Consider the following 137,934-nt stretch of genomic DNA (forward strand, 5'->3'; position numbering starts at 1 on the left):
CTTATAAAGCGCTTCTTAGAAACAAGGCTAAGAATAAGCACGAGGTGTCCTTGCTGAGGCTGAGCCCTCTCTGCTGGCTGGGGGATGCCCATGCTGGTTGGAGCAGACCCAGAGAGGGGATTCCATCCATGGTATTTCAACCAGCAAATAAAAATTCTGGCTGTCCTGGAAAGATGGCTGCATGCCAGGAGGAGATCCTGGTCCTCCCAGTGTGGAAGGAGCCCACCAGCACTCCCCCAGCCAGTGCTTACAGGGCATCCTTGGGACCCTCCACCTGGGACCTTGTGTGCTTTCTGCAATTCTTTCTAACTAAAGAAATGTCTGAAGATAGAAGCTGCAGGTGGGCAATTGGAACGTTTTAAGAATTTTACTACTTCTGGTGCTCATTTTCTCCTTGAAGCCAAGCCCCCACAATGCCACTGAGCCTGTTACCCTGGCTGGGTGACACTGGAAGCAAGGTGTGCAAAGGCAGGCTTCCCTCTGCACAGTCAGAAAGGAGGGGAGCCATCTCTTTAAGAAATAGATTCAGTTCTCAACAAACCCATTTATTTTTAGTGCCCTCCAAAATGTGCTTGTCTTTGGAGAAGAAACGAAGCAAACACAGCGATTCTGAATAATTTAGGGGATAGAGTTTTGGGGCTGTAGTAAATGGCTGTGCTCTGCTGGGGCAGGGGCTGGAGGAATGCAGGGCTCAATAACATCCAGCTGATTAAGGCATGGGCAGAGGTAAATCAGTGAGAGCCTCTGCAGGGAAGAGGGAAATATCCCTGTGGTCATAAAGCAAATGCAGCCATGGAAAGGAGAATATTGTGATGAGCGATGGGCTCGGCTGCATCCTGGCTGCATGGCGAGAGCTGTGCCCAACAAAGGGATGAATATGCAAACGAGGTGGGACATCCACCGATGGAATTAAACAGCTTTCCTGCTAACCGGCTTTGGCTGCTCAACATCCAGCTCCCTGCAAAATCCCACTGCGAGCCCATCCTGGCACGGGCACAGCACGCTGGCCCCTCAGGCCCTTGGCTCGCTCCGTGCCACCTTTCTGTGCCCCAGGAATGCTCGGCAGGCTCGGGGCTGGTGTGTGATGCTGGACTGATGCTGCCCTGCAGCTCTGGCATCAGGGGGATGGAAACAGGATCCTCCCTGGATCACCGACACCCGCTGTGGATAATGGATATCCCAGTGCTCACACTGGCAGCAGGACTCCAGCAGAGATCTTCACCACAGCCCGGGCCCAGCCCTGCCCAGGTATCCCCATTTCCCTGGCACCGGAGGGATGCTCCCACTGCCTCCACTCACTGCTGGGTGATTTCTTCCCCACTTTTATCTACACTGAGCTGGAGCATTCTAGCCCACCCCATGCTATCACAGCTTCCCACTCACCAAGGAAAAAGGCTGAGGTCTTTTGAGTTTAACTTACTGGAGCATATTTCGTGGTAATTTAATTATTATGGACCCAACTGGGACCAGATTTATTTTTTTTTTAATTCTAAGGTACAATTGAGACGATAAAGAAAACTGCACTCAGTTAAGAGTGTGTCACAAAGAGATCCATGAATCTACCTGCTAAAATTTTACAGGAAAAACTATGTTTTCTTGTTAACACAAAAATAGATGCATAACTACCACAGCCACTCATCCTGTTTCAAAAGAAAAGCAAAATTTCTTGTTCCTGTGTTGGTGCTTCAAAGATTCTTTCTCAGCAGACTATAGAATTACACACTGCACATGCAGTGCTGGGATCTGTCCTCAGAGCAGGCTTTACACCCAGTAAGGGTCTTCTGCTTCCTGGCTGAGCCAAGGGAAACTGGGGAAGACAAGCAAAGGAAACACTAAATTCCAGCCTCCTGCTATGGTTAAAGGAAGAAGGAGCAGCACAGCACTGTGCAAGACTATTTTAGAACAGAAAAGTTTTACATCTACGCCCAATGAATATTAAACAGCCACACGCTTCAGCTCTGCTGCCTGCGCCCGGCGCCGCGTGAGCAGATTTAATTTCTCTTTATGGAGAGGAGCAGACCCACACCCAGATTTTCATGCGTGTGCCTTAGAGGTGAACGGGATGTGAAGGGTGAACCCGAGTCTTCTCTGCCAGGAGATCCCTTCAGCAATCACTCACAACTGGAAAAACAAGGAGACATTAAGCAAAAGCTGGCAGCGCAGGCAGGGTTTATGCAGACTGACATGGAATAGCTGCCAGCTTGCTGGGAACTTCATATAAACCTTCCTGGGCTCCCACATCTGTTTGCAGATCCAAGAGAGGTGTCAGGTGAAACAATAAGGGTGAGATGGAGAAGGAAATGGTACACAAGGTGGGAGCAAGGCATGGCCAGGGCGCTCAGTATCCCAGCTGAGGTGGGACCAGGGCTCTCTGGGACTCAGGCATCTCTATTCACTTATCTTCACCTTTAACCCACCAGACAAAATGTGCAGCTGAATTAACCCCCTAGGAAGCAACAGCAAAATAAACACAGAGCCTGCGTGCAAACATCCAGGGACGTTTCATGAAAACAACTCCAATCCAAAGGCATTGAGCTGGTTTAAATCCCCAGCCTTTGATTTTGACACAGACTATGCCCTGTTTGCCCCCAGCCCCCACCACTGCTCTCACCTGTGGAGCCATCCAGACCAACCCTGGTCCTGGGCACTTTTTCTGGAAGCATCCTCCTCCACAGGCAAGTCTCCTGATGGTGCCCATGGGTCTGCAGAAACGCTCGAGGCTGCGGCGCTCACGCTCCTGGCTGTGGGCAGGGATGCTCTCCACAGCCTGCATCCTGCTCCTCCTGCTGCTGCCCCAGCTCCAGCCCTGCACTGACAGTCCTGCCAGTGCCCACAGAGTGTGCATGGCTCAGCACAGCCTGGGAGGGATGCTGAGCTCTGCCTAGGGGCTGTGGGAAGCCCCCCTCAGACACCAGGAGCGAGCCGGGCTGGCCGATGCTGGCAGCAGCTCCCTGGGGTGGGATCCTTCCCCGTGCTTTTCCACACGTGGTGCCACAGGGCTGGCACACCAGCACTGAAAAATCGTTGTCTTTTCATCAGGGGTTTGTTGACTCTGTCCCAGCCTCAGGGGTCCCTGAGTGAAGTCCCCCAGCAGTTCTCCTCTTCCCTGATTATGGACCAGGAAATGCTGTTGTAAAGATGGTCCCTAACGTGTTCTAGATGGACCCCAGAAAGTCCCAGTGCTGGTGCAGAGACAGGGTGGTGGGACTCCCCAGGGATGCACCCCTCACTCCAGCCTCCCCAGCAAGCCGAGGCAGAGGATGGCTTCTGCACCCAGTGTTGCCTTCCCCACTGAATTTCTCAGCCCATCTCTTGTGGCTGTGTCCCATCCGTGGCAGATTCAGAGACAGCGCTGTCCCCTCTGCTCCCATCTGCCAGTGCATTAGGAAAATGAGAGCTGATTAAAGCCCATCCCCTCCCGAGAACAATTGGTCCCCAGCAAACTGCTGACACCACTGACCTGGGGGCAGCAGCAGACAGGTGGACTTCCCTCTGGCCACAGACATCCAGTTTTAGATGGGTTTGGGGTTGCTTGGTTCTGAGCATTTCCTATGGCCACAAGAAGTGCTTTAACTGCAGGAAATTAATGTGTTCATTTGATTTTCTTTTTTCTATTACCTGTTAAGAGGTTGGTTGAGGCAGTGCCTCTCCTTGCAGCCGTGCTCCTCCACTGCACACTATGCAAGGATGTCAAGATGGGACAGGAAGGAGCTTCTGTGTATCCACAGCACCCCATTAACCCACAGCAACTGCAAGGCCCCTGTAGCACCAAAAAATCTCCTGTTTCTCAAGGCAGGCCAGCTGGAAAGGTCCATTTCCCTCCCATTAATCTCCACCTGCCAGCACTTTCTAGAAGGCAGTTAAGAACATTGAAACTGGGGAGATTTGCAAAATAAACAGCGATCAAACGCAAAGCCCTGGGTTCCTGCTCGGAGGGCGTCTGTGTGCCAAGACACACAGATCGTATCGGGCTAATTTACAAAAGGAAAACCGCCCTAATTAGTGTTCAGGAAAGCACTTTAATGAGAAGAGCATTAGTGCAAAAAGCAAGAGTGCCAAGAGGTCAAGCTGTTCCTAATGCCAGAAAAACAGGAAATGGGGCATAGCTGATCTCTGCCCACCCAAGCCGCAGCACTGTTTTCTCATTTTTTAGTAATATCTCAGGCTATTAGCGAGGAATTTAGAAAACCCGGGGCGTAAAGCCCAGCGGCAGGGCAGAGCCTGCCACAAGCTCGGATCATCGCGATGCCAGGTATGGATAGGGCTCCCTGCAGCCACCTCCCCTCCTTTTTGGGGGCAGAATGCAGGTTTTATGGGTTTTGTGGGGTTTCCCCCGCGAAGGGAAGAGCAGCAGCCCCGTCAGTGCCACAGCCGCCTCTCTGACGGGGGCCAGTAACCATGGCAGCGGAGGGATCTGCACGTGATATTGGCATTTCTGCAGCACAAAAGAGCCTCTTATCGAGAAGGAATAACTGGTCTGGCTGGTCTTCATTCCTCTGGTTATTGCTACGGCACAGCATCGCGGGGCAGCTGATGTGATGCTCACCGTGGGGCAAATTCGGAGCGCCCGCGCGATGCTGCCGGCTCATGCACGGGGGGCTCCGGGATGCCCTGGGTGCTCCCCCAGCCCCACCGCGGGAGGGAGGCACGGCCAGCCCTCCCCACCGCTTCTGGCAAACGAAGCTGGGGAGGGAGCGCTGATGGTCCCGCTGAGCTCAGGTGTGCGCAATGAGCATCTGCAAACCGCGTGAAGCAATTTGGGCCGCGCTGGTTGTCCCCAGGATGTCACAGCCCAGAGCTGGCAGGGGTGCTCCCAGCATCCCACAGCCTGATTTAGCTCGCTTCTCCGGTTGTTTACATTTCTTCTCAAATTTCTTCCAGTTTATCGAAGAAAACGGTTTTGTGACTTTAACTGTTTGACTTCCAGCTCTTCTCATGCATCAAGTGACTTCTAAAAGCAGGGAAAACTGCATGGCAGAATGCAGGTTTCTAGGCTTCAGTTCTTCAGATGATCAAACCCAGCTCACTGATAGGGCACAGATCTCCCTTAGACATTCACCCAAGGGCATGAACCAAAGTGGGCAAGTTTCATCCCAAAACCAGAACAGGTAAATGAGGAATAAATGAGAAAGGTAAAGGTCACTGAGCCTGAGCTCAGCCTAAGCTGCTGCTAACAAGAGCTGTCATGGGCACCAAAAGGTTTGTGAACCTCTGTGTGGCCCCTTTCCAAAAGGTGGTCTGGTGTTTTTTCAGGGTGTTAACTCCAGTGGGACCATTGCTGCACTTAAAAGGAGCTTCATGCTCAGAGCAGAGAAAACCAGACTTGGATTAGCTCGATTTTAGGGAAAGATAAAAGGGATTCAGACAGATTTATATGCAAGTGTCACTCAAAGCAGAGCTACCCAAAGGAAAAAATATATATAGATAGAAAAAGTGGGTTACAGACTGTTCCCAGAACTAGGAGTGTGTCCTGCTGGTTAATGTCTGCAGGTTTCAAGGTTGAAGTACTTAATTTTATTTCAAGCTTCCTAATTAAACACCATTTAACTGGGCTTTCCATTTATCCTGCAATTTCTTTCTGGACCTGAGTCTAATCCCCAAACCTGCTTATTTGCTTTTACTTTCATTACAACCTTATCAGTGATTAACCTGCAATTGCACTTAATCTTTTTAAAAGATTTCTCTGGCTATAAATACAGAGAAGCTACCTGCCCTGTTTCTGTCCAGGGGAAAACAACTTCCTCCACTGCCAGATGTCTGTGGTGGGTTATACTATTCTTTTTGTCAGCTGATTTTTCTAATGAGAGACATTTGTCTTCTTTAACTTCCTACAGAACACTGAATCACTATCAGTTCTCTGAAAGACATGGGCCACAAGGAATATGAATACATCCCCAGTATAAAAAAATTACATATATAAAAATATAAACAGTGTATATAAAGCCTCCAGTAAAGATGCTACTGGTGACAGTGAAGCAAAACCCACCACATTCCTACAGCTTCAAAGACAAGCTCTGCTTCTTCCTCCAGCACTTCTCTATTCCACTTATTTCACTAAAAAGCAGCAGCAGCTAAAATATCACTGCAAGAGGACCTGGTTTCTATGGCAATAAGCAGCTGCCCATCAAGATTCCCCAAGTACTGCATGAATATGAGAGAGGATCTCATATCAGATTGACCCAGCACTTAAGGACATCCAGAGGAATGATCAAAGCTAGTGAGAAATGCAGTAAAGGTACATGGAGTGTTACCAAATCCATCAGGAATGTTCCAAGGGCAGTGGAAGGAACACCCAGTGATGAGTGCCCTCTGCAAGATATTTATTGGAACCAATGCAAATGGAGCCCATTGCAAATACAGCAAAACTGGTAAATGAGTGGAATTTAAAAGTTCAACAGAAGAAAGCCAAGCCATGGCAACCCCCAAAACATGAGGCACTAAAGTCTCTGTCCTCTGTTATCTCTAAATAGTCCTGCAGAGCAAACAGACCTGAGCTCAACTCCCCAGCCCAGCCTGCAAGTCTAGCCCTACCTTGACCTTAATTATTACCTGGAGAATAATCTCTCCAAAGAACTAAAGCCATAAACAGATCACAGAGAAGGATAATTTCAGATCTCCCTATGGTTCCAGAATTACCAGTTGTGTATCCATCAGCATCTCATGCTGTATGTTGAAAACTAAGGTCTTCAAGCAATCTTTGCTATTTAAGATTTTTTTCTCTCCTATTGGTGATTAAAAGCAAATTACATTTCTACCACCAGTATTATGTGACCTCTGAGCCTCTCAATTATTTATTGGGAAATAATATGAACTGCATGTGAGGATTTTCTGGCTGTCAGCGCATGAGTGAGCAAGAAGTTGAAAAACAGCTGGAATGTTGAAATAAATCCACACCAAATAAATGGTAATCTACATGGTGTTTATTGTAGATGCAGTGAATTATGAGAGCAATTACAGCCCGCTGTTTATTTAAACACTTTTTCTAAAGAATATTAAATCATAGAAGTAAATAAGAGCTCCAGTTTGATTTTTGCATCTTTCCTGGTTTCACTATATAAATATTTATTTAAAGAGTGCAAAAAATCCCAAACTTTGCACTCCCTACCAAAATCTTCTACCTGGGAGGAAACCACTTGCAAATGACTGAGGATAAGAAATTTTCAGGGAAGTCTGGGTGAGTGCAGGCTCTCCCCTGCAGTGTGATGGCTTCAGACCCTCCTGCAGTACAGTGGAGCTCATTAAATTTGTTTAAAAAGAAAGCAAGACATTATTAGCTAATGCTAACATCTATTCTGGCTTTATTTTCTGCCACAGAAACTCATACATTTTGCAAGAGAGGGGGGGAAAAGCAACAAAAGAAGATCCCAAAGGAGGTGAAGGTCAGCCCCGTGCTGCTGATGGGAAGAGGGATCATCCAGGGGGTGACACCAGCACTGCCACCCTTCACTGTGCCACAGCCAGACCTGTGGAACCTGCAGCACTGCTCACTGCATTTCTGAACACCTGAGAAGTCCCTTGGCCACGGTGACAGGGCTGCTCCCTGCAGCAAAACCTGCCCCAGCTTTTCCTCCACAGGGCGGCGAGTGGCTCCTCTCGACGGAGCCAGTGGTGCTGTGGGAACACGGACAGCCAAAAACCTGGGGAGGATCTGCAAAACCTCATCCATGCACTGCTTCTCACCTCTTCTCAGCTCACCAGCAGCTCGCTCTGCTGGGTGCTGGCTTTGAGGAGGATGAGGAAGGAGCTGGTGGTGCTGGAAGAGGATGGGACACCTTGAGCCATCAGCTGGGTGCTGGCTGCTGACCTGATGTTTGCCTTCCCCTCCAGCACCCGGTCCCAGCACAGCTGGGAGAGTGACTTCATGACTTCAGTGATGAGCAGGACCAGAGTGGCTTTTGTCTCTGTGTGAAATGTGGCCAAGAGCCAGTCTGAAGTGGCTGAAGGGCTGGAAGTTGCTTGCTGGAAATGTGGATGTCACTGAGGTCCAGCAATGAGTGCAGGGGAGCACCTGCAAGCTTGTGCACACGTGCTGGCATGTTACAGGCTCTGAAACAATGTTTGGGAAATGAGAACACCTATTGCACTTCTCTTTCCCCTCCCAGCTGGGAACCAACCCAGCTTCTCCCTTCCTGCTCTCTGTTTATCCCTCCCAGCAGTGGCAGCACAGACAAATCCCAGTGTTGGAAAAGAACTCCAGGAACCTCTCATCCAGGATTGTGCTTCTCTATCCTTGAAAGATGCTCATCAAATCTCCCCATAAGAAACCCCATTAATGGAGAGTCCACAACCTTCCCAGAGTGGGCAGCTGGCAAGAATTCTTCCCAGTGGCAAAGCCAAGGTGGTCTTGGCACCATGAGGGGATCCTCAAGCATCTTGCAGTCTGTGCACTTGGGGACACAGCTTGGCACTCTCATGACAGCTTGATTTGCTCCATGCTTGGCCTGTGAGCATAGTCCACATCCTTTTCAGATGAATCACTCCCCACTGCTGCTGTCAACCTTGAGCCCAACACAGAAACCTTGTTGTTTTTTTTTCCCTTGGTTGTTTCTAGCCAAGCAGTGACTCAGCTGTCAGAGGTGAATAACTCTTCATGCTTTGTCTGAACACTCATTAACCATCCAGAGCCATAAAAAGCAATTTTTCCGTAGCTCTCCTTCCACAAGGCTGGATTTCAAAACAAGGGGGCTGACCTGAGATTTAGTGGGAAATTCATAAAGGTGCTCAATAGATCTGCAGAGCAGAGAAACCTTATATGGTTCTGGGTCAAATAGCAGAGGGTTTTATCAGCAGTGATTGAGGGTCTGGGCAGAAGAGAGAGGCAGATCCTACCCACAGCACATAGCAAAGCCTACAGCCACTGCATGGAAATCATTAACAAGAAAAATCTGCTAGCCCAGGCATTTGCCTGACTCCTACGCCTGCCCCGGGACCTGCTGCTCTTTCATTGCTCTTCTTTTTTTTCATCTTTCTCTGAAATCTCAGCAGCAAGGATTTCCTCATCTTCTTTTGCTGTGGAAATCACACGAATGGTGACTAAATGATCAGGAGATTCTGAGGATATTTCCTCTCCCAGGCGTGTTTGTGCTCTGTGGGCTGTGACAGGCGATCTGTGGTGCACTGGTGATTTTGGTGGTGTTGGGCTGACACTGGAACCCTGCAATAAAAAGTTAAAAAAAAAGGCAAAAACAACCTTAGCAGATCCTTGCCCACTATCCCTAACATGGCAAAGCTGGACAGGAGTTCTGTGGTTCCACCACAGGATCCCTGCTTTGGGATGTCAGCTTGAGGTCAGGGATGCTCCCTGCAAGAGGGGCTGCTGGATTTTATCCTGCATGTCTTGAGAAGCACAGAGAGAGGAGCACAACAGAGCTCTCTCACATCTGCACTAACTCTTGTTTTGCTCCTGAAGCTTCTGGAGGGGCTGGTCTTGGCCAAACCTGGCACTAGAGCTGCTGTGAGCAGTGCCAGGCTGCCCTGGCATCCTTTAGAGAGGAGCCTCAGAAGCCTGCCCCAGGGATGTGCCATGGACAGGGAGGTTCTGAAGGTCCAGTGGAGCTCCCCAGATGTTCCTCTTGGAAACCTGTGGGAAGGCTACACCCTTCTACAGGATCACTGCTCCAACAGAACCACATCTGCCACTCCAGGAGGACGCAGCCACTCCAATTTGGACTGCTACCAACATGCTGGCCAAAGGGGTGTCAGGTTGTGTTCTGACTCTGTTTTTCTTTTGTATTATTGCATGGATTTTGTTTCTTTTCCCTTTTCCTAATGAATTGTCTTTCTGACTTGGGGTCTCTCACTGGTTTTGCTTTCAAAGCAGAACAGAGGTTAGCAGGGTTCTGCTCACCCACTAGTGGGGTTAGCTCCCAGTACATGCACCCTTCAGCACTGGGCTTGTTTTCACTCATTCAGAGCCCTCAGTGCCACTGCTCACTGCTGCTGTTAACTGGTTACGGATTAATGTTAAACACAACATTGTTTGAAGCTTCTCATGCCTCTGAAGGACTGCAGAAATGCAATTATGCCTGGCATCAACCTGGTGTTTACCCAGCCTCAAGGTCACTGCACTCCCTATCAGCTCCTTCCCCTCCCTCTGCACATCCAGATGTGATAAGTGTGCCTGGTTCCATGCTGAGAAGAATAACAACAGGGACTGCGTGGAGACAAAACTTTCCTTAGAAGTTTAGTTGAGACAGTTGGAATTAAAAAAAAAAAGGAGGGGGGAGAGAAAGGACAGGGCCATTTTCCTTTTCAGCTGCTCATGGCAAAAAGCAAGGGGCTCCTGCAGAGGTGGCATTGCCTGCTGTAGGAACCTCTGTCCCAACCATTTGGAGAAAGCTTTGGAACATCAACTGGGCTGTGGGTGCCCCTGTGGCACCCTGCCAGTACATTGATGAATTATGAGGGGCTCTGTCTCTGCAGGACAGAAGAGACATTCATTCATCTGTGGCTATAGCCTAGCTAGAAATTAGACTCAGGCTAAGCACAGGTAGGCAAAAATGTAATGTATTTCCCTTTTGTACAGCAAAACAAACCCCTGTGGGACACTGGCACTCCCCCAAAGGCTTGTGCAGGATGCTGAGTTACCCCAAGCTTTGACAGACCCCAGCATCCTGAGCTCAGCCCTTGAAGGCACCTTAACCATTGCAGAGCCGGTGGGGAGAGCACCCCTGGCACCCGAGGAAGCAAAGCCACGCTCCTGTGCTGACCTGCGCCTCCTGCATCGCCTGCAGCTCCTTCAGCCTCCAGCGGAGCCGCCCCAGGGGCCCCTTGCCCCCCATCCTCCCTGTGGCCGCCAGGGCAGCCCTGAACAGCTTGGGGGTGTCGGCTTTCGGGGGGATGATCAGGGGATCTCCGGGGCCTCCTTTCTCATCTTTGGGCTTGTTGCTGCTTCTCAGCATTTTCCTACAGCACGGAAAGGGAGAGGTGATGTCAGTCTGGGAGCACGACCTGTTAGCAGGATTTTACAACGCAGAGAAACCAAGCGTTAAAAGGACAAGGAGCTCTGTGTGCCTTAGGGAGGACAGAACAACAAACCTAAGCCATGCTAAAAACGAAAAAGATTCTTTACATAGATTTTTAAGCGAAGGCGCTTTGGCCTTGCTCCTTGCCCAGCTCCACGGCTTTGAGAGGCGAATTTTGACAGGCGGAGCCCGGCAGGCAGCGCCGAGGGCCGGGTGCCCTCTGCCGAGGCACAGCAGCGGGAGCATCCCCGGCAGCGGGAGCATCTATCCCCGGCAGCGGGAGCATCCATCCCCGGCAGCGGGAGCATCCCGGGCAGCGGGAGCATCCATCCCCGCAGCGGGAGCATCCATCCCCGGCAGCGGGAGCATCCATCCCCGGCAGCGGGAGCATCCATCCCCGGCAGCGGGAGCATCCCGGGCAGCGGGAGCATCCATCCCCGGCAGCGGGAGCATCCATCCCCGCAGCGGGAGCATCCATCCCCGGCAGCGGGAGCATCCATCCCCGCAGCGGGAGCATCCATCCCCGCAGCGGGAGCATCCATCCCCGGCAGCGGGAGCATCCATCCCCGGCAGCGGGAGCATCCATCCCCGCAGCGGGAGCATCCATCCCCGCAGCGGGAGCTTTCCCAGGGCTTCACAGCAGAGAAAACTCCCCGGAGACCGCCAAGCCCAGGCCCGGCTGTTTTCAAACCCCCGCAGGTTTTTAGAAAGCAGCAGCCCAGCACGTACTTGGCTTTCTTACGCAGCAGCTTCTGAGACTCCGGGTAATGCACCAAAATCTCGTTCAAGTCTTTCTTCTCCAAAATAAAAAGGTTGGCGAAGCCGTGGGCCACGACGTTCGCTGTCCGGCGATTTCCCCCTCCTGCTGCCAGCAAGCTGGGAGAGACAATGCAAACATCAACACCTCTGTTCACAGGCTTAGAACGGCAAATCTCCTTTACACGTCTGCACCTCTCTTGTTCAGGGGACTCAGTTTGTTTATATTTCACTCCTGATGGAAGTTATCGTGAACAATTTTTAAAGAATGATAAAGGGAAACCTTGCATGGAGGACTATACAAAAAATTACTTGTGGGTTTGAAGGGTTAAATATTGCATTTTACACCAGTCGAGTGTCTGCTAGGCTGTGGGGAGGCAGCAGTATTGATGTGTTATCAACAGGGCTTTTCATTCCTATGAAAGAGCTGCATTAATGACTGGGAGACTGTATTTGTGAAACACCTTTTCTGATCAATTTTCCCATTCCTCCATCCATATTTCCCAGTTTACCATCACCAGCTCCCCAGGCAGAAGACAGCAGGATGACAGCAGGAAAGCTGTAATTTGTGCCTCAGCCGCTGCCCAGTGTTCATGGCTCTCAGTCACAAAGATTAATTGGGATGCTGCTGATCCTTCCACTTCCCACCCTCCTCACCCACAAGCTGTTATTTCCCCAGCTCCCTGAAAATGCTTCTCTCACCTGATTTCCCCAAAGACAGATCCAGCTTTCAGAGTCACCAGCACGGATTTGCCATCAGGTCCCCCCAGCACCTGCACTTGTCCCGCTTGGATGATGTACATCTCACGGCCTATTTCTCCCTGCAGGGAACAGGGGAGCTGGCTGGGACACCCAGAAACAGGGAGACCTCATGGATGCCCTAAGCAGCATCTTGCTGGAGATCCCCATGACCATACTGCCCTCTCCGAGCTCCCAAAATGTCTTGATGGTGCTCTCTCCTGAGCATTCTTATCTCAGCATCCCAAAGATTCCAACAAGCTTTCCCCTGCTCCCCTGCTGTTCAGAGCTGCAGCTGCACAGGTCAGTCTTTGCACAGGACCAGCTTCCACTGAGGATGCTTTTGCCCCAAATTCCCTCCCTGTGAGGTGGCTCACCAGGGTGATGGCCAGGCCTGGCTCTCCCAAGTGTCCTGCACAGCCTAGCCATGACTCCCAAGCATCCCGTTACCTTCTTGCACACGTAGTCATTGGGCAGGTAGACCACTGATTTGAGCCGCTTCAGCATGTCAAAGATCATCTGTCTGTCACAGCCCTGAGTCCAACAGAGCCAAAACATGCCAGCATTAGTCTGTGCTGGCGTGGCAGCCTGTGCCATGGGGGCCTGTGCTGCAGAGGGTACCTGGAAAAGGGCCACTTTGCTCACGATGTTGTAGTTCACGTCGATGGCAATGTCCAGCCTCATCTTGTCTGGCAGCTGCACCAGCAGCTCTGACTCATCTGTGAGACAAAGCAGAAAAGTGGCTGCTTCCTGCACTTGATCTGAGAGCGTGTCCTTCATGTGGCAGTGGGAAGCAGCCCACGTTCTGGTGGCAGAGGGCAGGAGGCAGCTTGCACAGAAAGGTCTCCTCCAGCCTCTGCACACCCAGCAACCTGCAGGTCTAAATCTGAAGTGTGATGGAAAATCACCCTTTCTATATCATTATCCCTGTCCTGATGGCTCTCAGAAACAGACCACTGAGTCCAAATCAGCTTTTTTCCTGTCCAGGAGGGTGGGCACAGATGTTCTGGTTCTGCCTGATGAGCTGGAGGCTTTGCTGCTGGGCACACTCTGGCCAGCGATTGACAGTCACTGTCCTCTCCCCAGGGCATGTGGGACACTGGTCTCAGTGTGCTGTAAGTGATGCCAAGTCACCAAAATGCTGTGACCCAGTGGCAGTCTGTAAACTCTATAGGTGGGCAAACAAGCCCCTCTGCTGAGGAGTAAAATAAGCCACCCTCCACCCCCAAACTGTAGTGCTATTTGACAGCAACATTTCAGCTCTGCAGAGCAACCACATGAGATAAAACATGAGATTCAAGCCTTCACCCTTGGAGTGGCTGGATCTCACCTAGCATGCCTTGGGAGTGCCACGTGTACTCGTACCACGTCTTCACCCTGTTCTGAACTGTCCTGGGGATCCTGTAGAAGTTCATGTATTTAATGGTGCTGTCCATGCAGCTCCGATAGTAAGTTTGTCCTGCAGTAGCAGCACCAACCACATCTCTCATCTGAAAGGAAGAAGTGGAGGAGAACTTAAAGTTGCTGTCACTTATCCATCAGCAGGTTAAGCATGTCAGCCAAGCCCTAACAGCATCTGCCAAATCCTTTTTGTCTTGCACCAATGGGAAAACAAACCCGGAGAAGCAAACCTGTGGATCAAGCCCACCAAAATCACCCCCACCCGAGGCTGTAAATCCCCCCTGACACAACTCACCTGCCCTATCATGACAGAGAAAGCAAAGACGCCTGTGAAGTAGTTCAGCAGCTGGAAGACGATCTCAAACAGGGTCTTGGGGTCTGGCAGGCCCCCGATGGTGATGAGGGTTTTCACTGCCCAGTAGTAACAGCGGATGTAGCTGGGAGGAGAAGAGGAGAGCAGAAATGGAGAGGAGCAGAAGAGAAGGCAGCTCTGAAGGCATTTCTCTTTCACCCCTCAGTACTGAGCTCACAGCCTCTGGCCATGGCAAGCCAGAGCCTGCTGAGAGTAATTATGGATGACAAAAGGAAAAACTGAAGGGCTTCGGCCTCCCCAGCACCACTGCAGGTACTTCTGGAGATGCTACAGGAGCAGGGGAACCAATGGTCCCTCCAGGAACCTCCACCTGGGAGGCTCAGCTCTGGTTACTCCTGGTTTCTACTCCTTACAGATCTGCCATAAACCAGCAATGTATTTTCAGCAACATTTACACCTTTAGAAATCATCAGGGGAAAAAACATGTTTGTGAGCAAATTGTTGGCATGGGATTTAGGAGAAGCCAAGTGAATTCCTGATTCCCAGGTCTTGGGCATTCCCTTGGGTGTTTTGTTTCCACCTGAAGATGGACACAGATTTAATATAATACAAAATAACTCTCTAGCAGCAGCATTAACACAGATGTGGGCATTCAGCTTGTGAGCCAAGGATTCTGCCTGTAGCATCAATCACTGACTGCACAAGGGACAGTTAAAATGGGTATTGCCATGGCAAGGGGAAGGGCAGGCCACTGTCCCCATCTCACACCCTGGCTGGTCTGAAGGGCCTGGCACAGGGCACAGGGACACATGGTGTCACTTCCCATCCCAACCTGGCAACAGTCAACACAGACAGGAACAGAAGTCATACTCTGGTCCTGGTTGGCCAGGGAGCATTCCTTTTTTCCCAGCACCAAGATCCCACTTCTTCAGCCCCTTCAACCTGCAACTGCTTTCCACCTCTGCCCAGCTGCAGCCTCATCCTGCAGCACTGTGTACTACTGCCCACCCATCCTTCCTGTGCTTGTCATTATCCCTGGCTCCACATCTTCTCCCGGCACTCCCAACCCTTTGCTTCAGGGGTTTTCATGGATCCAGCTGCATCCCAACACCTCCCTCATTGCTCCAGCTCATTGAGCAGGCTGTGCTATGTGAGACCCCCCAGCCCTGGTTTGTACCTGTTTCCTTCCCCATCATAGACCCAGGTGGTGGAGCCCAGCCCTTCGTAGGCTGAGGCCCAGTAGTAGAGGCAGGAGTTCACGTGCAGGCTGTACAGTAAGTAGGCAGTGGTCCGAATCACCCTGCAGAAAAACCCAGGAGAGAGCAGGAAGGGAGATGATGGCTGCCAGGGAAAGATGTCAGGATCCCCCCTGGGATCAGCAGGAGCCTTGAAGTGGTGACAGAGCACCCCAACCCTGCTGCTGCCTCCTGCGGCCCTGCAGCTCCAGAAGTGCCAAGAAAAGCAGTTTATCTGCTGATGCTCTCCTTCACTGCCAGCACCCCGTGGGCTGGAGAGAGGTGATCCTACCCCTGCAGGCTTTGGGACCCTGATGTCCCACCACATCAGCCAAAGTCCATGTCAGCCAGCCCAGGCACAGCAGGGAAAGAAATCAGGGACACAGAACAAGTGCAGAATGAAGGGAACCTTCCTCCCCAGTGGCAAACAGCAATTCCATGTTCCCTCCTTGCCCCCTGGCCCTCACCTGTAGATGTATGCCTTGGTCAGGATGGCCTCCAGGCGGCTGTTGAACTCGAAGAAGGCCAGGTACTGGGAGGAGAAGAGAGCTGCATGTTCCAGGCTCCCTTGGGAGAGTCACCTCCCCATAAAACCCCTCTGCCCCTCATTTCCCTCCTGCAGCCCCTCTGCAGCGTGGGCTGCCACAGGCAGATTTGTCTCCATCCAAAAGTGCCCTTCTAGTCAAACGTGAGTAGCCTAGGATTGAAATGAAGTGTTTGACCAACAGCCCTGCAAAGCCTCTGGGACAAAACTTCCCTCCATTTTATAATCCTGCTGTCATCATTGACGAGTTTAACAAGCCATAGCTCACCCCAGCCAGCACAGGACTCCTCTGTGTGCCCTGCAGCTGCTGTTCTCCTGATTCTGTAAGCCCTGACTCACCTTCAGACAGCGAGGGAAGCGCAGGAGGGGGTTGACACCCACTTTGAAGTAGAAGAAATCCAGGGGCAGGAGGCACAGCACATCCATCTGAAATCCACCCAGGGAGAAACCTCAGTGGGGACCTGCAGGAGCCCTGGGGTGGGGCTGAACCCACAGGGCAGATGAAAGATTCAGATGAATAAAGAAAACGTTGACAAACCTTGAAGCGTTGTGATCGCAGGTAGTTCTCTTTCATGGCCCTTTTGTCAGTCTGGTGGGGAACAAGAAGGAGAGAGAGAGAGGAAAATTGATTATTGCTTAGAGAAAGGAAAGTTAGGGCCAATGTGGTCATCCCTGGCTTTCCTCCTCTGCACCACAACAGGGAAGATGCTCCCTTTGTGCCCAGAAAGGGGAGAAGAGCAAGCAGAGAAGTCCTGGCCATCTTCCCATCCTACTTTGGGACATCCTGTTTTGATTTTGCATCCCAGGAAAAGCACATCACAGTGCCAGCACCACAGAAATCAGCATGTGGAGGGGAAACTGCCTGTCTGAGCCTCTGCATGGCCACAGGAAGGCTGTACCCTCAAGGTGTGATTTTTCAGTTTGTTTAATTGAATATGGAAATGAAATCAAGGGCTTCCCTTATCTCAGGCATGGGATCTGTGCGTTTAGATTGCAATTGCAAATGCATCCTGCCTGGAGTGCTCCTGAAAATTAACCCCAGAGTTTGCTATGCCCATGCCCAAGGTTGGCACACACAGCTGTGCCAGGGCCAGTCAGTGAGCACCTCACCACGGGCAGAACCACCCCATGGAGCAGCACCCTGCAGGTATCCCTACCCAGCTACAGGAACCACAGGCCACACAGTACTGGATAGCATGGCAATGATTTTATAGGGAAAAATGGTGTGTTTGGCAGAAAAAAAGGCTTGGCTTATCCAGTCAGTATCAGGAGAGGTGCTCGTGGTCTCTGGGAGGGGCCAGAGCCCTGAAGGCCGTGGCCAGGGTGAGAGAGCTCAGTTCAGAGACCAGCAGCACCCATGTCCCCGAGGGTGATGGGCATGGGAGGTCCCACAGTGCTGGGATGCAGTGCCCTGCCACTCACGATGATGTCTCCCCCCTGCACGAACTGCAGGCGGGTCTGAAAGATGAGGATGTCCAGCAGATAAATGAGGTCACAGAGGTAATCCACCAGCAGCCAGTAGTGGATGTTTGCTGGAGTCTGGTAGGGGAAAGCCCAGCGGACAGGGATCAACCAGCAGTTCCAGTTCCAGGCCATGACAACGAAGAACAGCCACAGCACGTACATCAGATCTGCACACAGGGAACAGCAGCACCATCAGCTGGGCACACATCCCTCCTCTTTGGGAGCCCACTGCACAGAGGTTTCCATCCCCTGACCTGCCCTCAGCACATCAGCAAAACCTGCAGGAAGTCTCTTGGTGACAGTGATTGCAGCTGGGCTCTAGCACAGGGTTAACACCCCTGGTCACAGAACACACCACGTTTTATCAGAAAGCTTCTTCTAAATTTGCTCATTCAGCTATATTTGCTTTTGCTCTGCTCCCACAACTCCAACTTCCCTGTTTTTGTTTTTCCCCTCCAGTCATGCTGAACTGGTGGCTGGCTGCCTGAGCCCAGAGGTTTCCAAAGGACTGAGGAATATGAAAGACTAAGGAAAGAGCTGGGCTTCTGTGGCGTGGCCACAAGGCAGTAGAATCTTCTTTTGTGATTTTAATTTTTTGTGGGGGTGTCCACACCCAGGGAAAGCAGAATGCCTAGACCTGCTCCTGACACCCACAGCTGGAAGTATTTAGGAAAAGCCTATGCCTTGCAGAGGAATTTAAAACTCTGTGCTTTGGTGAAAACTAAGTTGCTTCTTGCTTAGTTTTCCTCCCCAGCTCCTCACCCTCTGTCCCCCAGTGCCACCAGCTTGGCCCAGCCCAGGCTGTGCTCCATCACTCACTGGTGAGGGGGTCGATGCTGCTGGGGAATTTGTAGCTTTTCAGGCGGTCCAGCCAGGGCTGGTGCTTGAACGTGCAGCACAGCATCTCGCAGTAGTGGTCATCCCCCAAAGGTTTGTCCCCCTGCAGCTCCCCTGGGGCAGGCACGGGTGCTGCTGCAGGTGCTGGCTTGGTGGGAGCTGGGAGAGTCCACACAATTATTTCAAAGGGCAGAAAAATCTTCTTGCTGCACTTTTTCTTAAGGTCTTTAAACTGTTAATAGAACAGTTGCCTCCCAGAAGACACAGCGTGTATGGGGACCCACCAGGGAAACACCCCCAGCCCCACCTGAACTCACATGCCACAGGGCTCTCATCATCCGAGGTGACATCGGAGTCAATCAGCTTCTCCTTCACCTTCTCAGTCCTCTCCTTGAAGAGCCTCACCAGCTCCTGGAGCCGGCTGCTGATGGCGGCGCTGCTCAGGCTGGAGGCCGAGCCGCAGCGCCCGGGCGGGCTGTGGGGACACCAGCGGGCACTTCATGCAGGGAGGAAAGGGCAGGGCAGGCTCATGGGATCAGAGAAACCTGGAATGGTTTGGGTTGGAAGGGACCTTAAAGCTCATCTCATTGCAGCCCCCTGCCATGAGCAGGGACACCTTCCACTAGACCAGGTTGCTCCAAGCCCCATCCGGCCTGGCCTTGAACCATGACCCAGTGTTGACCCATTCTTTAACCCACAGCAGCTGAATGAGGATTTACCTGTGCTTATTTGGGTACTGTGTGGTGAGGAGAACACAAAGTGGCATGGCTCCCTCTCCTAAAGGATATTTGGGATCTTCCCACCCCAGCCCCAGGATGTGAGCCCCTGGTGATCAGGAGTCCCTGGCCCTTTACTCACCTTTCCCTCTGCTCCTCCTCCCAGCCCAGCACTCTGCTGGGGGATTGGCTCACCAGCCCCTTGTCCAGAGCATCCTCTGGGAGCAGTCGCTTCCTCCTGCAGACACAAACACAGAGACCAAGGGTTGGCTTGGCTCCTCTCCCTCCTCCCCCTCCCAGGTGTGACCTGTTTTCCATTCCCCCTTCTCCTAATGGGGTCAGTTTCCCCTAATTTTTGGCACTGCCTGGAGTAGTTGGGAGTGAACCCCCCCTGCTCCTTTCCTGCTAAAGCCCTATTTCTCCCTGAGCACCAACAAGCCCTTGGCTCCATGGACATGCAGCCACCTGGCAACTCAATTTAGGTACCTGGCAAGATGCAGGGAGGACAGGCATCACCCCAGTGCCACAGCTTCACATCTCTGCACTTCCAGAGGCAGGCAAGGAAAGTGCAATGCCAGCAATGCCTAGAGCTTGTGTCCTAACACAGCTGGGGGCTCCCTTTGGCACAGATGGATTTCTCAGGGCAAGAAAGGTGTCAGAAGGGAAACTGAATATGAAGATAGCTGTCCCAGCAAAAATCTAGACTGGTTTGCAAACCTGCAGTCAAGCCCAGAACTTTAGCTGTGATGAAGAAATTGTCTCCTGCCACCACAACTGCTGATCCCACTGGCCATGGCACAAAATGTCTCAGTGCTGTGTGTGGAGCAGAAGGCAGGATGCTGAGGGAGGTCATCCTGCCATCACAAATCTCCCAAAGAAATGGGAGTCAAATGGGATTCAAATGCTGTGAACCACCACCTTCAGCCTCACTGGCTCCCAGGTGTGTCCTGCTGGGAGGTGGAACAGGTGAACAAGACTGATGAACCTTCATTTCCCGAGTTTTTACAATTTTATTATTTGCTCCTCCAGGAGCAAAAACTAAAATATCCAAACTATTAAGTGAGAATGACTACAGCACCTGGTTTTCAGCACAGAAAAAATCCCACTTTAGCTTTTATTTTGAATCCTCTGCAAGAGTGACTCTCAGAAAAAAAATCCATCAGCTTCCTCCAGCCTAAATTTTAAAGCTCAGTTTTAATCCTCTCCCTAAGCATAGAATCACTGAGGGGTCTGGATTGGAAGGAACCTTAAAAGACAATTTAGTCCAGCTCCCTGGCATGGGCAGGGCCAAGTAGCTCCAAGCCCCATCCAACCTGGCCTTGAATACTGTGCAGGATGGGGCTTCCACCACTCCCCTGCAAGCTCAAACCCAGGGGGGACACGCTACAGCAAAGATACAAGAAAAAAATTGTTTATTTTTAAGATGCAGGCTCATATCCAGCACATAGACCCTCTGTGCTCTGAATCTGGGAACAGAGACAGGTGGACAACAGACAAATGGAATTTGACCGTGGCCTGGGGATCAAGCCCATCTCCGGGAGGACACACAGACAGGGCCGTCCCTGGCCACAAAAATGTAAACAAAATGTAATTTAAAAACCAGAAACAAGGGGCAAGGCTTTGGCCATCTCCTCTGCTGTGCCCTGGGGTGACACCACTGCCCAAATGTGCTGGGAATGAGCATTTCTCGGGCTGTGTGCCCGCTGGCAGAGCCGTACCTGGGGGAAGCTGCGCCGGGCACCGCCAGCAGCTCGGGGGCTGGCAGCGCTCCGTGCCTGCCCTGGATCTCCACAGCTCGGCCTGGGCTGTCCCCATCCTCCATCTCCACGCTGGGGGAGTCTCCTGCTCCGAGGAGAAGGACAATAATGGCAGTGAGGGGTGCTCCCACACCCCGCGCTGCCCCCAGACGCTGCAGTGTGTGGGAAGCACTCTCCTCCCTCCGTTCCCTTCTGGCCTGGCTCTCCTTTTTCCTAAGCATTTGGAGCATTATTTATCTTTTTATCTTTTTTTTTTTTTTTTTTTTTTCCCAGTTTTTAACACTCTAAGAACTACCATCTGCTGCCCTTCTGCTTGCCCAGCTTGCAGTGATTTCAGCTACTCCATCTGAGTGTTGGGTTCCCGTGGTTTGCAAAACAATGGAGATTAGGATTCCCAGCTGCAGGTGCTATGCAGGAACCCAGGATTTCCAGGAGCAAGCCTGCCCCCCAGGGTGTAGAGATTCTCCTGGTTCTTCTCAATGTAAACATATGGATTGTGACAGCTCTGAACCACACAATGTTTGCTTCTCATGCAGAATAAGACACTATTTAAATAAGCATTAATGGCTTCTTTCTTCTGCAGAGATAATAACTGCTTCCTGCCACAGGCATGGTCAGAAGCAGGAAGGTTGGATGTTTATAGTGGGTAAAGTAAGATGCCAGTTGTCCAAAGGAGAAATGGCACTGGGGACTACCTTGGCCAGACCCCACAGTTGCTTGGCTGTGAAGTGTGATGTCTTTCTTAGCTATTTAACAAAATAAAATTAATTCCTGCAGGATTCCTTCTGTGGGAGGTTTTCACACATCTGAAAGACCCCATGCACCTTCTCCTGCTTCACACTGATGTGAAGCTAGTGGACCAGTGTGGCTTGACTAAATGCCTGAGAAAAGGCCTGTTTGGGTGGCAAAGTTAAAATCTTGTTGCATGTAAGGAAAAGCAGCAGAATTCAGCTTGCTGGTGAAAAACAAAGCAAAGCAAAGCTGCAGAAAAGGCAGAAAGCCATGAACAGCAAACCTCCACCTTCCTCTCCTCTTAGCATGAACAGGCTGCACAAATGCTGGAAAGAAAACTTGTGGTGATATTGCACCCTCTGCCTGCAGGTCCTTCAGGAGAGCTTTTCTGAGCAGCTCTAAACACACAGCATTTGCAAACACTCTCTAGGCTTAGCTAAAAAGTCACACAGTGATGAGGCAGAAGCAGACAAACACATGGATTTTGTCCCCCAGCCTCTGTGCTGCAACACAAAGCGTGCTTTTATTTTTTCTTTAACTCTTCCCCTCCCCAGAAAGCAACAAAAAAGCAACTACTCCAGGAATCCCCCCGCCCTCCCCACGCCCCTCTAGCTACACAAAGCCATCATCAAAGCCAACATCTCTAATACCTAGTGGGGATTGCTCCTCAGTGCAAAAATTGGGGTTGACAAGTCCAGCCTTTGGCTTGCTGGCGCCAGGGCGGGGGGCGCGGGCGGCAGCGGGGGCTCGGGAGCTGGGGACATTGGGGACATTGGGGACATTGGGGACACTGGGGACATTGGGGACATTGGGGACATTGGGGAGCAGCTCCCGAGCCCCGCGGCCGGCAGGGGAGGGGTCCCTGCCAGCCCCTGGCTTGTCCTGCACCAGCCGGTGCAGCTCGACGTCCCGGGCCCGCCTGGCCATGCTGCCAGCAGCCTGCTAGGTGCTTCAAGCAAGGGACAAGGCATCTGCAGCTGCAACAGAACACAGAGAGGTTGGAGAAGGGAGGGCTGCAGCAGGCAGGGATGTGGGGCTGACTGTGCTCCAGGGCTGCCTGCTGCTCACAGGCCTTGCTGGCACTGCTGGCCATCCTAGCACGTGTTTTTGGTGGAGTTATGGAAGGTTAAGGGTTGGAAGGGACCTTAAAGGTCACGTCCCATGGGCAGGGACATCTTCTGCTACTCCAGGTTGCTCAAAGCCTTATCCAGCCTGGCCTTGAGTACTGCCAGGGTTGGGGCATCCACAGCCTCCCTGGGCAACATGTTCTAATATCTCACCACCCTCACCTTGAAAATTTCTTCCTAATAACCTAACCTAAATTCCCCCTCCTTCAATTTTTACTTGTCCTATCACTACAGTTCCTGACAAATCAGCATTTTCTAGAATCGCTGCCCCTCTGCAAGGGCTGCAAGCAGAGAATCTCAGGGGTGAGGGCAAGCCATTCCCTGTGCAACTCCCTGATGCCAGTGGAGTTCTGCCAGGATGTGCCTTTGCTCAGTCAGGCTGCAGTGGGAACTCACCACCTGATTTTCATTACCACCCATTGCTTCCTATAACGTTACATTAAAACGTGTTTTATGCCACTGATTATTTCCCAAAGGGAGAAAAGTGGTAGAGAAAATACTTTTTATCCCTGTACATCCTCCAGCTGAAAGAGAAACTCTTATTTCACATCAGGGATTGCTTAAGCAACAGGACTAAGCATTGTACATTCCGAGCTAGCTCCAGACAATGCCAATATTGCCACTGTGCTGTGCCCACGGGATGTTTTACCCCAGTGAACAGCCCTGCCTGCCCTTGCAGGCCCAAGCTGCAGAGGAGTCAGTTCCCTGCTCCCTGACAGCAGGAAAGGAGAAGTTCAATTCTCCCTCCATCAGGCACCCTGCTTCTCTTCACCCCACTTTGGCATCGTTCTGCTACAGGCTGTACCTTCAGCATCAGCTTCAGCTGTCTCCTCTTCCGCCTTCAAAATGAAAAAAAAAGCCATTTTAAAGAGTAAAAGCCCATTCTGTCAGCAAAAGAACAGACCTTGCAGCTTGACTGGACGCCCCATATCCCTCCTACCACCAGATTCTCAGCTTCCTGTGCAGTGCCCACCCTGTAGGGTGAAAGGAGCCTTCCCTCCAGCCACAGCTACTTCTGCTGTCCCCTCCAGGGATGGGGACACGTCCTGTGCCCAGCCCAGCCTGCTGTCCCTCTTGGAGAAGCCCTGAGCCCCAGCACTTGCAGGGCAGCAAGAGCTCATTGCAGGGAGCCCAAGCAGGGAGCGGGGCCGTACCTGCACAAGGGCACCTTCCAGATTACTTATCTCAGCTTCCTCCAGCTGCTCAAGCCTGAGGGCCTCCTGGGCAAGGCAGGCTTCATCCACACCCTCCTCAGCAAGGAGACAAGGAGGCTGCAGCAGGGGTCTGGAAGGAAGAGAAGAAATACTGCCTGGGAGACCAGGTGAGAGGTGCATAAATAAATCAGGGCATTGTCAGGTATAACAAAAAACTGCAGAGGCAGAAAGATCCAGGCAGAATGTTTCTCCTCCTGTGCATCATTTCTCATATAATTAAAGTGGGCCAAATAAAAAGCCAAAATGCAATTTCCAGGCAAGGCTTTCCCACAAGAACTATTCAAATCCCATGTTTGCCTGTGCAAGACACCACCAGGACATGTAATTCTCGTTTTCCTTCCCGAGCAAGCACAGACCTCAGCTCCAGCATTCTGACAAAGGGGCTCCTAAGATTGATTTTATTGCTTTAATATAACTTCATAACTGAAATAAAAGCACCTCAAGTGTTGCTCTGTGCATTTACCTCTTGATTTGTTCTTTCCTAGCAAGAAATGCAAAGCAGGGATTTGGGATAAGGAGAAGAATTTTAAGAGAGCTAAATACTCTCTTGTTATATTTAATAATTTCCCTCCTTAATATTTAAAATTATGCTCTCTTCAAATGTGATCACAAATCTTTCCATCCTAAACTAGAAAACCTGTTGGTCTCTCTCTGTTTTCCCAATAAACAAACACATTGAAGGATGGAGTAGCATCTCATTCACCCCACAACTGAAGCTCAAGTTTCTATAGTGAAGCTCCAGGACCAGACTTTGATGAAATACAAACATATGGGTTTGACACTGAGTAATCATGTGTTTTCAGCTTCTTCCTGAAAATCTAGCTACTTTAGAGGAATTAACACAGAATAATATTGTAGTACTAGGTAATCCCTAAATGTTTATCTCATATGAAATCAGAGCAAACTACTAATCTGAGCAGGAAGATGTCTCCCAATACCATCTAGACCAAAGTCACCACCTTTCACAAGAACTCGGCTATTTTCTACAACAGGAGAAAAATGTAAAATTGCACCTACTTGTCTGAAGCAGCATTTGCAGACACAACACATAATCCTGTCTTTACATTCAGCTCTGTGACACTCAGAATAATCCCGAGTGCCCTGAATTAATGGATATGGTTGAAATAGCCGGGCCCATCTCCCGGAGCTGGGTGCTCCTGCCTCCCATGAAGGCAAAAGGGGCTGCGGTTGCTACGGGCGGCCGCGATGGAGACGGAGCCCGTGTCACCAGGAGACGCTCCTGTCACCAGGTGCCGCGTCAGCAGCGAGCCCTGGGGGGAGCCGGTTTGCCAAAGCACCCCTCTGGCATGCCATCCCTCCCCATGGCATCCCTCTGGCATGCCATCCCTCCCCATGCCATCCCTCTGGCATGCCATCCCTCCCCATGCCATCCCTCTGGCATGCCATCCCTCCCCATGGCATCCCTCTGGCATGCCATCCCTCCCCATGCCATCCCTCCCCATGGCATCCCTCTGGCATGCCATCCCTCCCCATGCCATCCCTCCCCATGGCATCCCTCTGGCATGCCATCCCTCCCCATGCCATCCCTCCCCATGCCATCCCTGCCCAGCACCTCCATCCCTGCCCAGCACCCCCACCCCTGCCCGGTACCCCCATCCCTTCCTGGCACCCCCATCCCTTCCTGGCACCCCCATCCCTGCCCAGCACCTCCATCCCTGCCCGGCAGCCCCGTCCCTGCCCGGCTGGGAGCTCGGCTCTGCCGTGGGTGTTTCAGCCTCTCCAGCTGCTGAACGCACTTGAAACAAAAGCTGCAATCACGCTCGATTCCAACAAAGCCCTAAAGGCAACGGGAGCCACTCACTCTGCACTCTCCTCCTGCTCCTCCTCTTTCGTATCTTCCTCTTTCCCCTTTTCCTCTTTCTTCTTCTCCTTGTCTTTTTTCCTCTCCTTCTCTTTCTTCCTCTTCTCCTCTTTCTTCTTCACCTCTTCCTTCCTCTCCTCTTCCTCTTTCTTCCTGTCCTCCTCCTCCTTCCTCTCCTCTTCCTCCTCTTTTTTCCTGCCCTCTTCCTCTTTTTTACTGTCCTCCTCCTCCTCTACCTTCCTCTCCTCTTCCTCCTTTTCCCTGTTCTCCTCCTCTGTCTTTCTCTCCTCTTCCTCCTTTTTCCTGCCCTCTTCCTCGTTCTTCCACTCCTCTTCCTCTTTTTTCTTGTCCTCCTCCTCTTGCTTCATCTCCTCCTCCTTTTTCCTGTCCTCTTCCTTTTTCTGCCTCTCTTCTTCCTCCTCTTTCCTGTCCTCCTCTTCTTGCTTCATCTCCTCTTCCTCTTTTCTCCTTTCCTCCTCCTCCTCCTCCTCCTCCTCCTCCTCCTCCTCCTCTTTCTTCCTTTTCTCTTCCTCTTTCTTTCTCTCTTCCTCCTCCTTTTCCTCCTCCTCCTCGGTAGTGTTTGGGGAGCACAAAGACAGTCTGGAAAGGAGAAGCTCATGAGCTGGAGCCCCGAGGTGCATGCGGGGCTCACGCGAGGGGCTCTGCGTGTCCCGCGTTTTCTGGCCGAGCTCTGCTGGGCCAGTGGCTCAGGGCACACCTTGTGCTGAGCAAAGCTGAGCACTGCCTGTGTGGGAGGGGGGAACTGCTGTGCTCACCTGGCTGTGCTGGGCTCAGGGAGCATTTTGGGGTGCTCAGAAACCCTCTGTGAGCCTGCAAGGACCCCTCTCATCCCCCTGCTGCGACACCGCTCACTCCTGGCTCTGAGCACACTGCCCAGCCCTTGGGAATTCCCCAGCAGGGGTTTCTTTTGCAGAACCAAGGGTGAATTACACAGAGACAACTTCCATTTCTGAATGTCATTCCAGTTGCATGCACAACTGCTGGGAACAAGGTCTGAGGCCTCTTGCCTTGGGGCCAAATTCAGCTCCCAGGAGCCCAAGCAGGGCCTCCCTCACCTGTCCTTTGCAGGGCACTGTGAGCATTGCTCCCATGGCTCTGCCACTGCCTGCCCTAACCAGTACTGAGACACCAGAAGAAAAAGACATTTGATCAAGCACCTTTTGGATCCTACTAGGGGATTCCCCCGTTTTTGGAAACAGGCACCTCGGCCACCAGCTCCAGCACCAGCAGTTGCAAGGATGGATGCCCAGGGACAGGCTTGTCCCCTCCCATGGCCACCACACTGGTGACTGGAGAACTGTGGGAATCCAGGACATCCCTCTGGCTGCCCTGGCTGTCTCAGAACCCTGGCAGGGGGCTCAGAGACCCTGGCATGATGTCAAAAACACCTGTGGCTTCAATGTTAGCCCATGGAAAAAACTGCCAACTTTGTATGAGGAATTACAAGCCACAAGGGTTGGAGTAGTGTGATAGTTGAATTAATACAGGGTGAAAAAGTAGAATTTGGGGCTTTTTTGAATGGGGTTCAAGGGGACAAGATGGAGGGATTTGGGTGTGTCCTGACCTTCTTCTCCTTCTTCTTGCCCCCCCTGTCTTGGTGTGATGGTGACAATTTTCTATTGGTTTAAGGTAGAGACACACTGTCCAACATAAAGGATAAGTATTGGCACGTTATTGTAAACATGGCACATGTAGTTTTTGGTATAAAATGTAAATGCTGCCCTAGAGTGCAGACAGAATGCCGTGGCCAAGCTGCTAGACAGAGCTCAGCATGTCAGAGAAAGAATGATATAGATAAGAGAAAATAAACACCCTTGAGAAGCCGACCCTGCACATTCAGACTCCTTCTTTGGCTCTTCAGGCTGGGAAATGAGGACTTTTACACTCTTGGGGTCACCTCGACACCCAGACCCTGAGAGAGAACACACAGACCTTCCCCTCAACAGCATCTGCCTTCCCCTACCTGGTTTCTTCTTCCTGAGGTTCCTCCTGTATGGTGGGAAGGGAACGAGCCTCTGTCTGCAGCTCAGCCCTGTGAGCCCAGGCCATCATCGCTTCATTAAGCTGGCTCTCATCGATCTCTTTCAGCATGAGATGGGTTTCCTCCTGTTCCCCAGGGGCTGCATGAACTGAAACAGGAATGGGGAAATATCGAAGTAGTGTGACCCCCCTGTGCAAGGAATAACGTGCTCTGATTTCATGTTGCAGAAAGCGGAATAAATTGCTTTTATTAAGTTAAATTATATTACATTAATACTCTACTAGAACTATATCATACTAAAAAGATACCCAAGAAAAACCTGTGACTGTCTCCAGACTGTCACGACACAGCTTTGACCCAATTGGCCAATCAATCCCAACAACCATCATTGGTGCCAATTAACAAATTACTCCTTAGTAAACAATCTCCATAAAACATTCCACAGGTTCCAAACAACAGGAACAACCAATAGAGGTAAGAATTGTTTTCTTCTTTCTCTGAGCTTTCTCGCTGCATCTCACAACTTTCCAGGAAACATCCTGGGAGAGAATCATCTCCCTCTGCTCAGAGAATGTGAATACCACAGGGAAAGGGAGGTGAAGTGACAGTAGCACGTTCTCCAGAGGCCAGGGGTCGGGCCAGGGCAGGTCCCAGGTTTGCTGTGCTCCATGGGGCAGTGCTGAAGCAGCTCTCAGCCTGCACAGAGCTGGGCAGCCCTGCTGCCCCTCAGCTGTGCTGCCCAGCTGCCAGAAGGAAGAAGAAAATTCACCATTTTCTGCCAAGCACAGCCAAAACCCCATGAAGGCTTTGGGCAACCTGGTCTAGTGCAAAATGTTCCTGCCCATAACTGGGAGGTTGGAACTGGTTTAGTTTTAAGGGCCCTGCCAACCCAAACCATGCTGTGATTCTATCAAAGCTATAATCCTCTGCACACAGATGAGTGCTGGCTTCCCAGCACGTGTAGCCTCCTCCACCAGCAGTGACCTGGCCCATCTCCAGGCCATGTTTTGTCCCTCCTTGGAATCTGGAAGAGCCCAACACCTTTCCCCTTGTGACCCCCCAGTGAATTTCTGACCTAGCACAGCCCAAGAGCCCTGGGTCTGCAAGACCCAGCCCAGAGCCCAGATCGAGCACCACGTCCTGTCCAGCCTGAGCACTCTCCCAGGCAAGGAACATCCCACAGCTCTTCCCAGCATCACTGGGGCAAAACCCATGGCAGGTTCCTGGGGGCTGTAGGCCAGCTGCAGAGTGAGCAGTCTGACCCATGAGGAGCCCTCTCCAAGTCCCAGGGGTATCCATCCTACCACATCAGGCTCACACCAGAGAAACAGGAGGAGGAAGCACATCCGCTTGCTGTAAAACCAGTTTATTTTGAGGTCTGCCTGACAGCAAAACCTAATGCCCACAGCAAAGCTAATAGGAAACGTGCAAACTGAACTACAGAAAGGCAGGAAACCCATGCAGTGTCCTATCTGTGGCTTATTTACCCACCCCATGGTGTCCACAATGCCTTTAACCCATTCCCTCTGGATCTCCATTAATTAATACATGGGACAGCAATCAGGGAAATGGCTTTTAAAGCACACCATGGCTTTTGGATACATTATATGAAAATGTGGTAAATACTGAAACTGCGTCCTGGTACAAGCAAGATTGATTATGAACATGGGATGGATCTCAGGGCGGTCTCTTGGCTCACAACTCATTGTTACAGTTGCCTGGATGGTCCCAGAGAGATGCAACAGTGAGAGAGATCTTAACCTGGCCTGTCAATCCATCTGGGGGCTTATTCAAAATATGGAAAAAAGCTTTTTACCAAGGTCTGTAAGGACAAGGAGCAACAGTTTTAAACTGACAGAGGGGACATTCATATTGGACATAAGGAAGGAATAGTGTACTGTGGCTGCCCCATCCCTGGAAGTGTTCAAGGCCAGGTTGGACAGGGCCTGGAGCAACCTTGTCTAATGGACAATGTCTCTGCCCAGGACAGGGAAGTTGGGCTAGATCATCTTCAAAGGTCGCTCACAACCCAAACCAGTCTGCTGCTCCAAGGTCTGTGTCTAAAACCTGGGGTGTAGGGGCTCCCAGTCCCTGAGCCCAGTGTGCCTGCACTGGCCATGCCTGCCTGCAACCCCTGGGCTGGAGACAGCCCCTGGAATCCCCTCCCTGCTGGGACATCCTGCTGCTGTGTCGCCCTGTTCTATTGAGAGTTTTAAAGTTCTTCTAAAAGTTCCTATGCCTTCTGATATTTACATATTTCAACTGAGTTTTCTCATGCATGTTCATATAAATAATGATTCTTTTGCATTCTTATTTGTGAGTGGAGAGAATTGATGGACTGTTGGTTTGACCAGTGCGGTTGGAAAGGTGGCAATTTCATCCTCCAATCCACTATCACATTTACTACTGTATATATACTGGAGTCAGAAAATAAAGTTTGCTTTTTTAGGTTCTTTTTCTTTCCTTTTACATCTAACCTGCTTCTGTGAGTTATTTTGTGTCACAGTGTGACACTGCTGCAGTCAGTGCTGCATCCATGGAGCTGTGATTGTCCATGGAGGGAGCAGCTATAGTTGGAGGTAAGGAGAGTTTGGGGTAAATTCTCTTAGAGCCTGGGCAAATCTGTTTAACCATTAACTCCAACCTATTCACCTAGAGATTAACCTCACCCACCTGATTTGCTGCTGCAAATCAGAGCCCTTTCCACTTGCTGGGAGGAAACACTCAGTTTTGGAAGAAAAGCAACAAGGAGCTGACAAGAGCTTCAGGAGGTTTGTAACATTACACCTCAGCGGCAGAAGCTGACTCAAAGAAGCCTGAAGATTTCAGCTGGGGGTCTCAGGGTGAATATTCAGATGTTGTGGGGGCAATGAGAGGGCCAGGAGTGCTGGGAGACTGCAGCAAAAATCTTTCTGCCAATGAGGTGTCCCAAGTGATGCCTTTCTACCATCCTGTAAATTATGGCTCCCATCTCATAGAGACCATCCTGCAAAACCAGTAGCTCCAAATCCCAGAGCAAAGAGGGAGCCAAGTGGGACAGCCCTGAGTCCCTGTGCCAGCCTTGGGTCCCCACTGCCCCAGCTGGGATGGAGCTAGACACCATTTGCAGATTCCCCTTTGCTTTGCCTCCCCAGCTGTGCTTTCTCCTCAGGTTGGTCTCATTTGGGTGTGGGAAGGGCTGGTTGGCCACGGTCTTCATTTTCCATTTGTTTCAGAGGCGCTAAGCCCCTTTGCCCCCTGAAACAAAAGGAGAAGGAAAACATTAATGAGCGTGCTGCAGTTTGGTGCAAGGGCAGATCTCTTGCTTGACCCAATCATTCCCTTCCTTGGGCAGCTTAAGTGACCTGGAGAGGCCGCAAGGCACCAAAGCCAGCTGGGCACCGAGGCTGTGCTCACCCAGAACATGCAGCAGCATCCCTGGCTTGGCCTCTTCCCGAGGTCCATGGCAGCACACAGGCCTCCAGGTTGTACAAACACATGGAGAAATGCCTTCCCCCAGGATTTCCCTCTCTGAGGTTCTGCCAAGGGGCTGTTGGCCTGTGGGAGCAACTTCCCAGCATATCCCTGAGGGGCTTGCATTTTCCATGTGCCTCAACTGTCCCTGCTCCCATCAGTAGCCCCCATAGCCCAACCAGCCACTCCTTTCAAGGGACAGCACTTGCACAAGGCTGTGTAACCTGCCCAGACCATCCACAGAGGCAGCTGTGGCTCTGCATTCTGTCCAGCATCCCCCAAAGTGGCTGCAGTGGGGAGCCAAGCCCCCCTGCCTGCAGAGCTGGTGCTTGGCCCCCTCCATGGGCACACAGCAGTGTGAACCCTGCAGGTTTTCCCACAGCCATGCAGATTCCATTCTAAGACATCCAATCCCAGCATTTTGTTTTCCTGGGGTACCTTCCTAGACACCTCACAGCAGGCAAACACCAAAGGAGAGAAAGTAAGCAGCGGGTTTGAATTCCCTTGTAATTCTTTGATCAAATCCCTCCAGCTCCAGCACAGCTCAGGACAGACCTTGATATCAGCACTAACCTCAAAACCCAGGACCTGAGGATGTGGGATCTGCACTTGGACACTCCCTCAGCCTGAGTTTTACCAAGCCCATGCCACAGCTCAGCAACAGCTCCCTCATCTCAAGTGTCAACAACCTCCCACGGCTTCCCTGGGGGATTCCAGGGGTTCCTGAGCTGGCCCAGGACAGACCAGGAGATAAAAGATGCCCGTGACCCCTCTTCCCAGTAACCCAAGCCAATAACAAGCTTGGCAGTCAAACCACCATGAAGAAATGGAGCCATCACTTACTTTGTTCCACAGGACTTGGGGTTGCTGTGGCCACTCCCTGCCAAGAGGAGAAGGGAACCATGAGACACTGCTCATTTTCAGTAACCCTTAAATTTTACCCTCAATGCCCTCTTTTACCCTAAATACCCCATTTTTGTGGCAAGTTGTATGGCTTGGCTATGGGCACAAGCATCCCCACACTCAATGGTACAGAGCAGGAGCACAACAGTGAGTTTGCCTGGGGGCCAGGGAAGAAAAGGAGAGCTATGTAAAGCTCCTGCTGCTTCTTCTTAGAGCTGGGGCCACGCCTGCATGAGATGCCAGAGCCTGGACACCAGCCAGTGCTGCACAGAAAGGCAAGGAAACAGTAAAGAAAGCACATGCTATGGGCTCTCCTGCTGCTTAGGAGCCAAAACCTGGCTTTCATCAGCTAAGCAGATCATGGGGACTTGTTCTCTTGACAGAACTTGGTAAGAGCCCAAAGCACAGCAGGTCCCAGCACTGATCTAGCGGCATTTGCAGGGCAGGGGACGCCCTGCTCGTCAGGGATGTGGCATTCCCGTGCTCTTTCCCTATCCATCACACAGCCTACCTGAGTGTCCTGCTTCTCCCTGGTCACCGGCTGTGGCATCACCTTCTCCAGCCCCTGGACAAACCAGCTGAACATCCTGGAGACGAGAACCCCCTGTTAGAAGCGGCAGCCAGACCTTACCCCCAGCACCAGCCGTGTCTCTGGCAGCAGAGCTGGCTGAAGGTGGCACCGCGGTTACCTGAGCCCGTCCGCAGCCGCGGCCCGGGCGCTCAGCGCGGCCCCCGGGCCCGCCGCCGCCTCCTCTGCCGCCGGCGCGCTGGGCTGAGACCTGGCCTGGGTTTTAGTGCCCTCCGTGCCTGCTCAGGGTCATTCGAAAGAAGGAGGATTGGCAATGGAGCTGTCATAAATGGTTGGGAAGTGGAGCAAGCCAGGAAGGGTCACCTCCCGCAGAGGGACAGGCTTTGGGGGCTTCCCTGGCAGCCTGCCCGGGGAGGAGATGGGGGGCAGAAGATGTGTAGGGCTCTTTCCTGCCCGGGGAGGAGATGGGGGGCAGAAGATGTGTAGGGCTCTTTCCTGCCCGGGGAGGAGATGGGGGGCAGAAGATGTGTAGGGCTCTTTCCTGCCCGAGGAGGACACGGGCAGTCCGGGACAGGAGCTGTGTAGGGGCTGTGCCGTGATGCCGGGACCCGTGTCTCCACCCCTGGGAGCCGTGTCCCCACCCTTCCCGGCACAGAGGGGATCCTGGCCATGGGGACGAGGGCAGCCCAGCCCAGCCCAGCCGCAGCGGGGCCATCAGCAGCACGGGGGACGCGGATCGCTCACCTTCCACCGCGCCCTCGCTCCTCTCCTTCGGCTCTGTCTGCAGAGGGACAGAGGGACAGAGGCAGAGCACTGCCTGCGGCCTCAGCCACCCCAGGTGGACATGTCCCCACCGCAAGAGGACCCACATGCTCAGCCCCACACACCACCCGCTCTGGTTTCAGCCCCACTGCCGTGTCCACAACCACTTAACCCAGACACCAGGGCCGCTGACACCAACCCGTCAGTCCCAAATGAAGCACCCTCCCTGCATCAGGGTTAAGGAACCCAGAGGTCTCCTTTTGCTCTGCCGGATTTCCTCGGCTTTTCCTCCCCAAGGTCCCAGCTGGGGTGTGCAGGAGGATGAAGGCAGGGAGTTCGCCCCACTCTCATCTCTGCCCGGTAGCCCCGCTCTTGCCAAGCCTGGCAGCGCTCACCTCCGGCTTTTTCATCCCCTCCGGCTGCGGCAGAATCCTCTCGAAGCCCTGTGACAGCCAGCTGAGCACCCGTGTTCCTGCCCTGCGGGGACAGCGCCGCGCTCGGGGAGCTCATCCTGCGCCCTCCTGCCCTCCCGCATCCCCCCAAGCCTCGCTGGGCACCCACCACTCCTCCGGGGCGGTCTCCGGCTCGCCCTCGGAGACATCCTCCTCGGCATCGAAGGGAGTGATCTCTGCAGGGAGAGCGCTGCTGTGGGCATGGGGGATCAGCACTGCTGGGAGCCTCAGGTGCCCCATCAGCCAGCGCAAGGGGACAATAGTGCCCGCATCACTGGGGAGGTGGCATGTGGGAGTCCCGGGATGCTGCAAACTACAAACTCCCAGCTCTCCTTACCCAGACCATCGTCATCCTCATTCCCAAGGTCCTGGACCTCTGTCTGAAAAGGCAAACATATTGTCTGAAAACCTGACAGCCCGAGAGAGGGATCACCCCACTGAGTGGGGAGGGAAACCTGCCCTTTCCCCAGGGGTGGATGAAGGTTAAAACCCATGCAGGGCTGGTTTAGTGCTCCCAGTTAGCACTGGGAGAGTGGTAAGAAGGAAAAAAGAAGAAAAGGTAAAAAGAGGTAGAAGCTCAAATACACCAAAGCTGTTACAGTGAGCTGATGGGCACTCTATTTCCCCTTCCCCGGGACCCTGTGACTCCGATCAAGATAACCTTGGACCCCTCCTTCCTGCCCCAACGGGGTTGGTGGAGAGCCAGGGAAGCCCACCCTGTCCAAAATCTATATAGACCCCTGACATTTCCTGTTCGTCCTCTTTTGCCCCGCTCTCCACATGGACATCACAGAATAAAGAGAGCTGAACCAACATATCTGGGATAAGAACCTCTTTTGGAAATCTTTGCCGTCTCCTGATATTCCTCCCCTCACAGCCTCGGACCTCTGGGCTAGCCTGATATTCAGGGGGCTGTGCGAAGGGGGGAATGTCACAAAGCATTTCCCAGATGTGTCTCCTACCTCATCAGCAATGTCGATGCTTGTCTCGAAGCTCTTCCCAAGTGCCTGCAGCCCTGGGGCTGGGGCTGGCTGGGGCATCACCTTTTCCAGCCCATGGGAGAGCCAGGAGAGCACACTGCTCCCCACACTGCCAGGGAAAGGTGTGAGTCAAGCTGGGGACACCATCCAAGGCATCCAGCCCCCAACATAAAGCAAAATCCCGAGCAAACCGTGCACAGAGGGTGCAGGAGCCATACCTGTCAAACACAGAACCTGAGTCCTCAGAAACCACAAAAGTCACTTTCTTTTCTGTTTCTTCAATAGCAGCAGGGGAAAATAAGGCAAGCTCCTATCACCACTCTGGCAGCCCCAGGAGGCCAGGCAGGAGTGGGACAGGCGGGTAAAGGAGCACTGATGTGCAGCCAGCGTGGGGCTTACCCTCAGTGCGTGCCCGCTCTGCAGCATCTGTGGGGCCACCGGCCTTTCCTGTTGGTGCCTTCAGGGCAAAAGGCAGGAGGTGTCAGAGAATGAGGCACAGGGGACACTGTCCCTGTTCAGAGGTGGCTGCAAACCCCAGGGACTCCCCATCCTCCTGCTGCTTCCCAGCAGCTCAGAGTAGGAATGCATCCTGGCCCCCATCCCTCCTGGGGATGCTGCAGTGCTGGGGATGGATGCAGAGGCACCAGGCACCTCTCATCGTGCTCGTGGTGTCCCCATCACCACCCAGGTTGGCTCCCTGCTCACCTGAGCTGGCTGCAGCTCCTGCACAGGGGTCTCCTCTGTCACATGGGGCACCGGGGGCTGGGGGACCACCCGGTCAATCCAGCCCATCATCCCGCTGGCTGTGGGCAGCGCCGAGGGGTGTCCAGCTGGCAGGAGCCCAGCAGCAGGGCTGCACACTGCCCAGGGAACACCAGCTGCTCACTGAGCTGTCTCCTGAGCAGCTCCTTGGTGTCCTTCCGTCTCCACGTCCTGCTTGGGAAACATGGCACTGCAGCACAGGCAGGGCACACCCAGCTCAACCCCTCATCCCTCACTGCACTGTGAGCAAACTAAATGCTCTATTTTATTCTCACCATCTCAGTTAAACTTGCTTTTCCTGAAGGTAGCTTCCTCCTTTTCCTGAAGGTAGCTAGATGTTTCATTTTCACACCTGTCCTGCCTAGGAAGCCATTGCAGATAGATCACAGAAGCTGTGATGCTCTGCTCAGGTTCCTCTACTCTGCCCATCATTTTTCATTTGAGGGAAGCTGAACAGTAATTTGAACAGAATTTTTTTATGAGGAAGTTCATGTCCAAACACACACATCCCCTCTTTCTGCTCCTACAAAACAACTCTGCTCCACCACCTTTCAGCCACACCCCAGGGACACGGTGGCTGCTGGGGCAGGTACCTGCTGGGGGCTCTGGCAAGGGCAGCAAAGGCATCCAGCAGTGGCTGCTGTGGTGTTGATAGGGTAGGTAAAAGTAAGATGTTGCAGAGCAGGGATTCAACTGTCCAAGCCCTGGCTGCTTGGTCTTTTTGGGTCCCTTCCTTTCCTTTGTGAAGCAGCTCCAGGCTGGGATACGGCACCAGTGAGCCAAGTGATGCTGCACATTCCCCTTCTTAGGTGCTGAACAAGAGCTGGGGGCTCTCATCCAGCTCAAACTGGGGGCTGCACTTGCTGCTGCTCCTCTGAAGGGCTGCGCTCTGCCCAAAATAATCCTCTAAATATACTCCACTCTGCCCAAAAGGAAGGCTCAGGAGCACCTCAGACAGCCCTGAGGTGACAGCTGTGAAGGGCAAAAGAAAGCAGATCCCTGAGCTCCTTCCAGCCCAGCACAGGAGTTTCAATCCCAGTTACACACATGATCCCAGTCCCACATGCAGCAGGTAGAGACTGGAAGCTGCTCAGCACTGGCCCTTTGAATTAACCCCTCATGCAGCTTTCAGGCATGCAGGACATCTTCAGTTCCCTTGAGATGGCTCGCTGGGGGCTCTCCAAAGCCTGGCTCCTTAAATCTAGGCTGGGGTTTGCAGGAAGGGTGATGTGTGTCCTCAGCCCTGTGCTTGCCTGCACCATGCACTCTCCCAGAGACTCCCATACCCCACAGCTGGACACAGCGGCTGCAAAACACTCCTGAGGCCTGACAGCCAGAAACCAATTAAATTACCTTGTATCTCACTGGGTACAAGGGATTAAGGAGCTGAGAATGCCCTGGGAACAGCAAAGAAAAGCTGCCAGTGCTGTGCAGCAGAGGCATTTCCACCCATGCTTTGGCACTCTCACAGGTCCCACAGAAACCCAGGGTCCACGTACACAACTGAGCCCAAACAATCCTGGAGAAAACCCCCTGAGGCTGCAGCAAGCCATCTTTGTCAGCCAAGGGCTTCTCCCTCGACATGAGCTTGTGCAGCTGTAAAAGCCTGGACCAACCATATCCCTGTCCTTGGTCTGGGAAAGAAAGCAGAGGGCAGAGGCTGTTCCTCTGCCAGGTCTGAACAAAAAATAAGCAGAAACATTTGTGGGTCCCCACAAAACTAGCTGCTGAAAGAAATAGGAATAAGTATCCAGGATTTGCATACAATGACACAAAAGAGTTGGTGGCCTTGTGCATCCTGCTGCATTGCAGGCATCCAGTGGTGCCACCACCGATTGTGGCAGCTCCTTTTGCCAGCCAGCAAAGGGCCTTAGTCTCATTTCTAAGAGCAAGAAGGGCACAGACCCCAGCCTCATTTGGAGCAGGGAACACCGTGGCCTTTCCTTCCCCCCAGCAGCTGATCAATGCTCCCCATTACCCAGCCCTCGCAGCATCTCTCCTGATGGACCGGCACAGCTCATCCTCCGCTCTTTCGGATCACCAACCCCCCTGTGATGTGAGAGGTGGCCCTGCAAAGATCCCAGCCACGTCCCTTGCCTCCCTCGCTGCCACTTACCCCCGCAGCTCAGCACTGCCTCCCTGGGAAGCCACCCCTGGGGTGTGTGGGCTCCCTTGGCCACTGCAGCTCGCCACTGACCCCCCCATCCCACCTCAATCGGCTCAGGGCTCTGTGAGGATTAGCCCTGTGCTGCCTGCAAATGGGATTACTGGCACCCAGCTGTCCTGAGTGCCCTGGCTTCCAGCAGCCAGCCTGGTTTAGGTGCAGAGTGCTGCAAAATAAACCCCAAAATCAAACAGGTTTGAGCATGCTCCAAATCCCTGGAGCCACCAAAGCTACCCCAGGCACTCACCGGCAGCGCTGTGGGGAAGGCAGTCGTCTCACCCAAGTGCAGGTGGGTGCAGGATGTGCAGAGCAGCAGCAGTGGAGCTGCTGAACCCCGTGGGGTGACACAAGGTGATGTGCCAAGGGTGCTCCACCCACAGCTCTGCTCCAGCTCCAGAGCGACGACAGCAAATCTGTGCTGGGTTGGGCTAAGCCTCCCCTTGCTGAGCCTGCCAATTGCTGCTTGATCCGTTTACCTCCAGCCCTGCACGACTGCCAGCCTTTCCCACTGCCCCTAATCCTGGCCACAGTGACACCCTGGAATCCAGGTACCAGCATGGCTTCTCTGCCCCATGTCCAGCCTGTTTCTGCACCCCAGAGCTCCCTGGAGCAGCGCTGGAGCTCCCTGACCTGCTTCCTCCTTCCCTGGCTCCATGGGTGTCTCCATCCTGGTGGGCAACAAGTACCCATCGTGCCTGGCCCTGGCATCTCTGCAGTGGGCTCCTCTCTTGCTATCACAGCATGGGGGATGCAAAACAAACCCTCAGGAGAAGCTTGAACAGTTGAATGTGGGGCTGGGATCCCAGAGCACAACATGCAGCAGCTTCTGCCCCCTGAACAGCTGCTCCTTTCTGGCAGGAAGAGAATCCTGTCTGCTCCTGCCCTGAAGCTCCCAGGGAGGAATTTTGCCCTGGGGAGGGATCATTCTAATTCTAGCAGGGGCAAACACACTCAGCATACTCTGCTTGTGTTTGCTTTTGGCCCCTGGAAGCCTGCTCGTACCCTGCATCTTCTGGTTACCAGGAAGATGAACCATCAATTGTACTTCAAAAAAGTTCAGGGGAAAGAAAACATGAAAAAAAAAACCAAAAAAACCCAAGCAGAGCCAGACACAGCACAAAGACAGATGAGGAGGCAGTGCTTGGCACATGGCCTCCACTCCAGAAACCTTACACACCCACAGGAAGGTATAAATAACTATAAATTTATTAGTAAAGCAAAACCATTTGACACTCACACAGAAGAGCGGGATGTGTTATTACAATATATATACACACATACATGGAGTATCATCTTAGAAACACATGGAGAGCAGTGTTAAAGGCACTGCAAGCCACACAAACCTCAGCAACCTTGGCTGTGACTTCCAACAGCCCCAGGAACTCTACTGGAGTCGTGACCACAGGTTGGGAGGCACCCAAGAATCTCACTGACCATGAAGTCCCTCAGATCCACGGCTTGGAGGCACTCAGAAACAAGCCCACAGTCCAGCTCCCACCTGTGGTCCTGCTCTCCCCACTGAGCATCCCAGGCACGCTGTGACAGCAGCATCTTCACATCCAGAAAGTGCCAGAGGCAGCTGCCAGGAGATGCTGCGGAGGAAGCCGGGCAGCTGGGGAGAAGCTGGGTGCTCACCTGGGCCTGGGGGAGCTGCCAGCCCCAAGCATCACTGGCCTGCCCTTAGTGAATCTCAGCATTTCACCTGCATGCACAGGAACCTTCCCACAGGTGAACTCACCACCCAGCGGAGAAAGAGTCAAACTCTGAAGTATAAGAGGGTTTTGCCTATTTTTTAATGATCAGGCTTCAGCTGCAGCCTGGACTTGATGATAAATACCCAAGGGAAATGCAGAAAGTGTTCTCCTCCCTCCTCTTCTCCCTGCACAGGCAGGCTTGGGTACCCAGAGATGGTCCCAAAACTCTGTCAGAGGATGCTTTCCCCTTTGTCCCTCAGTCCAGTACATGGGCCCCAAGCGTGAACATCTTCCCACCCAGACTGCAGAGATGGCATCTGCTCACCAGAGAGCTGGCATGGCCACCTGAGCATCCCCTGGTCCCAGGGGCATCCATGCCACAGTTACCTCAGCTCAGCTGCCTGCTTGATGCACACAGCAATCCCAGGAGAACCAAGTGCACTGTCTGAGCCCAGCCCAGGGCCATGACATGTCCCCAGGAATGTCTGACAGTCCTTCACTGACTTAATCCCCAGCCTTTAGAGGTGGACATGGCAGTTCCCACCCCAGTCCTCATTTCCTGCAGCTCTGTTCTGGCTCTTGGTTCTGGCTTGGATCCCATGCCAAGCAGCCAGGTCACAGGCATTGCCCATGCCCAGTGAAATGGATGGCCTGCTGTGGGGAAGGACCAGATGCACCCACTGGATTCCAGCAAGACTCAGATCCTAAACACCTCATCTCACCATCAGTGGTTTGGTATCACCTGGATCCAGCCTCAGCCTGGAAAGGAATTTGGGGCTGGGGAGAGCACAGGGAGGTAGGAACAAAGGAAGAAACTACACAATCAGTATGGAAGAAGGAATGAAAAACAAACCACTGCTTACAAATAAAGAACTGAACAAAGAGAAAAGAAGCTGAGAATGTCTTTTAAAAGTATAACCTGTGGAAGGGGCTGAGACAGCTAAAGGCATCCTGTAGGTAGGGTCAAGGGAAGTGAAAATCAGTAAAAGCCCAGGTTACAGACTACCTTTTCCTGGACCCAGGAAGCCAGAGGAACAGCAGCCCTAGAAAGCAGGACTTAAGTCCTGGAGAACACCCACACAAGCTCTGCCCAACCTAACCCTCCTCTCCACCTACTCCGTAGCACCCTATGCTCAGACTGCCAGCCAAAGAGAACCACCCTTTGGGAGGGACCCCCCACCACCCAGCCCCTCAGCACCCTTGGGTGGGCTGCCAGCCACTCCTGAACTGGCTCGAGCACTTGCCACAGGGCTGATGCCACACCAGCTCCAGCACAGCAACTCTCTGAGGTGCTGCAGGGCAGTGAGGAATGCAAGAGGCCAAGCAGAGTCAGGAGCTTGAAAGTTGCTTGAAATAAACACCAGAAGTGAAGTGCAACAGGTACAGAGTAGAGACACGGTTTACTCCCCAAAGGGCTTTGGCCCCAGCTGCTCTTTGGTTTGAAAAGGAAACACCAGCAGTCAGCAGAGCCCTGCAGTGTGATGCCCCAGGGACATCAGCTCCCAGGCCAGCCTGTGCCTCCCCACACAGCAGCACAGCCCCTGACACTCATGTGCCTCCTGCTACTTCCTCCACCTCCCACCTCACTGGAAAAACCATGACCTGAAGGCACAGCAATGGAGGTGGACCTGCTTCCCCTAGCCCTGTAGGCAACACTGCTGCTTCCAACTAGAAAATGCTCCTATAAAAATATACCCAAAGCTCTCTGTGGCCACTCAGTGCCCACCCCACACAGGTCCTCCGCCTGCAAGCTCCAGCTGCGTGTTCTCCATGGGCTTCAGCTGGATTTGGGCTGTTGCAGGGCAGCAAATGACACAAGAGACTGAGTCACCATGGACTCACAGCCAGTCCTAATAATCATATTCTAATCCTGCACCATGATGTTTTTGAGCCTGGAGGCACCTATTCACCAGCTGATGACCTGGACATGGGCTCATCCCTGCCAAGCTCCCCATAGCATCCCCTCCCTCCCTGGCATGGGGTCCCACAGCCCTGATGAGTCTCTCTGCCCAGGGCACTGCTCAGCCACTGCAACATCCTAGGCAGAGCCAGAGCTCCTCACTGGGACATCCAGGACTTTCCCAGCTGCTCAGCAGAAGAGAAACACCCCCCAACAGTCCCTATGTCCAGCTGTACCAAGGGGACAGGGTCTAGCAGCTCCTGCACAGTGTGGGGCTGTATCTGGGGCTCACCACCATTCTCCTCTGCTCCAAGTGCCAGGCAGTCACCCAGGCAGCTCCCCTGGGCTCTGGGGGAGAGAAGAGAGCAGGGCACAGCCAGCTGATGATTTTTCCAAACTCTCCTCTAGCCAACGGCTGCCCCAGAAAGAAACAACAGAGCCACAACAGCCCGTGGAGGCTGCAGCTGACTCGATCTCACCACCTCCTCCTAGCAAAGATGAGTTTTTCTGCAAGCTCTGAGCCATGGGCACTGATGCTGGCTGCCAGTGCTGTGCCCAAGTGACCACTAAGCTCCTGGCAGCTGTGCTGGGCAAGAGCAGAGGAACCATGGCCCCAGGCAGGAACAGAGCATGGGTTCAGGTGGGTGCCACAGTCCCCACCTGGTCCCACATTCGCAGCCTCCATCACCACCAAGCCCTTCTGTAAAGACAGGATTCACCTTCCTTTGTTTGGACTCTCTTTTACTCCTACAGTAAAGCATACACTGAACTTACTACATATTAAACAGCAAAAACCAGCTACCTAGAACTAAAGAGCTCTTTAAAAATCCAAGTTACCACACCTCTTTTTTTTTTTAAGATTCAGTATGACATCAAGTTAAACTATACAGTATTTTTAATGAATTTTAACAAACTGCTTTTTTTAAAAAAAAGGTAAAACAAAAAAAAAAGAGGAAAAAGAAACACAGATGGAAAACTTGGTAGGAAGTTCCACATCTTTGAGGCAGCACAAAGTAAGATAACCATCATGGGTCCCTCTTCCTTGGGCAGCAGAGAGCAGAGTCTGTTTTAATCACCTTAAAGTTGCACATGAAAAAGGCTCAGCCCCAGAGTCTACCCTGTCACTTCCCTGTCCCAACCCCTGACAATGCACTCTGTTCCCCCTCACGTTGCTGGAAATGGAAAACTAAAGCCTTTCCCCACCTTTCAGACAAGTGTCCCCAACAGAGATGCAGGCCCAGTCCAACCCTCTGCACGGTTAATCTGTCTACACTTGCCATGGACAAGAGTTATTAACCTTGTCCTAATCATGTGTGCAGCACATACGGGCTGCTGCTCACTACAACCTCACAAGAGCACCAGCCAACACCACAGACGAGCTGAGGCTGGCAGGGACCTCTGAAGACCCCCAGGTCCAAGTCCTTGCTTGCACAGGGTCAGCTACAGCAGGTTGTCCAGGACCACCTCCAGCCAGGGACTTAAACATCTCCACAGATGGATACTTAATATCTCCAAAGATGGAAAGCTGGGGGACAACCTAGTAGGCACATCTTCAACCTTCAAGGCATCTAACTGATATGCAATGGATATCTTGGACATGAGAAGCCAGCAAATTCCTGCAGAGGAAAACACCTGAGGCTGCATCAACCTTGCTAGGGGAGATTTATTTTTAAGTGATGTTTACAAGAAGTGTGCAAAACCTGAAAAATACAGACGAGGTAAAGAAAGGGCAAAGGGGTAAAACAGGACTCCTGCAAGGGGGGAAAAAATAGACTTCTCCTTTACCCACTGCTAACTTTGCCCTCCCCATGGAGCTGAGCCTGCAGTCCAGAAAGGATTCTCCTGGCTCGCTCTGGTTCCTCCAGCAAATCAGACACCAAGCCCCTAGCACGTGCCATGGGTTACTGCTGGCAACACCTCTGCAGTTGTAGGTTATTGTAGTGTTCATCTCACCCCTTAGTGTTGGAGCTGTGACAGCCCACTGCCTGGCCCTGCTGGAGGTACCACTGTCAGCCCAAGGGGTGCTCAAGGGGCTGGAGGCAAGGCTCAGCAGGAGGGATAAATCCCTTGGGAAGCAGCTCCTGAATGCCAGGCTTTTGGTCGGGAGCAGGGTATGAATGCTGTAACAGAATCATGGAACTGTTAGGGCTGGAAGGACCTTTGGGGATTATCTAGTCCAACCCCCTGCTGAGTTAGGGTCACCTAAAGCAGGTTACACAGAAACATGTCCAGGTGGGTTATGAATGTCTCCAGAGAGGGAGAATCTGTGACCTCCTGCCAGGCAGACTGTCCCAGTGCTCCTTGCCATGCTTTCTGGTGGCAGCGCAGTGCTTCCTACAGCTCCCTGTGCAGCTAGCAGGGACAGGGGGCAGGCAGGCTCACTCAGAACCCTTGCAGAGTGTGACAGCCAGCAACTGCAAAAGCAGCAATGCCAAAGTGCTTTTTGGAGCTGTGAAGCCCCATGGCTTTTCCCTTTCAACACTCTAGAAGGAGGGAGAGCAGAGGAGGTTGGGGCAGTCAATCAACAGTAATGATCTGAAATGATGCCCTCAACTGAGCCTGGACCAAGTTGGGAGACCCCAGCAGCAGAAACCTTCCATCTCTAGGCCGAGCAGCACACCCTAGGAGAAGGGAGGGCTGGCTCTGCCTTGCTCCTAAACCCTCTCCAGAAGGAGAGTCACACAATCCTTGCCACCAACCCTGCCAGGCAGGGCAGGGGAAAAAGGCTGCACGCAAAGAGCTGGTCAGACAGCTGAGCTCCCAGGACTGGAACTGCAGGTACAGCACAAACTACAGTCCAGGGAACACCAGGCATCTACAGGCATAGTTTCCTCTCTCCACCTCCCTCCTCTCCTTTCCACGCCTTTTGAGATGTCCACATCATCAGTTGCTACTTCGATACAGGAGGCATAACTGAGGCCAGAGGAAAGTTTACCTGCCCACACACCGTACCCTCCCTTTCCCCCACCCTCCCTGGAGGTTGCCAACAACCGAGGAGAGGGAAGGGAAGGCCAAGGCTCAGGAATGTCCCATGCAAGCTGAAAGCCACCGTGGGGCGGGAGGCTCATGGCAAGCAGGCAGCCACCTGGTAGGCACCCTCGGCCGTGTGCTGGACGCTGTGCTCCTGCAGCAGGCCCAAGTCCAGGAACCGTTCCCCGCACCACATGCACTTGTACTGCTGCTCCCGGGCATGCACGCTGTGGTGCTTGTTGAGGTGCTCGCGCTGCTTGAAGGCCTTCTCGCAGGAGGAGCACTTGTAGGGCTTCTCGCCCGTGTGCACGCGCCGGTGGCGCTGCAGGTCCGACGCGTACTTGAACCGCTTTTCACAGTCGGGGCACTTGAGGGGCTTCTCACGGGCGGGGTCGCAGCGGTGCTGCACGAACTCCGAGGAGGAGAAGAAACGTCTCTCGCAGAGCGTGCACTTGAGCGGCTTCTCGGCGCAGTGGGCCAGCTGGTGCTTCTGCAGAGCCGAGGCCCGCTTGTAGGACTTGTTGCACACCGCGCACTTGAAGGGCCGCTCCGCGTTCTGCACGCACTTGTGCCGCAGCAGCTCCGAGGACTGGTTGAAGCCTTTCTGGCACACGTTGCACTTGAAGAGGTTTTCTATGCCGTGCACGTGCTGGTGGTACACCAAGTGCGAGGGCTGCACGAAGCCCTTCTCGCACAGGTTGCACTTGAAGCGCTCCTCGGCCTTGTGCGTGCGGCGGTGGCGCATGAGCGCGTACTGCTGCTTGAAGCTCATCTGGCACAGGTCGCACTTGAAGGGCCGCTCCTCGCTGTGCGTGCGCTCGTGCTGCCGCAGGTCCGAGGGACGCTTGAAGGCCTTCTGGCACTCCCCGCAGCGGAAGGGCCGCTCCCCGCTGGGCGTGCAGGGGTGCTGCAGCAGCTCCGAGGACTCCTTGAAGTGCAGCTCGCAGACGTTGCACTTGAAGAGGTGCTCCCCCGAGTGCGCGTACATGTGGCGCACCAGGTGGGAGCGGTGCTTGAAGGTCTTCTCGCACACCGTGCACTTGTAGGGCCGCTCCGAGCTGTGCGTTCGTTTGTGGTGCACCAGGTGAGAGGACTGGCTAAAGCTCTTGTCGCACAGGGTGCACTTGTACGGCTTCTCGCCCGTGTGGATGCGCTCGTGCCGGGACAGCTCCGAGAGGTGCTTGAAGGTTTTCTGACAGATGGAGCAGCTGTAGGGCTTCTCCGAGGGGTCGAGAGGCTGCGAATGCTCTACCTCGGGGGGCTTGTAGGTCTTCTCACAGATAGAGCACTTCATGGCGTTGCCGTTGTGGACATTGTGGTGCTGCGCCAGCGAGGTGAGGAGGGAGAAGCCCATCTTGCAAACCCCGCACACAAAGGGCTTCTGCTCCACCTGGATACACTGGTGTTCAAGGAGGTCGGTGGCCTGGTGGAAGATCTTCAGGCACTGGGTACACTGGAAAGAGCGGTCATGGCTCGGCAAGCACTGGTGCTCATGGGGGTTGGAGAGGTGAGCGAGGTCATGGCCACACACCCCGCACTTGTGGGAGGGCTCTCCAGCCTGGATGGGGGCGTGCTGGTGGTGCTGCAGTCCGGGGTCCGGCTGGAGCAGGATGCCGTACACGGCACAGCCCAGGGGGTTGTCAGCAGTGCTGGGAGGGATGGAGTGCTCTGGGAGGGCGGCTGCCCCAGCGTGGTGCTGCTGCGGTGGCGGCGGCTGCTGTGGTTGCTGCTGTTGCTGCTGCCAGCTTTCTGACATGCTTGGGGAAAAAAATGGGATTTTAGCAGTGATAGCTTCAGCTTCCCGGATGAAAGGGTTCAAGTAAAAGCAAGACCAAAAGATTCTGAGATCCTGATTCCCTGTAAATGATCCCCTCAAGTTGAGACCAGAAAATCCAGCCCACAGCCAGGATCCTGGGAAGAAAAGAGGTGAAGACACTCCAGAGCCTCCTCCTTAGACCAGCACAGGTTCCTTATGGACTGATATGGTCTGACTTTTCCTTCTTTTGGACAAAGGAACAGGAGGCAGAGGCAAGTGCCTTGAAGACGGGAGGAGGCTCTTCTCTGCTGGCTGTGACGTGCTCACACTTGTGAAGGGTACAGGAGGCAACCCAGGGAGCAGCTCTCTCTGTAAGAAAGAAGACAGCTCTTGTCAGGTCTTAGAAGAAACATGGGCAATTCTCTATCAACCTTCTCCCATGGCTCTCTCTGAAAACTCTCCTGCATCCCTGCAAAGCTACCAGGAAGCCAGTGTGGAACTGGAGCCCACTTGCTGCTGTGCACAGGGCCTGGGACAAGGAGTTCTCAGCCTGGAAAGGGCTGGGCTCTGCCCAGACACAGCCAGGCACATGTTTGGGTGTTGTGCTCTCACAAGAGGCAGCACAACTGCCCAGGGCCCGCTCAGCTCAGCCTTGAGTGGGTCACTGCATCTCCAGCAGTGCTGTGGCACTGTCTGAGAACATCTGTCTCTCTGCACAGGCTATGCACCAAACACCATGCAATCAAAGGCTAGATTCTACACACACCAATGCAGATCCTAACGTGATCCCACCCCAGCTGAAACAGCTCTGTGAAACGGTTCTGCTCCTGAATAGCAAACCCATTACCCAAGGGATGTGTGCAAAGTATTTCCCCCTCCATGGGCAGCACTTGCAGACTGGAAGAGCCAGAGAGCTCAGGAGAATGTTTGCCCTCAGTGTTATCCTATCCTCAGACAGAGCACAGAACCCACAGGCATCACTCTGTGAAGATAAAAGAAGAGTTAAAGCAGTGGCTTAGCTGAACCTCCTACCAAACCATGTAATAAAAGTACACTGAAGCCAACCAACCTATGGCAGAGCTGCAGCCTGGCCTTGCTACAGAACATCATCAGGCTTGTGCTCACTGAAAAGTTCCAGCCTTTTAGATATGTCCATTAAAAGCTGACACCAACTTAGAGAAGCATAAGACCCACCAGGCAAGCAGCAGACAGCTGCAGTGTCAACACTCCTCAGGAGAGAAGGTGCAAGCCCTGGTGAGCAGCAGCCACCAACACTCCTGAGCCTTGAGCCCCATAAGAGCACCCCTATATCTGTGTCAAACCACTTGCCCCCAGGGTAAGGAAATCCTTGGTCCACAAGAATATTTTTTATGTTTAAAACTATGCAATAAAGCATACCAGGGAATCCTACTTTCCAGCATCCACAGTCCACCGGCACTCAGTAGACTGGGTCCAGCCCCACAGCTCAGGTAGTGCAGGACCCACCTCTGACTGTGGAGACACTTCATTATTTTGTGCTCCAGCACAATTTCGGGCAGTAAAGCCCCCAAAGGCGCCATCGCAGTCCTGCTGACACGCAGGATGCCTCCTTCTCCTACAGAGCTCACCTTGACAAAGCGAGGGCTCGCATTGACGGTACCGCACCCGAGCTCGGCGGGACACCAAACTTCAGCCCAGGCCGGGTGCCGCCTTCCCCCGCACACACCGCAAACCGCGGCAGGATGAACCCGCCGGCGAAGCATCCCGGCCTAACGGGGAGAGAAGATTGTGCCCCTCGCAGGGAAGAGCGATACCAACCTTGGCTTACCGAGGGCTCAGCGCGGGGACCCGCGTCGGCGCCAGCTCCAGCCTAACTCATCCCTCCGTGGGAGGTGGGAAGCGACAACCATTTAGGGAGCGCGGTCGGGAGCGCAGAGGTACTTTCAAACTGGCGAGGCGGCCTGCTCGGCATGGCCCGGCCGCTGGCGCCGGGCCCGGGCCGCCTCAGGGCCGCGGGGCGCGGGGGCGGCCGCGGAGCTCGCAGGCCACCGGCAGCCGCCGCCGCCGCAGCCCGCGGCCAGGCCCGGCCCGCCGCTCGCCGCTCCCCATCGGGCGGCCCCGCTGGCAGCGCGGGGACGACGCCCCGCGGCCTTCGCCGCCGCCGCCGCGCGGGGAGGCCCCGCGGCGGGGTCGGGTGTCGGGGGCCGCCGCCCGCCCGGGGCCGCCCCCACCCCGGCGAGGCGCACACAAAGGGCGGCGGCGGCGGTCGGGCCGCTCACCTGCGGCGGGAGGAGGCCTCGCCGGCGGCAGGGCCGCGGCCTGCGCGCTGCGCCCGAGCCCCGCGCTGGCGTGGAGGCGGGAGCCGGGAGGGAGGAGGGGAGGGAGGGAAGGGAGCGAGCGGCGGGCGGGAGCGCAGCGGAGGGAGCGGAGCGGGCCGGGCCGGGGCGGCCGCGGCGGCGGCGGAGGAGGCGGGGCGGCCGCGGCGGGTGCTGCCCCCTGCCGGGCCGCGCCGGCAACTGCGCGGCCGCCGCCAGCGGGGAGCGCGGTGTCCCGGCGGGGGCCGCGGCCATGAGCGCCGCGCTGGTGGGCTACAGCAGCTCCGAGGAGGAGCAGGAGCAGGAAGGGGGGAGCCGGGGCGCCGGCACGCAGGGGCCCCCCGGGGCCAGGTGGGTGCGGCGGGGTGGTGGCGGCGGGAGCGCGCGGGAGGTGGCGGGAGCGCGCGGCCTTCCTCTTCCTCCTCTTCCTCCTCCTCACCCCGCTCCGGTCCCGCAGCGCCGGCCGCCCCCGCCTGCCCGCGCCCGCCGGCCTGCCGGGAGACCCGGACCCGGAGGAGGCCGTGAGCGAAGACAGCTCCCGGCACGGCGGCCGCGTGCGCGGCTTCCCCCACGAGCGGGGCAACTGGGCCACGCACGTCTACCTGCCCTGTAGGTACCGGCACCGGGACCGGGGTGGGCCCGGGAGGATGGCGGGACGGACCCCGGCCGCTGCGCCCCAGGGTCCGGCGGGGATCCGCGGGCAGCGCTCCTCTGACGGCGCTGCCCCGCAGACATTGCCCAGGAGGAATTCCTGGAGCTGCTGGAGCTGCTGGTGTCCCGCGCCCGCACCTACGTCCCGTCGCTGGCTGCCATGGAGGAGTTCCACCTGAGCCTCTCGCAGTGCGTGGTGCTGCGCTACCACTGGATAGAGCCCTTCGTTCGCTCCCTCAGGGAGCGCCTGGCCGCCTTCCACAGGTGGGTTTGGCAGAGCCCGGGAGAGCGCTCCTCGCACCCCTCCTCTGCTCTCGGGATCCGTGTTTTGCCAGCATCCACGCCCTAAGGTGTCCCTGGCAGATGGTGCTGGCAGAACATTAAAGCCCTGGGGATTTTTTCTCACTGCCTTATGATCTGGCACCAGACTCGTCAGGTTTTGGCTTTCCAGGATCAGGCCAGAGCTGTGCCATCCCCTAAAGCATGCATGGTTTTGTTGCTTATGTGTGGCTCAGGTGCTGGTTGAGCATCAGCTGCTTCAGGGTTTCTGTCACTGTCCAGGCTTTTGAGGGCTGGAAACAGGGAATTAATTAATTCGAGCCCCAAGAGGTTCTGGTTACACCAATTTGATCTGATTGCAGCATATATTTGCCTGTATCTTTCCATGGCTTGGTAACAATCCTGGCCTCTCCTCATAATTTTTTTTTCCTTTTTTTCCTCCTGCAGCTGAAATAGGATCTTTCTTATTTCAGGTTCTTTTGTGTGGCTGACCAAGTGAAAGTTTACACCAACCAGAACAAAACCAGGTGAGTGCATGGTGGAGCAGCCTGCCTGCCCCAGGAGAAATCTGAGCAAGGTGCTGGGTGGATGGGAAGTGTCACCCTGCCTGTCCCAAAATTTGGGCTGTGTGACAACACAGTATGTGATCACCTCCAGATCATCTCCAGACATTTCACACCTTTCCCCAGCCATCTGTACAAATTTTTAGCTTTGGCATTAATTCTTTGCAAGCTTTGGTCTCATTAGCCGGCATGCACAGCCTGGGGCGAGCAGAGTGGGCCCACCTCTTTTGGCAGCAGTGCCAGTTATGAAATTGTAGTGCAGGTCTTCCAAGAGCTGGAGAGAAATAGCTGAGATGGTGCTAATTCTCCTGGGCGTCAGCTCAGAAGCCTGATTCCAACGGAATGCAATTAACTTTTTTTGAATGTCAAAGCAAAGGTGATTAAAATTGCAGAAAGTTGCTTAATCTGGCGAGAAAGGCAGCCCAAGATAGTCATGGGTAGGAAAAAATGGATATGGAACCTGGGTCACACTTGAATCTTCTGCTTACCTCCTAGAGGGGAAGAAATGATTACTGTAAATGACTCTAGAAAGTGTCATCCCGACAGTCCTGGAGGAGGTGCTGACCTCTTTGTCACATCTCTCCAGCTTGGTACTTCCCACTCCCTGTTTCCTCTCACACTGTAAAATCTCTCCAGCAACTTCCACTTTTTTAATGCAGCTCCTGCATGAGCATGGCACTCTGCCGAAATTCCCATCCAGTGCATCCTTTGCCTAGAAAACTGATTTTCATGTCCCAAAATGTACTAGGCTAATCTAGCAAATCTAGATACGTGCTTTATCATCCAGTCCTGCTTCTCCCTGCTACCACATCTTTGGTTTTTTTTCAGAATACAATCAGCGTCCCTGCAATGCTTAAACCTGGCATTCCTCTGATTTCCTTGTGTTAGGGGGAGTAGGGAACTTGCCCAGTAGGAATGAAGGGCTAAGTATTAAGGCTGTGTTTCCTGCAGCATGAAAGGGTGCTTGCTGTCTCTGCTTGCCTTTCTTTAGGACCTTTATTGGCTTGGAGGTCTCTGCTGGGCATTTCCAGCTGCTGGAGCTGGTCTCAGAGGTGGACGGTGTTCTAGAGGAATTTGACCTTCCCACATTCTACAAGGTGAGGCGTTTCCTGCTTGCTCCCCTGCCAGTCTGGACATGCCAGCTGGTTCCCTGCAAGATGTTCACTCAAATAAACAGGAGCCAGTTGCAGTGGCTGCCCTGCTGTGCATGGAAGCAGAGTTGTCCTAGGATAGAATGGGCACTGCTGGACTGAGGACAATCCTTGTGTCTTTGCCTTGGGCAGCTTTCTTGGGCATTAGTCCAGCCTTTTGGCTTAGTACTAGCTTTGGGAACAGGTTTGGGATTTTTGAAGGGCCAGATCCCAGTTAGTCTGTCTCTAGAGCTGAGCAGGATTATTCAGATGTGACCCATGTACCTGCTCCAGGACCATTTCTGAGAGATTCTTCCACAAAAGAGTGGGGAGAAGTTGAGCACAGAGTTGCAGAGTGGAGCACAGGGAGGCTGGGAACCAGGCAGCCTTGCCCACTGGTGTCCAAAAGGGCTGGGGTGGGAAGCCCAGGACTCCACTTGCCTCCAGCACTGTCCATATCAGCTCTGCAGCTGTTGAGTTGGCAGAGGGGACTCCCAGCCTGGGGATCCTGCAGCCTCTGTGATCCCAGGCAGGGCAGCAGCACCATGCTAGATCTCCCACTGTGGCTCTGTGCATCCACCAAAGCCTCCATTAGCCCTCACATTCTTATCCCTGTTTTTTCTTCAGGACCCATCGTTCCACATCAGCCTGGCCTGGTGTGTCGGGGACCTGTCTGGCAGGCTGGAAGGGCAGTGTCTGCGGGAGCTCCAGGTGTGTCCCCATGTGCTGTGGAGAGCAGGGGGAGGGCAGAGCTGGAGTCCAGCCACATCTCCCTGCCAGGGTCCGAGGGTGGGAAATTCTCTTCACTGAGCAGGACAAACTTCACTGGGCTAAAAGATGAGAAGCTTTTGCGGGGAGTGTGAGTTAAATCACTCTCCTGAGGGAAGTCAGAGGCTTCCAGCTGCAAATGGCTTCATCTGTGACTTGCTTCAGAAAGGGAGCTGTCAACTCCATCCTCTGGCAGATCCGCCCTGCTGGTACTGACTCCTGCCTCTATTTTCCAGGACATTGTGGATGGGTTTGAGGAGTCAGCACTCCTGCTGCGTATCCAATGGGAGCAAATCCGCTGCAAGTCAGGGAACAAGTACTTCTCCTTCCCCTTGAGGTAGGGCTGGGTGGGGCTGTGCATTTTGGAGCCTCGAAGAGCCCGACACTGGAACCAGAACCGTTGTCTGGCACAGCTCTGCGTGGCGTGGGCTGGCACGCACCTCTGCGCTCTTTTGCCTGCTCAGCGTCTCTGCGGCGTTTGTGGCCTCAAGTCGGGCCACTTCCAGTTTGAGCTGCTGGCTGAAGAAAAGTGTGTTTGTAGCAGATTTCATCCTCGCTGCTGGATGTGCTGCAGTCAGCACAGGCGGTTCCAGACATCCCATGGTCGCTAATTTTGCTGAGTTTTTTAAAAAAAGAAAAAAAATCTTCAAAAGCCATAGATGCCTTATGGGAAGGAGGAAGAAGGTAGCGTGGGAAGCTGCTACTAAAGGGAGAATGTCTCACACAGTGGGACGTAGCACTGCCAGATTGTTGGGAGGCTCTGGGCATGTTTTGAGTAGCAAGAGGGAAGGACATGGAGCTGGATCCTCTTCCATGAGTGTTTTCCTACTGTAAGCCAGCTCAGACAAGCTCCTGAGTCATGTTGTGTCCTTCTCACACTGCTGCTGCCTCTACTGTAGAGACATTTCACTGTCTGATCCTTTTGCCAAAGAGCAAGAGCCTGCTGCCAGGTGTGGGTGAGCCCTGGAATGGACAGTGTTGGTGTTTGCCTGAGCTGGGAGGGCAGTGCCCACAGGTAAGTCAGTGGGTGGTGGCTCCTGCTCAGGCTCCACACTTTTTCCCTGTGTGATCAGCACCCCAGGTGGATGATGACCCAGGGGACTGAAGGCTGGACATTGTCCCTTGGGAGAAACTCCTTTTTAATCCTCTTTTTCCCTGCGGGTTGGTCAGCTGCAAACTCTCAGGTGGTTCGAACAGGATGCTGATGTGATGGCCTGAATATTTTTATTCCATTTCTGTCCATGACTTCTAAGCAGTAAAAATCTGTCTCCTCGTGTCATAAAATTGTGTCTGTGGTGTATTTCATCCGTTTCCTTTTAGACATGCACAGCTCCTGCAAGCTTCACATGAGGCCACGTTTGTAAGTGGTCCTGGGAGCTCCGTGCTGCCTGTCCTGGCACAGAGAGTGGCTTTGTCCGTGTGAGCATCTCCATACAGTCGGGACTTGTGTCCCTGGGAGCATCGCAGCCAGTTGCTGCTGCCAGCAGCCTTTTGAAGTCCTTAACAAAAAAGCCAGTTAGTTTCCGTTATGGGGATATGCCAGATAAGTTTCTTTTGGGGGAAAGAAAAACAAACAAGAGATATATTTAGCCCCTGGAGACTTGAGCGAAACCGGTTTCTCCGAGGTTAATGCTCAACCACCGGCCCCAGGCGGGCCTGGCACAGCACGCAGTTGTGTAACACCGGGTGTCAGAGACCCCCGGGACAGGGCACAGTGGCCGTGGGGGCAAAGTCGGGGAAGCGGCGGGTGCCGGCGGGCCGGGCCGGGAGCGGGGGGCGGGCCGGGAGCGGCGGGGCGGGGCGGGGCGGGAGCGGCGGGCCGGGCCGGGAGCGGCGGGTGCCGGCGGGGCGGGCCGGGAGCGGCGGGGCGGGCCGGGAGCGGCGGGGCGGGAGCGGGGGGCGGGGCGGGAGCGGGGGGGCGGGGCGGGCCGGGAGCGGCGGGCCGGGAGCGGGGGGCGGGCCGGGAGCGGGGGGCGGGCCGGGAGCGGCGGGGCGGGGCGGGAGCGGCGGGGCGGGGCGGGAGCGGCGGGCCGGGAGCGGCGGGGCGGGGCGGGAGCGGCGGGGCGGGCCGGGAGCGGGGGGCGGGCCGGGGGCTCCGCCGCGGCTCCACCGCGCGCACGTGCGGGGGGGCGGCCCCGCCTCCCCGCCCCGCCCCGCCGCGGCCCCGCCCCGCCCGCTCCCACCGCTCCCCGCCGCCGCCGCCGCGCCCGCCTTCCGCCAGCCGCTCCGGTGCTCCCGGCGGCGGGCAGAGCGCGGCAGGGCAGCCGAGCGGAGCCGGGCCCCGCCGCTCGCCGCGCCGGCCGGCCGCCCATGTGCCGCGCGCCGCCGTCCTGACCTCACGCACAAAAGGCGGGCCGGGAGGCGACGGGCCGCGCCTGGCAGCGCCTCCCATGCACCGTGCGCAGCCCCCCGCGGCGCCTCGGCCCCGGGCCATGAGGGCGGCGTAGCTCGGACACCGCCGCGCTCGGCCCGGCGCGGCCCGGCCCGGCGCGGCCGGGGGCAGCCGCGACCCGGCGGCGGCGCGGGATGGCAGGAGGGGGCGGCGCCCCCTGGCGGGCGGGCGGGCGCCTCCCGCCGCTCGTGGTGCTGCTGGTGCTGCTGGCGGCGGCGGCGGGCGAGGAGATCAACGCCGAGGTGAGCCCCGGGCCGGGCCGAGCCCGCGCCGCACCTGCGGTGCAGGAGCAGGTGCAGGCGGGGAACGGGCGGAGTGGGGTGCAGGTCGCCCCCGGGGGTGGCGGGCAGCGGGCGCGGGGCGTGGGGAGGAAGCGCTTTGTGCCCGGCGGGGGAGGGGGTGAAAGGGCTTCTGATAAAGGCTCTGCTCCACCACCCTGCCGGGAGAAGGGGAGTGGGGGTAGAAGAATTTAATAGATTTAATGTTTTTAGAAATTAAAATGTTAAGCCATTTTTGGAAAAAAAAAAAAGGGGGATAGGAAAAGGATTGGAGGACCTGGAGAAGACTTGGAAAAGGAGAAAGACTTGGAAGAGCAATGCGACTTGGAAAAGGAAAAAGAATTGGAAGGAATTTAGAAAAAAAGCTTTAAAGATTAAAAGGAAAACCACCTAATTTGGAAACTATAAATGAAAACGAATAGGAAAAAATAAGTTACAAAAGAGTAATAATAAAAATAAAATGCAATTAAAGCAGACAAGAGGAGGCGGAGGCTGGGGCAGGAAGGAAGAGCCCCGGCGCGCCCCAGCACCCTCCTGCCCCCCGCCCTGGGGCTGCAGCCCCGCAGGACAGAAGCCCCTTTGTGGGTACCGGACAGGGTGGGGGTCCCAGGCTTCACATCCTCAGCAGCTCCCAGGGGATGGCTCCGGAGGAGGACAGTGACAAGCAGCCCGCAGGCAGCCTGGCCCCCTGCCAGTGCCTCATCCCTGGAGTCAGACAATCCGGCAGCAACCCCCCGAGATCACCAGCTTCTCCACCTTTCAGGGCAGGGCAGGGACCCTGTGCCCTGCTGCCACACTTCTGCCTGCTCGGGGTTGGCATTTGCCACTGGCAGCTGGCACTGACCGCCCCGTGAAGGGACACGGGGCTGGGGTATGGTCAGGCAGGGGGAGGGATCCTCCCCACTGGGTGTTGGGGAGCTCTGGGTCGTGCCGTGGGGCTGCTCCGTGCCGGGGCTGACGCGCTCTCCCGGCGCAGGCATGGCTGCGGCTCTACGGGTACCTGCCGCAGCCCAGCCGCCGGATGTCCACCATGCGCTCGGCTCAGACCTTCTCCGCGGCGCTTGCGGAGATGCAGAAGTTCTACGGCATCACCGTCACCGGCGTCCTGGACGAGGAGACCAAGGCGTGAGTTTCTCCCTTTGTCCCTTTGCTCAAGCAGATGGCAGCTCCACTCTCAGGCTCTGTGGTTTTCTCTGACCGCCTCAGGGCTCTGCCGGCACCTGGAACAGTGGGTGCTGTCCCCCTTGGGAGTTGCTTCTCCCCTTTTGGGGGCTGCAACTCGGCAGTCTGGATATCGTCCCTGCTGTCTGTGGGTGCTGCACCCCCTCAGGGATGTTGGCCGTGGTGGGCTGAGCTCTGGCTCGGTGTCCTGGCAGGTGGATGAAACGTCCGCGCTGTGGGGTCCCGGATCAGTTTGGAGCACGGATGAAGTCCAATATGCGTCGGAAGCGGTACGCGCTGACGGGGCGGCGCTGGAGCCAGAGCCACCTCACCTTCAGGTACTCAACACTGCCAGGAATTCCCTCCCCCCAGCCCATGGAGAGCCATGGATCCCCTCAGGGAACAAGTGCTGCTCCAGGCCTTGCCTAGTGAATTCTGTATCCCCAGCATCCAAAACTACACGGAGAAGCTGGGTCGGTACCACTCGCACGAGGCTGTCCGACGAGCTTTCCGGGTGTGGGAGCAAGCCACACCGCTGGTTTTCCGGGAAGTGGCCTACGAGGACATCCGGCAGAAGAGGAAGAAGGAGGCTGACATCATGGTGCTCTTTGCCTCTGGATTCCATGGAGACAGCTCTCCATTTGATGGCCTTGGAGGATTTTTGGCTCATGCCTATTTCCCCGGCCCTGGCATGGGGGGGGACACACATTTCGACTTGGATGAGCCCTGGACGCTGGAGAATGCAGATGTGTCTGGTGAGTTGAGGGCCAAGGAGGTGGTAAAGGTGACCAGAGGAGCCTGGTGGCTGCCTGGGCTAAAGGAGGGGTGAAGGGGAGGCTGTGCTGATGCAGACAGGAGTGGCAGGGAGAGCAGGTCCACCATGGGTGATACAGGCTGATCCCACTGGAGCACCCCTGTTGCAGGATGCTGGGTCCAGGGGTCTGCCTCATGTGTCATGTTGTCCATCCCCTCTTGCTGATGGTGCCTCTCCATGCAGGGAACAACCTTTTCCTCGTGGCTGTGCATGAGCTGGGGCACTCGCTGGGCTTGGAGCACTCCAGCAACCCCAGTGCTATCATGGCACCCTTCTACCAGTGGATGGACACGGAGAACTTCCAGCTGCCCGAGGATGACCTCAAGGGCATCCAGCAGCTCTACGGTGAGGAGCTGGTTGGGGGATCATCCCCAGAGGTGGGATTCTGGGCATGTGTGTGAGGAAACTGAAGTACAGGTGGTGGTCCGCATCGCCACATCCCTTCTCTCACCTGCCTGATCTAGGTACCGCAGATGGGCACCCTCAGCCCACCAAGCCTTTGCCCACCGTGACACCCCGGAGACCTGGCAGGCCAGACCAGAGACCCCCTAGACCTCCCCCTCCGGGGAAACCAGAGCGGCCACCCAAACCTGGCAGCCCAGACCAACCTGACCAGTACGGCCCTGACATCTGTGATGGGGACTTCGACACGGTGGCGGTGCTGCGTGGAGAGATGTTTGTATTCAAGGTACCTGCTCCGACCCCCTCCTGCCCCTTCCCTGGGGATGTAGTGGGTCTGTGGGTGGGAGGACCCCTCAGCAAGGTGACTGTCTCTGTCTCCTCCCCATCCTCTGCCAACACCCTGTTTCTTACCAGGGCCGGTGGTTCTGGAGGGTCCGGCACAACCGGGTGCTGGACAACTACCCCATGCCCATCGGACACTTCTGGCGGGGCCTCCCTGGGGACATTGATGCTGCCTACGAGAGGCATGACGGGAGGTTCGTCTTCTTTAAAGGTGAGCAGGGAAACTGGATGGGAGAGCTGAGGTGGAAGTGAGACCCCAGTGTCCCCCACAAAGCTGCTGAGAGCTTGGTTGGCTTCATCCCTTCCTGACCCACCTTCCCAGCCACAGCTGCTGTGTCATCCCAAGGGGTCAGGGTGGCCACAGGCATCTACCACTATCCCTATCCATTTGTGCACCTGCCACAGCAGCTGGGCAGGACTTTCTCATTTCCCTTCTCCAACTCTTTGCCCTCTAGGTGACCGGTACTGGCTCTTCCGAGAAGCCAACCTGGAGCCTGGGTACCCGCAGCCCCTGGTCACCTATGGGCAGGGCATCCCCTACGATGGCATTGACACAGCCGTCTGGTGGGAACCCACGGGACACACCTTCTTCTTCCGTGGGGACAGGTGAGTGTCTGTGGGGCTGTCCCTCTGCTCTGCTGCCTCCTGGCCCCTGTCAGGGGGAGAATGTTGGGCAGTGTGGACCCCTGTGCTCGTCACTTACTCCCCACCTCCCTCCCCAGATACTGGCGCTTTAATGAGGACACACGCTCGGTGGACCCTGGGTACCCAAAGCCCATCTCTGTCTGGGTGGGCATCCCTCCCTCACCCAAGGGAGCCTTCCTCAGCCCGGATGCCTGTGAGTAGAGGAGGAGAGGGGTGGGTGGTGGGGGTCTTGGGGATGAGATTATCCCTCTGATAGCCTGGCTACATAGGATGGACTTGGGAAGAGTATCTGGGAGTCAGCGGTGGATCCCTTTCAAAGGGTTTCACCAGTCCTGGAGCAAAACCTGATGTCTTGGGCATCTGCAGGGATGCCGAGGTTCTGCAGTGTCCTGTGCCCACCCACTTACCCCTTGTCTCCATCTTCTCTCCCCCAGCCTCCACCTATTTCTACAGAGGCACAAAGTACTGGAAGTTCGACAATGAGCGTCTCAAGACAGAGCCAGGCTATCCCAAATCCATCCTACGGGACTTCATGGGCTGTCACACGGAGCTGGTCCCAGACCCCAATCCCCGCTGGCCTGATGTGGACCGACCCCCCTTCAACCCTGATGGGGGGACTGAAGGTGAGGAGGAGGAGGAGGAAGAGGAAGATGAGGATTACAACGAGGGAGATGGCCAACCAGGCAGGGACGTGGACGTGGTGGTGCAGATCGACGAGTACACACGCACCATGAGCGTGGTCATGGTGCTGGTGCTGCTGGTGCTGCTGCTCTGCATCCTGGGCCTCATCTATGTCATCGTCCAGATGCAGAGGAAGGGCGCACCCCGAATGCTCTTGTACTGCAAGCGCTCCTTGCAGGAGTGGGTCTGACCCTGGCTCCCTCCCCCAACCACCCCTGCCACCATGGTGCTAAGATGGACCTGACACTCCCTCCCCCTGACCCTCACCACGGCCTTGGCCCCTCTACCCCATTGTTGCTTGATGGCTCCAGCCTCAGAAATGGGGGGATGCCCAACCCCCCCAGCCCCTCCAGAGCAGCCGGGCTGGGACCGGGGATGGTCATGGGGGGGCTGGAGGGCATCCAGGCCCTGCCTGCTCCCCAGTGCCTGTGCGTCCCCCTAGCTGTGACCCTCAGGCTGCCACCCATCACGTGCCTGCATCTGCCATGGGTCCTGCAGAGTCCCTTCCTCCTGTGTGAGCCCGCTGCAGCTCGGGTGGTGAGTGGGCTGGGGGCTGCTCACCAGTGCTGCAGGCTGGCAGGTCTCAGCCTCTGGCACCTGCAGTGGTGGGGAAGGCAGGGCTGAGCTCGTGGCTGTGTTGCCTGTGAGCTACGGGACTAACAGGGATGTGGTGCCAAAAGACAGCGTGAGTTGGGAGATGCCACCTCTGCAACCCTGCTGGGGCTCAGCTCAGTCTGGCCCTGCTGCTGCCACCGTGGGAGGAAGCCCTGGGGCACGTGGCCCTGTGGGCAGGGCAGTGGGCACAGCCGCCTTGTATGTCCATTAAACGGGTCGGGTGTGTGGAGAGCTGTGGTGCCATCGTCCTTCCTGCCAGGAGGGTGCCCTGGGAGGGATCGGGCAAATTTTGTGGTAACGGGGCTTGTCTGGGGGGGGGGTCACCCTGCATGGCACCCCCAGGGGACTGGGGCCATGCTAGGGGATGAAGGGAAGGGGCCAGCATGGTCAGTGATGTCCCTGCCCTGGGGCTGCCACTTCAGGGGGTCAGCTGAAGCAGCCCCTCCACCCCCACCACTGGACAGAGCAGCCTTTCAGCTGCTCCCATGGCAGTGACAAGGGAACACAGGGAGCCTTGTTCTCCCCCAGCCAGCGCCGCTCTTCAGCCCTGGGCAGCCACCTCCCTTCCCCATGCAGGGGCCAGCAGCAGCTGGGGGACCCTCCTGGAGCCACTTCACAGGGTGCTTCAGCTCCCTGTCCCCACGCAGTCCTGCTGAGTTTCCTGGGGGGAAGGGGTGGCCATATCCTGTCTCACCACTGCTGTCTCTGCAGAGGAAAGCAAGAGGAGTCATGACCGCTGCAGAGATCAGAGAAATAATCATGGGAGTGGGAAAGATTAGACTTCAGGGATAGGAAACTGGCTTTATCTGGGGAAAAATGTTGCTCAGCCATTAATGGGAAGAAAAATCAAGCCACAGAGGCTGGTGATGTGGTGATCACAGGTTTGTTCTGCAGGTGCAGCCTTGGGGTGGGCAGCAGAGGCCTAGCACCATTGCTACACTGGTGGGGAGGCTGATTGGATTGTGGTGGCCAAGGGGGTTGTGTGAACCTGAGCCATCCCTGTGGGGATGACCTTGTGGAATTCAGGAGCATGCCCATGTGGGAATTGACTCCTGTCAGAATCCTTGCTTCCTCCAGCCTCCTCTGCAGCAGGACCAGAGCCAGCACTGTGCCATCACCTGTGCCCTGCCTTTTTGCCTGGGCACCTCTGTCTTGGTGCACCCCTGACCTGCTCCCCTTGTCCTGCTGCTCCAGCTGCTCCTTTGCCCTCATCCCCTCTGGCCAGCCCTGGTGGGTGGGAAGGTTCCCCCAGTTCATGGATGAGGATATGAAGACCTGTGTTTCCCCCATCCTTCCCCCTCCCCAGGGCCCAGAGCTGGCTCAGTTCCCAAATGCTACAACCACTTCCCAGCACTGAATTACCCTGAGCTGCCCAGCTACTCTAATTACTGTAAAAGGGAAGGACTGATGCTAGCTCTCACTCCACTTTTCTGGTGCTGGAGGGGATCCCTGTGGCCTGAGTCACCCATCCCCTGCCCCAGCCTCCATCCCTGCCCACACTGGGCAGTGATTTCCAGCCATGAGCTGATTCCCTGGAAAACATGTTTGGCTCAGACTCAGCACATCACTGCAGCCAAGTGAGAAGGCAAAATCAGGAACAGAAAACCCCTGAGGAATTGGGAAGAGTGGGTGGAAAAAGATCTCCAAGTGGCTCAGGGCTGTTGTATTCCATCAGCCAGGGCTTGCTGGGTCACATTCCTTGGCTTTTAACTTTTTTCACTTTGGTTTTGACCATTTTGCCCAGATTTGTGCTTGTGTGGGTCTTCCCCAGAGCTGAGGGAGGACCCACAGCTCTGCTGAGCTGGGAGCCCTGCCATGGGGCAGCCTGACACTCCAACCTGTGCTGAACCGGGTCCAGACAGGCACCAGGAGCTGCCAAAAGCCACAAACCTGGCCGAAAGGCGAGGCAGGAGGAAAGCACGGCTGGGATTCACTCTCCCCACCCCTGCAGAGACTGCGCCAGAGGCCGGCACAGATGCATTTCCCACGGCAGATGCATTTCCCACACTGGATGCACTTCCTGTGGCAGATGCATTTCCGACAACAGATGTATTTCCCACGGCAGCAGTGTTTCCCTTCTCTCCTGGGCGTACACAGGGCTCGATGGGGTGCAGGGATGAGACCCCGAAGCCTGGTCCCTGGAAAGATGCCTGGCTTGCAGGGAAAGCCAGAGCTGGATAAGGGTGCCCAGGGCCAGCTGCTCATGGATCCGTTCCATGGCTGGGGAGGGCCCTCCTTTGCTGATTCAGGGTTGGACAGGAGCTGGGAACAACTCCCCAGCGGGAATTAGGGATGCTGGGAGCAGAGGCCCAGGCCACCACGCTTGGTGAGCTGGGACACCACCTCCCACCCCCTCCCACTTTTCCCCGGATGCTGCAGCAGAGCTGGTGCCAGGAGCCCAGGGCCATCTGGAAACGCTCACGGACAGCAGTAAGGGACCTGCTGCAGACAAAGCCCAGCATTTCAGCGGCGCCCAGGCTCTGCCGGAGGCCCCTGCGCCACCCTGCTCGCCCACAGTGGGCTCAGCTCACCTCTGGCCACCCGTGGGTGTGAGACCCAGGAGGGCAGGCTGGCACCTGCTGCAAGGGGCAGGGCTGTTGGGAGCACGGGGAGTGTGAGCCTGGTCCCGGCAGGCACCGGACTGCCCCGCCAGGATCCACTCCTGCCTGGCAGCTCCTTGCTTCCCAAAAATAGGTTGGAGAGCCTGACCTGGAAAAGACCCTGGGAGCTCAGTGTCCTCCAGGCCCTGCTGTGCTGGGGTGGGCTGAGGGGGAGACCAGAGCTGGCAGGGGCTCTCTGCCTGATTGGCACCATCTCAGGAGAATCCTCCTCTTCCTCTGCAAGCCAGGGCACATTCAGCGCTGAGGAAAGGACCCGGAAAACACAGAGGAAGCCGGGCTCAGTGCAGAGGAAGAACTGGGGCTGGGACACAGCAAGCAGCGACCGGCCAGCTCAAGGTCGGAGGAAACAATGCTGGGGATGGAGGGAAGGGCTGCGGGGCCCTGGGAGGGGTTGAACCTGCTGCCTGTGCTCGCTGCAGGCGGGGCAGAGGCTCCGGGTGCTGCCCGGGGAGGGCTCGGTGCCAGCACAGCCCCACTGCGGGTGGGATGCACCCCCCAACCATGCTGTGCTCGGCCCATGTGTGTGTGGCTTGTGCCTCTCTCCTCCCATCACACCCACCGGGCAGTCCCCAGCCTGCTCCCGTGGTGCTGGGACTCCTCATCTCACAGAAAGTCATTTCTGGGGCTGCAGGGATGGTGAAGCATATGGGCTGCTGGTCTGCTTCAGCATAGCTTGGCATCCATCTTCTCACCTCTAGTAGCTCTGAGGCCTTCCCCGCTGCATCCCAGGTTAGCTCTCAGGGTGCACAGCTGCTCCCTAACTCAAATAAATCATGTTTGGATGATCCCATTTTGCAGCCTGCCAGGGGAAGCTCTCACCCCTCTCCTGCTGGCGCCGGCAGGGCAGGAACATCAGCTCTCTCTGTATGCACAGTGGCCAAAGTCCCCAGTACCGTCACTTGGTTTTCCTGGGCGGTGGCCAGTGGTAAAACTCAAAATAAATATTTCCCTTGCCTCCAGCACTGCCTGCCTCACATTAGACAACAGCTGCAAAGGATTAACGTCGCCCTGGAGGTGTAATCCCTCTATAAAGATGACAACATTTGGCCCAAGACATCCAGGGAGATGCAGAATGGACAAGAAGCAGAGTTTGGCCCAGATTTTTTTGATTCCTGCTTATCCCTCTGTGATAACTGCTCTGTCCTTCTTTGTCAGGACCCATTTGATAGGAAAGTGACAAAGTGCAAGGGGACAAACAGGCAGGGACAGAAGCTTGCACTGACACACAGTGTCTGCTGGGCTGGACACTCACACAGGATTCTTCTGCCCCAGCAGCAGAGCAAATGGAGAAAGCTTTCCAGGAAAACCCCACTGCCTGCTTGCCCTGCCTGCAGCTGCCACCTGCCCAGTCAGAGCCACAGGAGCCTCGGGATGCCCCAGCCTTGGCTCACACCACAGTGACTGCCAGCTGCTCCAGTCCAAGCCTGCTGCTGCTGGCCCAGCCCAGGGTGGGTCCCTTGCTCCCAGGAGCTGCAACCTGTGCACTCACTGTATTTCAGCACCCAAGCTTTCCAAGGGAAGCTTTGCTTTCATGTAGAAAGCAGCTTCAGCACTGAGGTCCTGATGGAAGTGTCCAAGTGCAGAACCTTGCCCCAGCCAGTGGAAGACAAAGGTGAAAAGCTGTTGCAGAGAAGGAAAACTGATCTTTGGGTGGGCCCTGCTCTGCCCTGGGTTGAAACCAGGGCTCCCCCTCAAAGATTCTTTTCTCTCCCACTAAACATGAACTGCAACAAGGACTTGTACAGGAAGGAAGGAGCATGCCACCCATAGAAAGGTGAACAAGGAGATATTTAAGATCTTGTCTCCACAGCCTGCCTGCACTGAACCAAGACTCCCCTCTACCCACCCCTCATACCCAGCTGGGGCTGCCCCAGGAGCAGGCAGGCTGTAGCCATCCATGACTCCCATCTCCGCCTCCACCTCCTTCCTGCAATCCTTCACTATTTCCATATAGGAGGATATTGCATCCCAGCCACATCAAAAGCCATAACCCAAGGAGTAAGAAGTTGGGTGCTCCACCACAGGAGTTTTGCTTGTGCACATTTAGTAAAGGGCTGCTGACAGGATGCCTGACATTCTGGCCCATCTACCAGCAGCATCCTTTTCTCCCACAGGGAGAGCATCCAACTTCAGCCACCTTCAGAAAGATGGTTAAAGTTTTGATGGGGAAGAGGGATTAGAAGAGAAAGATTTTGGAAGAAGTTTGTGTAAATCATCAAGCATCTGGCTATAAAGCAAAGAGCCAGTGTCTGATGATGCTCCACTTTGTGCAGCAAGTAAACAGGAAGATTCAGCATTTTGTTATGTATTTAAAAATACACAGAAGGTCCATGTGGATATAAGGGTTTTTGGCTTGGAGTTTATTCCAGCAAATCCGCTGGCACAGCTCCTAGAGGTTGGGCAGGAATTGGCAGCAGGGCCCATCTGATCTCTGCAGAGGCAGCCAGCTCGGGGCCCAGGGGAGCCCAGCTCCTCTTAATGCATTAGGGCTGGTCACTCAGGGTGAGCTCAACTCCTCGAGGACAAGGGACAACTCCAGCACAGGCCCCAGCAGGGCAGGGAAAGGCAGCAGTAGCTCCTGCTGAGTATTCAGCTGCCAAAGACTGCCAAAAACACATGGTGTTGAGCAAGGGCTTGCGGGAAAGGATGCACATTTTACCCTCCTGGGGTCTGATGGATCCACTCAGCAGCTCCCCCAGCTCTGGCAAGCTTTGCAAACATGGAGAAAGCCTTGCCATGGACTTCACTAAGGCCAACCCTTGGCACATGGTCCAGTGCGATTCCACTTAACAGATCGAGTTCAGCCAAGCCTTGACATATGTCAATGCAAGATGGATGGTGCTTTCTCATGCAGGCCTCCTTGGCTGGGCTCCTTAGAGCTACCCAGCTGTTCAGCTGCTAGAATTGCAGAGGTCTTCTCCAGAAAGCCTTCTGCAGGTGCAATCCAGCCCCACGTGGCAGCACCTCCAGTTCAGAGCCCAGCAGCTCTAAAGGTGCAGGTGAGGCAGCTCTGTTACAGGTGTCTGGAGAGGCCACAGAGGTGCAGAGAGAGGGTGCACAGACATGCCAAATCTTCAAACCAGATGGGGTCTCAGTGGTCAGGATTAAACCTGGAATCTAAGGCAGATGTCCCCCAGCAGGCTCTCCTCCTCTTGGGAGAGAGCAGCTTTGTTCTACAGAGCAATAAAGGAAGTGAAGTCTTCCCCATTCACTGCACGGCCCAGGGAAAGATCAGTCCCAGCCTTCGGTACCTGCCCTACAGAGTACTGAAGGGGTTCTTGGCCCTGGGCAGGAAAGGCATCATCTACTCCCAGACCCAGCCCATTACTGATGGAGTCTCTGGCCTCCCCTTCACAAGCCTTTCTACAACAAAGGCAGATTGGTTGGAGGCAGGGAAGGGCAGATTCAGCACAGGAAAAGACTTCCGCTCCTGTTGTGCTGCTTTGCTGAACCTCCCCTCTGATCCCTGGGGAAAGGGACAATCTGGCAGCTGGAAGGCTATTGTGTGCCTTGTGCTGCTAAAAGCTTGGCTGAGAGCTGCAGTGAGTTGGGAACTACACAGCCAACAAAACTGTGCCTTAACAGGCAGGTAAGCCTAATTTGTCACTGCTGGGGAAAACGGCTTCAAGGAAAAAGGGAATGAAAAACCCATTTTCATGAACAGCATGAGTTTTTGTCATAGTGCCACAAACTTCATGGACTGGAGACAGTTTCTGTCTTCTCTGTGGAAACCTTACTAATTTTCCTCTCACCAAACTGCTGCTGTTTGCATCTGTGCTATCCCTTAAACAGTGAGAGTGCTGATCAAAGTCAAGTTCAGAGATAAATTCTAACATCTAGGTTCTCAAAGAAATTCTCTAGCACTTTCTGAGGCACTAAAATGAGCAAGTTAAGGATCCATCAAAGGAGGAAGACATAAGCAGATTTACAGAGCCAAATGTTTAATAACTTTTGAACAAGTATTACATCCATATTTAGAGCATATATAAGAGATGGAAACAAGGAAATAAAAAATAAAATTGCTATCTTCAAGAGGATGCACTTAACTCCACAATTCCTGCTGAATCCCTTCTTTGGAGGCACAGTGGCCACTTTGAGCAAGACAAGACTGGGTACCAGGCCACCTGCAGAGTTTAGGCTCAGCACTTTAGGAACAGCCAGGAAAACTGACTCTGTACACTTTGCACGCCAACATCTCTTCCCAACGTGATGTTATTGCTGGACAGAGCAGGGAGAAGAAAGGAGACACTTAAAAGATTTGGCAGCACAAGACAACAGTACTGGGAGGGCTCCAAGCACTCCCCAGACACGTCTGTGAGGCTGCTACAGCCCAGAAGGCAGTGACAGGTTCCCCAGAGGCATTACCTACAGTTAACACTGCCTTCTACCTCCCACTGCCATCAGCCCCCAATATCCTTCCTCAGCAGCTTGAAACTTTGCCCAGGAATCTTCTTTGCTAGAAGAAGTGTCTGCATTGGGACAGGCTGGCCCTGGCAAAGAAGGTGCTTCCTCACAAGCCTCAGAATTGCTGCATGTTGCTCAAGATCTCTCAATATGCCAGCATGTTCACTCCTCTCCCATCACTGCAAGAGCAGAGTTTGGCATTTCCTCCTGAGGGCATCCATGGTGTCTCCTTCCCCCCTTATGGCACCACTGGCTGCACGGGGCAAGGAAAAGACCAGAGGGGACTCATTTTGGGCTGGAGGGACACAAACAGGATCTCTCCTGGAAGACAAATGTGGAGCTGCAGCTGCTCTGAAGAGCAAACTTGCTGAGCTGAGTCATGGATGAAAGCTCTGGAGAGATACCGGGAGGCTGCAACTGCCCAGAGTCCTTCAACACAACCAGGGAGGACATGGGGAGCAGCTGAACAGCCTACCCTGCTCCTAGATGGGAATGACAAGTTCCATGTGTTTTGGCAGGAAAGCTACGCAGCAAGGCACCCCAGACAGACTGCTCACCCTGGCAACAGAGAGGGTGCTCCCTGGCTGGTGGCCAAAGCCGGCAAGAGCTCTGCTGCCAGAGCTCGGGGTTGTGAAGGCAGCAGGAGGAGGCAGAGGAATGCTGGTCTGGCTCACTGTTCTCCCACCCTCCTTCCCACACCTAGCTCACCTTGGCCTTGTTCTGGACAGGCAGATACAGCTTGAACTCAGCTGGGAGCTCATCCTCTGAGTACAGCCGGTCAGAGAAATACACCCGTCGGATGCGACAGTTGGCGTGGATCTGAGAGTCAAAACAAAGAGTCAGTCCATTTTCCACATGCTCTTTCCACATCCAGCTTTGGTGTCGTGCTGCAACATGGATTCTTTGGCTCAGCAGCTGGAAATCTACCTCACTGTCTTGCTTTTCTGAATCTGACAGGGAATCAGAGAAATGCTGGTCTGTGCACCCTGCTTTGCATTTGCATCCCTGTCTCCAGGGCTGAAGACTCAAAAGAGCTGGCCAAGCTCTGGTATCTCTGCCAACTGAGATCTGTCTTAGTTGCTGGGGGATTCTCTGCTGTGAACTGACCTATGCTTTGCTGGTATCAGCACTTGCCAGAACACCCACAGTCTCAGCCTGCTGCATTTTTAACACGCCCACTTCAGGGCGTCCCCGAGGTCAGGAATGAGCCTGTCCAGCCTGTGCTGCCTCCACTATCAGCTGGCAGCAAAGTAGTTGCTCTGGTTCCCCTCGGGAGTATGTGAGACAACTCTCAGCTGACTGCCTGCACCTCAGGGCAATCCCGCAAGGAACTGTAGCACTCCTCTCACACTAAGGATCAGGCACGCTCCACAGACATTCCTCAAAATAACACACACCGCTGGACACTGTGAACATGACTCCCTAGCATATGGAACAAGTTCCATGTCCTCAGCAGGAACAAACACTGCATCAGCTCTGTTACACCGGACTCAGTGCAAGCAGGGTCACTCCACTAGCACAAGGAAACAAGCTTGACCAGGAGTATGAACGGTCTGTACACGGTGGGTCTTTCCCATCCAGGCTCCCATTCAGCCACTCACTGTTCAGCCTATCTGGACAGTAAGGCAACACACAGCTAACTCCCAGCAGAGCTCCACCTCCATGGCATGCCATAGGGAGCTGCAACTCTCACCCTAACTAACACACAGTCAGAGAAATGAGAGGGAAATGGGCTCCTTCATCCCAGTCTCTTCAAGTAAAGTGAGGCCTCAGTCAAGCCTTTGCTCACTTTCCACAGTGCTCTGCAAAGAGCAGAGCTGGCAAAGGAACCACACAGGTCTAAAGCCAGATTCCCATCCTGCCGTGCCAGCCAGCAGGAACATCACCAGCCCTTGGTTTCCCAGGGCAGGTCACAGCTGCTTCTCACCTGCACTCTGAGGGTCTCGATGTAGTTGGTGCCGTAGGCGCGGCGCGTGAAGTCGGACAGGTTGAACTGGATCTGGTTCCAGCCGTCGTCCAGCCGCATGGGCATGGTGCAGATGAAGGGCTTCACCCGAGTCGTGCTCTGGTAGTTGCTCGCCCGGAAACGCCGGCGGACGTTCTTGTCATCCAGCACCTGGGCAGGGAAGGCAGGCTGCTCACCCAGGCGCCAGGCCCCCACTCCCCAGGACAGCACTACCCGTCTCCAAGAGGGCTCTACTGCCACCCCTCCATTCCACAGCAGAAGTAATTTTAACACAGGAAACAGACCCATTTTCAGGAATAGCAACAATGTGTTTGTGAGCTCACTGATGCCCCCATAACCAGAAGACCTGACACACCACATGGCCAAGAAAGCAAAACTGTTTTGGGGATCACTCACTGCCTGGGACAAGTTCCAACACAAGACTGCAGGCTCTCTGGCGCCTTCCTCAGTGGTCCCTGGAGGGGCCTCCCCACTGCACACTCCTCACCTGCACTTCAAAAGTGAAGTATTTTTTCAGGTTCTTGATGATCATCACTAGGAAAGGTAGTTTGATGCCCAGGGTCTTCTTTGGGTCAGCAGGGCACGTGATGTACGTGGTACTGAGAGGTGAGAGAAAAACACTTTAGGATCTCACACAGCACAAAGTGCACAGCCCGAGGTAGCCCAAATCTCTCCCTTGGCTCAGTGCAGCCTTGGAGGACAGGTAGAAATGGGTAACTGTGATCACAAGATCTCAGCAACAACCAGGGCTTCCTGTAACAGTAGGAGGAGTTTCAGAGGTAGCTGCAGGTAGAAAATTATAAAAGGCACAAAGAATGCATCTCAAATTGCACTTTTCTCACCCAGGGCATGAAACACCTTCCTGGACAGCTTCACCTCCCCAGTTTCAAGGCCATGTCAGCGCTGTTTCTTAACACAACCTCCTCCTACCCTTGACTGAACATGCAGAGCCCTCCAGATCGTGGCAGAGGCCCTGTGTGCTCTATACAGCTGGGAAAACAGAGGTCACACGTCACGCCTGGCAAGTTTTGTATCAACACTTCTTGGAGGAAGAGAAGCATTGGCTCAGTCTGTCTGCAGGAGAGGAGTCTCCACTGCCCTTATAAGGAGCCCTGCTCTGAATCACCCCCGGAGGAGCCTTGGAGACTCTGAGCCGGCTCAGGGAGCTGGCGTCTGTCTCCCGGGGTGATGGAGACGAGGTTGCTAAGGGAAGCTCCATAAGCAACTCCCCTCATAAATCTCCCTCTGATCTTCCTGCTGTAGAGAGAGCAGCTGTCACGTGAGGAGAACAGGCCCAAGACAATAGAAGAGACAGCAGACAGTGCTGCTTTTCCAGTAACTGGCAGTGCTGACTGAGGCTGGGTATTAAATACTGCTTTTTTTCCCTTCAAGTGATGGAAGAATAATGGGATTTTATTTTTTATCCCTTAGCCCCGAGGAGAATGAGAGGTCTACAATCAAATCCAGGGACAGGAACAGCACACTGCCACAGAGGAGTATCAGTGATATGACCCAGATTCTTTAATTTATTGACAAAGACATTGCCATCACATTGCTGTAGTCTGCTGGGCACTGACATCTTTCTCTCTGCTTCAGGGCAGAGTCCTGCTCCCCCAGAACAGCAGAAGAGGCTTCTCTTACCTGACATTTGTTCCTTCAATCTCCAGCACCAGTGACTGAATGTCATTGTCTGTGATTCGCTTGATGTGGCCATTGCGCACCTGGAACAGAAGTGGGGCAGACAGCACAGACATTATTTGAGAGGGGAAAAAAGAGGCACACACAGCTCCATTAAGAGAAGGAATAAGACCCCAGGAGGACCCATCTACATTCACTTGGCTCTTGCTCTCCTGGACCTTGCTGCTTCCAAGGCTTTGATCACTGCCCCAGAGTGCCAGCAAGAGTTTATGGCCCAGCATGCTGCACAAACACTGAGTGCAAGACATCCATCTATCAAAATATGCTGCAGTGAACACAAGGGACTCACGCCTCATGTCAGAGGCCCAAATAAACAAACATAAAAGAGTAAGAGTCAAACTTGAGTGCAATAAGGGGTAAAAACAAGGACAAGCAATACAGGGGAGCCACCAGCCAGCCACTGGTCACCAAGGGAACTTGGTCTATACTGCTGAGCTTGGATGACTGCCTCTGGGGAAGGGCTGGACACTCACACTCAGACACACTCTTACACACTCACATACACACTCTCTCCACCAGCACAAGCAGTGCACATCTTACTAAGGCCAAAAAATAGATGGGTTTTCCCCATGTCACAAAAGCTTAAGATATTCTCTGAGATCTAAAAAAAGCAGAAATCCCAGCCTGCTGGTTCTTCTTGCAAAGATATAAAAGTGTACATTAGGACAGCTATGAACCCAGTAATCTCATGCACCTAGGACATGGGAGAATGTCAAATACTGTTTCCAGTTCTCACCAAAATGACTGGGGCATTTCATGCACTGCTGAAGAGAGCAGGGCAATCCTCACAACAAGCACACCCAGGCTGGCCATGATTCATGCAAGAGAGACTATTGCAAGACTATTGCAGCTGAAAGGGCCACTGCTGACCTCCACCCTGCAAGCAGAGCTCCTGCTGGCCACTCATGAGCCACACAATCATAACAGTATCACCCTGCACAGGACAATTCACATGGGAAGGTGCCTACAGAGGTCTCTAATCCAGCCTCCACCTCCAAGCAGGCTCAGCCCAGCCTGCTTATGGCTTATCCAGTCTGACACTATGTCCCTTTGCCAGAAAATCTTTAATGCGTCCTGTCCTTGCACCATCCAAATAAGCTGTTGATCCTTTCTTAAAGTCTTGAATATTTGTGCAAAACACAGACACACACACGGGCAGTGTGAGGCATCCCAGTTCTTCACAGAGCTACATGGGTATCCCACGCATGGGAAACAGGATAGGTCGGTGCTTCCTGTCCCTCACCTCACAACTCATAAATACCCACACAAGCCCACTCAGGTCAAACATCATTGCTGTCTGAACTGCCGTGAAGGCTTTAGTTCCTGCTGAAACCACAAAAAAATTCAGCTAAGGTTCATACACAAGCAAACAAATACAGGCTGTAGCCTTGGTCTCAGAGGTTGCAACAAGTATTTTGCAGAATCACCAAACCATGGATAGCTTGTGACGGGGCAGTGGGGGAGAAACAGCACAGCTCAACATCTCTAAACATCCTGAGGGCGGCTTCTTGATTCAAGATAGCCCGGAGAAGGCACAGGGCTCTGAGCAAAACCACTCTAAGAACTGACAGGAGGGAGAAACGAAGTGCCGAGACATTCACAACTTCTACACCCCACAAGCCGCCGCACAGGCCACTTCAGCATGCCTTTGGCGAGCCTGTTTGAAAGGCGGGTCACTTAGCAGAGAGACCCCACCTCGGCCCGCAGTGGCCACGGGACCTCGGGCATCCCGCTGCCCGCGGCCAGCGCTGGCCACGAATGCAGCTCCCCACCGCGCTGCAGCTGCCGGGGCCGGGCGGGCTCCTCTGCCCAGCAAAGGCCAAAACCACTCACAATAACGCACTGCCCTCAGAAACACCCCGAGGGGCCCGCTACCGGCCCCGGGGCCGTGCGGGTAAGCAGAGCCCGAGAGATGCCGGTATCCCGTTCCCGGAGGTCCCGGTGACGCGGCCGCTGCAGCCCCGGCCCCACGGGTGTCCGGGCTGGCCCCAGAAGTGTCCGGAGCGGCCCCACGGGTGTCCGGGGCAGCCCCACGGGGGTCCGGGGCAGTCCCACGGGTGTCCGGGGCAGCCCCACGGGTGTCCGGGGCAGTCCCACGGGTGTCCGGGGCAGTCCCACGGGTGTCCGCAGCGCCCCGGGGGTCCCCGGCAGCCCCGGGCCCGCCCCGGGAGGCTGAGCCGAGCGGCCGCGCCGCTCCGCGGGCCGAGCCCGCCGCCTCACCTTCTTGTCCCAGATCTGGAGCGGTTTGCTGCCGATGCTGTAGAGCACCGAGAGGAAGCCGCTCTGGAAGGTGTTCTTGAACATGCCGGGGCCGGGCGGGCCGGGCCGGGCCGCGGCGCCGCTCTGCCAGCAGCACACGGCGGATCCTCCGCGCCGCCGCCGTCACCGAGGAACTGCTTGGGGCGGCCCCGGATGCACTTCCCGGGTGACGGCGGCGTGGCAGCGCTGCCCCGGCAACCGGGCAACCGGGAAACCCGGAAACCGGGCAATCACGGCAACCGGGCAACCCGGCAACCGGGCAACCACGGCAACCGGGCAACCCGGCAACCGGGCAACCCGGCAACCGGGAAACCGGGAAACCGGGAAACCGGGCAACCACGGCAACCGGGCAGCCGGGCAACCGGGCAACCCCGGCAGCCGGGCAACCGGGCAACCGGGCAACCGGGAAACCGGGAAACCGGGCAACCGGGCAACCGGGCAACCCGGCAACCGGGCAACCGGGCAACCGGGCAACCGGGCAATCACGGCAACCGGGCAACCGGGCAACCGGGCAACCCGGCAACCGGGAAACCGGGCAACCCGGCAACCGGGAAACCGGGCAACCGCGGCAACCGGGCAACCGGGCAACCGGGCAACCGGGCAATCACGGCAACACGGCAACCGGGCAACCGGGCAACCGCGGCAACCGGGAAACCGGGCAACCGGGCAACCGCGGCAACCGGGAAACCGGGCAACCGGGCAATCACGGCAACACGGCAACCGGGCAACCGGGCAACCCGGCAACCGGGCAACCACGGCAACCACGGCAACCGGGCAACTCCGGCAACAGCAGCAACCCCGGCAACCGTGGTTCCGGCCCCTGCCCTCCCTCGCCCCGCGGAGCTGCTGGAGCCGAGCCCGCTCCAAACCGTGCCCGGTCCCCCGCGGTTGGTATCGCGTTCCCCGAACGCCTGGGCTGTAGGCAGGGACGCCTCTAAAGCATCTCCGTTCTCCCCCTGCCATCCACGACCCTCAGTCCAAAGGGGACGCCGTGGTTCGATTTCCCAAGGATGCTTTTTGCCCGTGGAGTGTTTCTCAGCCTGGGCTCTCTGCTCGTTCCTCCGAGGGGCTCCCTGTGCTGCACTGGAGCATTGGAATGGTGTTTGGTCCAATTCATTGCTTCCTTTAGCTGCAAACTCATTCCTGGGTGCCCTAGGAACCTCCTGTGTCTTCTTGCTGCCCCAAGCCAGGCAGGGATAACATACAGGACCCTGGCAATGTTTGCAGGTTTGATGGACAGCTTTATGGGTGTGAGAATCCCTTTGAGTAGAGACAAGGCCTTGGCACAGCTGAAGAGGCTTAACATGAACAGCTTGGGCTAGAAAATACATTTCTAAACTGACACATTTCTTCTGGCTGTAATAATACCTGTTTACACCATCTGTTTTCAATGTACACACACTAAACAGCATAAGAATTACCACTCTGCGCCAGCTTTATGGTTCTTCAGGTTAACTCAGGTTAGCTAGGGCTAACTAATGCCCCATTCAAATCCTAACAATGTTGTCTGCCAGGTATGCTTGTCTCTCCCATGGGTTACAAACACTCCCTCACAGCACCTGGGTTAGCAGCACTTTCTCTTTCCTTCACAATTCCTTGCACGAACAAGTAGAGCACACAAAAAGCAAGGCATTAGTTAGAATGCCTATGATCAGCTATATTTAGTCAGTGGGTTAGAGTACACTTTATATGGCACGATGAAATAACTTGTTCCCTTAATCAGATGTTAGGAGACAACTGGGACAAATATCCAGCTGCCATTCCTGAACAGCCGGCTCAGTCACACGCTCTCCACTTACCATTTTAATGTCATATTTTGCTGCACACAGAAATAGGTTGTGGTTTCAAATTGTCCCTATTTCTCAATTAATTTTAACAAAATGTAGTACCCGTTGCCCCTCCTCCTTCCCCAGGCATGTGTGGGTAAAGACAGAGAGCCCTGAAAATCATTAACTCATATTAATAATCAAGTCTGGCACTTGGGAAGAGGCCTCTGAGAGATATATTTCTGAGACTCACACCCTGATGTTATCCACCTGGAAGATTGGTAGGAAATGCTGGCATGTTACCTCACACCTGTTTCCAATTCCCAGGGTGTACAGGGATTGAATTTGGGAGAGCAGATGGAGAAGGCCCATCCTAAGAAAATAATCTGGCCCAAGAAGTGAGCAGAGAGTGCCTGCTCCAGAAATAACTGCCCACTAAAGCATTTCCTTCCCTTCAGAATTCTCAGCAATCCGATGCCTTCAGAGGAATGAGATTTTCAGGAAGCTTCTGAAATGTTGCTCCTCTGAAGTGTCACATTGCTGGGTGCAGTTATGACACCAAAATCTAGCAGGTCTCTCCAGTATCACCAAGCCTGTGCTTGCCTTGGAGCACCTGGTCCAGGTTCCTGGCCTGGGAAATCCTAACCCAGGCCATTGCCCTCTTGACTGAGGCTGGAGAGCAGATGGCCAGAGCTGGGCCAGCTCCAAGGACAGTGCTTGGACCAATAAAACAGCACCAGATTCAGTCAGTTCCTTTGTGAGCCAAAAGCCTTCACTAAATGGCAAAACCAAGAACAAAGTAATGACTCCTGCAAGGAGCGTGAGATCCTGGGATTTGTCCAGATGACTCCAGCTGACTCTTCCAGCCTGGATTTTCCTACAGCAGCAGCACTGGATGAAGGGCAGCATGTACTGGAGCAAGGTGGCAGAGAAAATCAAGGAAGGACACACTGACTTGGAGGGACACCTGTGCAATGGATGGAGCAAGGGGCAAGAATGATCAAAACCTTCTGACTCCAGACAAACTGAAGACAGAAGGATAGGCAAAGAAGAATTTATTCCTGATAAGCAACAGTTTAAAAAGTCACTGAGAGCATTCTCTGGAGACAAGCTGTTAACTTGGAAAGGATATGGGCTGCAACAGGCAGCAGGTGGCAATGGGGAACATGATCCTACAGCATCAGGAGATGGATAGATCCAAGCAACAACAGTGCTTGGATGTGCCACCTGCTGCAGGGACCTCAGCTTAGAGTATGCTCACAGTGCTGCTTCTGCCCTGTGTGGACCTCAGGTGAGCTCTGCCATGAGCTTTTCCCTGCTCTCACTGCTGGCCAGAGCTACACCCATCAAAAACAGTCTTGATGAATGAAGATGCCAGAGATCAGCACAGCCCTGGATACAACAGAGCTGCCATTAAACTGTTCCCTGGAAATGGACCATGCCCTGCCTAACAGCACCAGCAGGTTAAACTTACCTGATGCCCAAGTCCACATCTGGGCCCACAGCAAATCTCCATGTGTGACACACCAAGACAGTGCGTTCCCACACCTGTACCCGTTACAGGCCTTGTGCAAGGACTCACTCGTGCCAGTGCCCAGGGCTGTGTGAGAGTAGTGCTGAGTGGTTCTGTGCTTGGCAGGAGCCCATGGCTGAGCTCCCTTCCCTGGGAACCAGCAATAGGTTTCTCTTTCCCTGGCAAGAGCCTTGTCTCAGAGGTATCCCGTCCCCCAGGCAGCTTCACTGTAGGGGAAAACTGTATAGGGAAAAACAGATGGGCAATGAAGGAAAGGGACAACACAAGAAAAATGACCATGTACAGTCATACAGAGACCAGCTGGTGGCTTTTAGACAGAATTTCAAGTGGTTCATTAATACCTAAGACCAGAGCCCAGCTTGGTCAACAACCATTATGGCAGGCAGACTCTCGTGAACACTGCCAGTGAAGGACCACATCTGAGAGGAACTCCTGCAATGGAGCAGCCCTTGGGCAGGACCTCCAGGCTCACAGCTTTGTGGTCATGGTGCTGGGGAGGAGGAGCAGAGCCTGAGCCCAAGAAAGAGGAAGAGATGGGAGTTCTGGTGGTTCAGAGACAGAGCCATGCCCAAGCCCGCCCAAGGCTGGAAAAAACAGGTACCAGTATCAGCATTCAGGCCACCACCCAGGCAGGCACCTTCAGAAGAGTGTGGAGGCCTAAGGAGGGAAAGGAGAAATATTTCCACAGGTGGCAAGTGGTTCCTTTGCCTCTGCCCACATTAACTTTGTACAATTTTCTCTTCCTTTCCTCACCCAGCCTGTCCTAGCTGGGCACAGGGAACAGCTCACTCTGCCAGCACTCTCCAGCTACCTCCCCACTGAATACTCCTCCTTGCATGCTTCTTTTAAAACTTTTATTCAACAATATAGAATTCTTTTAATTATAGTATAGAACTGTCCATCACGACACTATATCCCCTGCAACCCCCATGTCCTGGAAGAGACAGGCACAAGCTGTCTGACCATGGTCCATCAGAGGTTGGGGGGGAACAGCCAGAACAGAGGAAGGAACGACTAACCAACAACTGCTTTGCACACCCTTCACGTTTCCACGCGTTCTGGGTCAGGAAGAGCTCAACAAGGAAACAGAGGCAGAAGAACCTTTAACACTCGGAGGGAAGGGCTGCGGTCATAGCGAGGCGAGTGCCGTCCAGCCAGGCGTGTGCCCCGCTCTGAGCCCTGCCCGCGCCGCGCAGTCCGCCCGCCGTCGCTCTACCGCGCCGATAGGACGTTTGATTTGGTTCTCATTCTGCTTATGGAAAATTGGGAGCAACAGCATCGGACCTGAGGAGAGACGGGAGGAGGGAAGTGAGCGTCGCGGGGCACTGCCAGCTCAACACGGAGCTCCGTGAGGAGGCGACGGCTGGGCACGCTGCCCCGTATCTGCCATCCCACCCCCTGCCAGACCCAGGTGCACCCTCCATGGCCCTCGGGATCTGGGGACAGCAGGGAACCTCAGCCTGCTTTGGAAGAGGTGAGAGAGGAAGGCAGAGCTGAACAAGGTGAGAGAGATGCAGTCCAGCAAAGCAGAACTGTCACGGACAGCCAGACACAAGTTTGGACTTTTCTTCCGTGACCTACTGTTTGGAGTTTCCCTCCACTACCACAAACACCTCCCATAATTCCACTAAAAGCACTCAGCATGCCCAACACACTTGCAACAGACAAGCTGGCAAAGCTGCTTGCTGCATCCGTTTTCTGTTGCATCCCTCAGTGACTGCTGGGGCTCAGTTTTGAGCCTTTCCTCTCACAAGGCACTCAGCCAAACCAGTGCACTACCTCTGCTAGAAAGCTGGAGCTAGGCCAGCTGAAAGGCCAGGAACATGCACTAGGACTCTCCTAACTTTCTCCAGGGGAAAGAAGATGAAGATGCATGTTCCCCAGTCCTCTTAACTTCCTAGGTACAAAGCACTCTTCCCCAGCTCCTAGCTGTCCCTACAGTCAGAATGCTTTGCTAAGGTCCAGAGGAGAAAAGGATTTCCTGCTCTGAGTGCTGGAAGAGCCACTGGCTGCAGAGATAAACTGGTGCAAGCTGCAGTCATACGTCCCCACTGCTCTGGGATCAGGAGACTCCACACCCTCCTCCTTCCCAGACTCAGCTGCTGTTTCCCTCCAAGATGAATCTGTCACTGCTCATCCTACCCCAGAGCTGGGGAAGGGATGTGGGGAGATAAGGGGCAGGTTGTTCCAGCCTCTCTACTTACTGCAACCAGGGAAAGCCATTTCAGTCTCTGGAAGAGCAACTCTCTTCCTTTGCTTGACGATACCAGGAAAGAATTCCCAACTCAGGTTTAGAGAACAGGTATTTTCTCCAAGCACCACCTTGAAATTTCACCATCAGGTTCAGACACTGTCATGCATTTATATGCAGCACAGTCATATACAGTGGTCAACAGTGTTCAGCTATCAAAGTTCCCCCACTCAACCCATTTTTCTTCTCCCCATCTCTTCTGCCTTGCCCCTCCAGAAGCTGGGAATGCCAACACACAAGAGCTGGAAAACAGAGAAGCTTCTCCCATAGCAACTGAAAACCATGAAAAACATCCACTTCTCAATGGAGGAATTAAATAGATATTTAAAATCAATTCAAAACTTGATATTAAAACCCCAAACCAACCCTGCTGGTACTGGCACAACATAAGAGCACAGGAGACTCCCCTGCCCCTCAGGCCAGGCAGCCAGGAGGGTGGGCAGATGGAAGGAGAGGGTTGGGAACACTCACCAATGCCTTCAGCAACCTCTGCAGGAGAGCAGATGTTAGCAAGGCCCTGCAGGATGGCAGCAATCACAGGCTGCTCCTCAGCCCAGCCACCCAGGACAGTCCCCATGTCCCCAGGTGCAAGGAGACAGCTACTCCCTACTCAGCACATCTTTAGACAAAGCCATCCACGCAGGCTGAAAGCAGACGAGCAGGGGGGGTACACAGGTAGAGAACCCCGATTTCCAGCCGTGCATTGGTGACCTGGTCTGACCCACCAGGTAACAGCAGTCAGGTCTGTCCCTCAGGCAGTGCCTGTTTGAGACCAGTGGAGCACAAGAGCTGAGCCCCACGCTGTGCCCAAACCCTCACACCTCCTCTGTGGCCCCAGGGCAGCGGAGACAATCTGCCCCAGAGAAACTCTCAAGGCTGAAAGCAGGAAGAACTGCAACCACAGACTGAGTGAGAGATCCCAAAAAAACACAGACAAGAGGGGGTGGAAGAGCTGACCTGCCCTCCTGGAGGAGACAAGGCCTCCAGCTCTCAGGCCTTCTGGCTATTCCATAGATTTGAGACGGCAGACGTTCAGACGTATAGATATTTATTGGTTTCAGTGAATTATACAAATGGATTGACCTGCTGTCGATGCCAATAGAACTTTATTGGAATATGGAATGTAAACAGATGTTTCAAATAGAAACATTGCAACCTTATAAAAAATTAACTATTTCAACAATGCCGCAGAAGGAAATTCTGTGTTTAGGTGCTGGTGGGAAAACACTATCTCCAGCGTCTAGGTTTGAGTGTCACCAGAACCACTTGATGAAGTTACACACAGAACAAGTAGAGGAGGCAACTGTGAATTGTGGGGCTATGAAGCCATCGAGGGATCTGATGAAAGAACCCATAAGACGAACCCCCCACCCCCCACGAGGATCGGCACCCCAGAATTCAACAAATGGCTGACTTTGTTAAAACACTGCGTGGGATCCCAAGGCCTGGATCAGTAGCTGCACAGCCCCGGCCCTGACGCCGCTGTTTGTTGATCCTCCCCCCTCCCTGTGCTCTCCTCCCCAGCCTCCTCTCACTCCTCCATCCTGCGGTGCTGGATTGAACCACTCCAGAGCTGTGCTCTGGCACAAGTCTGCGTCTGGCACGAATTCTCATGGGAGCCACGTCATGAGGTACGTGGTTGCACACCTATCACAAGAAATCTTGCAACACTGACTTTCCTGAGCTTGGTGGGAAAGTCTGGATAGTCCCTCCCCTCTCCTGCCGCAAGAGCAGCCCTCACATTCACAAGTTTCCAAAGCAGGTCTATTGAGTTTCTTCTCAGAGCGAGCCTTTGTCAAACACACTGGAGGGGGGGATCTCCTCTCCCCAGCAACTCGGATCAGTGCCTTCGTTTTAATACTCCAAACCAATCCCGAGATGCTGCTGGGTTTGTGGGTTGTTTTTTGTTGAACTCCCCCTCCCTCCCCCCCAACCACCCTGGCATTCACAATTGAAACTGGAAATCAAGGGCCAAATTCAAGCCCAGAGTGAGCAATAAAGACTTGGACCTCAAAACAGAGTTGCACCTGCTGACCCCCAGCCTGAATTTGGTTCATTCAGAGTCTACAAGTCAGAAAGGCAAGTTTAGAAAGAGGCATGCTAAGGGCTGATGGTGGAACGACCAATTTGTCCCCACCAGCATGGTGGGGAAGGCTGGACTGAGAAGGAAGAGAAGGATCCATAGAGATGTGAACCAGAATCAGTTGTGTGGAGCCCTGGAGATATCACTACATATTGAACTCTTGCAAGACCATTTGCCCAGGGCTTTGGTACCACAGGGTTAGAGTTACATTAACCACAACCACCAGAGAGGAACTGAGGTTTATGACCCCCCCCAAGGTTAGATTTCTGCTGAGTATAAAGGGGAGGGAAAGGAGGGGGGGTCCTTGGTTCTTTTCCCTTCACTGTGTGACCGAAGGTTTTGCTTTTATTTGTAAACATCTTGAATTACCCGTCGTTTTCCAGTCCTCATCGTGCTGTTGTCATGCCACTGGAGAGCACAGCATTTTCTGAGCTGGGCTGGGACTGCTCCTTCACCACTGGATCTGCAGGAGACAGACCAGGCAGGAAAAGGAAACAGCATTTAATAAAGCGGAAGCTCCACCCAGGCAAATCTTTCCAGAGAAACTGCCCTCAAACTGCACAGAGCTGCTAAGGCTTTTGCAGAGTGGGGAGCCAAAATTTGCCCCCACAACTGTGACCCTGCTGGCCCCAGCTACTCCACAGACTCACAGAAATAGGGGTGATCCATTGCCTCCTTGGCAGTCAGCCTCTGTTGATGGTCATATCGCAGCAGCTTGTCCAGGAGGTCAAGGACTTCAGGACTGACCAGGTGTCTGTTCTCACTGTGGATGAAGTTCTCCCAGCGCTTCCGGGAATGCCTGCAAAGGGACCAGCTGTCACTGCACAGCCCTACCCTGATGTCCCATGGGAATCACCTGCCACCAGCCACTTCTGAGTATGGGTGGCTGTGATAAACAAACCACAGCCCTTCCTTGCACAAGTTACTGCCCAGAAAATACCTGCCAAAGGTGGAAAATCCTCTTCTTTATGTACACAGTTGTACAATCTCCTGTGCCAGGAAAGGCACAACATTGCACATTCCCTTCTGTCTACAGGGACTAGACAACACCATGTGGCAGGCAGGGTGACACTCTTGGGATTAGAACTGGTCTGGCCTGCCAGCCAGCCTCACAGAAGCTGTCCTCACTAATCCCAGCCTCAGAACCTGTCCTCACTATTCCATCCATTCCACTTGTCCTTTTCAGAAATCTCAACTGGAAGACTCTGAGGCACCCAGCCCACACTTAACTGCAGTTTCTACATCTCCACATAAAGGATGTGAACATGCAGGAGAGAGACGAAATAGGGGATGGCTCATGAGTCATGGGAGACACAAAAGGAAAGAGCCTGCATTTCAGTGACTCCCTGAGATGACATGAGCAGCTAGATGTGATGCCTGCAAGCAGCACCGTTATCCAGAAGATCGAGCAGGCCTTTGCTGAGAGTGCCTCAAGGGTACAGACATCAGTTTATCTCCCTCTCTGTGCTTACAAGGAAAAAAAGGCAGCATTTCACTTCTCCACTTACTGGCCCAGGATGTCATTGAAGTGCGGGTCCAGTTCTATGTGGTACTTCTTGAGATACCCATACAGCTCATCTGTGCCCAGGACCTTTGCGATGCGAACCAGCTGGAACAAAAGGCATGTTCAGAGAGCAGAAGGGCAGCCCACCACTCTTTTGCAGAGGCAGAGCTGCTCAAATCTAAGAGCCCTCCTTCTGGAAATATCCAGACAGAAGGAGTTTCTCCCTTGAAATTTGCTTTTGCAAGATGTGCAAAAAACAAATTTCCAACACATGGCAGCAAAATAAGAGGTGGCTCAACCAAACATAGCAGCATCCTTCCAGCCTGGCAGTCCCATCCCGAGAGCCTCCCCACTATACACACAGAGATGAACTGGGGACAAACTTTTCACAAAGTAAGCCAGGTAACAATGTCTTTACTTGGTCATAATTGTCCTGGCCGTGGAAGAAGGGCTCCTTTCGGAAGATCATGCTTGCCAGCATACAGCCTAAACTCCACATGTCTAAGCTGTAGTCATACATCTGAGGGAGAAAAGGAGAAGCTGTCAGAAAAGGCACACTCACCACAGCCTGGTTCCCCACAAGCACAGGCAGCCTCAGCCTTTGCACTTCACAGCCAGCCTCTCTCCAACCCAGGCAATGCCCTGACAGGCAAAACCAGACAACCCAAAGGTGGCTAAAGTGCAGCCACAAGTGCTATCATTGGATAGATAGCAAGGAGGAGACAGACTTACTTGGTAGTCCACAAGGAGCTCTGGTCCTTTGAAGTACCTAGAGGCCACACGGACATTGTATTCCTGAGCTGGATGGTAGAATTCGGCCAGACCCCAGTCTATGAGCCGCAGCTGAGCATGCAACAGAGACAGAGTCATCAGCCAGGCAGGTGATGGCCACATTGGCCAAACCTCAATCCTGTGATGCAAGTGTGGAGCCCAGGGTGGAGGGAGGCCCTCTGTGGACAGCCGATGCTCTCAGCAGTTTTCTGATCAGGTTTTTCCCTTTCCCCTAACATCAGCTGGTGGGGCAAAGCCCAGCTTAGAGAGCTCCACTGCCTTCCGAGTCCAAGCACACTGTTACTGCTGGGCAGCTGGCTCCTTGCCAGCACCACCACGTCCTTGAGTACTAGGGAACAGGCAAAAGTCTTATCCCACTCTTTGGAAGAGCTGGGCTGAAAGCAGTGTTGATTTTACCTAGGGACTGAGAGCAGAAAATGGGGTAGGAGGGGCTCAGCACATCCTGCAAGGCAGACCATCCCCACAACTGGGATGGACAACCTGCTTACTAGGGAAGGACTCCAGTAAGAGATTCCCTTCCTTATACACCTTGCCTTGCCTGTACAGCCACTGCTGATTGACAGAGAGGGACCTGTGGACCACCAACTAGTTCCTTGACGCAAATTCCAGGTCCCTGGGGCAGGCACACACAGCACTCATTGCAATACAAGTACCATGACAGGGTGGGGTAGGCCCCTGTGCTGCCCATTTCCTGCAGTCTAACCAGCACACCCCAGCAGTGAGGGAGCCATGGACTCCCACTGAGGTGCTTCCCTGTGGGACTTTGACCATCTCCTGATGCTGGAACAGGTGGAGGGGAGCCAGTAAGGAAAGGTTAGAGGGGTATGTGCAGCTGCCAGGGCTATGGGTACAGAGGCAGCAGAGTTTCAAGTTTCTGTGGAAAACCCCTGCTTGTAAGCCCTGGTGTCACAATACCTTTTTCTGTTGGTGGTCTATCATGACGTTGTGGGGTTTGACATCCCTGTGCATGATTCCCATGCTGTGACAGTAATCCAGGGCCTGGCAGACACACACACACAACAGACATGGCTGTAACCATGGGCACAGCATTACCAATGTAATAGACAGTTCTCAGGCAGAAGCAAGAGTTCACAAGAAGTGCCATAACCCTGGCACATGAAATGAGCAGTTTCAGCTTTTATGCTGCAAATGAAAAAGTGACAAGCTGGCAATAAGACTATTAGACCTTGTGCCCTACTGCAGTCACAGGTGTTCCCTGTGCTCCCTGCACAGTTGTTGAATAACACAATGCAGAGAGGTGTCCCACCTAGTGACAAGCCCAGTGCTCCATAGGTCAGGCTCTCTTCCCTAGAAAGGGAATGATTCCTACATGCATGGAGTTTTATGGCCTTCCAGTGAAGCTTTCCACTTGTGTCCCAAAACACACTCAAGCTAGAAAGTCACCTCTGCCCTGCTGATTTAAGCACAATTTCACTTAAAAAAGGTAAGTGATAGCACACGAGGGAGAGCAAAGCTGCTTCAAACTTGTAGGCAGGAGCACATATAACCTCCCCAGCTCCATGACCTTGCACCACTTGCCCCCCCAGCGCAGCTGTTCCCTTGAGCAAGGGGGTGAGAATGTTGTTTTCTCATCTCCAAGGGGAGGGAGATCCATCCATCAACATCTATCAGATGCTATGGCATCTCCAGCAGCACGGAAAGAGGGTACAGCTTGCAGTCATTCAATATCCAAGACACCAGTGCCAGGGAAGCAACGCTGGCCTTGGGCCTGTGCCACAGTGGGAAGCAAGGAGGCAGCAGCTTCCATCACAGCAAGGCATCAGAGAACTGCCCTGCAGTGACAAGTGGCCTCACAGCCCACAGGATTCACAGCAAACGGGGGTCCTGGATCTCCAGTCCAGCAGATCTGAAACAGGTCACACAAACTGCTTCCAGGGATGAAGACCTTCTAGTGTCTTGTGTTGCCAAGGCTCAAGTATCAACTAAACTTCATCACCCCTCCATCCTAATCCCAGGCTGCTCCAGGCTCCTTCCCAACATCCAGTAGGAAGGTCCTTCCCTTCCAGAGAGGTGGGCAAGCGTGGGGGTGAAGAGAAGAAAGCCTTCCTTGAGCCCACTGGGTATGTTTCAGGAAGGCTCCTTCACCATCATGTCCTGGAGCACACAGGGCTTTCCTAGCCTGTCCCACTCATTTCCAGAAGCATGGGAGCTGCAAAGTGCCAGCCCAGAAGTGCCAAGGCCCTGCTAGGACCTGAGACAGCCAAGCTGCTGCTCAGCAGGTAAGAACAGCCCTGGGATGGGTCAAACCTGTCAGATCTCCCTTGTGCCCTGCTGCCTCCCCTGTCCTGCAGATGGAGACCCCCAAGAGTCAGTGTAGCACATCCCACAGACCTGCCATGGTTCCTTGAGGGAATTTCCATGGGGAAGTGCAAGCTAGTCTAGTTAAGGCGGGGTATTTAGGGCACTCCTCACCTTTCATCAGAGGGGCAAGGAAAGCTTTGGCTGGGAAGTGTCAAAGGAAAATACTGATGTTAAATGCAACAGCTGGCATAACTAGTGGGCAGAATTCACCTTCTGGGGCTGCATTTGAATACTGCAGCAGAGGAAAGCCTGGAGCTGCCAGTCCCTCTATTTTAATCTCCCTAGCATCACAGCTCCCCAGCCCTGCCTCAAGGGCCTTGTCCAGGCTCTGGATGTTTTTCTGGGAGTTCATTTTCCTCACAGCAGCCCAATGGTGCAAGAGTCATAGAGAGACCAAGCACAGCTCTACCTGGTGACAAAATCACAAAAACTTTAGACCTCAGAGAATCACAGACTCTTTGGAGGTGACCAAAGGCCCTCAGTTTGGCTGCAATACCTCATAGCAACAAGCCAGGTAACCTGACCTGTTTCCAAACCTTCCCAGGTTATGAGACTTGGATTCTGCACTGAACACAAGAGAAGTAACCTCTCAGCAACCATGTTCCATGAGCCCCACTACTGCCACTCTTGTTCCTGGTTTTCCCATCCAGACTGTTATGTGCAATGCCACTCACCTTAAGCAGCTCATACATATAAAACCGAATATCAAAGTCTGTCAGGATCTGGTACAGTTGCTGAAACAGATTTGGGGAGGGAGAAAAACAAAGAGAGAAAAAATAAATACTCCATTTTTGGAATGGTTTAATTTCCTGCCCCCCACCTGCCTCCACTGCTCATTCCAGAGCAATGACCCATTCCCATAATTGACCCATTCCAGATTCCCTATGAATGCTACCATTCCCAAGGGCTCTCCCGATCTCAGACCTGCCAGGAAATCTAGAAAGGATGAAAGGGCTCCCATGAAATGCTACTGGCATCGTTCATACTTGTCACAACTTTCCAGTAGGAGATGGGCAGGCTGTCTGTCCAAGGGGGACAGAGCAAAAGCTCTGGAGGAGGCACAGAAAATTGTGACTTTCTTTCTGTTTTCAAGTTGCCGTGATGATTTTGTATGTCAAAACTGACAAGAGCATTCAGAGAAGGTGGGCTGGGTACACATGGGAAGGTGTTCAGGGTGTGAAAAGGAGAGGAAAACATCAATCTAAAGGAGTATGGAGTTGGGAAGCACAAAGAAGGGAGCCAGCCTTAGAGCCACAGAGGCTCTCTTCTATCCCAAGGTAAAGGCTAATTCAACTGAAGAGCACAGAAATGCTTGTGGGACCAAGGAGAGCACAACTTGAGTTGTGGGGAAGTGCTCACTGCCACCACTCTCCTCTTCTGTGTCCTGCAGCTGCTCACGTGGAAGTGACAGAGCTCCAAGGGGCACTTTAACCTGCCTTGTGCCACCAGCACTAGCACAGAAAAACTCATCTTCCTGCTGCTCCCACACCAGGCACAGCTGGCCCCAGATTTGCCTTCTGCTCTGTATCTGTCACAGGCTGCGGAGTCAGCCCAACCTTGTTGAGCTGTCCTCTCTTCCAGAGAAAGCAAGGCAAGATGCCAGGGCAGAGCAAGGAAGGACACTCACAGGGGAGCAGTGGGACCAGACCTCTCTGCCCTTTCTTACAAACAAGGATCATCTCATAGCTCAGACAAATCACCAATTGCATCAGCACTGGAACCTGCTGTCCATCACAGGCACCACTTGGCAGCTTCAGGAAAAATCCCAGAGCAAGGGATTGAAATTCATATTCCCAAAAAGTAGCTCTGGCCCCTGGATCCCCTCCAGGCCCATCCTCAAGTTCCTGCCTTACTGAAGGCCATTTTCAAACAGCTCCTGTCCAGTCCCAGAATCAGAAATCATTTGACAACATACAAGTGTCACTTACTCACACAGAGCTTTAACAGCCTCCAGGACACAACTGCATTGTAGTCTCATGAGCTGGGATGATCCTAATGCTTTGGAGCAACCCAGTGAAGCAGACAAGTGAGCAGGGAGCAAAAAAGACATAGCCACAAGCTACAGAGCCATAGCAGGGATGGATTTCCTGACTTGTGCACAACTGATGCAGGACACAGGGCCAGCAGAGGACAGCTGAGCCCTTCCAGAGGTCTGTTTAAATGGCTTCCTAGGTCACAAACACTGCAAGAAATATGTAAAACATGTCCTTCTGGCATTCACTGCCCTGTTCAACTTCACCTGGCAACATCAATGCACCTGGGGAAGAAGGAGGGCAGGAAAGGCAGTGGCATTACAAGACTAGGCCTCATTTTCCCTATTCCCTGTCTCTCTGCCTCTTGCTGCCTGTAGGTGGGAAGGGGATGGAAGGGAGGCCACCAATGTCTTTCTTCTCAGACCTGCAATGCTATTGCTTCTCTGGCTCATGGCCTTTGGCAGTGGGCCATGATAAGCCCAAACACTGTTGGGCAAACAGTATTCAGCAGATTTCCCTAGATGAGCTGCCTGTGAAACCCAGCCCCTCTGACCTCTGTCAGTGCCAAGGCCAGCAGTGTGGCCAGCAGTGCCCAGCTCTGCTCACCACAGGGAACAGTCCCTGCAGGCAGCCAGTGAATGCACACAGCTTTGAAGGACAGAGCCAAAGTTTCCACTGCGATTGGGTCCTGTACAGGCAGCTGCCTCAAGCAGGCTTTGACAGTGAGCTTCAAATCCCCTTTGCCCAGCATGGCAGGACAGGACAGACACCTCCTCTGCAGACATGCCCCATGCTCTATTCTTACAGCTGTCTCTGGGGAACAGGATTATCAGAAACATCACTGTGGGGATCACTCAGACCCAGCTCAAACATCTGCTCAGCACTCAGGATCCCATGAGGCCTCAGAGACCTGGGCTGGTCTCCTTTCTCCATACAGAGCACTAGAAAAGGCCAAACCCACCCACGGGCAGCCACTACCCCTCCCCAGCTTTTGGTGGTATTTTGGACACATCACAGAACCAGTCATAAACCAATCTTGTTAGTGCCTGAGGAGGCAGAGACACACTTCCCCCAGCATGGGGCTGACAGGAGTTAAATGTTTATTCCTCTCCCCTGAGTGAGCAACACAGCTGGCTACGTGCAGGAAGCAGCATCTGCAGAGCAACAGGGTGGCTGTGAGGAGACACTGCTTTGGGGTGCAGGGCAGCAGCAGTAACAAAAGGATAAAAGGAAAACAGTTCCCAAAGCATCCAGGCTTGGCAGCCACACAAGGGAGGAGAATCTTTTCTACTTCTGCATTGCTTATGCAGGGCAACAACCATTTTTTTAAACAAACCCTGGATGTACAAGGAGAAAACCCATGCACACATTTCCCTCAAAGCAACGTGGCCTGAAAAGTCACCAAAATGCAGGTGAAATAGAAGACTTGACTCAAAAACCCACTGTACCCACAACTCCAGCAGGCTGAACATGCTGAAGCAACCTTCCATTGCTCAGCTTTCTTGCCCATCTCATCTTCAGCTCCAAACCTGCTAGAGCAAACCCAACCAAGAACTGCTCCTTGAGACCTGTCTCTGTCCCCATTTGCCTCTTTGGGGCAATGAAAGGCACAGTACCAGGTACACTTACAAAATACATGACAGCTGATAGCGACTACAGTGCAGGCGTCTCATTTCTAGTTTGAAACCAATTAGCAAAAACATTTAATTTTGCTGATGGTTTCTCAGTTGCATGTGGCTCTGCAGTGCAGCTTTCATTTAAGGGAAATTGCTGTGGGGAGCTTGAATGCTCTCAGATGACAAGTAATGCAGCAGGTCTGAAGAGAAACACTAACCCTGTATGTAAGCTGCTGTCCTCACCCAGCAGAATACATATCCAGCCTGGCTCCAGCTCATCCTCCTGGCAAGTACAGTGCTGTCACTTCCAGAAGGGACCCAGACAGGTAATTTAAGAAAATGTAATCAGCCCTGGGGAGGTATCACCTAAGTCTCCTGTTTATGCCATCATTTAAGAATAGTGAAATAAAAGCTTGTGCTTCTGATCTGGGATCATCCACAGCCACAGCTTGGATCCTACAGAACTGCAGCTTCTGCCCAAGCACAGAGAGCTGAGGAAAATCCAGCAGCCACTTCCATGGGTGCACAGGAACAGTGTTCTGCCATTTGAACAGGCACAGGGGTCAAAGTATTAGCATCAAAGCAAAAAATAATAATGCTGGAGGAAAGGAACTTCCAGAAAGGAGACAACTGAGCAGATATTCAAACTTGTGAGCAACTACTGCCAACATGACAGAGAAAAATGGATGCCCGTGGAGTGGCCAGCAACCACCTGCTGCCTGCAAAACATGTCACCAGGAGCTAAAGCCTCCCAGGCTTCCTCACAGGAGGAAGGTCAGCCAGGACTGCCAACACTGAAGCAGCATTTCCCCTCCAGAGCTGCCAGCAGGCCAGGAGTCACAGCCCTCAGCCACACAGGCTGCCCTGGGAACCCCTCACACACCCTGAAGGTGATTTGCAAGTGACATGCTGGCTCTCATCAGCGCTGCTGAATCCAGATGTGAACACAGAGATGGGCACATCAGCAACAGCCAGATCCAAACAAAGAAAAGAGGTTCTTGTCACCTGAATTAGTTCATGTGGCACTTAACTCCAGCAGAACTTGACTGCCCAGGGAGATAAGGACTATGGAGCAGGGGGACAATGACTGGGTGCTCTCCAGCTGCTTCACGTGTGGAGGTACAGAGCAAGCTGAGACCTCCATACTCATCTCACATACTCTGCACTCTCTGCTTGGCACTTCAGAGCAAGGGAAGAGACATCTTGGGAGTTTCTGTACAGAAGAAGTCACCCACAGGCACCTTCAGTAGAAGCAGCTCTATAATCTGCAATTAGTTGGAGCCCCAAGAACCTACTCAAACAGGCAGACAGCTCATGGGAGTGGAGCATCAAACAACCCACACACCCCATACGCAGCTAGGGAAATTCAGGTTACAAACAAGCTCTGAACACAAGAAGCCACACTGCATGCCCTGGGGACACACTTGCATTCCCAAGACAAGTTATTCCTGCCTTGTACCAATCAGCATCAAAAGCATCAATACTTTCTGTCTTGGACTTGTACAGCTGTGAATTTGGACTTCCCCGAGGAGCGAGGCTTTCTCCCAGGAGCCTAGAGAAGTCTGCTGCAAGCTCATGTAGTTGTTTCTAATGCAACAGCCAGAGTTGAGCACTGTCACTTGTGCAGTGGCCAGTCCAATGCTCCTCACTGGCTACAGCAGTGCCTAGCCTGGCTCTCCATGTGGCCAGGATGGCCAAAGGAACACAGACCCCAAGCCCAGCATTTTAAGAGTTAAGAGTCCCTGCTGGCCACCAGCCTTAAGGTACTGCTGAACACTCCATTTCATGGATACATTTCAGTTTCTGGGGGATATCTCTGAGGGTAATTTTTCCTCTAAGGACACGTCAGAGTGGTGTAATCACATTTTGACTTGGAGACACACAAAGCAATCCTCAGCAAGGTGTACCAATACCTGAGCAAACTAGCTTATCTCAAGACATGTATTAAAAATAAAAATCAATGAAATAATTAAAAGGTATCTAAATAGAAAGTTAAAAACTTCTAGGACCAGCCTTACAAGGAGGCTGTGGGTCACAGAAGCATAGGAGAACATTCCCAACACACGAGGCCCTGGCTCAGCCCAGATGATGTCAACAAAGCCCAGGCAAACCAAACCTGCTTTAATTAGCCCTGAAAGGTCACCACAGAGCACTCCTCTCATGGCTGTTTACTTGATGGAGGCAACACTGCTCTCCCTACTCAGAGCTGTCAGGGCAGATTCTGCTGCAAGTTCTTGTAATTGTGGCTCCTGCTGTTTATCTCTACATGAGATTAAGCAGCACTCAGACCTTCACTTCAGCATGGCTGCAGCTCTGGCTACACACACACATCCCACCTGGCAGCATCCAGCTCACCAGGCCCAGCCCAGAGGGGCAGAAACTGCATGTGCTGCCCCTCAGCATGCAGGGCTGCAGGAGCTGATCTGTGAACTAGCTGCCTTCATTATAACCAACCAGCCCAAGATCCTTCTCTGGGCGTTTGGTACATCTGCTTCCTACAAAACCTGTACCTACATAATGATCTGGGACAGAAAGGAAGAAAAAAAACACCATTCCATAACATGGAATGAGATCTCTGAATGGAGCAGGAGGGCTGACTGCTGGCTTTCTAATGGCAACTGCTCAATTAATTCTCCACCACTGACTTAGTGATTTAGGGTAAAGGCTCAAATGGGGGAAGCAAAGATATCATTAAGATAGGTATGGCTGCTGATTACAGATCCCTTCTGTCAAGAAGAATTTTGGAAGCACAGGTAGTTGTAGCTGCACTCACACAGGACCCTAATTTTGGGAACAGTAATATCCCTTGGAGCCCTCAGACATCAGAAGAGCCAGGGAATACGCTGCAGCCTCAGATAAGGGGGAAAAAAAAGCTCTTAAGATGTATTCAAGAATGTTCAGTCCCTCACTACCAGGCCCACTAGCAGTGGGAAATGAGCTCTCCAGGCTCTGCCACCCCACACTTCCCAAGTCTGAAGGATTCCAGAATATATCAGCGTCACCAGTTCCATCAACTGCACTGCTGTAAACAGAGCACTACAGCCCAGGGATTAACTTGGGCTGAATATATAGCACAGCAGTGATTACTAAATTGAGAGGGGAGCAAGAATATCTAACCTGTTGACCTTATTTCTCAGAGTTGGGACATTCAGCACACAAAACTTTTATGCCTTTTCATCTAGAGCCCATTAACAGGTTTCTGATTAGCATGGAGAAAAAAAAGTGAAGCTGAAAATTGTGAAAACTCTAAATTCCCCCACAGCTCTTGAGGATTATATGAAAATCACTGCATTTTACAGAAATAGGAAGCCTTCATCCTCCAAACTCAGGCAAACTCACCTTAAAATCTGTGTTATTGATGTACTCAAACACCAGAGCAGGGGTCTTTGACTGCAAGAGAGAAAAAGTCATAGTTTAAAATACACACTTGACCTTTCTTTGGCTCCAAGAGACCTGAGAAAGCCATTGCTTCCTGCCCAGACCTCACTAGGGCCAGCAAGGTGGGAGCAGGACACGGAAAGTGCAGCCCTGCTTGTACCCCACACACTGAGCACCAACTCAGCATTTTGACCAGCGCTGCTCCCCCACACAGAACAGAGAGAGCACTGGGCAAGGCAAAACGTGTCAGCAGGAGCTAAGGCCTCCCAGCCTTCCTCCCAGGAGAGAGGTCAGCCAGGACTGCCAACACCGCAGCAGGATTTCCCCTCCAGGGCTGCCAGCAGGTCGGGAGTCACAGCCCTCAGCCAGCTTCCAGCCACAGAAACTCCCCAGGAATGGGGTAACTGGGAGTGCAGAGCATGACATGACCACTGGTTACTGAGTAGGACAGCAACCAGAAGGATTAAAGTGCTAATATCTACTTGCCCTGGCTGGTACTTAGGTTCCAGATGCCAGACAGAAGCTAGAAGGCTAAAGGCTCTACTTTCTTACGGAATTTGTAGGACTTCAAAACTTTCCCCCATCAGCTGGGCAACTCAGGAAGGACACAGAAGGGGTGTTGAAGAGTCTGGGGAACACTGAAAGGAAGAGGAGCCCATCCAAACAAACCAGCCATGCCTTAAGCTGGTGGGAAGGCAATCCCAGCACACCTACCCCAACACAGGCACCTACCACTGGATCCTTGACAGTGTCAATCAGATTAATGATGTTGGTGCCACCACGGAGATTCTCCAGAATCTTAACCTCGCGTTTTATCTTCTTTTTCTTCACTGGCTTAAATAGACAAAAGAAATTAGAAGTGAGAGTCCTTTCAGAAATTAACACTAATTTATGCCACTGATTTTGACTGGAACACATCACCTCCCCTCCTCTCTCTGCTCCCACCCTCATATGGGAACATTTTTAGCACCAAAGAGGAGACAGACTTTGCATGAACTAGGATTTCCCTCTCATCCATGAAACACTTCCACGCATCAGGGGGACAATCAAACCACTCCAGACAAACAGAACTGTGACTCCAGTAACTGTGTTTAACAGTGCCTTGGACTGCTATGTGGTAACCTCAGCATACTGATTCATGTTGTGCACTCAGAGTCACAGGACAAGAATGGTGGACCTAGCTCTGCTTTTGTTTACCTACACTAACCAGCCTTTCACTTTTCAACCTGTTTCCCAATGAATACTTTAATCCTATGAAACAATAACCTGAGAGTCTCCAACATCAAGATTACTTGTAAGCTCAGACACTGCTGTGCCTCACTTGCAACCACCTGATATGCACAGAGCCAACTGCACTGCATGTCACTGCATCCATAACCATGATTATTTTTAAAGCCTAAAGACATTTTAAACAGTTTTGACTCCTCCTCTAATCTGCTCAGTCTCAGGAGCCCTCTTTGCAAAGTAAGCTTTCCTCTGGACATCACCCTGTGGAGACTGACAAAGAACAGCTGCTCCCAAGGCAGAGGCTCAGAGCTTCGGCTGGCTTTTACACTCTGCTGATCCAGTGGTTCACTTCAATGCAAATGATCATTTCTGTAACTCATCCACTCCCAGGACAACCCTAGCTACGTGTAAATGAAAGGCAGTTTAGAGCAGATAAGAGGTGAGACTTTCTTAATGAGCCTTGGCTACTGGCCAGTGTGGGCAGCACCAGCTGCAAGTCACTAAGTCTAGCAGTCCTTCATTCCATAGCTGGAACACCCCCTCCTGCCCCACCAATACCACTAAAAAGAACTGCAGAGACATCTTGTAGGGACTGGTAAAGCCCCATCTCTCAGGCTGCTGATAAAAACACTCCTCTCCAGACTTCTAGCTTTCTAAAACATTCATCATCTGGCACTGAGTCTGGTGTGTGTGGAGGGGTGTGATGAGGAATGGCAAAGGTATGAGGCACCTTCCCAAAGTAACACACATTAGCAGATGTCTGTGTGAAGGACAAGGAACCACAGGAGCTTAACAGCTCATGCTCACCACCTCATATCTGCCACAGCCTCCCACTTCTATGATGGCCACAGAGTGCTGATGGGGCAACTCATACGCCCCTTACGGGCAAATCCAAGGCAACCCCTGTTTTCAGACCCCTGGCACAAATGTATGAGCAGACAGGAGAAGGAACAGAAGGCTTTATATAGTGGGAAAATATGGCGTTTATGTAAGTGATAAAATATGCTGTATTTCAGGTGGCTGAAACCTTCAGATTCGAATTCTGCTCTTCTCCTCTTGCAAGTTAAAAGGCATGAGCTAGACTTTAAAGCCAAAAGATGAAAATCTCAGCCTGAAGCAAAGTGCCAAAAATAACACCAGTGCCAGCACAGGGAACGTCAGCACCTCATAAAGCCACTGTGGAAAATGGCAGCAAGGCCACCGCAGCTGTCAGAGCTGGAGCCACGCTGGGCAGAGCTTGCTGGGGAGTGGGTGACCAACACCCCAGGGTAGTACCCAGAGAATGCTGGAGCTCCTGGGAGCTTGGACAGAAAGGGACAATCAGCCAGAGCAAGGGCATGTAAACCAGCAAGAGTGAGAGCTACATCTTGGAACCTGAGAGGAGGATGCCTCATTAGGAACTAATTTAATTTATGTCAGCATGGAGACAGACACCACCCTTGTGTCACCCACATGCACAGATCTTACCAGAAGGCCAAGATGGAATTAGAGGATGTAATTTGGTTACTCTGCTTGTCCAGTGAGGCAGATGCACACACAAGCTGTTTTCCAAGGAACTTCCGAGAGGAATTGAGGCACTGACATCCTGAAGGTGCTCCCTGAATGGCCTGGCTATGACAGACATGCCTTCCAGCCTCTCTGCTGCAACACTTGCACCTGACTGGGAGCTGAAACAGTCCCTGAACACAGCCAAGAGAACCCAAAGCCCACTCTGAAATACCTTTTCCTTTGTACTGTAGTTATTTCAGGGGCATTTTGCATCAGCTAGGTAGGGGAGGATATCCCTCTATCCCTCCAAGATTCCCTTTTCTCCTTTCATAGCAACTACTGCTCCCACTGGGGCAGAAGTTGTTGCCTTCCAGTCACTTCCACATATTTCTTTCACCTTCTGCAGGATGGGAAAATGATGCTCTATATTATCTCCATCAGAAATCCACCCTTACCCACCACACACTAAAACACTAGAGCAGACAAAATCAGTGGTTTTTAGAAAAAAAGGAGAGAAGTTGGTTTTTTTTTAATGAAATGCCTGCAGATAATCACCACCAGCAGCATCTCTGATATCACCAAGGGAAGACACTCGGGCAAACACTGTCTCAGCAAGAGGGAGAGGTAAAAGCCACTCGCTGTTTGCACTTTTTCCTGCTAAGCTGCAGGACTGCAGAGCTCTGGCCAGGCTAGTCACACCATCCCCACATCAGCTGTGGGCTGGGATGAGGGCCCCACAAGCCTCCAGGCAGGGCTGGGGTTGGGAAGCTCTGCATCCTCAGACACTCTCCCTGCACGCAGCCAGCTCTCAGAGTGGGGTTTTCCACCACTAGGTAAACAAGGATGAGGCAAAAGAAATGCCACAGGCTGAAGTCATTTTAGAGGAAAAGCTATTTCCTAGGAGTGTCCTCAGAGAGAGCAATGTGGGGGAACAGTTTCCCCATTTCAGTGGTGACTGCTGGCCTGCGCCCCATCCCACACAGCTTTCACCTACCCAGCCTCTCGCCACAGGTCCCAGACCACTGCCCCAGCCACAGCTGCAAACACCATGTGCTATGCAAGGACACATCCTGGGGCTCTGTTTTTGCCCAGTAACCAAGCCCAAGTAACTGAATCCAAGCCCAAATTCTTCCATCTAGCAAGTCAAACAGCTTGGTGAAAACCACTCCAATACATGGCCAGCATTGCACTGGGGGTAACTGTTCAAACCAGAGAAACTTTGCTGACTTCCCTCATGTCCCATAGCCCAGTACAGCTGAAACTACAGGCCGGGAGCAGCATATCAGCCACGCACCAGGATTAAGTCTGGGTTGCTACAACTGTCTCTCAGAGTCACCCGATCTGTCTCTCCAAGGATGTTGATTCCAAACACACATGGATTAAATGTGAACTGAAGCTATTATGGCCTCCAACCATCTGCCTCTCCCAGCAGGGATAGCTTCTAAAACACCAGCCCTTGTAGCCAGAGTATTTTTAACAATACTCATTTAAGACTATTTTATTAAACCAGGCTAAGAACAGCAGCATTTCAGGTTGTGCTTCCTACACAGGCCAGTCCTCCTGCACTGGGAGGGGGACTTCCAGCAGAGGAAAGTAGCAGGCACCTCAACAAAATTAGCTGTTCCTGAGTCTGATCTGCCTGTGTTTGCAAGGCAATGTTTTACACAGGTACAGCCTCCATCTCCATCTGTTCCCACGCCAGAGGTATTTCAAAGCTTTCCTCCATTCTGGGATTCTCCAGTGACCAGTATGGGTCAAAGCCCTTCTCTCTGAAAGAGGCTCCAATACAGTCCCTCTGCTCTGTGCAAACACCTACTTCCATGAAATCTGTACAAACTTGACAGCTTGGAGACTTCTGTCGCATTTGGTTGAAACTGGCCAACCAGTGCAAAAACTACTGGGGGGAGGAGGGGGAGAAAGGCTGACAGACAGCAGGATTGCGTAAGACTCGTTTCCATAGGAAACCAGGCTAAAAGACATGTCTCAGTTTAACCGTGTCTACACTGGGAGGGGTTTAATTACTTCAACTGCATCAATACCCTTAGAACAACATTACTGTCTAGCACAAGCCAGTTTTCCAGTTTCCCAGAAAATTGCTTCCTTCCTCAGGCAAACTGGAAGTGAGGTGGCTGTGGATTGTGGAGACAAAACATGCAGCTCACAGCTGTCCACTGTGCTGAGTGCCCAGAGCAGAGGGACAAGATGACCTCCAGCCACAGGAGGATGGTCTCTGCTGGACCCACCAGATCTCACTTGACTATCCTCAGCCACCTATCCTTTGGTGGCTGCAGGCTTCCCACCCTACCAGCCAAATGGATAATGATGCTTCAATTCACTTGAAAGTCAGGCAGAAGAGGCAGTGGCAGTGACCAGAGCTATCCCAACTCTCTTTGCCCAAAGACTGGGGAGCATTGTGTAAAGCTATCCCTCTGCAGAGGTGAAAAATATCACACGATAAGCTTTGTAGTCAGGTAGATCCAGAAGAAAACATCTTTTTGTGACCAAGAGAACAGATCCTGAGTCATTTTCCACAGGATCATGTACACTTGTAAGCAGGGAAGGAGTCCAGCTGTAGCAAACACCAGCTGGGAGAATTAACATTGTTTGCTAAAATAAACCTTTAAATAAAAGACTGCAACCATCACTTCCTGTCTTGAACGAATACATGGCTGCCTGGTTAAAGATCTTTTTTCCTCGGTTTCTAAAGCAAAGGGAGTACACTCTTCTGTCAGATGCTCCAGTTCCAGCTTTCCCCAACAAGCTGGGGACCCATTGCTTGAATTCAAGCAAAGAGAGAAATCAGATTTGTTACCCAAAGTTCTCTACGCATTTTCTCACTGTGAAAGAAAAGCAGTAACCAGGAAGGCATGTGAAATACGAGTTAAGTCCAAAGCATAAAAGTCATTTTACATTAGCCCAGAGCAGGCAGCCCAGCAGTGCACACATGCTGCCAGCTGAGGGGCACACGTGCTGCTCTGAATCCCAGAAGGTCCTGGGTTTTGCCCAGCAGGTGCTCTGAAACAAAACTGGGGTTAGCACAGCAGGAAAGAAGGTTTAGCAATCAAAAGATACAAATCCATGAGAAACTAAAGTAACGTATTCCACCACCCCATTAAAAAAAATCAATTCTTTGCTCACCAGCCTGAATAGCCTGGAAATACAACGATGCTTCCAGTGAACAAGCAGGGAGATCTGAACACACAATGTCCAGCACCAGCAAAAGGCTCGAGCAACATCCCTGTCACAGGCTTTGAACATTTAAAAGCTGGCACTAGAAGCTCATTTGTCTCTAGCAAGTATTATCGAAAGGATCACAATAATCGGCCTATAAGGCCCAACACCAATTGCTCAATAGGAAAATTGGATTCAGAGCAGCTCTGCTTATTTTGCCAGACATCAGCTGGGAAATCAAATAACCGTATTCCAAAGAGCTACAAAATCGAGGAGCCCACTTATGTTAACATTCTGTTGGTTGCATTTTACCACTTCCACTGTGGAAATTTAAACTTTTGTGAGGTGCTCTTGAATTTTAGAAAAGAGGGGGGAAAACATATCTTGAAAGTACAAAAGTACTATTGCTTTTTAGTTCAATAAAATATACTTAAGTTTGGTAGTATATCCTGGCATGTGTTCTGAAGGCAGCTTTTTTCTTTCCTTCAGAGCCCTTTTCATTCCAACATGGCACACCTCAAAACAGCCCTCCTGGCGCTTCAGAACTGCCCATGATACATCAAGAATTCTGCAGTCAACTAAAAACAAGACATGTGAGGACCAAGCCCTGATCCCCACCAGCACCATTCCATGGGATGGGAATTGTTCCTTCAGCCCCCTGCAAACAGACACAAGGCTGCATCTCGCCCTTCTCCAGGTGGGAGCTGCAGCTTTGCAGTTCATCAGTTCCTTGGTGTTACACCACCACCACGAGAGTCACCAGCTGCATCTCCAGGCCTCTGCAAGGCACCCAGTACTGTCCCAGTTGGTCTCAGCTCACACAAGGCTGGACTCCAGCAGCCAACTCTGCCAAGCTCATTGTGGGTAACTAGTGTGTGAAAGACAAGAGCTGTGTACCCATCTCTCTTGCAAAAGGGCTCATTTCAAGACTGCCAGAGGAGGAAGTGGGCCAGGGAGAGCTGGTTCAGTGCATGCAAATGCAGGAGGAGTAAGAGACAGAGAGTTACCAGGAGCAGGCATTGAACAGCTTTGGTGGAAGGTCACTGATGCAGTCAAAAGCTCCAGCCTGAGGGACCAACAGCATCCAATCCTATTTCCCTGTGCAATCCCTTCTGCACACCAGCATGAGAGTAATTTCAGCCCCCTTCTAGAACAGCTGATGTATGTGGACTCTAAAGCTTGTAGAGATGGAATAAAACTTAGCAGAGCCACCATCCCAACTTGGTTCTCTAGTTACTAGAGTGACAACTGGAGTTCAACACTGGCAGGATCTTCCAAGCGTGCCTGGTACAGGCAGCAGCTCCAGCCCAAATGGGGGAACGGGGGAAAAACAAAGCCAAACATGCAAGAATGCACTTGTGAAACCATGTACATGGTTGAAATTTTCAGTGCATGGACTCAGCACAGAGGGACAAAAGCCACCAAAGGAGAAAAAGGCTATTTCATCACTGCTGCAGGACCTCCATCTCACTGGTCCCTCTCCTTGCATCTGCATTCTTCCCCTACCTCCACCCATGCAGAGTAACCACACAAGGAGACAAAACAGCCTCTTTTTGATGGGTTTAATGCTTTGCAGGCAAGTAGAGCATACATGGACATATAGGTGCATCACAAAAGCAGGATAACTCCTGACTCCTGTAGAGACCTGCAAACATGGATGCTGTAATCTCCACCCCATGGAGGGGGTGCAGTAGGGATGGAGGCAGTACAGGAGACTGGGAGGTGAAGGACACACCTATACAGGTGGAACAGCGAACCCTCAGCACCAGCAGTAACTACAGGTAACTCATTATAACAGCATCATTCTGATGACATGGCATCACCTGTAGCAGTTACAAGCAATGTGGAAAGTTAGCCTTTGGCTTTTAGAGTGGCAACTTTCAACACTGTTCACATCCTCCAAGAACACTGTTACCCCCAGAACAGAGGATTCACTTTAAAGCATGCTGGGAGACATTTTGGAGCTGCATTAGCAGAAAAACAAAATGAGAAGTTCATCAAAGAGACAGCACAGACTGATCTCAGTGGTCCATCAAAAACCTCTGTGTGGTAAGACATGGAAGAGGAGAGCTGCTTCAGATACCTGCACTGGATGCAGACAGCACATCATTCACTAGCAACAAGGATGTTTTAAACTTCCCGTGTACATGCTGAGGAATGTCAGGCCTCATCCTGGGAGTCAAACCTTAGCGTCAGATTTAAGTATGACAAGAAAACACAAACAGAACACTTTCACACACTCCCTTTTCCTGGTGTGGGCTGCCCCAAGGCAGGCAGGAAGCAAGGCCACAGCTGTACCCAGGCCTGTCAGATCAAAAAGCAGAGAGGAACCTCCAACAGCAGCGAGGGACTGCAGAGCACAGCTGCTGGCTGACTCCATGCCCTACTAACCTGTGGGGTAGGAAGGTCAGTACAGTGTAGAGTCCCCACACTTCAGACCCTTCTCACTCTTTGCTCTCTGAATACATTGAAAAGGGGGGGAGTTGTCCTCTGCCTCACTGCTCAAGATAAAAGCTTCTGGAGGATGTTGGGCATGGGGTGTCTTGTGTGGCAAACCAGGCTCCTGCCCCACTTTGCACACACCATCCTACACAGTGCATCCTGATGTCCTGCTGCAGTGGAGTGAGAAGCAACCTGCTTGATTTGCCTTTCTAAAAAAGAGCTGCAGAGTTTTCCCAGGAAAAGTGACATTAAGAGCATCATATTTGTAAGGCACTTGATCCAGAAAATGGTAATGTCAAAGTCATTTGCATGATCTAAATTCTCTTCCGTTGCTGATACATGTTATGACCACAACTAACAACATCTCATTTTCCTGCAGGATTATGCCTGGTCCTGCACTTGGGGTAGCAGAACTGAAAGGAAATGCTGGGTTACTGGACAGGGAAACAAGACATCTTGCTTTGTGGAAGCCCAAAACGCTTAAAGTACTGTGGTACCAACCTCGGCTCCCTGGCCTTGTCCAAAGTTGAAGTCTTCATGGAGCACGTACAAACAAACCAGGCAAGTGGCTGCCCTAAGAGGAAGAGGAGTTGTCTCCCTCATGCAGCCCTAAACCAGAACCTATGCTCTAGTCTCAGCTTTGTTGAGGCTAAGGGACTTGCCCAAAGTCACACAGGAAATCTCTGTGGCTCAGTTCTGCATCAAAGGGTGATAAAATTTCCTGACCTCTGTGGAGGATGGTACAAGATGTTCAGGTACTACAATGCCAAAGCAGGGGAATTACTTGCTATGTGCTAGCTTGGGCTCAGTAAGGACAAGCTGCTTCAAAGAGCAAAGGCTAGGAAGACACACCAGTGACTTTCCATGAAGTTGAGATATCAAAACAGTGACTCTTGGTGAAACTCACCCTAACACCTAACATAAATTGTACTCTCAAAAATGTTAAAGAGAAAGGACTGTGCTAAACAGCTGCATCCATTGCCCAACCATGGTACTTCCCTTTAGCTCATCCCTGCATCACACAAAAACCTGCATTTCTCATCTCACAGAATCCAAATTTTTCCCCAGTTAGGAGGAGCAGAGACATCCAGTCCCTTTGCTAAGATTCCCCTGTAGATACATGCAATTATGTTTGCAATTAAGTTTTGAGTCTAGTTACAGGAAACCAGAGGCACTTTCCACAGATCAGGGTGATGTTATTGCCACACTTCACAGGTTTTCATAATGTACACAACGTGGTGCTCTGAAACTCCCTTTTCACTGACCCACTTTCCACGGAGGAGAAAGTTCATCTTTATTTATCTGGACCTTCTGCTTTTCCTTGCTCACTCACAGGAATGCTGTCTGCATTTTAATGCCAGTGGAGAGAGCCAGGGGAACCAGTGGCAACACCATCCACTTCATATCTGGGACAATCCAGTCTCCTGCTTGCAGGGCATTAAGGCAACACATTCAGGCCCCAAGGAGAAGGAGCACCCAGCTGCCCTCAGATGACTCTTGCCAGCTGACTCCCTGTCCAAGGCTGACAGGCTCCCTAGCTGTGACAGAGTTCAGCTGCCACAAGGAGAGCAGCATTGCCCCAGGGGAGGCTCTTTGGGCTGGGAACAGGCAAGGAGCAGGGTTTCTGATGACTTTTCTTGCAGCCTCCTTTCAGTCTTGCGGTGCCTTTCTATGTGGTGCCCAAGCTAGGATTTCAATAAACTACAGCAGTCCCAAAGAGGCCACCAAGGGCTCCAGAGGAGCATGCACAAGTGCACAGTTTCCCCAGGCCAGCCACCAGGCATCTTGCTGTAAAATCCAGCTCTGCACTTGCCACTTGTGACTACTGTCTGACAGCAAAAACTCCTGCCTGCATCTGCTTTAAAAAAGACAAAACCCCAAACCACAGAAGAATCCAAAGGAGGGGGAGCACGCCAAAGGAACCTGGCTTGGCAAGGACACATGAACCTCACCACTCTCACATCAGGCTCAGCCACAGAGGACAGCTCACCTGGCCACCTCCTTGCCCACAGCCAAAGCTGGGGTTTGCGTGCCTCCTCCCAGAGGCAGATGGAAGATGATACCTTTCCCAGAAGTGCTGGCTGGACAAACCATGACAAGTTCTTTGGGAAGCTAAGGCAGATCCCGAGGAAGCAGGCACACTGAGAGAGTGGGAATGTCAGCAGAGACAGCCAGACATGCCATCTGAGTGGATCTAGTGAGTGCCTTAAGGCTACAGCCCTGCAGATATGCATGTCCCGGAAAGCTGCTCTTCTCAGTGGTGCACGGGCACATTAAGCTCAGAACCCCCTGCATGCTGTGGATGAATGTGTGCCCAAATTCTTAGGACACCCATGGTCAGACACTGGCTCCCACGTGCTCTTGGGGAACAAGTGATAAGTGTTGCTGGTGCAACAAGTGACAGCCACAAGTGTCAGCCAAGCCAGAATCAAACATACTGCAACTCTAACCTTTCATCTCTGTCTTAACTCCCCTGCCTGCCCCGAGATCACCAACACAGAGTGCTGCTAGGACAATCAGCACAGCTTGCTGTGAGCTGTTGCTTCAGTGTCAAACATGGTGAGACATGCCCCGCAGTGTATAACCTGTGCACAGCCATCCCAAACTACAACCTCCCAGTGCTGCACAAAGGTCCCCACAGCTCAACCCCACCAGGTTCAACACACCAGCAAACAGATCACCAGCACTGCCAAAGTTTGGTAGGTTTCCTTGAGCCCCCTCAAGTTTCCATAGTGTTTGTAGTATGACTGTGATGAAGCTCTTTTCCACATCAGATCCTCTAAAGGACTGAATATAAAATATTGGTTCTTTTTAAACTGCTGAGCATCCCACAGCCTGGCTCTGGAAAGGCCACATGCCGGCTGTCTAGAGATTAACAGAAGGATTCCCCCCTCCAGGCTTCACATTCCTGTTGAAATGGCTGTCCCTGGGCTGTTTCAGACAGGCATTGCCAGATACGATTTGCCAAACACAGACAGAACACGCAACGCTGTTCAAATGTCAGGACTCGGCTCTCCCCCACCAGAGGAACTCTCAGCCCTGAGCTATGCTGGACAAGGAGGGGTGGAGACATCAGAACATCACTACAGTACTCAAGACACCAATTCCATTTCCAAACACACCATCCCAATGATCTTAACGAGAAAACAGGAGTTTTGGAGTGAAGAAAGAGATCCAACAGTTCTTTGGCCCTGCCAACCCAGCTTCTCTCTGTCTTGCTCCCAGCCACCACAAGCCTCTACATCATCAACGGGATACTCACCTTGAGGATCTTCACGACGACCCTCTCGTTGTTGGTGATGTTGATGGCCTCAAAGACCTCGCTGTACTTCCCTCGGCCGAGCTTTCGAACCAGCTGGTAGTCGTCCTGGTTGCTGCGGGCACCAAGAGGAGAGAGGCGGTGCTGGGGGAAGAGCGGACAACTAACACGGCAGCAGGCCGGGGAGCGGGGTCCTCTCCCAGCCTCTCCCCGCCGCAGCCCCCCGGGACACCCCAGCACGGGAGCGGGGGACCGGGACATCCTCCCCAGGGGCCGGGGCCCTCCCGCGGGAGGAGGGAGGGCGGGTCCCCGCACGGCGCTTTACCCCCAGCTCGGGACGTGCGACTCGTAGTCCCAGTACTCGCGGCTCCTCAGGCTGTTCACCTCCGCGTACACCCGCGCCCGGCTGCCGGCGGCCGGGCCGGGCATGGCGGCGCCGGGCGGCGGCTGCAGCAGGAGGAGGAGGAGGGCGCGGGGCCGGCGCGGGAGGCCGGCGAGGCGGGGCGCGGCGCGCAGGAGGGCGGCGGCGGCGGGCGGCAGGGCCAGGCCGGAGCGGGGCCGCGGCGGGGCGGGGCCGGCCCGGGGGCGGCGGGCGCGGGGCCCGCGGAGCTGCCGAGGCCCGGGCCCGGTGCCGGCGGCTGCAGGCGGGGCCGCCCCGAGCGCCGCGCAGCCAACCCGGAAACGGCGGCGCCGCCGCCGCGCCCGCCCAGCGCCGCGCGGCGCCCCCCGGCGGCGCGGAGGTCCGGCCCCGCGGCCGCGCCCGCCCCGCGCCCGCCCCTCAGGCGCCGGGTCCCGCCGCGGAGCCTCCCGGTCTGCTGCCACCCGTCCCGTGTCGCCGCCCAGCCCGGCAACCCTCTGCAGCCGAGCCGTCCCCAGCCTCCCCTGCCTGCTCCATCGCAGCCTGGCGCACGCCCGCCACACCCTGACACCCCCGGCACTCCCTCACACCGCTGCGGACAGCGTCACCTCTGCCCCCTCACGACCCCACCTCAGCCTGGCCACAGCCCTGGTATACTGTCACCCCATCGCCGCCTGCAGTCGCACTCTCTCCTTGTTCCTGTCGCCCCATCACGTCTCGCCAGCCCCAAGGTGGAAGCTGGGGTGAACAAAAGGCTCCGTGTTCCTCTGGAGGAGCTCACAGAGCCGCAGCCGGCTCCTCCGGAGGTCATCTGGTCCGAGCCCTGCTCCAGCAGGGTCACCCAGGGCTGGCGGTCCTGGCTTGTGTGCAGACAGCTGCTGGACATCTCCAAGGATGGAGCCTTCACAACGTGCACGGCCAGCTGTGCCAGTGCTTGGTCCTACTCAATGAAAAAGTGTTTCCCCAAGTTCAGAGGGACCCTCCTGTGTTCCAGCGTGTGCCAGTGGCCTCTGGTCCTGGCACTGGGCACCATTGGGAAGAGCCTGGCTCCCTCTGCTTTGCCCCCTCTCTCAGTCCCTCATTCACCTCCGTGTACCTTCACTGGCCTCTCCCCACTGTGCCCCTATCTCCGTGGCACTGAGAGGACCAGCACTGGACACAAAGCACTAGCGGTGATCCACCACGGCTGAGCACATCCCCTCTCTTCACCTCCTGTTAATGTTTTGACTAAGGCAACCCAGGACACCCTTAGTCTTCTCTGTGGTTTATGTTCAGTGTGGTGCCTGCTAAGATCACCAGATCCTTTTCAGAAAAGCTCCTTCCCAACAGACCTGGATGTGGTTATGACCCCTGAGATACTGTGCTAGTGACTGGCCTCCAGCTAGAGTTTGTGCTGCTAATCACCACATTTTCAATCCACCTCACCTCCTTGAGTCCCAGGGGAGCTACCAACCCCAGCTCTTCCTCAAGCCCATGTGGGCTGGGTGCAGCCCGGTCTGGAAAGATAAGCATGTGGATTCAACCAGACACTGAAAAACCCAGTGAGCTTTCTGTGTGCCTGAGACTGAATGATGAAAAAACCCAGGAGGACTTTATAATTTCATACTTTGAGTCCTGACTGAATGCAGACCAGGCAGGACTTTCACAGGATCTTTGGAAAACAAGGAGGACATGTTCATGATGCTTGCTCTTCTGGGGCAGTCAGCCCTGGAGGGAAAAGGCAGATGTGACACCCACTCCTGCGAAACCTGTCTTAACAAAGCAAGAGGAAGATCATCTGTCCTTTGGGAAGGCTGCCCCATCCTGAGCCCAGCTGACTGGCCCTTCCTACCACGACTGTGGAGTGAAGACAAACATCATCTCCTAGGATCTGGAGATGTAGAAATGCATAAGCAAAGCAGTCAGGCCCTGCATAAACTGGAGCTGATGGCAGATATGCAAAGGCCAATGCCTGAGTCACCAGCTGAAGCGGCGCTGTGACGCCAGGATGTGCATGTGGCTGTTTTTGCAGAGTGAGGTGGTTGGAGCTGCCCTGCTAAACAGCTGAGATGTTCATCTCTCACAGCAAATTCTGCATGGGACCACAGCAAAATCCTGTGCTAAAAGGGAATTTCTCTTCCACATGGTGCTACTATTTGGGCAGAGATGCTCAAGCATAGAGATGGCAATTTTTTTTTTTCTGATGGATAATTTTCCTGGTAGAGTCCACTGAGTTGTCAGCAATTTCATCACTGGTGACATCTTCCTTGATGTTTTCCAGTGGGACACAGGCAGGCTATTGAACTGGCTTGCCAGGCTGATTCCTGGCAGGAAAGCTGGCCAGTTGCTGCCAGCTCCTCCAGCTGGTGCCTGGGCTGCCCAGCTCTGGGCACCACGGCTGCCTGCTGCCTTCTAATGCTGCCCAGCACTGCCCACAGCAAAAAGCCCAGTTTGCAGTTATGGGAAGTTTGCCAAGCTTTACCTACCTTCACTGAAATGCTAGAGGTCTGTTTTTACTACTACTATTACTACTACTACTACTATTATTATTATTATTATTATTATTATTATTATTATTATTATTATTATTTTCAAATCTGGCCATAACAGCCCAGGTGTTTCCCACCTGGGAAAAGTCAAGGAAAATATTTGTTTAGCCATTAAGACAAGATCTCTGGACAAGGGACAAATTTTCTGGCAGAGATATGCTAGGTCTCCTGCTGACCTTTGAAAAGCTGTGTGTGGCTGGACAGAGCTATAAACACTTCAAAAATCTGCACTCCACATTTTGCATCTGCAAAATCTCTTGGCTGTCCAGTGATGCCATTCTTGCCCACCACCCATCATGGCTCTGCTGGGTCACTCAGATGCCTCTCCTTTTAACCTACTGAAACATGGCCTGTGGCAGGCTGAGGCATCACAGCCATGGCCTGGTGTGGAGACAGGGTGTTAGAGTTATCTTTGCAATCTTAGCCAACACACACAAGCACTGCTTTGAAGACAGCTTTTAATTCATGTCCACATGTTCAGCTTTTTCATGGGATCTTCATCCCACCTTGCATCCAAAGATGAACTCCAGGGTATGCCCTATGCATGCTGTTCCCTCCTCTTCATTCCAAACCACTCAATTTCTGGTGTCAAGTTCTGTATGTGGTGAAGATCCCACAATGAAGGATGTTCATCCCTGCACCCAACAAGGCCAGGAAGTGAGGTTCCTCCTGTGAACTGGATGTGGTTATGACTCAAGATGCATTTTGAAGATGAGTTTTGACATGTTCTAGCCAGAAATAGGACTGGCTTTGCCAGGGCATTGATTTTTCTCATGTATATATGATTAGATTGACTTGCATCCCTCATCCCAAAAAAAGCTGTGGTGAAGCATCACTGGCCACATCATCAGCTTTTGGAGGAGACACACACATTTAAACAGACCTGCCATCCACTGCCATTGGCCCTGAGCATCTCGCACAGAGAAGTCAGAGCACATTGCTGTGCCATGGTCTAGATCCAGAAACAGGGATACTTACAAATGATTCTCCACACCCTCACAAAGCTCCTAAAACTAGGCATGCCTGTAGGGACAGCTGCCTTCAGGACTGGTGCTACTGCTCCCCCCAGTTTTACATCCAGATTGTGACAAAGCAGTCTGTAAGAGGAAGATTGTAGTGTCACGGACAGAGAAACATCCATCGTGGTGCAGATGTACCTCAGATGGGAGCAGGGGGCCAGTGTTTGCCTGCACCCCTCTGGAGCCTTCAGCACCCAGCTGTTGGACTGAGTCCTGCCTGGCCCAGCTGGTGACAAGGAGCCCAGAGGCAGTGCCTAGTCAGGAGCTTCTGGGAGCTGGTGCTGCAGGAGCAGGAGTGATGTGCACCCCAGGAGACCCCGGGGAGGGCTGTCCCTTTGCCATCACACCCCCTGCCACTGCAGCCAATCCTCCACACATGCATTTGATCAGTTTCCAGTTTTGCATATGTACCTCTACCAGAGCAGTCCACCTTGGAGACCAGGTGCTGGTGGAACCATGACCAGCCCGTGTCTTTGACCCACAGGCCATGGGTTCCCCCAGCTTTGCAGCTCTCCGAGGAGGTCAGCACTGCCAAAGAAGCACGACCCCCATGGCAGCTCTCACAGGCAGCATGGAATTCCTTTCTGAGACCAGCACAAACCTCTTCCTTTGTCCAAAGGCACGGCTGCCTCCTTGGCAATGCTGCTGGGAGACAGGCACTTCTCACAAGGAGCTGTAGCCTCCCAGCAGCCTGGCTGTAACCTTGGAAATAATGAGTTTTCGGCTCCGTGGAGAACCAAGCCAGCCTGACTCTGCAAGGAGACAAAGCCTGAAGCCTGCTGCCAGTTCTACCCACAGCAAGATGAACACGGCTCTTCTGTGAGCTCACACAAAGCCTCCCTTGTGTAGGAAGGGATCCAGCCAAACAAATGATCTCCTTGGCTGCACGTCTCCTGGTGCTCCATCATTTTTACTATTTGCTGGATTGTTCCCACAACCAAGGAAAATTTAACAAGTAAAAGCATCTGATAAAAATCTATCAACCACAGTAAAGCACCAACCCAGCCAAACCAGTCTGTACAGCACAACCCTCACAGCCTTCAGGACACGTCCATTCAATTTACCAACCAGAAAAAAAAATGCTGTATGGTACTTGCAACATCACCAGTGTGGAGTCTTTGAGTACAGCTTGTGTTACCAAAGCGCAGTGAGATGTCTGAAGGTCGCTTCCTTCCCCAAGCCTGGTTCCCTGTTGTGAAAAGACAAGTTCTTATGTCATTTCCTTGGCATTTTGTCCTTCTCCTCTTGTGTTTCCGGACCACGCTGCTCCCTTTGCTGCTGGCCTTAGCAGTGAGGTCCTGACTCCTGGTGACAGCCCTCCTGGCCAGGTGCCTGGCAGGAATGATGCACCTTGTCTTTGCTGAGGAGCTCTGCAAGAAAACAGCTTTTGGCCACTGGTGCCTTCAAGTCTCACAGTATTACTCACAGATGGTTCAAATCTTGCCTTGGAGACAAATCTCAAGGCAAGTTTTGACTCCAAGACAAAATTTGAACCACCTGTGAGTATTCCTGGAAGACTTCCAGTGCTGTGATGGATGGTGTTGGTTCTGTGCTGGAAGCAGCAGCTGGAACAGAGACTCCCATGGCAAAGGCGTGCACAGCCTGGACGGGTCAGGTACCAGAAGAACAAGGCCACCAGTGTGTTTGTCTTGGTTGAGTTCTTTTCAGCAGATGTCGAGCACACATGGGCAAACCCACCTACCACTCAGAGGTGTTGGTGTTTGCCATCCTCAGGGAAGGTGGCCTGGGACAGTGTGGCCAGCAGGGAGGCAGAGTGATTGCACAGGAGATCTGCTGTACAGCCTACTTAGCCAGCTCCTGGAACACACCTCTGCATGGGAGCCTTGCTTTTTTATCAAAGCACACATGGAGGCTCTCAAGGGTGCTGTTCCCTGGTGTGACCCACGGTGCTCCAATGCATGGCCTGTGGCAGCTCAGTGGAGTCTTTGTCTGGAGTTTGCATGGAGTGTCCTGATCATGGAGAGGGCACCAAGAGACATTTTGTGAAGTGACTCAATATATTTTGCAGGATGCTGGAATTAGTGGATCATTAAAATTCCTTTTAGCCCAGTCCCACATGAAATCCCTCCTTCCCAAGAAGAAGAGGATATCAAATCAAAAGAGAGAAGGTATTAAGAAAGCCAAGGCAGAAGAGGAAGTGTCTGAAGAGGTGTTTGTCTACTGTCATAACAATGGTACAAAGAGCTGATCCAGGAAAACACATTTTCACTATGGACAGACAACCTGAATTCTTCATTTTTCTCTCTGTAACAAGACAGAAGTTTTACAGCCTCTGTAGACTCTAACATATTAAGGAGTATTTCAAAGCTGGGGTTGTATGCTACGTTTTGTGCAGAAAAGGAGGCAGAAAGTAGAGGGCAATTAGGTTCTGGGCAGGACAAACAGTCCCTCTAGCAGTGGATGATGCAGGAATCCTGGAAGTAGAGCAGCACAGTTAGGGGCAGGGCCAGGACCAGGTTGATCCTACACATTACTGTAGTAGCCATGAATAAGTTGTTTCCATACACAGGACAGTATGATCTGTCAGGAAAAGTAAACAGTGGTTAAAAGCACAAGTCTGATCAGTTGGTAAAACCATTCTCTGAGGGATGTGCATGCCTTTAACTGGAGGACAGATCCATAATGAATTAGCTTTTCTATTATAAGGATGATGATTCAATTTATTTCTACAGAGTGCCCTTGCCAAAGGGCTCTGTGTCTGTGTAGTTCATAATAAAACAATTTAAAGCCCCATTAATGCAAAATCTTACCAGGCTAGTACAGAAAGGGTCTTTCCCTTCCCACAGAACCATGAGCTGCCATACTTACAGGTCTCATGGGAATGGAAAGAGTATGGAATCATTTTTAAAGACTGGAAGAGGCTAGGTGGGAAGGATTACAGGGGGCCACAAGTTCTGCACTCAGAAATCATTGCTGTTTGACAGATTGTTACAGGGAGGAAGTCTGTGTGATCATATCTTGTATAGCTCTGTACAATAGCAGCAGTAGTTGAGGAAGCATGAAGGATCCAATATTAGTGGGAATTCATTGACTTCATTTTGGAGGGAAACTTAAGTTAAAATTAATCTGAAAAAGGGAAAGAAAGCCTTGAGATTCACAGCTTCTGCCAGGCCAGTTATGGCACTGCTCCCACTAAGTGGAGCAAAACTGCATTGGCAGCCAGGACACCTGTCCCAAGTAAAAATTTTCCAGCTTTGACCATCTGTTTTTCTGATAGCCCCATCACTTTAGTCTAAGCAGGGAGATTCAGGAGTATACAAAGAGAAGTCTCCTTAACACTCCATTCCTGCTTTGGACTGGGCACCACTGGCTTACTCAGGCTTCTCCAGAGCAATAGCTGGAAGTCACAAAGCACTGTTTTTGGTATAAGTGACAGTATAATGTGTGCTTCAAATTCTTCTGCCACAGAAGCAGGAGATGCCATGCAGACCAATGGCTCATTCAGTTTCTGCCTGAATATGCCTACACCCAGTTATCCCAACCCATCAGTGTGAGGGTATGAAAGTTCCCTGCATTTTCTTCTGTGACCTATCCCTAATCCTTGTGGAACTGGGCTGTTCTAACATCTGCAAAGCTTTAGGATGCCCAAAGACATGAATGACTGATGGAGCACCCAATGATTAATGAAATAGTTTCCATGGAAGAACAGGGTCAGACTTAATGGTCTGTGACAGAAAGCTGGTCAGGGCCAAAATGCAGGGGACAGACACTTTCATGGACATCTCTGCCTGTTGGGTACTGGATCTTTTGCAGTGGGAGGCAGAGCCTGGCACAGCCACATTTGTTAAATTGCCACAGTGCCACTTTCCTCCAGGCATACTTACCTTTAACTGACTCTTTTTCCCAGACACTGTGTCCTAGGTCCTGGGAAACTAAAAATTTTCTTCAAAGGGCAGCTAAAGGTCTCACCTTTAACCATTTAAACTTCTGGCTTAATCAAAAGTTTACTCTGACCCCAAGTTAGCAGGTTGTCAGCATAGGTGGAAAATCAGGAACTGCAAGCAATTAAGCTACTAAGACACTGGGGACTGGCCCCTCTACAAACATGCTGGAGTGCAATCTCATCAGTCTGTGCAGTTCGAGTGTTGTTTTGCAGTGTGATTCCTCTCACTAGAACTCACATCAGTATGTAAAACCATTTCCTACTCACTCCCACTCCCAAACCTCATTCCTTTGGTCTAGATGTGCTTGCCAGTAAAGGCAAGTCTGGGGTCTGCAGGCAACTAAAGCAAAGCACACAGTCTGAGCTTTTGCACATAAAATTGGGATTTCCGTGTGTGAGAGGCTGTGGTTGTGACCAGGACAGCCTTCCCTGTGACATGTTTTGCAGGAACACACAGGGAGGAGGGATGCAGCCAGCCAGGGCTGCCACTTGCCATAACCATAGTGTGGGAATGGCTTGTAGATGTGCTTGTTTACAGAGCACAGAAAAATGGGGAAAAAATTTGATAGACACTATTAGTCACTAATATCAAGGTTTATCATGCACAGCAGGAAAATGTGGTTTGTATGAGTCAGCCCCAAAATGCAGAGGAGCTGCTGGAGGAGCTGCTCCAGGTGGACACACACCTGAGTGAGGGGAGCATCTCATGCAACAGCCAAAGCTTCTGCTGGAAATGTGGTTGGTTTCCAAGACCTTGGCATGGAGTGATGGATCTCGGTAGGAGGCTGCCCTGAGCTGGTGAAACAAATTCTAAACATTCACACACTGCCTAGCCCTGTGTGCTTTGATACAGGATCTGTTTAAACCCCTCCTTGGCATCTTTTACTGTGCACACATCAGAAATCTAGTGACATAGGAGAAGGAGAACTTAAAAAATTAACTTCTTAAGTGAGGCTCTCTGTCCATACTGAGTGTTGAGGAGTACATCTTGCCCAGGTAGCTCAGCTTGCAAACTGCAGATTGAGATACAGACTGAGACAAGAGGCCATGAATTGCCAATCTTTTGGGATAACAAAGGGTGTGAGGACAGGTGACTGCTAGCCAGGTGAATGGACATTGAGGGGACACATCAGAAGCCAGGAGCTACCAGGCTCTGAGGTGGAGAGGGGTGACCTCCGTGGGGTGGATGCACATGGAGACAGGGACTCCGGAGGAAGAGCAAGGCTTGTATGTTGGGAGACTGTGAGGTTATAAAAGCTCAGGGGTACCTTTATTGCGGGTCCTCCTTGGAAGAATAAATGGCTTAATGGAAGCAGACATATGAGACTCTGAGGTGGGTTACACTGAGAAGGAAACCTGGTGGGGCTGTGTGATTAGGGAGTCCAGAGGGACACCCTGGAGCTCACTGGATCTGCCTGCTGTGAAGGGGCTTCTGTCCCAGCAGTGGAATTCTGGCACTGGGAGTGTGACTTCAGAGAGTCTCGTGAATGGTCAGACTGGGAAGTTTCCTTAACAATGAGGGCACTGAAAACACGCAGCTTGTGTCTGCTTTTCGGGAGTGTTCAGTACTTCTTGGATGCCATGAATATATCTGAGGACCTTTATTTGTTTTCTGATTTATTGGCTTTGGGAGCTTGACTTCATGAACTACTTTTTTAAACTAGGCAAAAGCTCTTATCACCAAGAGATTGACACAAGGGTGCTCCACAAAATGCTTGTGATTTTGTAGGGGCTGAGTCACCGACACAGATGCTGCCAGTCCTGACCTCTTCACTGAAAAGTCTCGGTATTTACACTACTGCCTTTTCAACACTTCAAGCAGTAAAATGGCAGCAATCCTGACCTGTGAACCCACTCCCTGGCTGGCACTGGGTGACAGGTGACCGAGTCTCTCTCCTGAAGGTTTTTGGGCTAAAATATATCACCATTTTTTACTTTTCTGAATCTGCATGTGGTGATGAACAGACTCCCAGAGGCACTGATGGAAAGAAACATACTCTGGCTATTTATCGATGTAAACCAGACCCAGTTTCCAGATGAAGTTCTAAGCAGTGGATTGGATTCTGCTTCCTTCCTAGGCATCTCCTGGAGATGCTCATAGTCTGAGCTTCCTGGACCTCCCCAAGATTTAGAGGTGAAGGAGCAGAGATGTTATTCTCTGATGGGGAGTGCTAACTCTGGCCCTCAGTTTCCTGCAGTTGGACTCCACTCTTTGACCTCTCCTTAGAGAAGGGATGGGTTCTAGATTACTGGGGCTACAGAATTATTCTGAAGATCTTGTTGCCAACAGTATGAGCCACGTGCTTACAGGAACTTTGACACTTTTACATTAACATATTTCATTTTTGTCAGCACCCTGCTGATACTTTGAAATTATGCTAAAATGTAGACTGCTTCTTAATTACTTCAAATGCCAAGATTTAATTACAATGCCTCTGAGTTAAACTTCAAGGCAGCCAAACTTTCAGAGCCATGCAGGAGACAGACAAGCATTCCCACAGCAAGCTCATCCTTCAAAAAAGATGAAGGTGGTTAATACTACTGATTTCCCAGCACCAGTAATTCCTCTTTCAAACACAGAGCATGTTAACTGGAGCATTCAGTGCCTGTCTGACCATCTCTGGGCTGGGGTATTCCATCTGGACTACAGCTGCAAGAGCAAGAATTAAACCAGGCTTCATTACACAGCTCCAGAGAAAACACACACCCATCCTACTGGATGGGCATCCTTCCCCATGGGCAAGGTGAAGGTGCATTAAGAAACAAATTGCATGTGGGCTGGTTTTTACAGCACAGCTGAAACCTTCCTGTGACAGCTGGATTCCTGGCCACCCTTAAATCCAGAAATGCAGGCAGAAATTTCTGTTTCTGTGAGCCATGCTATGATTCTATAGCAGTATCCCATTTTATTTTCCAGATACAGAGTTTAGAGACAATGACCTCGAACAAAACAGCTGCAGCATTGGTGTGGTAAATCAACTAGCTTAAGGATAATAAATTTTTTTTTGGCCCTTGACAGGCAAGAAGGTGTATCAGGCTTATTTCCAAAAGCATGTCTGAAGTCCTGAAGTCCAAGAGCACAGCCTGAGACATGGGGCTGCTTATGGCTGGCCTCAAAACATCAACTTAGGCTCAGGTAGAAATCAGCCTTGACTCCAAAGTATCCCTGGAAAGACAAGCATGTGGATTCAACCAGACATTGAAAAACCCAGTGAGCTTTCCATGTGCCTGAGACTGAATGATGAAAAAAAACAGGAGGACTTTATAATTTCATACTTTGAGTCCTGACTGAATGCAGACCAGGCAGGACTTTCACAGGATCTTTGGAAAACAAAGAGGATGTGTTCATGATGCTTGCTCTTCTGGGGCAGTCAGCCCTAGAGGGAAAAGGCAGATGTGACACCCACTCCTGCGAAACCTGTCTTAACAAAGCAAGAGGAAGATCAGCTGTCCTTTGGGAAGGCTGCCCCATCCTGAGCCCAGCTGACTGGCCCTCCCTACCACGACTATCATCTCCTAGGATCACCAAGCCTCCAAAAACAACAGCTTTAGATATTGGCAAAATCAGGTGCTGGAAAATATTCTGGAAATGATTTGCCAGCTGTGGGTATTTCCCAGGAAGAGAAAAGGCAACGCCTCTCTGCAGCCTCCACACCTGGCTGGCGCACACCCGGGCCGTGACGCACACCCAGCGCTGCTGTGTGGGGCTGGAGGTGTCTGAGCCTGTCATTCAAACAGCTCCAGGGCCAGCTCCCCTCTCACAGCTGTGGACTCAGGGAGAACTGGAATGGTTGGTCAGGCAGAGTGACAAACATCTGCTCCATGAGAGCTACCAGCACTCGCTGCCTTGTCTCTGACTCTGCCAGAATATTAAAGTTTCATCTTCGTTTCAATGCTTTCAGCAGCGAAAGAGGATGAAGCTTCCAAAGAAAACATCATTTGATTATACTCTGGGGACTGTAATCTTGCAGTTCTCTTAGATGCTGTGTCTGTGTCAGAAACTTACAATTCATACTGTCTTAAAAATTAACAGTCAGGATTTAAAAGGCTGTGGAATGTTTTTGTATCGCAGTATTTACTGATTTCCTCAGAGCCCAAGGTCTGAAGCCACATTTCATTAGAAGGAAAAAAATTTAGTACTGTTTTAAAACTTGAAAATTGTTAAGAATTAGACACCATAACAATACTAATGTTAAAAAATAAATCCCAGACCTGCTGAAAAGCCCAAAACCTATGACTCCTATGGCATCTTCATGACTTTTAGGGACCATGGCATTATTTTCTTAAATATATTGTCATCAAGGCTGTGATTTAGCTCATAAAAATCTTTGTTGCTCAGGGTTAGTAATGCATCCTGGGGTTAATGGATTCTGTAACCTCCTGGGTTTGGGTTATTCCTGAGAAGCAGGCACTGGCAGCTAGCGGGAGAGCACTTTATTAGCCAGCATCCCCGGAGAGCAGACACTGTGACACTTGATATCTTTTTGGCTTAGAGGATATGGCAAGGACACAAAGCTCCTGGCAGCACCTTGGAAAATGAGAGAACAGCAATGACACAGCCGAAAATGTGCTATGGATCCCACTCCCAGGGCTGCCTAGGAACAGGGATCCTGCCTGCCCTGCCTGCCCTGTGCCTCTGCCACCACAGCTGGGCAGCAGGGCAGGTCTGACCTGCACCCTGCCCTGCTGCAAGTGTAAATACTTTCTGGTTTTAATATAAAATAATACTATGTTTGTTAAGCATGAACAAATATGAATGCATTTTACACATTTTTAAAAATCGAATGATGTTTGAAAACAAAGGGTTCTATTCTTGACTAATATGACACTACTTGAGAGATCATAATCAACTTTTTTAGCATCAGATCTTACTTAAATTCTCTCTCTCTCTCTCTCTCTCTCTATCATATCAAACCCCATTCCTTTAAGGCACTGCAGATCCTGTTTCCCTTCATGGTCAATACAAGTTGCTGTTCTCTTTGGAAACCCACATTTGAACTTCTGGGCGTTCAACTTTTAACTTATTAATATTTTTTTCAAGATAATAATTAGTGAGATATATTGTAAACAGATATCTAATGAAAATATATAATGCATGTCTATACATATATAAGTATTTAGTATTAACAGGTATTAAGAGGGTTTTACTGGCTAAAGTATATAAGTATAATGAATTCATCTAGCCCTAAAGAAGATTAAAAGTGTTAATTTGAAAATGAAATATTTCCAAATCAGACAAAATTAATTTCTCATAAAGTGTCATGTCACTTTAAAAAAAATATTTCATTTGATCAGAAGTGTTCTGTCCCAAGGGGAAATACAGCAGCTTCTGAAAGACTTCAGCTCTAGTCAGGAACCTCTAGTTGGACACACACATTTTTGTTTAGCTGCTGACTCCTTGCCATCTGTTAGTGATATCAAGATGTCCTCCACAACATCAATGACAATCCTAAATGTGAGATACACCAGGGCTTTGAATTTTTTTTTTTTGGTGAAAGTCTTAGCTTTCGTTAAACATGTATTATGCACTGAACTCAACTTGTTAAATTCTGTCATGCCAGAGATCTGTCAAAGAAGACCTGTGCCAGTGTTGTAGTTTGAAAACTGATTTACAGTTCTTAACAAACCCAAATCATGTTGTCTGACAGTCTGATTTCAAATGAAGCAGCAGCTCACTTTTGAAAGAGGTGAAAGACATCTTACCTGAAAGACATTGGTCTCAGTACAATTGCCAGTCTCCAAATCACAGTAGTTCTGCAATTGAAGCAGGAGGGAAAATGCCAATAAAAAAAAATGAGCCAGATGAAATGATGTGTCATTTACAGGAGAAGCAGGCAATAAAAATCATATTTCCCTGTTGGTTCAATTCCATTCCTTCAGCACAGTTTGAATATAATTTAATATAAATGTACCCTTTCCACAGCAACTGTTCTTATAGAGATTTAGCTCATCTTGGTTTCAAGTATCCATTTGCAAGTCAAGCACCATGAGAAGCTTTAAAATATGACATTAAAAAGAAAACAAATAAAAAAAAATGTTTCAGATACAAGTAAGTTCACAGACCAAAGGAGGGCAGGGTGCTATTGCAAAGCTATATGGGTCTATGCTGTGTAATGAGATAATTTTGGAATAGAGAGCATGAAAAACAACCCTTAAGGAAACAAGGTTGAGACAGCTTTGGTCTGTGCTTGTATTCCTCAGGCTCCTTCTCCAGGCATGGACGAAGGGGATGCCCTGTGGTGATGGCAAATGTGTGCAATTTGTTATTTTAAGAAGAAAATCCTTCATTAAGAGATCAGAGTGTCAGCAAACACATCTACTCAGGACTTCTAGTTCACAAATTTTTGTTTATTAAACACAGTATTACCTTTCAGGATTGTTGAACCTAGTCTGCACACAGCAGCTGCAACCTGTTAATTATCATGAACTACACCAATGTTTCTCTCCAGGCATGAGGGCTTTTACACAAGACTAAAGATACTACTTTTAGCTCAGTATTGTGATAAAAGCAGGGGAATATGAGGAATAGGATAAACCCCATGTTATAAATAGTTTCACAGAAAATAGAGGTGTGGGGCCCTTAGGCTTTAAACACAGGCTTTCAAGGAAAAAACTGACACACCTCTGGATTGGACAGGAATTGCCTGGGAGATTTTGGGAATCTTCTTTTGAGAGCCTGCCCATGCTCAGGCAATGACCTGAGCTTGTACACAGCCACCTTCTGCCTGGAGTCAGGGAGCCATGGAAGGGTGGCAATGAATCACGAAATAATTTGGAGGTCACTGGGCTGGGCTGCCTACCCACAGCAGGGTGAACTTTGAAGGCAGCTCCAGTCGGAGCCAAGAGGTGACTTTAGCCTGAGCTCAGCTCTGTGCAAGGCAGGATTAGCTGGGACTGGTGCGTGTCTGGAGGCCTCGGGCATGGCTGGGGCAGGCTTGGCATTGTCTGCGCCTCGCTGTGTTGATAACCCTGTTATCTCCTACTGAAAGGTTTCACAATTTTCTGCTCCTGGGCTAAATAGGGAAGGATTTTGGCTTTGGCACTGAAAAAAAAAAAGCTGAGGGACAGCAAACACAATTCTAACACCAGGTGCCTGTTCTAAGGTGCAAGAGTATAATGCAATGAATGCCATGTTAAACTACTAATGTGGAAAGTGACTTTAGCAGCCATTGATCCTGGAACAAACAAACAAACAAAGTAAGAGATGCAATTAAAAAGTTAAACACCAAGGAACTGCAAGGAAGCAAACAAGGAGAGATACTGAAAACTTGGCATGATTAGAAGAGTGATAAACACCAGCTAGTTCTTCTAGCAGAAACATGGGCACAGGAAAATCTTTCAGACAAGGGGAAAATGACATGGAAATCAGAGTAACACTTGGAAAGGTGTTGCTCTTTGTGGGTCCACTGCTGAAAGTCTCCTGCAGAGTAAAGGAAGACACTGAGCTACAGCTAAGGGAAAACTCAGGTAAATTACAGACAGAAAATATCCACCTTTCCCTCCTTGTAAAGTCCAAGAAAACAACCAATGGAAAAAGCTGCTCCTCACAGCCCTCAGAAAAGAGAGTTTTAGGCATTTTTCCTATCACAATTGACTCCAGAGTGTGCTGAGGCTTTGTGCTGGGGGTGCAAAGCCAAGATGCACTTTGCACTGTTGAAGTAAACATGTGCTCGTGTGGATGCTGTAAGAGAAACACTGATGCCAAACAAGGTCCTCTCATGTCTTGTGTGATACCCTGAGGGACTGCACATTGCTGGACACAGCAGCACCTGGCTCAGCTGTCCTGCATGGAAGCTCTGGAATTTGTTGGCATTATCATTCCCTGGATGTGCACAGCCTGGAAGGGGCAGCAGCAGAGGGAGTCAGATGAATCCAAGCTGGGAAAACATAGGTATAATGAGAATCTCAGCTTGGAATCCTGTCCACATGTTAGTGCATGGAAACACAAATCAATCCGCATGTCTTGACAGCAGTAGTACAAGGTAAAGGGGAAATGCACACAAGTCACCCTGGCAGCTGCATCCTCAAAATTAACAAGACTTGTTAATTGAAAATCCACAGCAAACTTTCAGTGCTCCTTATTTGTGTCTTCACATCTGGGTGTAAATGCTGGAAGAGTCAGGACAAACGTGCAAGGGCTTTATCCAGGCTGCCTATAAATTAGTCCTCCCTGTGTTTTGTGTTGCAGTGGGGACAGCTGGTGATGGAGGCTTATCCAGGGAAGCTGCCACATTAAAAGTGGATATACTATCCCAGGAAATGTTCAAGGCCAGGTTGGATGGGGCTCTGAGCAACCTGAGGAAGGTGTTCCTGTCCACAGCAGGGCAATGGAACGAGAATGTCCTTAAGGTCCCTTCCAAAAAACCATTCTAAGATTCTACAATTCTCTGAAGCCAGTGTCTGGCAGCCCCACAGACCATGCAGTCTGAATACCATCCTAGAAACCTTCAAAGCTAGTCCCTGAGCAGAATCCTGGCTATTAATACTCTTCCTCAAATATCAGGGAATTTAACAACCTGAAGGGTGTGCAAAGAGCAACAAGCGGAGACAGCAGAGCTGTGCTCAGTCCCTGCACACTTTAAATAGAATGGAAAAGCTTCAGCTATGGAAAAGAGCAATGAATGAATCACAAGATAGAAATCCCACTAAAGTCAACATGAATGTTTCAGCCCATTAATTTCAGCAGGAGGTTTGGGGATTAAATTAATTGTTGAATCTGGGCCCAAGTCCACTTGAAATAATATTAATTATAGGGAGGGCAATAACTCGCTCTACAAGTCACCAGGACTCAGAGGTGGAGCAGCAAAAGTCCCCCTGCTCCTCCTGGGCAGCAGCTTTGCTCATAAATTCCCATGTAGTGGTTGCAGACTCCCTGAGTGGGTCAGGGCCAGTGCATGGGGAACTGGGGAGATGCTTTGCATGGGAATGTGACGTGACTGAAGTGGGCAGAATAAAACCAGGAGAGAAAAAACCACACATGGCTCCCTCAGATATGGGATGGTTCTTCCTGCACAAGTGTTTGGAAAAGGGACATGGCTGCTAAATAGTGTTTGAATTTTCACTCCAGCTCTAAAAAAGTCTGTTTCTTGTTCTCAGCCCAGACTCTGTGTGTTCCTCTCTTCCTGGCTGTGTCACCACAAGTCGCTGCATGAAGCTGGCTGTGAATGCAGCGTGTGTGCTCCAGCCAGCACAGGCTGCCACTGCCCAGCTCACACACAGCCCTTCACAGCCTCCCTCCTTAGGATCAACGCGATGCATGGAATGCTGCTAAATCAGAATCCACACTTCAATCCCCATACCACCAAAGAGTTACACTGCCAGGAGACAACAGCCCAAAAATAAGCCAGGAAAGAGCTGGAAATGAAATACTCTCCAGGTAGAGGATTAAGTTCCAGGCAGGTTTTTAAAAAAAACTGCAAAATACTTTTATCCAAGGAAGCCTTTCTACTGCAAAGTACAGATACTTCTTCAAGCCTCATAAAAACTGATGAATGAGCCTGCACAAAATAATGATTCCCACAAGAGACCCTACACAGTTACTCCAGGAAATCCATTGGTTTTGATATTGGTATTTTGTCTGAAGGTGCTTCAGTAACACCACCATGAAGGACAATGAATGGAATTTGACAGCATTTAGAAGGGAACAGAATTCACATGCTTGCATTCCCTGACCTCCTTTGTTCTGCTGCACAAGGTGAACTCTGTAACAAACACATCAGAGCAGCTGTTCAACAAAAACCTTGTAGATTGACCTTACTGCTAATTTCAGATGTATTCTGTAAGAAAGAAACACTCTATTCCCAGGAAAAATAAATAAAACTGACTAGAATATCACCTCTAGCAATGACATGAAGTAGAATATGCTTAAAGAAAATAAACTGGCGCTATTTGCTTACATCTATTAGCTTTGCTGATTCACATATATTTGGTAAAATGCACTGAAAGGAAAAATACAGAGGAATTAAGGTACACACAGTTTTGATTGGAAGGCCCTTCATACTGACTCATTATTTAGTGCCTGCTCTGGTGAGAAAACACAGCTGCAGCCCTTGGTGTGTGTAAATCCATACAGACTGATGGCATGCTGGCGCTGGCAGAGAGGATGAGAATGGCTGTAAGGCCTTCATCACTGAAGCCTTCCTGTGCAGGCAGGACAGGCCAAGGGCAGCAGGACAAAGTTCTCCAGTCTTCTCTATCCAAGACATAAAGGCACAGAAAATTCTGTTGAGATGGCTTAACAGCCAAGAGCATCCACAGCAAATCCCCCAGTGTGAGCAGCTTGCAGGGGAAGCTATTTTAAGTGCTTCAATACAGCAGTGGCTTTATTACAACCATATCATACTTACACTGGCATAAAAAATATACTTTATGGCCCCCACTAATTTTTGAAAAAATATTCTTTTACTATTTTCAGCTGCCCACGCTGTTGGCAGAAAAAGGGTTCTGGAGAAATTCTGTCAGAGGTCCTGCACAAAGCCAGTGACAGCTTCTGGGAGAGTGCCACAGGAAGCATGGTAAAGAATTATTTGTATTAATGCAGCTACAAAGCTTTTTTATTGTGGATCCCAAAGTATCCTAAAAAGTGCCAGTCTTTCACAGAGAAGAGAAAACATCCAGAGGTCATCTAATAGGCCATGAAATGAGACAGGCAGTACCCCTGATCCCAGTGTCCTCCCTTTCCTTTCTCTCCACTGAGTAGGCACTGGAATCATCATCTGTGGGGCAGCCACTGTGTTTTAGGGAGATGAGGAGAGGTACAATCATGATAAAGTGGACAAGTCCTGTAGGACACCAACTAAGGTGTTGCAGAGGAGGTTTGGAGAACTCAACCATGCAGGTAACTTTCCTCTGATGTCAGAGGCTAAGAACTGCATCCAGTAGCTCTTGTTATATGTGACAAGGGGTTTTAACATTCAACAGAAAACCAACACCTGTCAAAAATAAAAACCCCAAAACAAACCCCACATGAGATCAAAGAGAATTATCTGCAAAGAAAACAAGACAAGACTTCAAAGCCCTTCGTTGATTCTGTCACACTAAAGTCACCATGTCCTGAGGCACCTCTCTGCATCTCTGTCTATTTTGTGTTCAGATCCCACAACCACCACAGCGTCTTCAAGTGTAATTAACTGACACAGAAATTGCTTATGTTGCTGCCTTCCCATGAAGGTCTCGGGGGCTGGCACACATCCCAGCACATTACTCACTCTAACACAAGATGTCAACATCTCAGAGCGAGGACTCCTCTCTCTGCCAGTGTTTCAGAGCTCTCACCATGCACGTTTCATGCACTGGCAGTGGACCATGCTCAGTCTTACCTGTGATGAGCTGCTAGACCAGAGGGCTTAATCTGTGTTGGAACTCAAAATGTTTCTTAGACATTTTTGGAGGTTCCAGGCCTTGGTCAGAAGCATTTTAGACCCCGGCAGGCAGCTGCAAACAGCTGTGATTTTGAGTTTGAGCCATGGAATGAGTTACCAACTTTGGAGGTGGAACAAGCAGTCACAAAGGATTAGATAGTATAGTAGAGGTAGTTACAAAGTAGAGGAGAAAATTTTTTATTATTGTACAGGGGGGTTTTTATTTTGTACATGGGGGTCAGAAGTTCTAAGATGGAGGAAAGTGGGCTGATCCTGTTCTTCCTCCTTCTTTTTCCTTACCTCCATGTTCTTGGTGATGCTGGCACTCACAGATTGGTTTAGAGTAGAAAAGCACTTTGTAATATAGGTAGTAGGTATTGGGGAAAAACTGTAAACATGTAATACATAATATATCATATAAAAGATAGCAGCAGCCCTGGGCGGGGAGAGAGAAGAAGAAGACAGCAGACAGAGAGGATGTCAGGGTGTGTGTGCCTCTGCCTGAGCTGCTGAGCAAACTGCAGTAGCCAGAGAAGAAAATCTTTTGGATAGCTTGCAATAAACTGCCTTAAGACCTAACAACAAGAGGCTGTGGAGTTTTTCTTTGGAAGCACAGGTTGGAGGAGAGACTTTACCACCACACGAGACCCCTGACCAAGCTCGGGGTTCTCACAAATCTGGGCTGGTTCACTGGCAGGAGGTGAAAGCCCCGCATGCTTCACATCATGTCTGTGAAATCATGGGACCCTACAAGAGCCCTTTAAAAGGTTAATCTTTGACAACTGAATAGTAACTTTCATTCAAATATCCTAAAAAAGAAGAGAGGGATTAGAAAAGGATGAGAAAAATTGCCATGAGTAGTAAAACACCACTGTGTAATGTCTGAAATTGTCATTATTTCACAGCAAAATTGCATCATTATTGGACAGAAGGAGAGGTGTGTCAGACAGCTCTGGTGATGGCTGCATTTCTAGCAGTGCATATACAGTGTGTAGGACGTGTTTAGTCCTTCAGGGCCCAACAGAGCTAAGAAAATAGCTCTTAAATCTTAGAAATAGCTCCCCACTTCTTGCCAAAGAGCAGAAGATATATGTCTTTGTGACAGGGCAGCATTTGACACACAGCTGTAACGTCAGTATCCCAGGGAGCATTTGTTAACCTTGGTATCAATCTCTTGGCTCAACACAAGAACTGTTACCATCCAAGGAGAGTCTCTGAAGTGGACAGGGATAAGTGCAGTCTCATTTTCTCACTACTTCTGGAGCCTTTCAATGATACAGCTGTGTTTGCCCTTGAATTTCTTGGAAAATTCAAGTAGTAGCAAAGAGTGGGGTCTAGCAGAAAGTAGTACGAGTCTGGGAAGAAAGAAAGAAAACACCACATTGATTTTTAAAATGAAAGATCTAGTGTAAAACTGTTCTACTCTGACATTCAACTCCACATTGTTCTGTGGAGCTCTGGGTGCTGTATCAGTGCACACCTGGTCATGGTTTCATTATCTGTAGCTGGGAAATAGGTGGGAGTCACCATGCTGCTGAAACCCATGTAAATAACATAAATCCTAAGCAGAGCCTCAGGCTTTGTAAAGACCATTCCCAGCCCTGAGAGTGGGGCATGTACATCCTCTTGTGCCTGTACAGAGCCATGCCCAGCACATCACTGAATCCCTACCATAACCTAACCTCAAGTAAAAAGAAGAATAGGGACTTTAATATGGCAGTGAACAGAATGGTGCCAAGCTCAGGACTGCAACACTGATGAGATAACTGAATGACACAGAGAAATTGTCTACACTGTAATGGCACTGGGTGATTGCTGGTTTGTTGAGGTCACTAAGAATATTCTTGATAATAAAGGATGGGGCAGTGAAAGACTTTTCTCCATTTTTGCATATTCTAAACGACAAAGTGCTCATCAGACTTACAACCTTGATCTAAGGACAAAGGTGAAAGAGCTTCCTAAGCCCCAGCTGCACTTCACAGCAGATCAAATCCACTGCATCCATGCCTTGGGCTGAGTGCTGCCCTGCCAGGGTCAGCACAGAACCTCCTGCCCAGTGCAGGGTGCAGCACCAGAGCCTTGTGCTGAAAGCTGATACGGTGTTTGCTCAGAAAAACTGAGCAGACACAGAGCTCTGCTCTCATCAACGAGAGGAGCCATCAAAGAGAGCTCCTAAGGTAAATAGATCCCCTTAGCAGGGCCTTATCTGTGCCCAGCAGATCCAAGATCTCTGCTGCACTGCTGCACAGCGTGCAGGCACAAGCAGCAGTGCTCTGCAGAGCAGCCTGCCTGCCTTGCAGGCCTGTGAGACATGCATCACATGTGGAACTCGTGATGATGAGTTTGGGGACTTTCAAAAAACAGATATCTAATGTTAGACTGCCATTTGGGAACCTAAGCTTGCACCCTGACCTTCAGAACACAGAAAGCTTCACAGCACCCAAGGAGTCCAAGTGAAGGGACTTTTCAAAGATGCAAATTCATTTTATCAGTCACCAAAAAGGGATAATTCAAAAATGTGTTTGAAAATGTTCTCAGGACCTGCATGTGCCCTGAAATACTCACTAGCCACCAACACTTGTGATTTTCTAAAAATGCTTTCCATTTGAACTTTTTTCTTTGTCCCCATTTCCTGGTGAAAGGCACGTACACACAAAACAGACCAGGCAGGAGGAGGTGGCAGAACTTCTTATACCCAAAGTGCTGTCAAATATACAACACCAAGCCTGAAGTTGGCAATCTTAGGCCACTTCTAAAATCAGTAATTTCCAGCAAAGGTTGAATTTTGAAGGAATAATGTCACATCAAACAGATTATGAAAAGGATAGTTATTCCTTTGGTGGAAGAAGCTACCCACTTGCCGGCCTTTCTTAGCAGCTTGTGGTAGGATTTGTGATAAAAATCCTACTCTGCTGACAGAGAAGAGGGTTACCACTGGAAAGGGATGGTTAGTTACCTTTCCCTTTCAGGTTTGCTGCTCTGACTGCCCTCTTTCATCTTTCCTGGGGCAATGGCTCGAATGTTCTGCTGCCAACAAAATGCATAAAAGGGATCAAATGAATCTGAGGCCACAAATGAGTTACATAACCAGGCATGGCTGATCCTGCACTACCCAGCTTCTCATGATGCCAGGTATCAGCATGAATATTGCACCCCCTTCTGCTTTTGCTTTCACCCCTGGGCAGTCTCCAGAAACTGGGGTAGGGATCCCTCTCCTCTGACTTCTGGGATTCTTTGGGCCCTTCCACCACCCCAGTCCCAGAGCACCCACAGTCCCTGGTGTCTCTACTTATCCCAACTCTGCTGCTCCAGCCTGAAAATGGGGCACAGGGAACAGCCAGAGCACTGCAAGGATTATTAATTGTGCCTCTTTGTGCTTTGGCACTTGACTATGAGCTCCTCCCCAGCATCACCTCCTCTTGTCTCTAAGGGTTCAGCTGTGAGCTGGGCCTCTGGTACAAATTCTTCATTGCCACACACACACTGCATGGGAGCCTGAATCCAACACTGCCATTCTTGGGTTACTTTAAAAGGAGACTCTGTAATGAAAAATCTCCACTTTGAGGTTATGTTCCCCACAAAATACTAGTAGTATAACCAGAAAACATTGTGTACTACATTAAAGAGATTCGTATGTTCTGAGAAGTGGAGACCAGAGAAGTTAAAAAGCAGAATAAATAAGATTTTTACTAAAAAGAAGCATGCAGTGTTGTGTTCAAAATAAACCCTCAGCATCAGCATAACGCTTTCAATGCCTTTGTCAAAGGCAGAGAGGAGCTGAAATAATTTTAGCCATTATTCCCCATACACTCATGTCAGAAAAGGCATGTTTTACACTGAATTGGTTACAAGATTGAGTCAGGTACAGTGTATACACTCTTATAAGATCCCATGTCTGTTTTCCAGAGTCTCTGCTTCATTCAATCCACAAGACAGAGATGCAAAGGAACTTTCTCTGACTCACCAGATCAGATGAACCCCGTTAGCTTCAAGTCAAGAGCACAGAGTGAATCAAAGTGCCCTTTTCAAGCAGAAGAGCCCTGCTAGAAAGAAAAGTGGGAATAAACAAAGTTCAGGAGAAAGCTGAGCCTGAAGACTGAGCAGGAATATTTTTAAGTGAATAAGAAAAGCCAACAGGGAGGTTTGAGGAAGACAGGGAAAATAATTTGTTAATTAACTTGCGCTGTCACTGTGGGGTTTGCCCACTTGTAGGCACTTGGATCACAGTTCTTCTCCCTTCAAAAGCAATGATAAAACCTCCCTTTATGCACTGGTGCAGAGTCTGGCCCTGCATGGCAATTTATGGCTTCAAATGTACAGGTCAACCAATCCTTCCAGTCTTGGTGAGGCAAGAGATATTTCCATGACTCAAAGACACCCTCTGAGTGGAAACTGAAAGAGAGAATTCTCCAAGATTTTCTCCAAGTCACAAAGTACATCCTTGGCAGAGCTGGGAGGAGCTCAGAAAACTGTAAGGTGCAGAAATCCCAGTTCTGAGCTCAGGCCATGCATAAACATCACAGTTTTGAATGGTTGCTGCCAACCTCACTGACAAAGGGTTCTGGATCAGCTTTGTGTCCTGGCAGTTCCTCTTACAGCACTGATTCACCTGGTAGTGGGGAGCAGTTTCAGGGCAATGATGAGACACACAAACAAAGTGGGCTGCTCTCCAGCTATGAGAAAGGAGAGTAAAACAATTTCAGTGAAGCAGGAACTCACACACCAAGTGACCACAGCTTCCCAAATGCAGACAGGGCAATAAACTCCCTGTGCTTGCTCATCTGACTGCAGGCATCTGCCAGATGCATTCAAAACACACATCTCAACCATTCTCTCGTCCAAAACAAGACACAGTGGCACTCAGCTGTGCAGGTATGATTTTATTTGAGGTGTATTTGGAGCTAAACTCAGCCCAGCTGCTTGTGAACACGCTCACAGCTTCTGCCAGAGGGGCCTCCCTGAGCTGCAGGGTGGGAGCAGCCGGATTCATCCCGGCTGGAATTTGTCCAGGGACCCCAGTGAGAAGCCAGCTCTGCACTGGGAAGGACAGGCAGGACAAGCTGTCAGTGAGGACATCAGGGACACCAGTGGAAAGCAATAGTTTGGCAGCACCTGAGCCCTGCAGTGCCAGGAGAGCTGTCATGTGCCACAGTGTTCAGGATAGGAAGTGATGTGGGAGGGTTTGTTTGTATTTTTTAACAGCAGCCAGTACAGATGGTTAAAACCAGGGAGCACAACTGAAAAACTTGCTGCCCTCACTCTTATACCCTTCTCTCTTCCCAGATATCACTGTTCCCTTTAGATGGTGCCATTAAATCCCTATTTGCACACAGCAACCCTACACAGCAGCCCATATAAAACCAGGAACACTGAGAAAGTGGCTTCACCTCCTGTCATTTATTATTGCACTTGAGTGAATATCAGCCACGTGCCTGTCAGACCCATTGCTCCGTGGGGACACACAGACACACAGAGAAGCTACAGTATGTTCTGAGTCCATTCTGAAACAGCCCACCCCTGACACAGAAACACACAGGGGATGCAGCACAGAACCCAGAAGAAAAAAAAAAAATCCCTTTTGCTGCAACTTTTTGAAGCTCCCAGTGATTTAGTTGTTTCAGCAGATGGAGCCATTGCAGTATTCACCATGGATTGCAAACTAGGCCAGTTCAGCCTGTTAAAAGGGGACAAAAACCTTCTGCCTGCTCTGAGGACATTTTCAAAAGAATCCTTGGCTGTATCCAGGCAAGTGTGTGTCACTTAGGCAACTACATGGTCTTTCAGCAAATGGACTGGCTTGCCCTGAATGTCCCAGGGCTGATTTTTAGATCTATAGGATCATTAGTAATTATACATTGGTATCACAACTGCAGTTTATGCTTTTAACCTGCATTTCCAAGTTGGTAGGTCTCCAAATCAAGCCCACTCAGTAATTCTGGTATAAAACCCCCAGCCTTTGCCATGACAAGCACCCAGTTCCCTTACTGGTGATAAAATTAATTTTTTAAAGGCCTTATGTCACTACCATGGAAATGGCATCTAGCTGCAATTGCGGAGCTGCTGTATTGCAGGATAGCCCTGGCTGATGGAGTGGGGCTTTTGGAATATCTACACACACACATATTGAGGAAAGTAATACAAATAAGAACACAACAATTCAAGTTTCCAGAAATACAATCACTGACAAGTATGACTCCTTAAAGGTTATAAGAAGATAACTATGATCATAAACTTGGGCATGAAACAGCAAGCAATTCATGGTACAATTAGAATTTGAGATAAATGGATTAATAATCTCTTGCTCAAGCATCTAATTGAGAAGAAACTGAATTCATCAAAGGCTGCTGTTGACATTATACATTACTGAAGGGGAATAGGGATTTAATATCTCCTTGGCATGAAAACTCATTACCATTATCCCTGATGGAGGCTACACATATACAAGGGGCAAAGATTATGACACTTCATATAGAAAGACAAAAGGACAGAATTGACCCCAGCTTTGCATCTTGCATAAGACCTTCTCATAAGCTACACAATAACTTTTTGAGTCTTCCCCACATACTTTGAAATGCTTTGTCATTCTCAGGGTTACAGATAAGACAGAAGCTCTTCCACAGTGACAGCCACCCCAGCTCTGGGCTGTGCTGCTGTTGTACTGCTGGTGGAGCAGGGTAACACTTCTAGCCCAAACCAAATCTGTCCCCTGGAGCTATGGCTTTCACCCCACAGCAGGGAATGGCTCACTGAAAGCAAGCTCAGAGGCTGCAACACCAAACCTACACTTTGCTGAGAAAGACACAAATGCTTTGTTGAATCAACCAGGGACACCTGGGCCTCAAGGGTAACCTGCCATAAATCAAGGGCAATTGAGAACTCACAGAAAGGTTGGACAGAGTGAAGTCAGACATCCAAGGAATTTCTGCCAGGAATTTCCACTGAAGGCTGGAGGCTCAGCTTATCATCTACCATTCCTTCCCAGACTCCAAATCAAGGACTTCTCACTTCACTAACTCCTGTGGCAGCTTTGGTTTGAAACAGCTATTGAAATTGAGGCCACAAATCCCTTCTCATTTGGGAATAAATCTAAATTTAGACCCTAGTCTTCAAATGAATGCATTACTAATGTTCTTTATAAATATGATGTCCTAAAGGCATTTCCCCCGCTTTGTGTATATGTTGCAAAGAATTGGATTAAAAGGATGGATTCTGCTAGAAATACCCATCATTATACAGAGCAAACACAATTAATAATGAACCAGTTCACCTACTTAAAAAAAAAAAAATCTTTCTATAAAAACTGCAGGAAGCACAAGCAAAAGAAAAGCTGAAAAAAAGGAAATAACAAAAATTACGAAATAACTGTACTCTCCACTGGTGTGAAGACATGGCTGATGTGTGTGCCCAGAGGCTGGGCTGGGCTGAACTTGCTGGTAGCAAGGGCAAACTACAACTTCTTTGTGGCTCATGCATCAGGCTGCTGCAAGTCAGGAGTTGCATTTATGGAGCAGAAGCTTCTGAGCCCATGGGCTCAGCAAAGGTTGTGGAGAATGGGCACAGTGAAAAGATGAGACTGAAAATAAGACAAAGCAGATTCCTGGCCAGCTGCTCAGCCATCCTCCTGGGGGGAGGATGCTCTTGTGAGCACCTTCTGTGGATGAGGCACCTTCAATGGCATCAGTGGAAAAGCTGGGCAGAGGCTTTTATGAATCAAGTTTTAAACAGCTCCTTTCAAAACTGTGTAGTGCAGCTTCTTCCAACCTTTTTGTACAAACCTCCTGAATTAGGGAGTATCAGTCTCTGATGTCTCAGGAGGCTGGGTTTCCATTAGACATTCTTTCTGAAAACTAAATGCTAATTTAATTAAATTAAATGTTTTTAAGGGTGCTATTCCTAATCAGCTTTGCAGAAATAGCCACCTGTTTTGGTGTGGGCAGACAGAGAAAATTGGGATGATGTCATTACTTCCACAACTAATTATTTGGAAGGAAATTGAATGTGAGGGAAAATGTAAAAGTAGGTGAAAATGAAAAAGCAGAGCAACATTCTGCAATAACAATGTAACCTCATGCAGGGAAGCTAGATGACTGATGTTTATTAGCAGCAGGAGCTGCGTGTCTGTTTTCTGGTGCTTCTGATGGGCCGACCTCAATCGGCAGCCAAACACCCCTCCAGCCTTTTGCTCCCTCCATTCTGTGGGGAGGAAGAGAGGAAGGTGAACAGACTCATGGATCAAGTTCAACAGGGAAAGCAAAAGCAAAAAGGATTAATTCATTACTTCCCATCAGCAGGCAGATGTCCAGTCACTGCCTGGGAAGAAGGGTCTCAGCATGTGCAACATTGCTTAAGAACACGAGGAGTGTGAGCACAAACATCCCCCTGCTCCACCTCCTCTCCCTGAGCTTTTACTACTGAGCCTATGTCATAATGAATGGAATATCCCTTTGGTCATGTCCCTTCCCTGTTGGTTTAAGCTTCCCTGAATACAGAAAAAAAAAAAAAAAAAAAAAAAAAAAAAAAAAAAAAAGCTTAATCCAACACTTCCCCATCTCTCACCTCACCCTCAGCCCACTGACTGCAGGAGGGAGCAGGAAGAGCCCTGCCTTGTGCAAGAACTGCTCAGCAGCCCTGCCACTGTGCAAGAACTGCTCAGCAGCAGCCAGAACTCTGGGGCAGCAGCAGCAGCAGCAGCAGCAGCACTGCTTTAGCCACAAATGCACCACACAGGCAGCTGTGACAAAAGTTAACTCCAGCCCTGACAGATCCAGTGCACTGCTCCATCACAAAATTCTTCCCAAAGCTTAAAGCCAAAGCAGGCTTGAATGCAAAGGATGTGATAAACAACCTGCTGCAATTTTAAGCAATTGCATAAGACCTTTATCTTCAAGGTCTGACTCACCCATTTCACTGTCAAAAAGCTGGGACTTGGTTTGTGGAACGAGCTCATTAGGAATCACAAATTCTATCATGTTTCAGCTGAAATGAAAAACAGCTACTATCCAGTCTGATATCTCTATTAGAAAAGCCATAGAATTGTGGACATTTAGAATTGGAGCACAGAAACAACTCTGCTCTGCATACAAGTCTCAGAAGGGAAAGGCAAAGATCTCTATGACACAACACTTAAAGCACTCTGAGACTCTGGGATGGAGATTATTAGTCAAAAGAGAAAAAAACAAAGCATTTGCATTGATGCACCCATCAAAGAACGTGTCACTGTCTTTAAGGACTGCTAATTGTAATATTGAATTGCTGTCAACAGATAAATGTTGATGTCATCAACAAAACAATAAAATCACCCTCAGCAATTCTGATGAAAGCTGCACTTTCTGTAGTGGATTTACATCTATTTATACCATGGAGATATTTTGCTTGTATTTCTGCGAGGAGATATAGATTTTTGCACTCCTTTTTTTGAAAACAAGATCTAAACCCATCAGTCATCACAATAAGATTATGCTGGGTTTGCCAAACCTTCCCCACTTAATGTATTTTTATGTTATTTTACTAGCTCTGCTTGTAAATACAGGATTATAAGAAAAATGAGGAAATCAAAAGATACGCAGCTTCTCCTAGAAGAGGTTAAAACCCTGTCAAAAATCCTCATCTGTGTTTGTGTGATAAAGGCTGCCACTGAGTACAAGCCAAAGTCCAGAGAAAATGTGTTTGCTTTTAACACATCTCATGGGGTTTTGTCACTTTTGAATATAACATTCCTGGATATTTAGCTGCTGGCACTTGCACACTGCTGACTTACTGGCAATGAGATATATTGCTGGGCATGTACAGAGGTGTTTCATGAAAACCAAGATAAACTTTACACGATCACAGAGCAGTCTCTGCCTGACAGAGCAAAGCTGTCAGATCTGAGGATACACCGAGACAGGATGTTCTCAGAACTACAGAGCCACTCAGCTGTCAGACATGCAAGCTGCCTGTCTTGTCTCTTTTTTTGCATTCTCCCACACTGTGAATCACTGGAATTCTTCCAGATAGGATGCTCAAAATGAAGTGCATTTTTCTCTCAGTCCCTGGACTGCAATGGTTAACCTCTCAAACTTTCCCCCATGCTTCCCAAGCTCCCACCACCTGGGATTGCCTGACTGGTCTGGCAGATGATGTGGGTAGAGGAACCTGCAGGGCCCCACAGGCATCCCTTTGTGTCAGGGTGCTCTGCCTGCATGGGGGTGAAACAGCTCCAAACTCACCCCAGTGCAAAAGTGAGCAGTGCTGGATGGAGAAGGAGGGTCAGTGCTGACCTGAACTGTTGAGTGCTTTTGGTGTTGAAGAATGCTGAGACCAGCCAGACTCATCAAGCCCAAAGTTAAACATCACAGGAGCAAAAGAGATTTACCCATGATCCTTGTTGTGGGTGAGTAACATCGACCTCTACCTAGTAATTCTTTTGCTGGCTTGGATACAATTGCTTCAGTAATGCTGCAATAAACAGTGCACAGGTAGTGCACTACCTATTCTGTGCAGTAAATAATTCTGATTAAAATCTCTTAATCTAATCATCATCAATCCAAATAAATAAGTTTTTTAATTAATATAAATATTATTGGTTTACCATCCTTACTCCTGAAGGACAAAGTAGTACAAAGGCTCAATTGCACCTATATATTTCTTTAGACATAAACCATAGACCAAGTCTGTGGGTAGAGTTGGAACCAGCTGCATCTTGTCTCTGAGAAGGGATTTAGAAAGCAAGGGGGTCCTTTCTGCTCCTCATGACTCAGTGGGAGAGTCTCCCTGATAAACCTTGTCCAAATCTCCCATTCTGCTTGTGATACCTTTGAACAGCTCAGAAATTGCTGCTGTCTGCCAACCTCTAGAAACTGATATGCAGCAGCCACTTCTCCATCTCCCCATGACACCAGGAATGCCAGCAAGAAACTGGGTTTGCTCTGCTCCTCACAGAACTCCTAGCTGATATTACATTAATAGTCTTTCTCACTGGGACACAGAATTTTTGGTGTGCTCATTTGGACTGTAATCCCATTATATCAGCCAAATTCTCAGCATGTATTCAGTGTAACCTGACATTTCTACAGCATTTCTTTCCTTGAAGGATGAAAAGCTTCCTCACAAGTTAAGAACAAGATTCTCTACCTTTTGACACAATGCAGTGTTCAAGGTGCTGTTAGATTTCCCTTCCCATATGTGATCAGAGAAGAAACAATTTGGATCTTTTCCCCTTCTCGTATGCCTCAAAAAACACAGGACAACTTGACCACATACCCACAGTCAGAACTGAAAAACAGATTTAAACTGAAAATCAGATTTAAGGAATTCAAAGATTCTGCTGGCCAAAGACAGTGAGCCATGGGCCAAAAGGAGCATTGATGCTCTGGAAAAGCCCTGGAATATCAGCATTCTGCTGATCTAGTGCTGACAGATGAAGGGCTGGAGGAAGGCTGAAGAGCACAGGCAGCTGAACACAGACATGAGAGCATCCCCTCCAGCTTGTGGTGCTGAAGAAGCCAGATAGAAGAAATCTGAATGAAGGCAGTGAAGAAATTGATGGCATTCATGTTTTGGTAACTGACTGATTACTTACACATGAGCTGGTAGGAACCTACTCTCTGTGCAATTCAGAATTCAAGTTCTCATTCTGGATCTTGAGAAAAACATAGGGTTGCTTTTTTTTTTTTTTTTTTTTTTTTCCCAGTAACTCTCTGTGAAACTCTCCAGAGTAACAAAAACAATAGAACAGGAGTATTAGGATATAAAGAGAAAAGCATGAAAAATATCTGTAGCCAGATTTGCAATTGCTTATCTGAATCCGAAAGACAGAGAATAATCTTTTCTTTGCAGCAGTAAAAGCTGCATATTTTAGCTTGTTTTTATTGGAAATGTCCTGGATAGCTCAGAAAAAAAGCCCCCACATCATTTAGAAAGTGAAGCTCATATAGCAACCCACTCCTGTCTCTTCCTTTCAAAGAGGTCATCAGCTTCTAGTTTTTATATAATTTCCTTAAAAAAAAAAAAAAAAGAAAGAAAAAGAAAGTTTTTTTTCTGTGCACAAAGATTGATTCATTAGATTTTTTTTTTGTCTCTGGGCATTGAACAGCCTTTAGCTGAATAGAGCTGGAGTTCATGCAACTTAATTGGAAGAGCATCATTTCCAGCATCTCCCTAGGATATTTACTATGAATGGTGAGACACAAGAAAAAGAAATTGCTGGTGTTTAATGTTTTATGCTGTGGAAAGGCTTCATTGTTTTGCTCAGCAGTTTGAGTGCTTTATGAGTAGGAAGGGGTCTCCCTGTCAGATGAACACAGTACTTTTCTTTCATCCCCATCATGTGAGTGTGTGTGAAAGAAATTAAAATACTGTGAGTTTTCTACTCACATCATCACAGTCACCTTGAGACACCAAAAGTTTGAGAAATGTCACTCTTCTAGAATTTGCTGCACAGTCATCAGCAATTCTGCACAGTCATCAGCAATTTCCTTAATTTCTTGTTAAAGGCAGTTATCACAATTACAATTTTCCCACACTTCTGAACAAAAACAATAGAGAATTGTCATCTAGGGAACTCCAAGTGGAAGAAACATCCACAATTTTGGCAGCATTCCCAACTAAACCATGAAAAGTTTTAGCAACATGGCACTACTGCTTAAAACAAGAATCTTTCTGCAAATGCCTGCTGCTGATTTAACTGTGACTCTCCACTTACCAGAAAAACTACAAAGTGGTTGAAAAAGCCTTGGAGAGTGCTGAATCCTCTCCTGCATAATAACAGAGTTAATGACAGATGGGGAAAAATATTGGAAAAATATTCTAGAGATGTTTTGCTTTTTCAGATTTTTTTTTTTTTTTTGCAATGCCAGCTACAGCATCTGGTTGATCTTATGACTTCAATACTCCTTTTTTAGAAGGTGTTTAAAAGATTTTGAAATTCAAGCTGGCCACACTCCTGGCTGTCTTCTGGCTAAGAGACCCTTGCTGAAAGATGGCAGCAAAAAGATCCTTCTCATGGGATGTTTGGTTACCCTAAATCCCATCATTTCATCTGTGGCTGTTCTCCCACACAGTCCTCCACACTTCCTCCACATGAAAAGGAATGATACTCTGGAATGTAAATACAAATATGGTGTATCCTTATTACTGATAGTAAAAGGGTTTTAAAATCATGGGAATTTAGGGTTGAAAGGAAAATTAAGCTTAGTAGGCCCTGAAAAGAAAATAAATACCCTAAGTACATGAAGACTTTGTACCTTGCTAGAACTGCACTTGTGTAGCTAGTACATGATAAATGATATAATTGTTAGATGTGATGATTGTTTAGTAATTAAATATAATTACTGTTTAATCATAAGAATAATCATGAGAAACTGTGGTCAGGGACCTAAGAAAGATCACAAGAAACTCATGTCAATGTATACAATAGAACAATATAAGTTTAATAATTAATATGTAAGTTATATAATGATAGAATATAAAATACGTTGAGCTTGAAAGCCATGCTGGAGTCAGATTTGGGTCTGTAGCCCTGATTCCCAGAGCTCTCAATAAAAGCATCTGCAGATAATCATATCCTGTGGTTATGTGTATTCCAGAACGCTAACACTCCTGCTGCTGAACATCTCACATTCGCAGATAAATTGAACAGGAAAGTGATAATTTCCTCAATTTAACTACTGATTTGTGCTGCTACTCCTTTTCCTCAAAAGATGAAGCCGTGCTGGACTGCAGAACCTGCCCTTGGAGAGCAGATTTATTCATATGACACTCCCTCAGCATAATCCCACCGAAGCCAATTGCTTTCCTCGAGTTATACACTGTATTTGCACAACAAAGGGGTAGCAAAGACAAAGTATGATTTACAAATGAGGTCTCCCACTGCCACGGGCGAGTCAACTGATTAGGAAATGCAAATTTATCGAGTGTAACTTCCAGGAGGGAAAGGAGTAGCTAAGTAGCATTAGCTACTTACTCAGTAAAGAATGAGCTAAAGCAGCTCAGACGCTCGCCGTGGGTGAGGGATGTGTGCTGGGGTGAGCTCTGCCTTCCTCCAGCTCTGCTCTCAGCAGTGTGGGCACCACACGCCCGGGTGCTGCTCAGGATCCTTCAGCCAGGTAAAACTCTGGTTCTTCAGATGTCTCATCTAGGGATGCTAAATCCTGCCAGCATCTCTGATTGCAGGATAACACATGCAAATAAGAAAAGCAAATCATTCTGTAATCCTCTCTATCTCAGAGGGGGAAAAGATTCAAGATTAACCTTAATTTGTGCTGTGGTTTAGTCCAATATGTGGAGACTGATGATTCCTCTCCCAGTTTGACCTCAAAATGTAGGGTAAGGAGAGACCACAGGGAGAGAGGTGCTTCCCTCTCTCATCAGCATCCTGCAGCTCTTTCAGCTGACTTACTTGGCGGATTTAATGCTATTTACATTACCTGGATGGCTCCATCAGCTGCCTCTGTCATCGCCCCACATGCAGATGCTGACGTGCCAGAGCTCAGCAGCTCTGCAGCACACACAGACACGGGCTGCTCTGATCAGGTAACAACCCTGCTTCCCCAAAGGTCTCTCTTATTAAATTGGCTGAATTCCGTGGTATTCAAGATTTAGAAGAACATAGATTAGATGTAACAGGCTGTTCCTTGATTTCTAAGATTTTACTCTTTCCCGTACTTTGCAGTCCTCTAATTTATCTACTGTACCTTCAGGTAATTTGGGTTTTATTCATCACAGCTCAACCTTAATTCTGTAACACTTTTCTCTGTCATTATTCAATCTTTGGCATCTATCAGTCATGACACAGGACATTCCTTTTACTTCAGGAAGGCCTTGAAATCATATTTATGAAAATACAATATCGTTTAGGATGCTGGGCTCGTTATGCATATATTTACACAAAGATTCACACACAAGTGCTCAAGAATTAGAACCTGCCTGGTGCTTTTCTGGGGATGAGAAGGCAAATATAGTACAAAAAGGGGTGACATAATTTTGTCCACCAAACTCATTATGCTTTAAAATTCTCACAAAAGAACCATTCTTCAACTGATTTTACAGTGAGTGTAAACATCTTTTCCTCTGTGTTCTCTCAGCTTTGCCCAGTACTTTGGGCTTTCTGCACCTTGGTGCTTATTTCTGTGTCACATGCTGGAGGTTGAGGCATTTCAGGACACAGGGTAATTGTGATTTTCTTTCTTCTTTTTCCAGATGTCTTAGCTGTGCAGCCTGGAAAAAGCAGATTCCATTTGCATCGTTCTCTCTTCTCACTCACAAAGTGCACACTTTTATATTTAGCAGAGATTTGTTTCCTAAACCTCATTAAGCAGGGAATACTTTTACTAATCCAATTCAGCAAATTATAATTTTATCAGAACTGTCCTTTAGAAAGAGCTTTCAGAAATTGCTCTGCAACTCATCTGGAAAATCTGCATAGATAGAAGGATTTATTTTCCAAACAGAGAGTCTTAATCTCCCATTAAAACAAACAAAAATAAAACCACTAACAAAAATACCAAAAAAAACCCCCAAACCATAAAACAATACAGGACAATAGTTAGTGCTGCTAAAAAATAAATATAATGTTTGTTTTCTATGCTGTAGGAAAAAATCCAGCATCTTTACATGACCTTTACATGAAATCTCTCTTTGGAGGCATGAATGCCCTTACAGCTGCTGTCACTATTTAGTATACCTGACTAATGAGGAAAGGGGACACTGGAATCTGCAGTGTGGGTGTCACACTGACAAACACACATGGGTACATTTCTTCTGCTCACACAGCTCACAAAACCTCGCCGTGTCTTTGTTGGCTGGATTTTTATAGCACAGGCTGTCGTGGGACCCAGGGGACATGGAAGTGACGGAAGCACATCATCCTGAGGTCCCAGCCCACACTGGCTGTGCTTTGTTTTTCTCAATATGAAATAAAACAGCACAAGATTTAATAAACTGGTTCAGATTTTATTATTTTGCATGGGCCTGACTTTGATGAAGTACCAACATGCTAATTAATGATGACAAAACAGTAACAAATCATAGCAGATCCAGCCTGAGAAAACAGCAGCAGGAAGAATGCTGAG

General features: G+C 51.2%; 6 protein-coding genes and 2 long non-coding RNA genes across 9 annotated transcripts; 2 read left to right on the forward strand and 6 right to left on the reverse strand.

The window, feature by feature from the left end:
• Positions 1 to 1,955: 1,955 nt before the first annotated feature.
• LOC144247038 (uncharacterized) lies at positions 1,956 to 2,707 on the reverse strand. Its single transcript, XR_013340732.1, has 2 exons — positions 2,612 to 2,707; positions 1,956 to 2,121 (listed from the first exon to the last, which is right to left on the reverse strand). It is a non-coding gene; the product is annotated as an uncharacterized LOC144247038 (long non-coding RNA).
• Positions 2,708 to 6,902: 4,195 nt separating this feature from the next.
• Positions 6,903 to 38,224, reverse strand: CNGB1 (cyclic nucleotide gated channel subunit beta 1). Its single transcript, XM_077786242.1, has 32 exons — positions 37,875 to 38,224; positions 35,407 to 35,634; positions 35,101 to 35,158; positions 34,920 to 34,977; positions 34,684 to 34,810; positions 34,059 to 34,101; positions 33,831 to 33,897; positions 33,665 to 33,746; positions 33,252 to 33,288; positions 32,668 to 32,785; positions 32,400 to 32,565; positions 25,621 to 26,153; positions 23,554 to 23,868; positions 23,390 to 23,423; positions 22,108 to 22,399; positions 20,687 to 20,810; positions 19,111 to 19,206; positions 18,570 to 18,727; positions 18,235 to 18,411; positions 17,374 to 17,582; positions 16,490 to 16,540; positions 16,291 to 16,377; positions 15,875 to 15,939; positions 15,350 to 15,472; positions 14,155 to 14,296; positions 13,789 to 13,948; positions 13,080 to 13,177; positions 12,909 to 12,992; positions 12,423 to 12,541; positions 11,694 to 11,840; positions 10,710 to 10,905; positions 6,903 to 9,154 (listed from the first exon to the last, which is right to left on the reverse strand). The coding sequence occupies exons 2-32, from the start codon at positions 35,494 to 35,496 to the stop codon at positions 8,942 to 8,944; spliced, it is 4,269 nt and encodes a 1,422-aa protein (XP_077642368.1). The 5' UTR covers positions 35,497 to 35,634; positions 37,875 to 38,224; the 3' UTR covers positions 6,903 to 8,941.
• Positions 38,225 to 38,815: 591 nt separating this feature from the next.
• Positions 38,816 to 47,911, reverse strand: ZNF319 (zinc finger protein 319). The gene is made up of 2 exons (XM_021541174.3): positions 47,745 to 47,911; positions 38,816 to 46,316 (listed from the first exon to the last, which is right to left on the reverse strand). Exon 2 carries the CDS (start codon positions 45,945 to 45,947, stop codon positions 44,286 to 44,288), a length of 1,662 nt encoding a protein of 553 aa, XP_021396849.1. The 5' UTR covers positions 45,948 to 46,316; positions 47,745 to 47,911; the 3' UTR covers positions 38,816 to 44,285.
• Positions 47,912 to 48,494: 583 nt separating this feature from the next.
• On the forward strand, positions 48,495 to 52,066 carry USB1 (U6 snRNA biogenesis phosphodiesterase 1). Its single transcript, XM_077786375.1, has 7 exons — positions 48,495 to 48,592; positions 48,699 to 48,850; positions 48,973 to 49,156; positions 49,645 to 49,698; positions 50,726 to 50,831; positions 51,492 to 51,575; positions 51,869 to 52,066. The coding sequence occupies exons 1-7, from the start codon at positions 48,495 to 48,497 to the stop codon at positions 51,971 to 51,973; spliced, it is 783 nt and encodes a 260-aa protein (XP_077642501.1). The 3' UTR covers positions 51,974 to 52,066.
• Positions 52,067 to 54,158: 2,092 nt separating this feature from the next.
• On the forward strand, positions 54,159 to 59,191 carry MMP15 (matrix metallopeptidase 15). The gene is made up of 10 exons (XM_021541202.3): positions 54,159 to 54,266; positions 55,279 to 55,427; positions 55,679 to 55,801; positions 55,911 to 56,218; positions 56,461 to 56,622; positions 56,742 to 56,965; positions 57,094 to 57,232; positions 57,477 to 57,627; positions 57,744 to 57,859; positions 58,101 to 59,191. The coding sequence occupies exons 1-10, from the start codon at positions 54,159 to 54,161 to the stop codon at positions 58,535 to 58,537; spliced, it is 1,917 nt and encodes a 638-aa protein (XP_021396877.1). The 3' UTR covers positions 58,538 to 59,191.
• Positions 59,192 to 65,507: 6,316 nt separating this feature from the next.
• On the reverse strand, positions 65,508 to 72,056 carry CFAP20 (cilia and flagella associated protein 20). 2 transcript variants are annotated; one of them, XM_021541071.2, is made up of 6 exons: positions 71,872 to 72,056; positions 69,595 to 69,674; positions 68,441 to 68,552; positions 67,915 to 68,103; positions 66,696 to 66,806; positions 65,508 to 65,801 (listed from the first exon to the last, which is right to left on the reverse strand). In XM_021541071.2, the coding sequence occupies exons 1-6, from the start codon at positions 71,953 to 71,955 to the stop codon at positions 65,796 to 65,798; spliced, it is 582 nt and encodes a 193-aa protein (XP_021396746.1). In that variant the 5' UTR covers positions 71,956 to 72,056; the 3' UTR covers positions 65,508 to 65,795. The 2 variants fall into 2 exon arrangements, with proteins under 2 accessions (XP_021396746.1, XP_021396745.1); XM_021541070.2 differs by lacking the exon at positions 65,508 to 65,801 and having other exon boundaries at positions 66,687 to 66,806.
• A 3,994-nt stretch (positions 72,057 to 76,050) lies between these two features.
• CSNK2A2 (casein kinase 2 alpha 2) lies at positions 76,051 to 103,184 on the reverse strand. The gene is made up of 12 exons (XM_021541203.3): positions 103,042 to 103,184; positions 102,720 to 102,831; positions 91,862 to 91,963; positions 91,091 to 91,141; positions 84,837 to 84,896; positions 82,756 to 82,839; positions 81,781 to 81,891; positions 81,467 to 81,568; positions 81,053 to 81,153; positions 80,195 to 80,343; positions 79,914 to 80,007; positions 76,051 to 76,494 (listed from the first exon to the last, which is right to left on the reverse strand). Exons 1-11 carry the CDS (start codon positions 103,143 to 103,145, stop codon positions 79,931 to 79,933), a joined length of 1,053 nt encoding a protein of 350 aa, XP_021396878.1. The 5' UTR covers positions 103,146 to 103,184; the 3' UTR covers positions 76,051 to 76,494; positions 79,914 to 79,930.
• A 2,860-nt stretch (positions 103,185 to 106,044) lies between these two features.
• Positions 106,045 to 107,786, reverse strand: LOC116184057 (uncharacterized). Its single transcript, XR_004148789.2, has 2 exons — positions 107,690 to 107,786; positions 106,045 to 106,237 (listed from the first exon to the last, which is right to left on the reverse strand). It is a non-coding gene; the product is annotated as an uncharacterized LOC116184057 (long non-coding RNA).
• Between the last annotated feature and the right edge of the window lie 30,148 nt (positions 107,787 to 137,934).

Source organism: Lonchura striata, chromosome 13 (assembly GCF_046129695.1).
Source record: "Lonchura striata isolate bLonStr1 chromosome 13, bLonStr1.mat, whole genome shotgun sequence".
Classification (NCBI taxonomy): domain Eukaryota; kingdom Metazoa; phylum Chordata; class Aves; order Passeriformes; family Estrildidae; genus Lonchura; species Lonchura striata.

What these genes read in the sequence shown, in the direction of transcription:
- CNGB1 (XM_077786242.1), bottom strand. Translation starts at nt 35,496, where the DNA reads ATGATGGGCTGGATTGACCGGGTGGTCCCCCAGCCCCCGGTGCCCCAT. An exon ending in AGCTGAAGCTGATGCTGAAG is followed by an intron (nt 22,400 to 23,389) that starts GTACAGCCTGTA and finishes TGAAGCACCTAG; the next exon opens with CAGGCTGCTGGCAGCATGGC. An exon ending in CCCGGCGCAGCTTCCCCCAG is followed by an intron (nt 19,207 to 20,686) that starts GTACGGCTCTGC and finishes TTGTGTCTGCAG; the next exon opens with GAGGAAGCGACTGCTCCCAG.
- USB1 (XM_077786375.1), top strand. Translation starts at nt 48,495, where the DNA reads ATGAGCGCCGCGCTGGTGGGCTACAGCAGCTCCGAGGAGGAGCAGGAG. An exon ending in CACGCACGTCTACCTGCCCT is followed by an intron (nt 48,851 to 48,972) that starts GTAGGTACCGGC and finishes GCTGCCCCGCAG; the next exon opens with ACATTGCCCAGGAGGAATTC. An exon ending in CGCCTGGCCGCCTTCCACAG is followed by an intron (nt 49,157 to 49,644) that starts GTGGGTTTGGCA and finishes TTCTTATTTCAG; the next exon opens with GTTCTTTTGTGTGGCTGACC.
- CFAP20 (XM_021541070.2), bottom strand. Translation starts at nt 71,955, where the DNA reads ATGTTCAAGAACACCTTCCAGAGCGGCTTCCTCTCGGTGCTCTACAGC. An exon ending in ATTGAAGGAACAAATGTCAG is followed by an intron (nt 68,553 to 69,594) that starts GTAAGAGAAGCC and finishes CTCACCTCTCAG; the next exon opens with TACCACGTACATCACGTGCC. An exon ending in ACTTCACTTTTGAAGTGCAG is followed by an intron (nt 68,104 to 68,440) that starts GTGAGGAGTGTG and finishes TTCCCTGCCCAG; the next exon opens with GTGCTGGATGACAAGAACGT.
- CSNK2A2 (XM_021541203.3), bottom strand. Translation starts at nt 103,145, where the DNA reads ATGCCCGGCCCGGCCGCCGGCAGCCGGGCGCGGGTGTACGCGGAGGTG. An exon ending in TCGTCGTGAAGATCCTCAAG is followed by an intron (nt 91,964 to 102,719) that starts GTGAGTATCCCG and finishes TGTCTATTTAAG; the next exon opens with CCAGTGAAGAAAAAGAAGAT. An exon ending in TTCAATGACATCCTGGGCCA is followed by an intron (nt 80,344 to 81,052) that starts GTAAGTGGAGAA and finishes GTCCCTTTGCAG; the next exon opens with GCATTCCCGGAAGCGCTGGG.
- MMP15 (XM_021541202.3), top strand. Translation starts at nt 54,159, where the DNA reads ATGGCAGGAGGGGGCGGCGCCCCCTGGCGGGCGGGCGGGCGCCTCCCG. An exon ending in GGAGAATGCAGATGTGTCTG is followed by an intron (nt 56,219 to 56,460) that starts GTGAGTTGAGGG and finishes CTCTCCATGCAG; the next exon opens with GGAACAACCTTTTCCTCGTG. An exon ending in GAGAGATGTTTGTATTCAAG is followed by an intron (nt 56,966 to 57,093) that starts GTACCTGCTCCG and finishes GTTTCTTACCAG; the next exon opens with GGCCGGTGGTTCTGGAGGGT.
- ZNF319 (XM_021541174.3), bottom strand. Translation starts at nt 45,947, where the DNA reads ATGTCAGAAAGCTGGCAGCAGCAACAGCAGCAACCACAGCAGCCGCCG.